The sequence below is a fragment of the Oratosquilla oratoria genome, chromosome 3 (genome assembly GCF_046742065.1).
Source record: "Oratosquilla oratoria isolate Oo_2021 chromosome 3, ASM4674206v1, whole genome shotgun sequence".
In the NCBI taxonomy this organism is placed as follows: Eukaryota; Metazoa; Arthropoda; class Malacostraca; order Stomatopoda; family Squillidae; genus Oratosquilla; species Oratosquilla oratoria.
Window position 1 is genome coordinate 52207031 of NC_134779.1, and position 128109 is coordinate 52335139.

Sequence of the window (128109 nt, forward strand, 5' to 3'; positions counted from 1 at the left end):
ATATATGTATATATATATGTATATATATATATATGTATATATATATGTATATATATATGTATATATATATGTATATATATATGTATATATATATACATATATACAGTGATACCTTGAGATACGAAATTAATTCGTTCCGTGACCGCCGTCGTTTGTCAAAAAATTGTATCTCAAAAAATGATTTCCATTTAAATTAATGGAAATAGAATTAATCCGTTCCAGCGATACGAAATTACCTCCAAACTTAAACTACACAAAACAAGCACATTTTATAGATAAATGCATGAATAATAACACACACAATGATAAAATAATAGATGACAATGATAGATTTTATCTTATACTACGGAGACAGGTGATAGCGGCGAATGGAGGTGTGAGCCAGGAGGATATTGTTTGTGGTGAAGTCCCCCTCATGTGCTTCTACGCAATATTTTGGCTTACAGTATCGCTGCTGCAGAAATGGGATGGACAAGGAACGTATATGTGTTGTAGAAACAGCTGGCTTTTGGCCTTGTATTACTTTTGTGTAGGTTAAGTCCATATTACACCTGTACTACAGGCATTTGTATCCTCATGAAAGCACAACCTAAGCCCTGCTGAGTCTTGTTTCGGTGAGGCTAGGTCGTTTGCTACTTTAGCGTATGGAGGGTGTGCATATAAGGTTGCCAGGTTCTGGTGTCCACGTTCAGTTCTCTACAGCACTTGTATCCAGCGGAGCGCAACCCAAGGCCTCATGGTCAAACTTTGTGGTCAGGCCGCCCGACTGCCTAACCCAGCCTAGGTCAGCACTCACACTAACCAGAATAAAGTCCAGCAACCCACTTGCGTCTCATTCACTCCTTAGTCACCTAAGCCCAAGTAACATTCGCGTTATGTTACATGTTGATGCATTGCGTCCATATTCTTTGGCTAAGTCACTTACCCACACACCACACTCATGTTTTGCAATCATTTCATATTTTACCTCCATCGAGATAATTTCTTTTTCACTATCCTTGTCCTTACCTTTGGGACCCATGGTTATGCACAATAATAATAATACACAAAACAGGCACAAACACGACAAACAGCAAAGACGTAAACGAGAAGATAACACAATTACTGAAGAGTCGGGAATCGTCGAGACATCCTCTATGCTCTTCTATGTGATTCACTTCATCTCACTCTTTTTACTCCCTTCCAAAACACCTTTTCATTCTTTTCAATATTCTCTGTCAAACACCTACCCCACCTCACGTCCTCTCTCTCCTCTTAACTTCCCTCATCTTGCAGATTGCTTCTCCCCTCTTTTCTCCTCTACATCTCTATTGTCCATATTTTTCTTCACACTCACTTTTTTTCTACTTCTGCTGCCCACACTATGAGCAAATTTATGGCCAAGTTTAACAAATAGAGGCAAAGAGATGGGAAGCCATGAGCACAAATATGTAAATACACACATTTTGACTTTTATTCAGGTAACTGGAAATAAAACAGCCTAAAATGAAAATAATGAACAAATTTCTTTATTAGAATAATCTCACTAGAGGTGCTATTTTGAATGAACTTTGAACTTGAAATTATAAATAATGTATAGAAACTTTGATATCAGGACAGTGAAAAACAGTGGTGACTAGGGTCTTCCTTATGGGCAATGGATTGACTGACTGATCTAACAATAACTTTATCCTTTCTTTTACTAACACCAACTTGCTGATGCTATGCATGATGGTGGAGGTAGGAGGTGCTGATCTCAGAACCCTCTCATCACAGCCCACATCGTAGACGATGCAGGGTAAGTTCTGGGACTTGATGAGAGTACAGCTTATCTACAACCTGCATGACTGAACAGCTCTCCTCAGTATCCACTCTGCTCACCCAACATGGGAAAGGAACAAGAAAAGGTGGTCCAATTATAGCTCACCCCACCCTCAGCCAGCTGGGGTGCTGTCTGCAGAAGGGAAAGAGCAGCAGCTCTGGCACAATGGTCTAAGTCCCTATGCTAAACCCCCACCCAATTCAGTAATATCTCCCCATCAACATGGCAAAGAGATCTTCCCAAGTCTACACCCAGTACAAGTCTGACTCAAAGACACAATGGCTCCGAGAGGCCCTTACCTAAGTAGGACCCATGATGGCAGCATCTGGAATTACATATGCAGAAGTACTGTGATCCATCATCACTGTACAATTCCTCTATTCCCCCTTGCACTTCCACTTTGGCAGTCTCACCAAGTGAGGCCACAAACACAACAAAAGCACCCATTGCACTTCCTTTAATTCCCTCCAGTCCTACTCATCTCACCATACCACACAGCCAACCCTGGCTTCTACCAGTCCACCATGTCCTCATTATCTGGATTCTCCCTTTCCTTCTCCTCCTTCCACACCATCCACTATCTCCCTCTTGTTGTCCAAAGAAACCCAACTTAAATATTCAAGATATGTCTACAACCACCACCTTAAGACACTATCACAACCTCATGAGGTTAACTGTTAACCTCTTTACTGACATCATACTCCCTGTCCCTCCTCACACTGAAAAACCCATAGCATTTCACCTTTAAACTCTTATCTATACTTCCATCAACTTATCTCTGCAAGAGAGAACAGGGACAATGAATTGATTGATATCTACAAGCACTAGTTGACTCTGAGAGGGTTTCTGCTGCCTCCCTTCCTGTTGGATTGTCATTACTGCAACCACAAACTGGGTGATATTGCTGGGGGCAGCTCCCCAGCAAGGTGAGTTATAGAGACACAGGGACTAATTGTACAGAGCCTGTTGTGACCAGCAATGCTCTCCAATGCAAACAACAACAGCACTGCATATGAACCAAAACTGGGCATGGCACAGTGTCAGGGGACATATTCAGTCTACAGTATACACCAAAACAAACTAAAACAAACTCCCATTTCTTGGACAGTTAGCCCAGTTCAAAAAATTACATGATCATTGCTTTCATGAAGACCCAATCATGCAAACAATTAAAAAAAATGCAGAAACTAAATTGAACAATTATATTTCATTCAGAATTGACAGGAAAAGGAGAAGTTATAGTGGCACATTGGTATATTTGCAGGATAATATTACATCACAGAGACCAATACTAGGTACCTCCATGTGGTGGTCCTTGAAAATAGACAGCCAAGTAGCCCATTTACAAAATCTGTCAACTCCTCACCTCCATAAGGAGGTGCAGTCCTGCAGTCCTGAGGGGCTGACACTCAGTCTACTGGGTCCAGGATCTCTATCTAGTTCTTCTGTATTTCTTACATTTCACACAAAGCTGATAATTGGTGACTGTGGTGGAAGTCAAGGTAATGGCAGTTCAAACTCTGCCACAAGTGAATTGGACCAGGGGCGTGATTCATCAAATTCTATGGTACAAAGTCCTCTGCAAGGGGTACCGTCCTAATCTCCTGATAGGGGGGTTTGTGAAGTTAAACTGAATCAGTCACATAGAAACAGCCCCATATTAATACAACATAGATAACAGTCCAAATTTTCTTCCCAGAGATATCTATGGGAGGACCTGAGGACTTTTGCCAGTTGCTATGGAGCTGCAGGCTTTCCAGTCACTGAAACTCAAGGCAACAATTATCATTATAGCACAATACACAAAACCACTCCTGGATTACCCTGACAGACAAGTGGAACTCCAGATCATAAACATACACACACTCAATTTAGCCATTACAAGTTGTCACTGGACACCAGAATGCTCTTTGAGAAATTTCAGCAGCAGCATACATCTATCTGTATACTAAAGGCTTCTTCCCCCATTTAAAGGAGGTTGCCAAGTCAAGGCACAAACCCATTCCCACTCATTACTCCCATCCACCACCCTTGTTTCTCTCTTATCTTAGCTCCTCCTGGAGGAAGGGTGATTCCTGTCTCCTGCCCTCTGCCTGGGTAAGTGGGCAATGCAGCAAGATACAGCATATCCACAGCAAGCCTGCTCCACTTATATGGCAAACCCCCCTTCCTGTTCCCTCATACAGAAAATGGAGAACAAGGGGAAAAAATCCCTTTGGGCTACATAAAAATATTATTCACATGCAACCATCCTCCATTCACTCCTATCCCCTTCCTCAACAGACATTCCCCTCCTGCTCAAGGCCCTTTTCATCCCATCCATCCATCTCATCCTTGTTTGTCCCCTCTAGTTCACTCCATCCACCTCTGCTTTCCACACCTTTTTTGCTGCTCTTTCTTCACTCATTCTTCCCCTGTGTCCAAACCATCCCAGTGATCTTTTATCAGTCCTATCTTCCAGCTCCCCTTCCACTCATACTCTCCTCACCAAAAGCCCCTTTCTCCTTTATAAAGGGAGTGGCCATGCCAAAACAACCCCCCCCAAACCCCTCCTGCTTATGTGTGTGTGTGTGTTTGAATGTGTTTGAGATGAGGTGTCTGAGAAGTATGATGGGGGTTACTAGCTAGATAGAGTGAGAAATGAGGAGGTGAGGAGGAGAACAGGGGTGGAAAAGGAGCTGGGAGATAGGGTTGATGAAAGAATATTAAGATGGTTTGGACACATGGAAAGAATGAGTGAAGAAAGAGTAGTAAAAGAGGTGTGGAAGGCAGATGTGGAGTGAGTGAACATGAAGGGTCGTCCTAGGATGAGGTGGATGGATGGGGTGAAGGGGTCTTTGGGGAAGAGGGGAATGTCTGTTGAGGAAGGATGGGAGAGAACAGAAGACAGGGGTGAATGGAGAATGGTTGTATATGGATGATGTTATGATTGCATGAGGTGTAATGGGTGGGGGGACGGGGGGTGAGGTAGTATGTGTGAGCAAAATTTGATGCACCCCGAAGGGATTTCTCCCCGTCCTCTCATTTTATGCAATGGGGGGACGGAGAGGGGGGGTCGCCGATTTAATGAAGCGGCCTTGCTGTGGATGTGCTGTGTCTTGCGACACTGCTTCTGACCCAGGGCAGTGGACAAGGTGCAGGGATGACCCGTCATTCAGGAGGTGCTAAGATAAGAGGGAGGGTGGAGGGGTGTGGAGTGTATTCAGGGATGGAATGGGTGGGAATGATGTTATGCTTTTTTCTTTTTGGCTACCCCCCTTGTAAGGGGGAAAAAGCCTTGGTATATGTATGTATGTGTGTGTGTGTATATATGTATGTGGCGAAAGAGCATGAATGAATGTTGCACAGTGTGCCTGGATGGTTGGTATAGACATGATGTGATTTGTAATGTGTGAGTGATGCGTGATTCGGAGAGGAAGCAAGGGGTATGTAGCGAGGGTAGGCGTGGGGGGACGCCAGGGGGGGGGGGTGTCCCGGCGTCGCCTGGCATACCCTGGATAGCAAGCAGAGTGAGCCTAGACTCGGTGTTGAACACATGTGTAAAATCCTCATATTCGTTAGTCAGAATAAAGTGAAGAAAGTGACACTCCTGCCTTTCCCTGACCCGGACAATTGTAGGCGTGAGCTTCTGTCTTTAGCTCGTGACACCATGATCATGGCTCACGTGCAATAGAAAAGGTGAGTTAGTTGTAGAGATCCGTAACATATATATATATATATATATATATATATATATATATATATATACATATATGCAGTATATATTTAGATAATTTAATTAAATAATCAAACCTTAATCTATGGTACAAAATATATCTTGATGCCCCACTTTGGCAAATCCACAACACCATGACTCAGTGACAATAAATCCTGTGACTTCAAAGGACAGTTGTTTCTTTATTGGCTCAATTCAGCAGATACATTTCCTGAAAATAAATATAATAATGACTTTTACTAATTACTTACAATGGGTTTCATATACACACATATATACATCAAAAAGACTTTTTGCCTTATAAGGGGATGGATTTAGTCAAAACATATACCCACCCTTCATTTATTCTACACCTATCTAAATACATTTGTTTTTCTTTTTACTTCATGTCTTTGCAGACCCTCCCTTCTTTCATCCTACGTCTCTCTAAAAACCCAACTGTTATTTCTCCCATCTTCCCACCTCATGAATGAAGGGTCATCCCTGTCTCCAGCCACACTGTTCAAGAGTAACCACCAAGCCCAGGTACAATTTTGCATCTTTTCTTTTGTAATTTTTTTTTTTCTTTTTTTTTAGAACCATTTTAAAACAAATATGTCAAAAGTACTATTTGAGGGACTTTATTATAAAAATATTTGTTGTTTGCTAATCTGCAATTCTAAAACACAACTTAGTGTCACCTCTTGGTATTAGTTCTGATGATGTCAAGACTTGTGTACCAAACCAAGTTTCCTGTAGTGAAACATTCAACGACATTGAGAGTTTTTCATTGTCTTTAGAGAACAGTCTTGACTCCCTAAATATATCCAACAACATCTAAGATATATTTACCTAGTTTTATTTTACGGGAAGGGGAGCTATGCTTGTAGTGTCCCGTCTTCATATCTTATTTTATCCAGGCTATTTTAAATTTGTGTATCGTTTTTGCACACACCACATTTTCATTTAACTTGTTCCAAATGTCTATTACCCTGTGGGGAAAGCTGTTCTTTTTCAGGTCTCTTCTATAACTGTCTATCTTGATTTTCTTTCCGTGTCCTCTTGTATCTCTACTATCCCATCTTATTAGATCCTCTCTATCAATAGTTTCTATGCCTTTCATGATTCTATAGTTATCAAGTCTCCTCTCTCTCTTCTTTGCTCTAATGTCTGTAGCTCAAGTTTTGCTAGTCTCTCTTCATATGATAGTTCTAAGAGTGTTGGTACCAATTTCGTAATTGGTCTTTGTATTCTTTCAAGTTTTGTTATACATTTTTTTGTACTTGGTGACCACATTGTTGCTGCATATTCCAATCTTGGTCTTATCAAAGTGATCAGTATTTTCTTCACCATTTCTTCATCCAGGTATGTAAATGCCACTTTGATTGTTCTTATTAAATTATAAGTTTCTCCAAAAATTTTGTTTATATGTTTCTCAGGGGACATACTATTCATAATAATGACTCCCAGGTCCTTCTCATTTTCCACTTTTTTTAATTTCTTCCTCTCCCAATTTATATGATCCCACTATTCTTTTTTGCTTCTTCCAAATTCTATTATACTACACTTCTTAATATTGAATTCTATCCCCCACTTTCTACTCCATTCCCATACTTTATTGAGATCACTCTGTAGCAAATCACAATCTTCTACAGTGTTCACTTTTTTCAACAATTTTGCATTGTCCGCAAAGAAGCTCATGTAACTTTCAATTCCTTTATCCATATCATTAATATATATAGCAAACATTATTGGGGTCAGAACTGTTCCTTGTGGAACTCCACTAATCATTTCATCCCAATTAGAGTGTCTCTTATCACCACTCATTTTTCTTTCATGCAAGAAATCTTCCATCCACTTCAGCAGTTTGCCCTATATTCCTCCTGCAGTTTCTAATTTCTTTAGCAACTTCTTATGTGGTACTTTATCAAAAGCTTTTTTCAGGTCTAGAAATGCACAATCAGCCCATCCTTCTCTTTCTTGTATTACATCTATTAGCCTTGAATAGAAACACATTAAGTTTGTGACACATGGCCCCCTGTGCAGCAATACACAGTACATCCAAATCAAGGTCACTTCATTTAGTAGGTGATCCCCTCTGTCCCCTCATGCAGAAAAAGAGAGGATGGGAAGAAATCTCTTTGGGCTGCATTAAAATATCATTCACACATACTCCCTCACCCCCACCATCCCCCTACCCACTTTCATGCACCACAGCATCATCCACACACAACCATTCTCCACTCACCCCTATCTTCTGTCTTTTCCCTTTCTTCCTCAACAGACATTCCCCTCTATCTCAATACCCCTTTTACTTCATCCATCCATCTCATCCTTGGTTCCCTCCTCATGTTCAGTCCTTCCACCTCTGCCTTGCACACACCTTTTACTCATCTTTCTTCACTCATTCTTTCCATGTGTCCAAACCATCCCAATACTCTCTCATCCACCTTATCTCCCAACTCCCTTTTCACCCCTATTCTCCTCCTCACCTCCTTGCTTCTCACTCTATCCAGCATAGCAACCCCTACCATACTTCACAGGTATTTCATCTCTTCCTCTCTTATATTCCATGTTTCTGCCCCATACAGTGCTGTTGGTACAATCACTACATACAATCTCCTCTTAGCATCCATTCCCAAATGTCTATTTTTTATTATACTTTTTAATCCCCCAAGACATTTATCTTCAACTTCCTTCTTTTGCACACCTTCCCAAACTCCTTCACTAACTTCATTAATCCCTCCTCTGACCTTGCTACAAGAACAGTGTCATCAGAAAATAACAACTAGCTTATCTCCCATTTTTCTCAATTTTCTTTCACCATCTCCAATCCCCAGCCCATTACCCTTGCATTTACCTCTCATACCACCCCATCCATGTATAAATTGAACAGCCATGGTGACATGACATGTCCCTTACATAATCCCACCTTGATCTCAAACCACTCATTCTCTCAATTTCTAATTCTACCACAGGCTCTACTACTCTCATTAATACTCTTGACTGCTCTTAACAGCTTTCTTCCTATCCCATATATATGTATACAAGATAATATATATATATATATAGATAAATAAAATACAATAAAATCCCTCAAACTCACCTAAGGCTTCTTGCTGTTTTAGAAGACATCCAGCATTATGTTCCACACAAAACAGTGTTGACATCTGATGTGCACTGTTCCACATGAAAGGGTGACAAAGAAGTAGTCTGCTCTAATGTCCATTACCAGGGAGCAATTCAAGCAGTAGTCCGATATGCCACTTGCAATGATTACCTTGGCAATATAACTGCAAAATAACCACACATAAATCACCAAAATAAAATACCTCTAAAACAGTTATTCTGAATCTCTCAACATAAAAATTGTTGCTTGCTTTCTTACAATCAACCCAAATTTGCATAAATTTAATATATATATATATATATATATATATATATATATATATATATATATATATATATATATATATATATATATATATATATATATATATATGTATGTATGTATATACCAAGGGTTTTTTCACCCTTACCTGGAAGGTAGCCAAAGTCAAAAGGCATATACCCACCCCCAGCCATTTCATCCCCACCCATTCCCCTCCCCTCCACTAACCTTTCCTCTTTCTTGTCTTAGCTCCTCATGGATGACAGGTCATCCCTGTATCTTGCCCATTACCCTGGGTCATAAGCAATGCAACAGAGCACAGCACATCCGCAGTAAAGTTGCTTCACTTAATCAGCAACCCTCCTCTCCACCCCCTCAATAGCAGATGGGGAGAAATACCTTTGGGCTGCATCAAAATATCATTCAGACAGAACCACTCCCTTATTAAAATGGGACAGAAGAGAAACAAGAGGACACGAGAAGAAACTAAAGAAGGACAGTTACAGAAGATATTTGAAAAAGAATAGCTTCCCACACAGAGTGATTGATGACTGGAACAAACTAAACAGGGAAACAGTGAGTGCCAAAGTTATACAAGATTTTAAGAACAAACTGGATGCGGAGAGATATGAAAATGGGTCACTATGAGCATAGCTCTCATCCCATAAAATACAACTAGGTAAATACACCACTGTTTCATACTTCAAGTTAATCTAGATAAGGATTTTTTTGTTTTCTCATGTCCATGTAAATGTAGCAAAAACCTAATTGCATGTACTTACCAGGAAGGAAGCAATGCTTGTGGGGTCCTATCTCTCACTCTCCAATTATCATCTATCTGTATACCAAGGGCTTCTTCCTTTTTATAAAGGAGGTGGCTAAGTCAAAGGCATGCATCTACTTCCACTTATTCCATCCCCATCCACCACCTTCGTTTCCCTCTTATCTTAGCTCTTCATGGATGAAATGTCATTCCTATCTCCTCCTTATTGCCCAGGTCAGACTTACCATACATCAAACTACATGGATGGTTCTAACTTGGGTTACAACATATTCTCCAATTATCATACCTAAATTTAGATTCATGTATGGTTCCTTTGGCTTGAGAGTGAATCCTAAATGAATTGCAATACAAAGGGTGATTATGGTGCTAGGATGGATGTGAGTTTAAAGGTTTGAAAGCCTGGATATAGAGTTTTAAATATATGGGGTTGCATGTGTCCCTCCTAACTTTGCTCCTCATGGATGAAAGGTCATCCCTATACCCTGTCATACTGTTCTGGTTAGAGGATATACAGCATGACAGCACCTTCATAGCAGGGCCTGACAGCCAAGGCTGAACACAATAATGATCCAAAACAGTTGACATTTCTAAATATAAATGTACCTGATCTGTGGAATACTGAAATTCCTCACTGAAATAAACCATGGTCAAGTTCTTGTCCTCCTCCTTTTTGAGACTTTGGTACCGATTTCATAAAGTGAATGAAATAAAGTGACACCTCCCTCTAGCTGCAATAAAACTCTGTATACCTGAAGGTCAAATGCTAAGATTCTGTTCAACAGCAGTATCTAGATATTTTTTCCTCTCAAATAAATGTTGCTATTGACATAAATATTGGGACATTATTTGGCACAACATACGCACACCAGTCCATAAGCTTGACAAACCTGCAAGATGTTGAAGGATTTTGTTCACTTCTGTTCCCAAAGGTGGTTGCTTCAATTGATTGTGATTTTCTTTTCCGATGTTTTCTGAGAGCTATGAGATTTCTTACATGAGTGAATCCAGCATAACACTGCTTGTGCCAAAAAAGAGACTCCATTTTCCCAGAGTTCATGACAGTCATAAGTCTATTTAGGATGTCTTTATGTTTATAGTCCAACAACTCCATTCTTATATGTGTGACTTCTTTAATACGATGCAGGCCTTGACTAGAGGATTGCCTTAAATCTTTCAAAGTAGAATTTTGGCAGATTATGCAAAGATGATATGCCACAGGTACTATTCTTTCCACCTCCATCGATGGCTTCATTGTTAATCTGAAAAAGAAAAAATAATAATAAATAAATAAATAAAAATAAATAAATAAGATAAATACATAAAATAAGTAAATAAAATAAAAATCATACATTCTCTGAGGGAATATTTACAGTTATCTTTACAAGAAAAATAAATCTGGATTTCATGTTTTCCTATTTACATTGCCAGTTGAGAATTTCTTTTTATCTGAAATGCTTCAGATTTTGGAATACTTCAATAATTTTATCTGCAAAATGGTGCAGTTAAGTGATATGTATACATTCTGATGGCTGAAAATTCCACACTGTCAACACAAGACATATGATTTCAATCTTTGCTCCATGTAACATTTTTCCATTCATCAGTCCCACAGAAAAATCCCTCTCAAAGGAAGTAAGAATCACACCTTTTATATTTACATTCAAGATAACATCGAGCATTAAAACAGTATCAACACAGGATGGGCCTCTATGCAACCATCACACAGATGATGGTGAACAACTTATAATACAATGTCCCACACTAACAATTTCTATACTACAAATTAGTATTTCTTCCCCAAGTGACCTATGTGTCCATCCAGTGGCCATGGTTAATTAGCTGGGAGCTATGGGTTTCCTGCAAGATCTATGGCAACAGACTGATTTTTCCATCCATCTAGTGGTAAAAAATATCATAACCCTTAATATATTGGTAGCATTTAATGAATGTAAAACATTTTGTAATAACATGTGGGAAATTCATATGTATTTATGTGATTCACCATGGTTTTGGATCACATGTTGGACACATGATTAACAGCTATTACCCTCCCAGGAGAGCTCAGAGCTCATATATGCCAAAGCTATGGGTAATGCTGTGATCTTACACACACACACATTGGTCAGGGTGGCAGCAATGTCTGGACTCTGGTGATATCTTCAAATTTCGAGGATCACAACGACAAGGAAGTACCTGTGTTGTATTAATAGGGAAGGGGAAAGTTTGTGTTGTAGTGGGAAGGTGAAGAAAAAAGAGAAGGGGAGGGATTACTGAGGAAAATGGAAGGAAATGAGGAAGGGGAAGATTGGGTCTAGGAAATCAGACGTCATGTCAACAAAAGACGGCCAGATGATAATGGTTAGGTCAAAGAGATTAGTAAGATTGTAAAAATTAGAAATACAGTATAGATAAGAACAGTGCAATGGAAGGTGAAGATAACTATTTCCATGGATTTAATGAGGGAGGAAATGACAACCTCCCCCAACTAGTAAATCTAGAGGAGAAAAAGAAATTAATAAAAATTGGGAAGTTAGGTTTAACCAAATAGAGTTGATTACTCAAAAAGTTGATAAACTGGAAGAAATAAAGAAGGAGAATTAAAACCTAACTAAAGAAATAGAAGAATTAAAAAGACAGTTAAGAGAAGTAAAGGATTAGAATGAGGAATTGAAGAGGAGTAATAAAGAGAATAAAGAGTCCATAGCAAAAGAGGTAAGTGGTTGGAAAAAAGTACAAGAGAACAATAAAATGGAATTTAGGGCAGCAAAAAAAAATAAATAAATAAAAAATACATGGGAGCGACAAGCAATTTCACTCAGGAAAGTTCCAATGTCGCTCTCGCAAATCCAATAGCAGGAGTGATCCCCCACGCAAAAAATCACTCCCGTGGCAAGGTTCAAACTTTTTCATGCATTATCCATCAATTGGTAATCCCTGAATCCCATCACCATTGATGAAAGGATCAGAGCAAACACAACTTACCCGTGATCATTCATTGCGTTATCAATCGATATGATAAACGCAACGCATCAATCAACTTTAATTTGTTGAAGTACGTACGTATGTGTACGCGGTATAGCTGCTAGAGTTCAATGGCTTACCTAGCCTAGCTTTGTATCAGCTGCATGCGTGCGTATACTATAGTACATGTTGACTAGACTCTACACAACTATCGTGCTACATAATGTCGCTAGTTGCGAATTGCATGGTACCTGTATGCAGGGAAGTTCATTGGTTGCATGCAGCTAGCTGCCCAATCAACGCGCTGACTACATGTACAATGCACCATACCCAATACCACATCACCACATGCATACGTACACTGTACATATGCAAACTTGCTCGAGGCCTAGGAGGGAAACTGGGAAATCCCATTTATAACCTCGTTCGCATATTTATGAGAAAACAAAATAGAATCAAATGTTTGGTTAGTAATTGAAAGTAAATAAATTTAAGTATAAATATGAACATTTGATAATTATATATTTAGTTCATAAATATGGATCTTTGGAGGGAGAATAGAAAATACAAAAATAAAAAATTATTTGTTAGCTAGCTCAGGTTTACGGTAGCTAGGTCTGCATTCGTATGTCACGTCCATGCCAAATTTTCGATGATCATATATCATGGAGCGATTTCTAGTGAAGCGAACGAAGATAAGTGAAGATGGTTCGCCCTCAGATTCAGTCTTTTCAGAATCAAGGGAGAGTGTTTTGATGGCAGGAACCACTTCTGGACCAGCAAAGCCTAATTCAAACTCTACGGGCAAGGGACAAGGAAAACGAAAACCAGTAAAGCATGAATCTAATATACGCTCATGGAACCTAGATTGGCTTGAAGTGGATCGGGGCAATGATGGTACACTAACGGTGTATTGCAAGGCTTGTCGTGCATTTCCACTCCCAACCACTGCCAGTGGAAACTGAGGCACTGTGTCTGCCGATCAGTTTCACCCATCCCCCTCCCCCCAAAATTAAAGGCTGATTTGTTAAAAAGAAAAAGAAGAAGAAAAAAGAAGTTATTTTTCATGCACATGAGTAATAAGTTAAAATTTCAACAGTTTGAAGGAAATCAAACCTGCAAAAACATGGCTCTGGAAGTATCAAAAATGGTTTTGGTAATTAGAAAAATGGCTCTGGTAAAAAAAAAGAAAAGAAAAAAAAAATGGATCTGGAAACAAAAAAAAATAATAATAAAAGTATTTTTTTCCCCTGATTTAGAGGTATAATGGAACAGCAGATGAAAGAACAAACTAAGGACACAATTATCAAAGTGATGAGGGAGAAGGAGAATATAGTAAGAGACTTAGCGGATAAAAAGAAATGTATAATTATATTAGGGATGGAAGAGAAGTATAATCTAAATAGGACTACAAGAATAAAGGAAGAAAAGGAAAAAGTAAATAAGATATTAGAAGTAGTTCAAGAAGATGAACCAGAAACAGGGAAAGAAATAGAAGAAATATATAGAATAGGGAAATACAATACAGATAAGACCAGACCAATTAAGGTTAAATTCAGGTCACAAACAACAGCAGAGAATATCTTAGCAAAAACAGGGAAACTAGCAGACAGTGATCAATATAAACAGGTATGGATAAAAAGAGAAATGAATAAAGAGGAAAGAGAGGAAGAGAAAACAAAAAGAATAGAAGCTAAGAAAAAAAAATGAGAAAAGAACGGAGTCAAAGAGAAATTCTATTGGAGAGTAGTGAATATGAAAGTGAGGAAATGGTTCATAGCAGAGAAAAACAGAAGGGAAACAGAAAACACAATGGAAGTAGCAGAAAATTAAAAGTGTCTTACACAAATATAGATGGATTAATAACAGGCTTGAACGAACTGAATGATTACCTGAAGGAAAAAGAACCGGACATAATGGAAATTGTAGAGACAAAATTGAAAGATCCACTACCACCCAACAGTGTACGACATGGTGCATATAATTATTGGATTAGAAACAGAGAGGTAAAACAAGAGGGTGGAGTTGTGTTCCTGACTAAGAAGGATATAATTGTGAGGAATGTCACATATGGAAAGAATTGAGCAGAGATGATTATGATGGAAGTGGAAGACAAGGATGGGAAGAGCAGGAAGTTTGTAGTAAATTATGTGCCTCCTAAAACGGCTTTGTGGGAAGAGAAAGAACACAAAAATATGTTAGAAGACACAAGGGTAACACTAAATAAGATAATGGAAGATGGAGGAAGAATAGTTATAATGGGTGACTTTAATTGTAAAGAAATCTGCTGGGAAGAGATGACAGGGAAGGGTGGAGACGACCTATGGGGAAATGTACTACCTGATATGATTATAGAATATAAAATGACGCAATGGATACAAGAGAATACTAGGTATAGAAATGAGGAAGAACCATTGAGACTAGACCTAATAATCACATCAGAACCTGAAATAGTGGATAAGATTGAATATAAGACACCATTAAGTAAAAGTGAACACATATTGGTTGAACTGGAACTAAATGAGGAAAATTACATGGACAATATATATATATAGAAAGGGAAGATTCATGTATGAATTTTTTTTTTTATAAAATGAGCGAATTCTTTCAAAAAGCTGACTGGGAAAGAATACACAAGGAGGAAACAACAGCAGAAGAGAAATGGAATATTTTGACAAAAAATTATAAAGGAGTGGAAAAGTATGTTCCAAGACAAAAGCAAGAAAAAAATATGTAAAGTGCTGGTACAATAAAAGATGTAGGGAGTTAAAAGACAAAAGGGATAAAGCAAGCCAAGAGACCTGAAAAATGGAAAATATATACTGGTTATAGAAACCAATAAGCACATGTGTGCAGAGAAGAAAAGAGGAAATATGAAAAAGATGTCATAGAAAAATGTAAAGATCAACCAATACTGTTTTACAAATTTGTATACAACAAACTGAAAAACAAACAAGAATTAGAGAAACTACGACAAGGAGGAGTTGAATACACAGAGGAAATAGAAATGGCAGAAATTATGAACAACCATTGGTGTTTACAAGGGAGAACATACAACCTAGAGATATCGAATGGGAGGAGAAAGTCCCCCAATGAAATAGATAGAAGTATCAAGGAATGAAATAATGAAACACTTGAGTAATCTCGATGTCAGAAAATCACATGGACCAGATTAAATGGCAAACTGGATTTTGAGAGAATGCAGGAATGAACTAACAGACAAAATACATAGTCTAATAAACAGTTCATTGAAAGAAGGAAAAGTTCCAGAAGATTGGAAAAGAGCAAATATAGTACCAATACATAAAGGGGGAAACAAGGAAGACCCTACTAACTATAGACCAGTCTCTCTTACAAGTATGATAACTAAAATTTGTGAAAGAATGATCAAAATTAGATGGGTAAAGTATTTGGAAAAAAACAATGTACCGGTACTAAATCCAAGGCAATTTGAATGTAGACAAGGACGATCATGCATCACAAACTTAATGTGTTTCTATTTAAGACTAATAGATGTAATACAGGAAAGAGATGAATGGGCTGATTCTGCATTTCTAGACCTGAAAAAAGCTTTTGATAAGGTGCCACATATGAAGTTGCTTAAGAAATTAGAAAATGCAGGAGGAATACAGGGCAAACTGCTGAAGTGGATGGAAGACTTCTTACATGAAAGAGAAATGAAAGTGGTGATAAGAGACAAACACTAATTGGGATGAAGTGATAAGTGATGTTCCACAAGGAACAGTTCTGGCCTCAATAATGTTTGCTATATATATTAATAATATGGATAAAGGAATTGAAAGTTATACGAGCTTCTTTGCAGATGATGCAAAATTGTTGAAAAAAGTGAACACTGAAGAAAATTGTGAGTCACTACAGAGTGATCTCAATAAAGTATGGGAATGGAGTAGGAAGTGGGAGATGGAATTCAATATCAAGAAGTGTAGTATAATGGAATTTGGAAGAAGCAAAAAAAGAATAGTGGGATCATATACATTGGGAGAGGAAGAAATTAAAAAAGTAGAAAATGAGAAGGACCTGGGAGTCATTATTATGAATAATATATCCCCTAAGAAACATAGAAAAAAAAAAATTGAGAAACTTATAATCTAATAAGAACAATCAAAGTGGCATTTACATACCTGGATGAAGAAATGGTGAAGAAAATACTGGTCACTTTGATAGAACCAAAATTGGAGTATGCAGAGACGACGTGGTCACCAAGTACAAAAAATGTATAACAAAACTTGAAAGAATACAAAGAGCAATTACGAAATTGGCCCCAACACTCAGAACTATCATATGAGGAGAGACTAACAAAACTTGAGCTACAGACATTAGAGCAAAGAAGAGAGAGAGGAGACTTGATAACTACTTATAGAATCATGAAAGGCATAGAAACTATTGATAGAGAGGATCTAATGAAATGGGATAGTAGAGATACAAAAGGACATGGAAAGAAAATCAAGATAGACAGTTATAGAAGAGACCTAAAAAAGAATAGCTTTCCCCACAGGGTAATAGATGTTTGGAACAAGTTAGATGAAAATGTGGTGTGTGCAAAAACGATACACAAATTTAAAAACAGCTTGGATAAAATGGAAGAAAAACAAAAGCCCTGAAAAAATGGAAAATATATACTGGTTATAGAAATGAATACGTACAAGTGTGCAGAGAAGAAAAGAGAAAATACAAAAAAGATGCTATAGAAAAATGTAAAGATCAACGAAAACTATTTTATAGATTTGTAAACGACAAACTGAAAAACAAACAAGAATTAGTGAAACTACAAGGAGTTGAATACACAGAGGAAATAGAAATGGCAGAAATTATGAACAAGGATTTTAAATCAGTGTTTACGAGGGAGAACATACAACTTAGAGATGTCGAGTGGGAGGAGAAAGTCCCCCCTATGAAAGAGATAGAAGTAATAAGGAAAGAAATAATGAATTACTTGAGTAATCTCAATATCAGAAAATCACATGGACCAGATGAAATGGCAAACTGGATTTTGAGAGAATGCAGGAAAAGTTTCAGAAGATTGGAAAAGATCAAATATAGTACCAATATATAAAGGGGGAAACAAGGAAGACCCTACTAACTATAGACCAGTCTCTTTTACAAGTATGGTAGCTAAAATTTGTGAAAGAATGATCAAAATTAGATGGGTAAGGCATTTGGAAAAAAACAATATCCTAAATCCAAGGCAATTTGTATTTAGACAAGGAAGATCATGTATTTACCTAGTTTACCTAGTTGTATTTTACGGAACAGGAGCTATGCTCATAGTGACCCATTTTCGTATCTCTCCACATCCAGTTTATTCTTGAAATTGTGTATAGTTCTGGCATTTACTGTTTCTCTGTTCAGTTTGTTCAAGACATCGATCACTCTGTGTGGGAAGCTATTTTTTTCAGGTCTCTTTTGTAACTGTTTTTATTTAGTTTCTTTTTGTGTCCTCTTGTTTCTCTTTTGTCCCATTTTAATAGGTAGTCTCTATCGAGAACTTCCATCCCTTTCATAATTCTGAAAATGGTCAACAAATCACCTCTTTCCCTTCTCTGGTCTAGTGTTGGCAGCTGTAATTTCTCCAATCTTTGTTCATATGTCAGATTTGATAGTGTGGGTGCCATTTTTTTTACTGCTCTTTGGATTCTTTCTAATTTTCTTATGTTTTTTTCTTATGTAGGTGCCCACATTGATACAGCATATTCTAATTTTGGTCTTATCAGTGTAACAATTATTTTCTTAACCATCTCCTCATCCATGTAATGAAAGGCCACTTTCATTGATCTTAATAAGTTTAAAGTCTCTCCAAATAATTTATTTACATGTTTGTCAGGTGCCAAGTCACTAGAGATGATTACTCCTAGGTCCCTCTAGGAGTTTACTTTTTTGACTTCTTTGTTTCCAATTGTATATTTTCCCAAAACTCTATTTTTACCTCTTCCAAGTTCCATTATGCTACATTTCTTGATATTGAAGTTCATCTTGTCTCTGGCTCCATTTCCACACTTTATCCAGGTCATCTTGCAGCGATCTGCAATCTTCTTGTTTTCACTCTCAAGTAATTTGGCATCATCAGCAAAAAAAGTTCATGTAACAATTTACTCCTTCATCCATATCATTTATGTATATGGCAAACATTAAAGGAGCCAAAACAGAGCCTTGGGGGATGCCACTTTTTACATCTTCCCATTTCGAATTTTTGTCTCTAAGTACCACTCTCATTTTTCTCCCAGTTAAGAAATCCTTCACCCATTCCAACAGTTTGCCTTGAATTCCTCCTATTTTTTCAATTTTATTTATTAATTTTTTATGTGGTACCTTGTCAAATGCTTTCTGCAAATCCAAGAAGGCACAGTCTGCCCATCCATCCCTTTCTTGTATAGTCACAAACTTGATGTGTTTCTATTCAAGAATAATAGACATAATACAAGAAAGAGATGGAAGGGCTGATTGTGCATTTCTAGACCTGAAAAAAGCTTTTGATAAAGTGCCACATAAGAAATTGCTAAGAAATTAGAAACTGCAGGAGGAATACGGGGCAAACTACTTAAGTGGATGGAAGACTTCTTGCATGAAAGAAAAATGAGTGGGGATAAGAGACGAACATTCTAATTGGGATGAAGTGATTAGTGGAGTTCCACAAAGAACAGTTTTGGCTCCAATAATGTTTGCTATATATATTAATGATATGGATAAAGGAATTGAAAGTTATATGAACTTCTTTGCGGACAATGCAAAACTGTTGAAAAAAGTGAACACTGAAGAAGATTGCGAGTCGCTGCAGAGTGACCTCAATAAAGTATGGGAATGGAGTAGGAAGTGGGAGATAGAATTCAACAACATTAAGAAGTGTAGTATAATGGAATTTGGAAAAAGCAAAAAAAGAATAGTGGGATCATATAAATTGGGAGAGGAAGAAATTAAAAAAGTGGAGTGGAAAATGAGAAGGACCTGGGAGTCATTATTATGAATAATATGTCCCCTGAGAAACATATCTGGATGAAGAAATGGTGAAGAAATACTAGTCACTTTGATAAGACCAAAATTGGAGTATGTAGCGATGACATGGTCACCAAATACAAATTTTTTTTTTAACAAAACTTGAAAGAATATAAAGAGCAATTACAAAATTGGCATCAATGCTCTCAGAACTATTATATAAGGAGAGGCTGGCAAAACTTGAGCTACAGACATTAGAGCAAAGAAGAGAGACTTGATAACTATTTATAGAATCATGAAAGGCATAGAAATTGTTGATAGAGACGATCTAATAAAATGGGATGGTAGAGATACAAGAGGACACAGAAAGAAAATCAAAACAGGCAATTATAGAAGAGACCTGAAAAAGAACAGCTTTCCTCACAGGATAATAGACGTTTGGAACAAGTTAGATGAAAATGTGGTGTGTGCAAAAATGATACACAAATTTAAAAACAGTCTAGATAAAACAAGATATGGAGATGGGACACCATATGCATAGCTCCCCTTCCCGTAACATACAACAAGGTAAATACACACACACTAGACTCCCACAAAATTACAAATCATTATGGGTTAGATTTTAACTCCCACATTCCTGAAATTCACTAACTTTCAAAACCATGAAAACATCACTATTAATTACAAATCCTAGGTGCTGTCGTGCTGGTCATGCCTATGGATGTGCCATGAGATTGAGGGAGTATGCAGAGAATGGAAAGAACATGTCAAGACATTAAAGAACTTGATGCCTGGTCTCTGGATTGGCCCCAAAAATTCACTGAATTTATTCCTATCACTTATTTCCATCTCTCTTCCCCTCTTATACCCCAGTTTTTTTTCTCCTCTTTTTCTCCACACAAGGTTAGTAACCCAGAGAAAAGAAATGGAAATTGTTGAAAAGCACCTACTACTAAGCTGACAAATATGTCCCAAAGGCTAATGAAATAGAAAAAATGCATTAATCAATCTGTTGCTCCAAGTCTCTCCTGCAGATCCCAAGTAACTGACAATGGTCACTAGAAGAAGAGACATTGTGTTGTTGTCTGAGTAGGATAAAAGTAAAGTACTGTAGTATATGGTCTGTCTACTGTGTGGTGCTTCAAACTGAGGCTATTTGATTCTGTGGCCATTGTGGCTCCAATAATGTTTGCTATTTATGTGAATGACATGGATGATGATGTGAAATGTTACATGAACTTAAGGAAAGTAAAAACTGAAAAGGATTGCGAATCACTGCAGGAAGACCTGAATAAAGTATGGAACTGGAGCAAGAAATGGGAAGTGGACTTCAATATTAACAAGTGCAGCATAATGGAGTTTGGAGAAAGCAAAAATAGAATATCAGAACAATATAAAATTGGAACCAAGGAGGTAAAGAAGGAGAGATCCGAAAAAGATTTGGGTGTAATTATCTCAAACAACTTGTCCGATGATAAACAAACAAACAAAATTGTCGGAGAATCCTACAACTTGCTAAGATCAATAAAAGTGGCATTTACATATTTGGATGAAGAAATTATTCAAAAAATATTGGTCACTCTGATAAGGCCTAGACTAGAATACCAAAAAGAATATAAAGAAAATAGAAAGAATCCAGAGAGCAGCAACAAAAATGGCACCAGCACTTGCAAACTTATCATATGAGGAGAGATTGGCTAAACTGGAGTTACCGACTCTGGAGCAAAGAAGAGAGGTGACCTACTGACCATCTACAGAATCATGAAGGGCCCAGAAATACTGGATAGAGAGGACTTGTTAAACTGGGACAAGAGAAGCACAGGAGGACATGAAAAGAAAAGAAAAAAATATAGCTATAGAAGAGATCTGAAGAAAAACAGTTTTCCACATAGAGTGGTAGACACTTGGAACAAACTGGACAATGAAATAGTGTATGCAAAAACCATTCATGAGTTTAAGAGCAAACTAGACACTGCGAGATACAAAGGTGGGACACCATAAGTGTAGCTCCCCTTCCTGCAAAATACAACTGGGTAAATATATATATATATATATATATATATATATATATATATATATATATATATATATATATCAGTCGTGGGTGTTGCGATAAGTAAAGCGATAATATCGCTTTAACCGAAAATTTATCGCAAGACCGGAAAAAACTTATCGCTTATATTTATCGCTTTCAAATTCCCCGCGATAAATCCAGCGATAAAGTAGAAGACGAAAAACCATTATGGCAGGAGGTTACGGGCTCATTGTTACGTGGCAAACAGATATGGTGTTTTAAGTATAAAAAAAGATGTTTTTAAATGCATAACTAGCAAAAATAGAGTATTTTTGGATTTATCGCAGGATTTATCGCTTATCGCTTTAAGGTATCTTGGAAATTTATCGCTTTATCGTTATAGGACTTAGCGGAAAAATTTATCGCTTTATCATTATCGCTTTATCGCAAAATTTATCGCTGCCCACCACTGATATATATATACACAAACATATACCAAAGGCTCTTTCCTCTTAACAAGGGAGGTAACCAAACAACAAAGGCATAAAATCCACTCCTATCCATTCCATCTTCACATACTCCACTCCCATTCACCCACCTCCTGGATGATGGGTCATCCCTACATCTTGCCCAATACCCTGGGTCAGAAGCAGTGTTGCAAGACACAGTACATCTACAGCAAGGCTGCTTCCTTAAATCGGTGACCCCCCCTCTCCATCGCCTCATGCAGAAAAAGAGAAGACGGGGAGAAATCCACTCAAGACTGTGTAAAATTATTTTTTCACATATACTCCATTGACCCCTATCCCCTACCCACTCCCTTTCATACATCACAGCATCATCCATACACAACCATTCTCCATTCACCCCTATCTCTTCTCCTATCCTTTCTCAACAGACATTCCCCTTTCCCAGTGCCCCTTTTACCACATCCATCCATGGTTGCTCCCTCATGTTCTCTCCTTCAACCTCTGCCTTCCACACCTCTTTTACTAGTTTTTCTTCACTCATTCTTTCCATGTGTCCAAACCATCCCAATACTCTTTCATCAACTCTATCTCCCGACCCCCATTCCACCCCTGTTCTCCTCGTTTCTCATTCTATCCAGCCCAGTAACCCCTGTCATACTTCTCAGGCACCTCATCTCAAACATATTCAAATTCCTCCTCTCTTATATTCCATGCTTCTGCCCCATACAGTGCTATGGGCATAATCACTCCTTACAATCTCCTCTTAGCATCCATTCCCAAATGTCTTTTTCTCATTACACTTTTTTAATCCCCCAAGGCATTTACTTGTTTCTCTCAATCTACATTCTACCTCCACCTTCACTCCTCCCTTTCCCACCACATTTACATCCAAGTATCTAAAACTACCCACTTCCTCCAGTCTCTCTCCCTTAATACTCACTTTCAGTCTGCTGCCACTTTTTCCCCTTGTACATCTCATCACCTTACTTTTACCCACATTTATTTCCAACTTCCCTCTTTGGCACACCTTCCCAAATTCTCTAACTTCCTTAATCACTCCTCTGATCCTGCCACAAGTGCAGTGTCATCAGCAAACAACAACAACTGGCTTATCTCCCATTTTTCTCCATTTCCTTTAACCATCTTCAATCCCAGACCCTATACCCTTGTAATTACCTCTCACACCACCCCATCCATGTATAAATTGAACAGCCGCCAAGGTAACATAACACATCCCTGGCAAGGTCTGACCTTTGCCTCAAACCACTCACTCTCTACATTTCTGATTCTAACACAAGCACTACCACTCTTGTAAAAACTATTGACTGCTATTAAAAACTTTCATCCTATCCTATATATCTGCAAAGCCTCCCACAGTGCCTTCCTGTCTACCCTGTCATAAGTTTTTTTCCAAATCCATAAAGGCCCAAAAAACATCCTTTCCTTCTCCTAAAGCTTTTGCACATATTTGTTTTACCACAAAAATCTGATTCATGCAACTACCTGTCCTAAACCCACTGTTCCTCACCAATTACTCCTCTCCTAATCCTTTCAATCAAAACCCTCCTATAAACCTTCCCAACTACACTTAACAAACTGATCCCTCTGAAACTACTACTAACAATTGGTCCCCTTTTCCCTTGTAAAGTGGAACTATACAGGCACTCCTCAAGTTCTCTGGCACTCTACCCTTTCTTAAAGATTAATTAACCTCACCAGCCAGTCCACCATCACTGTATCTAATTTTTTAGACATTCTGCATGACACCTATCCAGCCCAGGTGCTTTACCTGCTCTCATCATCTTAACTGCCTTCACCTCATCTTTCCTTATTTCTCCTCCATTTTCCTCACTCATTACTGTTGTTTTCTTTGCACTTCCTACTGCAACTACCTTTCCCTCCCTATCCTCCTTCACATTTAGCAACTCCCTAAAATACTCTGCCCATCTTCCTCTTATTGCCGTCTCTTCCATTATCATCTCTCCATCTGCACCTTTTACTTTTTCTTCTCTACTTGATTTGCCTCCTCTTCCTCTCTTAATTTCTTTCCAAAACATCTTTTTATTACTTTAGAAAATTTCTGTCATACTCTTACACCATTTCACATCTGCTCTCCTCTTTGCCTCTTTTATCATATGCTTTACTTCTCTTTTCTTTTATTTGTACCTCTCATATAATTCTCTTGTCCTATTTTGTAACCAATTTGTGAATGCTTGCTTCTCTTCTAGAACCTTCTTTGCTTCCTTATCCCACCACTCACTACTACTACTTCAATTTCCTCCTGTCCTACTTGTTCCACACACCATCTTTGCACACCTTGTGACTCCCTCCTTGAACCATCCCTTTTCTCCTCCACTCCTAGTTCTGTATCCTTTATTCCTTCCCTCTCCTTTCTCAGCTTCTTCTTGTACTCATTCTCCTTTCTTTCTCATTTAAGCAGTTTTCTTTAAGCACCTCCCTACCTTTGGTCCTTTTTCTTTCTCTGTCCTCCGCTCTCAACTTACCTTTCACCAAAAAATGATCTGATATTCCCCCACTCTCTCCCCTTAGAACATGTATATCCTTAATTTTTCCAACTATTATCCTAGTTACCACTATATACACATATTTAAACTTGGTCCCAAGACATTACAACTTTCTCTTGCCTCAAGTCATTGTTACTCTTCTCTTTTCTAGTGATGGTAGGTTCAGTGCTTTCAATCTCATTTCATATATTTTCATTCTGCAAAACTAGGAAACAATTTGGTCCTTGACCTTGGTCTTCTCTCAATCTTACTTCATAGCTTTCATCTTCTGCAGAAACCACACTGCTGCACATTCCATTCTACAGTAGATCAGGTATTCTGTGATCTTTTTTCATCAACTCCTCATCTATATAATGAAAAGCCATGTTTAAATTTTACAAAACTCTGTATATTTTGCCCATGATTTTGCTGATATGGTTATCAGGTTATGTTATCTGCTATCATAGTTCCCAAATCTAACTTTCCTTTTTTGTAAATTATTATTTATCCACTGAATAATTAATTGATGTTTTTGAATTTTTACCCATTTCCAATACTTTGAATTTTTGGTAATTTTTTTTCCACAATTGGCTCAATACATACATATATATTACATATATATATATATATATAATGTATATATATATATATATATATATATATATATATATATAATGTATATATATATATATATATATATATATATATAAATCTTGTAACTTTTCCCAGTCTTCATTTTATATTCTTTTGTCTTTGCATTACTTGGAAACATGTTATTGTAATTACAAAGTAGTCGTAACACATTCGTAAATTTCAACAAAAACCCACCGTGTTGGATAATTAGAAATTAAATAGACAATATCCATACATTCCACTGAAGAGGATCACAGTCCATAATCGAAATATATGGATATCGTCTATTTAATTTCTTCTTATCAAACACAGTGGGTTTTTGTTGAAATGTTATTGTAATTTGTTATACCCTCCATCTCCCCATTTATATGTATCAATACCATGACCCATTTATATTTATCAATACCATGACCCTTATGGTACTCTGCTGATCACCACTCTCCGTGACATCTCATTCTTTCCTAATGTTGCCATGTACCATTCTCTCAGGAAACCATTACTCCATAGAAGGAGCTTACTTTTCATACATACATATACCAAGGGCCTTACAAGGGAGGTAGCTCAAGTCAAAAGACAAATCCACTCCCACCCATTTCATCCCAACACACTCCACTACCATTCACCACCCATCCCTCCCTCATTCCTTGGGTTCTCCTGGATCACAGGTCATCCCTGCATCTTGCCCATTGCCCTGGGTCAGAAGCAATGCAGTAAGACACAGTGCATCCACAGCAAGGTTGCTTCATTTAGTCGGCAACCCCCTCTCCTTTGCCTCAAGCAGAAAAAGAGAAAATAAAGAAAAAACCCTTTGAGCTATATCAAAATATCATTCATACATAACCCCTCCCTAACTCCCTCATCCCCCACCCTCTCCCTTTCATGAATCACAGCATCATCCATACGCTCTCTCCACTCACCAATATTTTCTGTCTTCTCCCTTCCTTTAACAGAAATTCCCCTCTTTCTCCATGTCCCTTTTACCCCATCCATCTATCTCATCCTTGGTTGCACCCTCATGTTCACTCCATCCACCTTTGCACCACAACCTTTTACTTATCTTTCTTCATTCATTCTTTCCATGTGTCCAAACCATCCCAATACTCTTTTATCAACTCTATCTCTCAACTCTCTTTCCACCCCTGCTCTCCTCATCTCCTTGTTTCTCACTCTATCTAGCCTAGTAACCCCTGTCATACTTCTCTGACATTTCATCTCATATCTAAACTCTTCCTCTCTTATGTTCCCTGTTTCAGCCCCATATGGTGCTGTCAGCACAATCAATCCTGTTACAACATCTTAAGCAATACTGCTTACACAAGCAATCTTGACTTAGAGGCAGGAAATGGCTTAGTTTACATATTGTCACATCAGCATTAAAATCTCTCAGTTGTTCATAAACTTTAGACGGTGAGCGAGATTATGCAACTCCTTCGCAGCTTATGTTTTCCTACTCATACAATCTCCTCTTAGCATTCATTCCCAAATGTCTACTTTTCATTACACTTCTTAATCCCACAAGGCATTTACTTCCGTCTCTCAATCTACATTCTACCTCAACCTCCACTCCTCCCTTTCCCACCACATATGTCCCTAAGTATCTAAAGCTTTCCACTTCCTCCAACCTGCCTCCCTTAATCTCTTCAATATGAGACAAAGTCTCGCAGGCAGCATTACCTGCCTGATGTACGATGAAGCATCACAATATTTGCATTATAAAATAAAAAATTACATCTGTATTACTTGTTCTCTTTTACTCTGAATGTTAATAACCACAGAAAATATGTTCAGGCCAGTTCACAGAATATGGGAGTCAACTACAAAGTAAATATAATCAAGACGCCGATACCAGCATCTTCATTTACCCACTCGCTCCTCATGACACCTATGTAGGCATCATTGTATTGAAGGTGTTAATACTCACTTTCAATTTGTTGCCATCCTCTTCTCTTGTACAACTCATCACCTTACTTTTACCCACCTTCATATTCAACTTCCTTCTTTTGCACACCTTCCCAGACTCTGTCTCTAACTTCCTTAATCACTCCTCTGATCCCACTACAAGTGCAGTGTCATCAGCAAACAACAACTAGCTTATTTCCCATTTTTCTCCATTTTCTTTAACCATCTCCAATCCCCTGCCACCATTGCATTAGCTCCTGCACCACCCCATCCATGTATAAATTGAACAGCCAAGATGACATTACACATCCTTGGTAAAGTCCCACCTTACCTCAAACCACTCACTCTCTCCATTTCTAATTCTACTTCTCTCATAAAAACTCTTGATTGCTCTTAACAGCTTTCCTCCTATCTGCAATACCTGCCACAATGCCTTCCTGTCTACTCTGTCCTACGACTTTCCCAAATCCATGAAGGCCTAAAAAGCATCCTTACTTTTTCCTAGCTTCCTCACATATCTGCCTTATCACAAAAATCTGATCCACACAACTCCTACCTTTCCCAAGCCCACAATGTTCTTCACCTAATCCTCTCAAGCAAAACCCTCTTATAAGTCTTCTTAACTACTCAACACACTGATCCCTTTGAAACTACTACCCTCACACTTGCCTCCTTTTCTCTTGTAAAGCAGAACTATACAGGCACTCTCTTGTAGACAACATTAAACAACTTCACCAGCCAGTCCAACATCACTATACTTTCCTTTTTGACATTCAGCATGACACCTGTCTAACCCAAGTGCCTTACTTGCTGTCATTATTTTAATAACTGCTTTCACCTCATCTTTTCTTATTTCTCCTCCATTTTCCTCATTCATCAGTGTCAATTTCCTAGCACTTCCCACGGCAACTACCTTTCCCTCCCTATCCTCCTTCACATTTAGAAACTCCCTAAAATACTCTGCCCACCTTTCTGTTACCACCACCACTTCCATTATCATCTCTCCATCTGCACCTTTTACCTTTTCTTCTCTACTTGCTTTGCTTCCCCTTCCTCTCTTAATTTCCTTCCAAAACACTTTTTTACCTTACCTTTCAGTTTTCCAAAATATGTTCCATTTCCACAAAAGGCTATTACAAGATACCTTATCAAATGCTTTCTCCAGATCTAAGTATATACACTCCACCCAACCCTCACTCTGTTACAGCACATTCTCAAGTGGGGAAAGTTGAGTAAGTTGTCAGGACTCAAACCTACACTGGTGCAATGCATGGTTCACACCATAGCCCACTGCACCACGGAGCAACATAAACAACTTTGAGTGAAAACTTTCTAGATTTGATACATAGGATGTTCCATTTCTAAAATTGAATTTGCTATCCATCAAAAAGCCAATTCTTTTTTCCAAGATATATAACTTATCTATTTTTTACAATTCTCAAATACATGAGTTATCATACTGGTCAGTGATACTAACTTGTAGTTAAACGATTTCTCTTTGTTTCTTCCATCATGGATTGGTATATGTTAATTTATTATCATTATTTTTTTTTTTCGTATCCGACCTAGATATGGACCAAAAGGTCTCCTGTCGGCATGCTCCGCCTTTGTAATCCTTTGTATTATATTAGCAGTTTTCCAGTTTTGTGATACTGTCCCTTCCTTCGATGAGCATATAATTGTATGTAATATTCCTCCACACCTTTTCTTCAATAACACTTTCTAATTTTCTATCATTCTCCAGTCTTGTCATGACTATGTCAGCATGAACAAAGTTTTAAGATTTAAATGAAGGAAAATTAATGAGGTTTAAAGACAGGAGGTAACATACACTGACACTGGTGAATTGACTTCAGTAAGATTTGGTGATTTATGACTACTTAGCCCATACAGCGTCTGCCCAATGTATAGCTCAAGATACATGCTGGCATCTACTGATTTTCGATTTTTCATTTTTACATATATCTTAATATAACATAAAGTGAAGGTTTATAGCATGAAATAAGTATTAACAGTTGAATATATCTTGGATATTAGACCACTGTCAGCGCAAGATCTGGGAGATATATTGGCCTAATGTAAGCAAGTTGGCAGGGTAAGGTGATAACATTTGCATACTCTTTCCCTCTTATTCATGCTTTCCATGCATATCATGAAAGATATAGACCATACCCAAAATCTTTATGCGTGTATATACCATCTTACTGGAATTATATCTCTCGTAAATGTCACGGAAGAAGAAGAAGAAGAAAAAAAAAAAAAAAAAAAAAAAACTTGGAGAGAAAGTGTTAAAACCACCAAAATCTTACCCAAAATGTGAAAATAGTATTGCCAGTTCTCCTACAGCATTGTAATGTTATGAAAGGGTGTGGAGAGGAGCTCTAAGGCTACTCATGACAGCAAAAATATGTAGTGTGCAGAGGGTCATTCATAACTCATCAAAATTCTATATAACTGGGTTCTCAAAGGTTCATACCACTGTGTGAAATTGCCATGTCTTGTGGTGAGGTATGGAAACCATGCAGCTCACCCAAGCCATTTTGTTAAGAAGCAGCTGCCTTGGAAACTATCATGGTGTTAAATCAAAGCCATTGATGCTCAAGCTAGTTGGATGTTGAGGCTTTAAATTAATGCTGTTGACACTGAATGGGTCAAAGTAGGAAGAACCAGACACGGAAAATATTGATATTCAGTGGTAGAGAGAAAATTCAGTAATCTTCCTTGTACCTAGACTACCTGGGACAAGGAAAGTCTAGACATCCAAATCTTCCACATGTACATACATATAGCAAGGGCTTTTTCCCCCTTACAAGGGAGGTAGCCAAAAAACAAAGGCATAAAAACCACTCCCACCCATTCCATCCCCAACATACTCCACTCCCCTCTACCCTCCCTCTTATCTTGGCACCTCCTGAATGACGGGTCATCCCTGCATCTTGTCCACTGCCCTGGGTCAAAAGCAATGTCGCAAGACACAGCAAGGCCACTTAATTAAATCAGCGACACCCCCCTCTCTGTCCCCTCATGCAGAAGAGAAGATGGGGAGAAATTCCTTCGGGCTGCATCACTTTATTTCTCATATATACTCCTTCACCCCCCACCCACTCCCCCCTCATGCATCACAGCATCATCCATATACAACCATTCTCCATTCACCCCTACCTTCTGTCCTCTCTTGTCCCTCCTCAACAGACATTCCCATATTTCCCCCTTTTACCCCATCCACCCATCTTGTTTTAGGATGCCCCCTTATGTTCACTCCTTCTACCTCTGCCTTCCACACCTCTTTTACTAGTCTTTCTTCACTCATTCTTTCCATGTGTCCAAACCATCCCAATATTTTCATCAACCCTATCTCCCAACTCCCTTTCCACCCCCATTCTCCTCACCTCCTCATTTCTCACTCTATCTAGCCTAGTAACTCATATCATACTTCTCAGGCTTATCATCTCAACACATTCAAACTCTTCTCTTCCTCACTTGTTCATGTTTCTGCCCCATACAGTGGTTGGCACAATCACTCCTTCATACAATCTCCTCTTGGCATCCATTTCCAAATGTCTATTTTTCATTACACTTTTGAGTCCACCAAGGCATTTACTCACTTGTTCATGTTTCTGCCCTGTACAGTGCTGTTGGCACAATCACTCCTTCATACAATCTCCTCTTAGCATCCATTTCCAAATGTCTATTTTTCATTACACTTTTGAATTCACCAAGGCATTTACTCACTTCTCTCAATCTACATTCAACCTCCACGTCCACTCCTCCCTTTCCTGCCACATTCGCACCTAAGTATCTAAAGGTATCCACTTCCTCCAGTCTCTCTCCCTTAATAGTCATTTCCAGTCTGCTGCCACTTTCTCCCCTTGTACATCTCATCACCTTACTTTTACCCACATCTATATTCAACTTCCTTCTTTCACACACCTTCTTAAACTCTGTCACTCCCTCCTCTGATCCTGCTACAAGCAGTGTTGTCAGCAAACAGCAGTTGGCTTATCTCCCACTTTTCTCCATTTTCTTTAACCATCTCCAATACCTGACCCACTACCCTAGCATATACCTCTCACACCACCCCATCCATGTATAAATTGAACAGCCAGGGTGACATAACACATCCCTGATGAAGTCCCATCTTTACCTCAAACCACTCACTCTCTCCATTTCTAATCCTAACGCAAGATCTACTACTCTCATAAAAACTCTTCAATAAGCTTTCCTCCTATCCACATGTACATAGACTAAATATTCCAAAAGGCCTTTCCCCTCTATAAGGGAGATCAATCACTGCTAACTCCAATTGCTGGAGCTACAAAAAACTGTAAGTGTCTACCTTTTGAGAATCATGCAGTGCAGTAGGAAGAGATCAATCTATGTGCATAACAAGATGGAGATGTTGGATTTCTGAAGAAATTTCTACTCGTCAGTGAGGCTAAACTGCAAGTAGGAGTTTTTGATAATCTTTAGGTCACAATTCAATAAATGATTCTCAGTTTCGTGAAATTCTTGAAGGCAACAACGTCAATGCTTGCCTTATATCAAGGATTTTCTGGGTCATCATAGTCCTGAGTGTGAAGTTGTTGAGAAACTCGTAAATAGTTTCCAGGATCTTGGAGTATAGGTGTCAGTAAAAATGCATTCCCCAAGTTTGCAACTAGAATACCTTCTTAACAATTTAGGTTATTTAAGTGGGTATCAAGGACTGTGATTTCACAATGACATTAAACTTCGGGAGAAGAGGTATTAGGACTGGTGGGATGTGAATATGCTCACGGACTGCTGTTGGTGTCTCATGAGATATATTCTGGTGGTGAAACATAAACAAAAGTCTGAGAAAATAATTTATTCCAATTAAAATGTAACAATGTCCCCTCTGTGGGAATTTGTTCCACTTCTTAACATGTAGGTTCACTGAATTAATTACAACAATGTATTTTTTAAAAGCCATTACAATTAACACACCATTGGTTTACGAGTTTAACAACTTAACATCAAAAGCCCCTACTGATATATGACATGACTTTTAAAGTGATGGCATCAGATAAAAAGGAAAGACAAACCATCTACAACTCATATTTTTATTTCATCTGCAGCATCTTCCCCCATGAAGGCCACAAACCAATTCACTGCTGTTTGAAGATGGAGAGAAGCATGCTGATGACTACTATCTTTTTCTAATGCAGGCCAACAACATTGAAACAAAAAACAGGTTCTTTCATATGCCAAAAATGTGCTCCAAAATAAGCAGGTACTCGTCATTGGTCCCAGCAAGCTTGGGCTTTCTATTTATCAAAGAACCTGATGTTAATGACCCATTAAAGTACTTCTGATCCACATGAGAGGGCATGTAGCACTTGATTTCCAGTTGGTAGATGAATATAGAGCCAAGAAATGAATCGTATGAACATGGCAGATACAATTCTGGAACATGGATTTCTAAAGTTTGAGAAAACTTTTTTGAAGATGCATACTATATACAACTTATAAATACTAATTTAATGAGGTGGCCTTGCTGTGGAAGTGCTGTGTCTTTGCATCACTGCTTCTGACCCAGAGCAGTGGGTGAGATGCAGGGATGTCCCGTCATCCAGGAGGAGCCAAGATAAGAGGGAGGGAAGGGGGTGGATGGGAGTGGAGTATGTGGGGATGGAATGGGTGGGAGTGGTTTTTATGCCTTTGTTTTTTAGGTACCTCCCTTGTGAGGGGGAAAGAGCCTTTGGTATATGTATTTATAAATACTAATGAAAGAATTGAGAAATGGGATTTTCTCTAGACCTTTATGGCTCACATGAGTGAACGAGTACCACAGGTTAGAGGAAAGAATCAGCAAGACTGGTTTCACACACGTGTATGTATTTACCTAATTGTAGTATACAGTACTACCTCTCATTAACGGACTAAAAGGGGGGTAACAGTGTCCGTTGATGTGAATAATCTGTTGATTTGGAGTGGTTTTTGGGTGGCATAGTGATTGCACAGCACTAAACAACAGCACCAAAAACACAGCTAATTAATGTCCGTTAATGAGAGGTAGTACTGTACAGGAAAGGAACAACACTTGTTGGGTCCTGTCTCCTATTCTCTAATTTTCTAACATACCTAGACTCAAATTCATGTATGGTTCCAACTTAATCTATATCTTTGATTTCCAATTATCATATTTAGATTTGAACTCGTGTATTGTTTGAGCTTGGGCTGTATCACCTTCTAAGTGATTCTACATATTTATACAATATGGAAACCTTTATTTCTTTACATCCTTTTGACATGTAGCGTTTATTTACTGCCATGACCTCGTAAAGCCCTCCCATCTTAAATCAGATCTCTTCTATCAATGCAATCTATCCCCTTTGGTGACCTGAACACTAATCATGTCACCTCTTTCTCTTTGAGTTTTCAAAGCTGATAGACCCAGTCTATCCTCATATGGTTTGTCTGCCAGGCTGGGGACCAGTTTGGTTGTTATCCTTTGTACTCTCTCAATCTTGCTAATATCCTTTACTCTGCATGGGGACCATACTACTGATGGATACTGTGTGTGTGTGTATTTACCTAGTTGTATTTTACGGGAAGGGGAGCTATGCTCGTGGTGTCCTGTCTTCATATCTCATTTTATCTAAACTATTTTTAAATTCATGTATTGTTTTTGCACACACTACTTTCTCATCTAACTTGTTCCAACTGTCTATTACTCTGTGAGGAAAGCTGTTCTTTTTCAGATCTCTTCTATAGCTGTCTTTCTTGATTTTCTTTCTGTGTCCTCTTGTATTTCTATCATCCCATTTTATTAGATCCTCTCTATCAATATGTGTGTGTGTGTTTACCTAGTTGTATTATACGGGAAGGGAGCTATGCTCGTGGTGACCCGTCCTTGTATCTCTCAGCATGATGTTTTTTCTTAAAATCTTGAGTAGTGTTTGCACACACTGTTTCTTTGTCTAATTTGTTCCAAGTATCTATCACTCTGTGTGGGAAGCTATTTATTTTTTCAGATCTCTTCTGTAATTATCTTTTTTTAGTTTCTTTTCGTGTCCACTTGTTTTTCCAGTCCCATTTCAATAAATCATTCTTATCGATTTCCATTCCCTTCATAATTCTATAGATAGTAGGTCTCCTCTTTCCCTTCTTTGTTCCAGAGTTGGTCATTTTGGACAGTCTTTGTTCATATGTCATTTTGAAGAGTTGGTGCCAGTTTTGTAGTTGCTCTTTCTATTCTTTCTAATTTATTTATATTCTTTTTGGTACTGGGTGTCCATAGTGTTGTTGTGTACTTGAGTTTTGGTCTTATTAGTGTAGTTAATTTTTCTTCTTTTTTTATCATTTCCTCATCCAAATAGGCAAATACCACTTTTATTGACCTCAATAAATTGTAAGTTTCTCCAATTATTTTATCAATATGCTTATCCAGTGTCAGCCTTTGCTGATCATCACTACTAGGTCTTTTTCCAAGTTTACTTTTTTGACCTCTTCTTCACCAATTTTTTATAATCTCTCAATATTCTGTTTTTACTTTTTCCAAAGTCCCTAGTTGTATTTTATGGGAAGAGAGCTATGCTCTAAGTGACCCGCTTTTGTATCTTTCAGCATCCAGTTTGATCTTAAATTCTTGTGCAGTTTTTGCACTCACTGTTTCTTCATTCAGTTGTTCCAGATATGTGTGTGGGAAGCTATTCTTCTTCAGATCTCTTCTGTAACTATCCTTTTTAAGTTTCTTTTCATGTCCTCTGGTTTTTCTTCTATCCCACTTTAATAAGTCATCTCTATCAAGGACTTCCATCCTTTTCATTATTCTGTATATGGTTAGCAGGTCTCCTATTTCTCTTTGTTCCTTTGTAGGTAGTTTGAGTTTGTCCAATCGTTGTTCGTATGTCAATTTGGAGAGTGTTGGTGCAATCTTTGTCGTTGCTCTTTGAATTCTTTCTAATTTCTTTATGTTCTTTTTAGTATTAGGTGTCCATAGTGTTGCAGTGTACTCCAATTTTGGTCTTATCAATGTAACTATATTTTCTTTACCATTTCTTTATCCATGTAGTCAAAAGCCACTTTCATTGATCTTAATAAATTAAAAGTTTCTCCTTATTTGTTGATATGTTTGTCTGGTGCCATGTCATTGGTGATAGTTACTTCTAGGTCCCTTTCTGAGTTTAGTTTTTTTAATTTCCTTTGGACCAAGTTTGTACTGTCCCAATATTTAGTTTTTGCTTTTTCCATATTCCATTATACTACATTTCTTGATGTTGAAATTCACTTCACTCTTCTGACTTCATTTTCAGATTTTGTCCAGGTCTTCTTGTAAATATGTGCAATCTTCCTCTGTACTTACTCTCTTTAGTAGTTTCGCATCATATGCAAAGAAGTTCATATAACATTCCACACCTTCATCCATGTCATTTATATATATGGCAAACATTATCAGAGCCAATACAGAGCCTTATGGGACTCCACTTATCATTTCTTCCCAATTTGAGTTCTTGTCTCTGAGTACCACCCTCATTTTTCTCCTGTTCAAGAAATCTTTCATCCATTCCAATAACTTTCCTTGTATTCCACCTATTGTTTCAATTTTTCTTAGTAGCTTTTTGTGTGGTATTTTGTCAAATGCCTTTTGTAAATCTAAGAAGGCACAATCTACCCATCCATCCCTTTCTTGAATTATTTCTATTAATCTTGAGTAAAAGCATATTAAGTTTGTGGCACATGATCTTCCACTTCTAAATCCAAATTGTTTTGGATTTAGTATTTTGTTGTCCTCCAAGTGTTTAATCCATTTACTTTTGATAACTCTTTTGCATATTTTTGCTATAGTACTTGTAAGGGAGACTGGTCTATAGTTGGTTGGGTTTTCTTTGTCTCCTCTTCTGTATATTGGTACAATATTTGCATTTTTCCAATCTTGTGCATTTTGTCCATTAGTTCAACTATACATCCTTTCAATATCCAATTTGCAATTACCTAGTTGTATCTTACACGAAGGCGAGCTATGCTCATGGTGTCCTGTGTCTCTGTATCTTGCCATATCTAATTTCCTCTTAAATTCTTGGTTTTTTTTTTTTTTTGCACACTATTGTTTTGTCTAGTATGTTCCATACATCCACCATTCTGTGGGGAAAGATGTTTTTGTCATGTCTCCTCTATAACTGTCCTTTTTGAGTTTCTTTCCATGTCCTCTTGTGTTTCGCTTATCCCAATTTACTAAATCATCTCTATCAAGGATTTCTACACCTTTCATTATTCTGTAGCTGGTCAACAAATCACCTCTTCTCTTCTTTGTTTCTGAGTCAGTAGTTCTAGTTGTTTTGCCAATCTTTCTTCTTATGATATTTGTGATGGTGTTGGGGTCATCTTCATAGTTGCTCTCTGGATTCTCTTAATTTCCTTAATATTCTTTTCAGTACTGGGTGACCATAGTGTTGCTGCATATTCCAATTTGGGCCTTATCAGTGTGACTAATATTTTCTTTACCATTTCTTCATCCAAACGAAAGCCACTTTTACTAATCTTAGTAAGTTATAGGTTTCGCTGATAATTTTGTTTATATGCTTGTCAGGGGACATATCTTTCGTGATGATCATATCCAACTTTCGTTACTTCTTTTTCACCAATTATATATTGTCTTGATATCCTTTTTTTACTTTTTCCAAATTTCATAATATATTTCTTTATGTTAAAGTCCACTTCCTACTTTTGACTCCATTCCCAGACCCTGTCCAGCTCTCTCTGTAGTGAGTCACGGACAGTTTCAGTACTTTCTTCAACAATTTTGCATCTGCAAAGAACTTCATGTAAAATTCCACACCCTCATCCATGTCAATCACATATATAGCAAACATTATTAGAGCCTTCTGTCCCCTCAAGAAGAAAAAGAGAAGATGCGGGGAAATCCCTTTGGGCTATGTTAAAATATCATTCACACATACTCCTTAACTCCCTTCCATGCATCACAGCATCATCTATACACAACCATTCTCCACTCACCTCTATCCCGTCTTCTCCCTTCCTCAACAGATATCCCCCTCTTTCCCAATCCCCATCCATCCCATCCTTGGTCACTCCCTCATGTTCACTTCATCCACCTCAGCCTTCCACATCTCTTTTACTAACTTTCTTCAGTCATTCTTTCCATGTATCCACACCATCCTGACACCTTTTCATCAACCATATCTCCCAGCTCCCTTTCCACCCCCACTCTCCTCCGTGTTTCTCATTCTATCCAGCCTAGTAACCCCTACCATACTTCTCTGGCATTTCATCTCAAAAAGCATTTGATAAAGTACCACACAAAAAGCTATTAAGAAAAATTGAATCAATAGGTGGTATTCCAGTAAAGTTATTGGAATGGATGAAATATTTCTAGAATGGGAGAAAAGTGAGGGTAGTATTTTGAGACAAATACTCGACCAGGAAAGTAATGATAAGTGGAGTCCCACAAGGTTCGGTATTGGCTCCGATTATGTTTGCCATACATATCATGGATGAAGGTGTGGAATGTTATATGAACTTCTCTGCAGATGATGCAAAACTACTAAAGAAAGTACAGAGGAAGACTGTGAATCAGTACATAAAGATCTGGATAAAGTCTGGGAATGGAGCCAAAGGTGGGAAGTGAATTTCAACATCAAAAACTGTAGTATTATGGAGTTTGGAAAAAGTAAAAATAGAATATCGGGACAATATAAAATTGGTACTAAGGAAGTTAAAAAAGTTAACTCAGAAATGGCTCTAGGAGTAATTATTAGCAATGACATGGCACCAGACAAACATATCAACAAAACAGTCGGAGACCGAATACAAGACACCACTGGGAAGAGTGACCACATATTACTTGAGCTTGAACTAAAGGAGGAAATATATATGGAAAGAAATGATAAATACAGAAAAGAAAGACTGGTATATAGTAAAACTGACTATGTGAAACTTAAGAAAAAATTTAAAAAAGAATTTGGGGGAAAATTTCACAATGGAGAGACACAAGTGGAAGAAAAATGGAAGATTCTAATGGAAGTCTGTAATGAAGGGGTAGATTAATATGTATGAAGACAAAAAGAGGAAAAGGAATATATTGAGTGCAGGTTTAAAGGTGTAACAGGTGAAGTGAGGTTGGTTTTCACTAGAGAAAAAGTATGACACTGGGATGAAAGGCGAGAAGTGAAATCCCTTCTGTGATGGACACAATAGCAACACATGCTGAAATAATGGGCCAAATAACAAGGCTAGATTTCAGAAATCACATGGCCCAGATGGAACTGCAAATTGGATACTATGAGTGTAAAGAATTGGTAGGCAAAATATGTAACAAGTTTGCTAAAGGAAGGAAAATACCAGGAGACTAGAAAAAGGCCAACATTCTACCAATATATAAAGGAGGAAACAAGGAAGACCCAACGAATTAGACTGGTTTCCCTTTCATGTACCATAGCCAAAATATATGAAAAAGTTATCAAAAATAAATGGATAAAACATCTGGAGGAGAATTACCTACTAAACCCAAGACAGTTTGGATTCAGACAGGGAAGGGACAGATGGGATGATTGTGCTTTCCTAGATCTACAAAAAGTTTTTGATAAAGTACCATATAGAAAACTATTTGGAAAACTGAAAACCATAGGAGGGGTATAAGGTATAATGGAATGGAGGATTTCTTGCATGGAAGAAAAATGAGAGTAGTGCTCAGCAATAAAGGTTCTAATTGGGAAGAGGTGATTAGTGGAGTTCCACAGGGATCGGTACTGGCTCCAATAATGTTTACTAGCTATGTAAATGACATGGGCAAGGGTGTGGATAATTACATGAGCTTCCTTGCTGATGACACAATGTTGTTGAGAAAAGTGAGCACTGAAATAGACTGTGAGTAGCTGCAGAGATCTGAACAAACTTTGGGAATGGAGTCAGAAGTATGAAGTGGACTTCAACATTAAGAAATGTAGTATAATGGAATTTTGGAAAAAAAAAAAAAAGGATATCAGGACAATATAAAATTGGTGCAAAGGAAGTAAAGAATGTAGAATTTGAAAAAGACCTGGGAGTAATCGTCACAAAAGATATGTCCCATGACAAACGGATAAACAAAATTGTTGGAGAAACCTACAATTTGCAGAGATCAATAAAAGTGGCATTTACTTACTTGGGCGAAGAAATGAAGATAATACTAGTCACACTGGTACGACCAAGACTAAAGTACACAGGAATACTATGGTCACCCAGTACCAAAAAGAATATAAGGAAAATTTAAAGAATCCAAAGAGCAACTACGAAGATGGCTCCCACACTTTCAGAACTGTCATACAAAGACAGATTGTCAAATCTAAAATTATTGACCCTGGAACAAAGAAGACAAAGAGGAGATTTATTGACCATCTATAGAATCATGAGAAGTATGGAAGTCCTTGATAAAGAAGACTTACTAAATTAGTATACAAGAAATACAAGAGGACATGAAAGGAAACTCAAAACGGACAGTTATAGAGGAGACCTGAAAAAGAACAGCTTTTCCCACAGAGTGGTGGATGTATGGAATAAACTAGATGAAATGATAGTGTGTGCAGAAACCATACACAAATTTAAGAACAATTTAGATACTGTGAGATACAGAGACAGGGCACCACAAATGTAGCTCCCCTTCCCATAAGATACTAGGTAAATACAACTAGTCAAATACATGCACACATATTATATATATATATATATATATATATAATAAAACCAAGTGACTTGCCTTCCTCCTTTGTAAAGAAGCCCTTGGTGTGCATGTGTGTGATTCACCATCCTCTTGGTTCACATGTCGAACTCATGATCAACAATTATTACCCCCCCAGATGAGTGCTCAGAGCTCACATATGACTGATTTATGGGTAAAGCTATGACAAACACACTCCAACTCCCTGCCCACAAGAGTTGGAGTAACTGCTTGTAGCACAGTGTTACTGTTTCAGCCCTGGCCAAGATTTGAACTCAGACTGCTGAGGTAACAGATGTGAATGCTACCACTGTGCCATCGAGCTGTGTATTTACCTAATTGTATTTTTATTCCCGATATGAATCACAGCATTGTCCATACACAACCATTCTTCACTCAGCCCTATCTTATGTATTCTCCCTTCCTTCCTCAACAGACATTTCCTTCTTTCCCAATACCCCTTTTACCACATCCATCCATCTCATCCTTGGTTGGCCCTCTCATGTTCACTCCTTCCACCTTTGCCTTCCAAACCTCTTTTGCAAATCTAATCATATATATATATACATACAAATTGAATGAGGAAACAATGAGTGCTAAAACTATACAAGATCTTAAGAACAAACTGGATGCGGAAAGACACAAAAGCGAGTCACTATGAGTATAGCACTCTTCCCATAAAATACAACTAGATAAATACATATACATGGTTGGCTATCTCCCTTATATTGGGGAAGAGGTCCTTGGTACTTTGGTAGATATATATATATATATATATATATATATATATATACACATATCTATCTATTTACCAAGTGCTTTTCTCCCAGTACCAGGGAGGTAACCAATTTAAAAGGCATACATATCCACTCCCACCTATTTCATTCCCATCCACCACCCTTTCCTCCCTCTCATCTTAGCTCCTTAGTTTTATACATATATATAAACCAATATTCAATATATATATACACATATAAACTGAGATGGGCAACCATAACAATAATGGCTGACATAGATGGCAGAGTGTAGAGTCTTAGAAGAACCTTTTATCAGGGGGGGGGGGGGACAAAAGATTTTACAAATGAATCTTCAAGGAGCAATATTGTCACCCGTGTTGTTAATAGGTTCATGAGTGACCTCCTTACACCAAATCTTGAACATGACATCAAAACTCTCACTTAGGCAGATGACATGACAATCATGGTCCAGTTTGGCAATGACAAAATGGCCGCCAAAAAACACCTGAAACCTTGGCTAAGACATATTACCTAGCTGTATTTTACGGGAAGGGAGCTATGCTCGTTGTGACCTGGCTTTTTATCTTTCAGCATCAAGTTTGTTCTTAAATTCTTGTATAGTATTTGCACACACTGTTGCCTCCTCTAATTTATTTCAGATATCCACCACTTTGTGTGGGAAGCTATTCTTTTTCAGATCTCTTCTATGTGAATGGTGGTTTGCCCTCTAGAATCTGTGGGACAATCCATCCCAGACAAGAGTCAAATTGAATAGTCTCTTAACAAAAATAATTCACAAAAACCCTTGCCCTCACTTTTTTATACACATATTTCCTTCAGTACACACATCATGGGCATGACTGAAAACAAACAAGACTAAAGATTCTTAGGTCAGTACCATGTAAAGTTTTGGTTAGCAGAAAATTCACTATTCATACATATACCAAGGGCTTTTACCCCCTTAAAAGTGAGGTAGCCAAAATTCACTATTCACAACATACAACTCATAAGAACCACACTTCACTACTACTTCACAGAATGGTTCCCAATAACCAAGAAAACAATATTCTCCCTCAGAAATTGGAACCTGTCCTGTTGTAAAAGGAAAAAGGTTTGATGGATATGATGGCATCAAATTCTTAGTAGAATAAAGGAAAATGACACAAGATCAAGTCAAATGAGGAGATGAAACAGAAATCCAAGAAAGCTGGTTTTCTAACACACAAAAGAACTTTCAAAATCATGAAGAAGCAGAAAAGAGAAAATGGGATTGTGCACAAAACCAATTGTGTTATGTATGTTGGCTAGAAAGAGGATCACATCATTACCTGGAGGGAATGCTGGAAACAGGAGTTGCAAAATGCTAAAGAAATTACTTTCACAATTATATGAAATGATTAAATGACTGATTATATCAAAGACATGTTAAGGTTGGATCAGTACAAGAGGGATGGCACATATCCATTAAAATTATTATTTTATTATCAATATGATTTTTTTTTTTGCATCCGACCTAGATATGGATCAAAAGGTCTCCTGTCGGCATGCTCCGCCTTTGTAATCCTTTGTAAAATAAAGTTCAAGTAACAAGCCTCAACAGGTTAATCACCAGGTCTTGGAAGTTAGCAAGCAATTCTAAGTTTAGGGACACTCAAATCTGAAGAGATGGTACAGAAGATGAACAGATATGGAAACTTATAAAAGCCAAGGATATAAACAAGAACACAGGAGAAAAATACAGCACTTCCTCTGGCAAATTCTAAATTTGAGACTGAGGAAATGGTATAAAAAAGATGTGTAGTTTGGCAACAGGCACTGTAGGGAAATTAAGAGTAGCTTATATGAATTACAAAATATGAGAAAATAGGGAATGGCATAATTTGTGAAGGGACCAAGAAAAAGACCTAGACAGACTAACCTGAGGTGGTCTGGTCATGCTGTGTGAATGCATTAGTCATATCCTCAAAAGTTGGACATATCAGCAGTGCCAGAAATGAAAGCAAGTATTAAACAAGTAAAAGTGCATATGGGTGACAGAACTGCTGGGAAGTATGAAGGATGAACTGACAACATGACTGAAAGAGTGATGAGGCTCAATCCAGTAAATCAATAAAATTAAACTCTTACTAGCCAAACAAATTCAAGAATCTCCCAAAAAGAATCTGTGATTAAATGAATAACTCTGCTTACAGAACTATCTATCAATATACCAAGGGCTTTTTCCCCCTTACAAGGGAGGTAGCTAAGTCAAAAGGCAAGTACCCACTCCCACTCATTTCACTCCCATGCAACACCCTTTCCTCCCTCTCATCTTACCTCCTAATGGATGACAGGTCATCCCTGTATCTCACCCACTGCCCTGGGTAAGGAGCAATGCAGCAAGACACAGCACATCCATATGTAAGGCCGTTTCCCTTAATTGGCGATCCCTCCCCCTCCGTCCCCTCATGCAGACTTACAGAACTAAAAGCAAAGAAAAAAACTAAAAAATAGTCTATCTCAAGTCCAAAAAGAAAACAAGAGGGTGCCATTTTTTCTTTTTTCTAATTTGCTTCTATAGGACATCTATTCCATGTCTGTGCCAAACTGCCACAGGATTATATACATAAAACCCAATTAGGACTTTACAAAGCTTTGATGCTTTACCTATTCACAGAAAATAAAGCTTAGCAAAGAGGACCATCTAAATACCCATGACAACATAAAAGCAACACAAGTGAAGGTGAAAATTCCCGTCATAATTTTCATGTCCGTAAAATAATGACATAATAATAAATAAAACTGTAAATCTGCCATAGGATTATGTACATGAAAATCAAATGGAACTTTATATAGCTTTGTGATGCTTTACCTATTCATAGAAAATAAAGCTTAGCAAAGAAGACCATCTGCATACCCATGACATCATGAAAGCAACACAAGGTAAAAATTCCCGTCATCCTTTTTATGACTCGGTAAAATAATAACATAATAATAAAAAAAAAAAAAATTCAATGGCAAAAATAAAATAATAAAATAAATAAAAATAAAATTATAATAATAAAAACTTTCTAAATGTAGTACCATAACAAAAATTATGTTGAATACATTGAAACTGAAAAGAATATCACATGCATTACAGCTATAATGAGATTTCAACCTACTAGTAAAATAGACTGCCAATTACATATTTCAGTGATTTACAAATAGCCTACAAGTAGTTTGGATTTGTTTGCAATTGCAAAAGGTGGAATTATCATAATTTACATCCCTTCTATTAAAATTCTACCTGCTCACTGTTGTAATATCCATCTTTTCATAACTTGTGCCTCTTTTAATGCTATCAAATTAAAGCAATTCCAGCCTTTTCTTATAATCTCCATTATCTTAGCTTAACATTATGTACAAACTACTGAGTCATTACGTTAATACTTGATAGCAAAACATTCCAAATTGACATTTGAAAAAGCAATTTCTTGGTACATAAGTAAAGTAATATATCTGCTACTTTCAGTCTTATTGCCAAGATCAAAAACGTCTCCAAATGCAATCATCTTCAACAAGAGAATAATGCATCATAATTCATATCATGAGCACCATATCATAAAAATCCAGGTATGACCATCATATTTACATTGCTAATCACTCTGCCTGAATTCATGCAACTTTATCCTTGGGAATAATTTGAAAGAAAGACATGATTGATCTTTGAACAAGTTTTTTTTTATCCTGCTGCTTTGGAGTTTTCTTTTTAGAAGTATTATATTTACTATTCTTACTCATGGTATTCATCTCATTATTTTCTGATCCAACAAAACAATCTTTGCTTTCTTCCAACATTATATGATCCTTCCCATGCCCACCAACCATGTTCTGTTCTTTGGAGCGATGATCAATTTCAATCCCAGGTTCTGAATTTTCAATACCCTTCTCCCTTTCTATTTTCAGCACTCTAGAAACTACCTCTCCCTGTTTAGGAAATATAGACAGCTGCTTTAATGGATGACCATACCTCCTAGGGGAAAATCTCTCAGAAGTACATGAAACTGTCCTTTCCTCAGATAGACTCTTTGAAGAACAGGCCACATCTTCACTCTGAAATGTACAAGATAGACATGATAGTAACACATGGAGATATATGATAATTAACTGTCACCTTGAGTTTCAATGAATTGACACTTGCAGCCCAACAGCACCCAGCAATGGGCATTAAGCTCTCCTACAGACTTCTCTGGGAAGAAACATGAAACTGTATCAGTGTGATACTCAAGTAATCAGCTCATAATTGGGTATGTATGTATGTATATTAACCCCTTCAATACGGGCCAAAATCTCGCGGGCAGCATTAGCTGCCAGACATGCGATGTTGTTTCATAATACTCACATTATAAAAAATAAAGTTACCACTGTATTGCTTGTTCTTTTTCACGCATGACTTTTGATAACCATAGAAAATATGATGAAGCCAGTTTACAGAGTATGGGGGTCACGCAGGTACAACTACAATATATATAATCAAGATGCCGACATCTGCATCCTCGCGCACCCACTTGCTCCTCATGACACCTACGTAGACATCATCGTATCAAAGGGGTTAACCTGATTGTATTTATGGGATGGAGGGTTAGGGTTAGAGTATGTGTGAATGATATTTTCATGCAGCCCAAAGGGATTTCTCCCAGTTTTCACTTTTTCTACATGAGGGGACAGAGGAGGGGGGTCACCAATTAAATGAAGCAGCCTTGCTGTTGACGTGCCGTGTCTTGCTGCATTGCTTCTGACCCAGGGCAATGGGTGAGATACACAGATGACCCATCATCCAGGAGGAGCCAAGAAAAGGAGGGAGGGGTGGTGAATGGGAGTGGAGTGGGTGGGGATGTAATGGGTAGGAGAGTAATTATATCTTGAGACTTTGACTACCTCCATAGTAAGGGGGAAAAAGCCCTTGGTATATGTATGTACACAGACATGACAGAACTGAATAGACACCAAGAAAAATGCATTTCTGCTCTTATTTAATGCTAAATGTTATTGAAATTTACCTAATATGTTATATTTACAGGTACTCCTCGTTTAACTACGACAATTGGGACCAGCGCACCGTCGTTAACCGAATTGGTTGTTAAGCGAAAGTGTATACATATACGTACATGTACTGTATGTACAATGTCCAGCAATACATGTATCTTTATTTTCGTGTATTTTCCCTCTTTTATACAGTACATTAAAGCTTTATTTACTGTTTATTTACGGTGGTTAGGTTCCTGAAATTACCGTATATGACCAAATCCGCGTTATGCTGACATTCCATATTGAATACCGGGGTATTTTTTTAGTTTCGACCATGGATGCAATTTTGTAAATTAAAATGTATCAACGTAATATGCAATTTTGTGGGCGGAAATGAAAGTAAAAAATACCATGCTACAAGAAAATATGCTAATGAACGAAGTCGGTAGCATAGGATCGGGACGCCATCTTGTTGTCTGCCAACGTCTCTCACAAGGACGAGCCGGATGACATTTAATTTGCAGGTAATGATTTATCAAACACAGGTTAGGTTAGTTTAGTTTAGGTTAGACGGATTTATCATCCTTTCATTTCTTCGACATCGGCATCTATCATAACAAACATGGTGTACCATTCGTCCGACATGACTTCGTTACTTACGAAATTTGTTTTAGCACCTTTTTTTTTCCGCTCACAAAATTGCATATTACGTTGATACATTATAATTTACAAAATTAATGATTAATTTTCTATTGCTATATTGCGCCCTTGGTCGAAACTAAAAATCTACCACTACCGGTATATACTGTACCCCAGGTAGTTTTTTCAGCTTGCAGGATGGTAATGTAGACCTAAGCTTCAGAACACTTTACCTCACAGGTAATATCCACTGTACAAGTTCATTTATAACATCATACAAATTTGCCTCAGCCAACTTAATTATCGTACACGATGTTGTAGCTTCGGGAGATTTACGTTAAATGAATGTCATAAAGCCCGTCGTTACTCCGAGTTGTCGTTAACCGAGTAGGTCGTTAAACGAGGAGTACCTGTACCTAGATTTATGTTTCAGACTACATACAAGATTAATCAAGCATGCTACAAACCAATGGAGCAGTAGGCTTATCTAAATTTCAGCAAGGTCATATTGTGGGTCAACATGAAGGTGGACTTAGTCAATGCAAAATATCTGAAAATCTGTCAACATCCCTTTCTACTGTTAATAGAGTGATTGTACAATTCACCAGAGAGGGCAAGAAGGGCACACAACCTCATTCAGGTCATCCCGGGCCCTCAGAAACACCCTTGTGTCCTGTCAAAAGAAATACCGAGGAGGATCCACATTGCAAGGCCTCTGACATAGCAGCACAAGCTGATGTCAGTCACACAACAGCTGTCAGGTATCTCCACAAGCTGGGTTACTATGGCAGAGCTGCAAGAAGGAAACCACTCCTTTGTCCAGCCAATATCAAGCGCAAAAAGGATTGGATTGTTGAGATGGTGGAGAGACCTGTGGCCATTTGGAGCACTGTCATTTTCTCTGATCAGAGCTTGTGGAGTGTCAAGGAAACATCAATTCAGGCAAATATGTTTCTATGTTAAAGGAAAGACTCATTCCAATATTTTCCAGTGGTAGAAAGAGTAAAAATGTCTTCCTATTTATGGAAGATGGAGCTCTTTGTCACACTGATCAAGCAACACAAAATTGGTTGAGCCAAAATGGGATCAGGAAACTTCAATGGCCAAGTCAGTCCCCAGATATGAACCCTATTGAACACCTCTGGGGTATATTAGACCAACAACTTCACAAAAAGAACAGGAAGCCATCTTCAAAACCCAAACTCTTAGGATTACTATGGGAAACAAGGCAAGAAATCTCTCAAGATGATATTTGTGAACTAATCACTAGCATGCCTAGAAGGGTCCTTGTATTGAAAAAAGCAAAGGTGATGTCAACCAAGTACTATTCACACTGTGACCATTTATAAGCAGTTTAATTGTATCAATTCATTGTTTAATAAATTAAATAATTTCTCTTGGTGTCCATTTAATTCTGTCATGTTGTATTTACTAATCATATAAAGGAAAAGAGCAGTGCTTGTGGGGTCATACTTAGCTTCAAATTCATGTATAGTTCCAGCTTGAGCTATTTTCCCTTCCAAGCTATTCCAGGTATTTATGCATCTGTGTGGACAATCACATTTCTCCACATCACTAGAACATTTTGTCTTTCAATTTGTCCTCATAACTTTGAGACGCACTCTCATCCCAAATCAAGAGATCTCTTCTGTCAATGTAGTCTTCCCACTATAGTGACCTGAACACTGTAATCAAGTGACCTCTTTTTTCAATATAGTGAAAAGCAACCTTAATGATTTGCAACAATCCATGTTGTCCTACAATCTTCTCAGTCCATTTTATCCATATTTTCATCAGTGTTACCTTTTTTCTAATGAGGGGTGATCTAATCATTCTGACCTTTCCTAATATGGTCGGTCTATTATGTTGTGGACAATTTTAGTTGTTTTTCATATTATCTTGATCTTATCTATGTCCTGAACAAATTGGATTCTCAGAGTTTTATCATCTCAGTTCAAAAAATTAAATGTCATACTTATGTTTGTCAACAGTTTGTGTGGTTCACCAAAATTTCTATTAATGTACCCAACAGATGACAATTTACAAATGACCAACATTCCTATATCCTTCTCTTCCAATCTTGTATTTGTTTCATTTCTTACGTAGTAAACCAATAACGGCTTTTTTGTACCTTTGCTCATTTCCCAACTATATATCAAAGGTTTTTTCCACCTTATAAGGGAGGTAACTAAGTTAAAGGGTATATACCTACTCCCGTCCATCACCCTTGTTACCCTCTCCTGTTAGCTCCTCATGGCTGATGGGTCATCCTTGTATCCCACCCACTGTCCTGGGTCAGGAGCAATGCAGCAAGACACAGTACATCCATAGCAGGGCCACTTCACTTAATTGGCAATCCCCCCCCCCCCCTCTCTGTCCCCTCATGCAAGAAAAGAGAAAATGGGGAGAAATCTCTTTGGGCTGCATCAAAATAGCATTCACACATAACCACTCACAAGAGAATGAGGGTCACTGATGACATGAAGCAGCCTTGCTGTGGATGTGCTACGTCTTGCTACATTGCTTGACCCAGGGCAATGGGTGAGATGCAGGGAAGACCCATCAAGGGGGAGCCACGATAAAAGGGAGGGAGGGGGATGAATGGGAGTGGAGTATGTGGAGATAGAATGGGGAGTGGATTTTATGCCACTGTTTTTGGCTACCTCCCATGTAAGGGGGAAAAAGCTGTTGGTACATGTATGTGTGTTGTCTATACAAGGCATCATCCAATCCTGATATGGTGTCAATATGCTAGTGTTCATAAGAATTCTTACATCCAGTATTCTTTTTTCAGTTGACCCACAGGGATTTAAAGATTTCAACTCCAGCCTCCTGAGCTACTCATTTGTGTTTGAGCCAATCCATTATTGGTAAAATCGTGGCATTTTATATATACAAGTATACATATATATACATATCCCAAGGGCTCTTTCCCCCTTACCAGGAAGCCAGCCAGTCAAAAGGTATAATTCCATTCACACCCATTTCACTCCTATCCAACACCCCTCCCTCCCTCTCATCTTAATTCCTCATGGATGATGGGTCATCACTACATCTCATCTATTGCCCTGGGTCAGAAGCAATGCAGCAAGGCAGTTCATCCACAGCAATTCCACTTCATTTAATCAGTGATCCGTCCATCAAGGCAGATATATATATATATATATATATATATATATATATATATGTGTGTGTGTGTGTGTACATACATATACCAACAGGTTTTCCCTCCTTTACAAGGTAGCCAAAAAAGAAAGGGATAAGATCTACTCCCACCCATTCCATCACCACATACTCCACTTCCATTCAACCCCCTCCCCATCTTATCTTAGTTCCTACTGAATGACAGGTAATCCCTGCATCTCACCCAGTGCTGTGGGTCAGAAGAGGTGTTGCAAGACACAGCACATCCACAACAAGACCATTTCATTTAATCAGTGACCCCACCCCCCCTCTCTGTACCCTCATGAAGAAAAAGAGAATATGGGGATAAATCCTTTTGGGCGGCATCAAAATATCATTCCAATATACTCCCTTCCCCCCCCCCATACCCCATTCACTCCCTTCCATTTATCACATCATCCATACATAACCATTCCATTCACCCCTATCTTCTGTCTTCTCCCTTCCTTCCTCAATAGACATTCCCCTCTTTCCCTATGCCTCCTTTACCACATCCATCCATCTCATCCTCGGTCACCCCCTCATGTTCACACCCCACACCTCTGCCTTCCACGCTTATTTAACTAATCTTTCTTCACTCATTCTTTCCATGTGTCCAAACCACATTATCTGGTGGGAGAGAGTATATACATATATATATATATATATATATATGAGAGTGTGGGTGGAGGAAGAATAAGCGAAGATGGGCTGGAACTCCTTTATTGCTTGTACGTTTCAACCGACTCAGTCTTCTTCAGTAAGCTGTCTACAAACTGCTTGAACCTTATAATTATACACTCGAAGACAGGGACATGGACAGGTCATCCTGGTGGCTGTCTGGGGATTTCCTTTCCCGTACCAGAGTGTTGGTGCTATCTTTGTCATTGCTCTTTGGATTCTTTCTAATTTCTTTATATTCTTTTTAGTTCTGGGTGTCCATAGTGTTGCAGCATACTCCAATCTTGGTCTTATCAATGTAACTAATATTTACCATTTCTTCATCCAAGTAGTCAAAGGCCAATTTCATTGATCTTAGTAAATTGAAGGTTTCTCTGACTATTCTGTTGATATGTTTGTCTGGCACCATGTCATTGCTGATAGTTACTCCTAGGTACCTTTCTGAGTTAACTTTTTAATTTCCTTTGTACCAATTTTATATTGTCTCGATATTCTCTTTTTACTTTTTCCAAATTCCATTCCATTATAATACATTTCTTGACAGTTCTTCATTGTTTCTATACCTGGTATTTTCCTTCACCCATTGAATCAATGTGCATTCAATGGTCATATCCAGTAGAATATTTCCCCAAAGGTCTTCTCCACCTTTCACAGTCATTTCTTCCCAACATATTTCTTTTGAATTAAAGTCACCCATAATTACTGTTTCCTCTTATCAGTAATTCAATTAATGCATTCTTAGTGTCTACCAACATTTTGGAATGATCACTATCTGTCCAAGACTATGTTTTGGGGGCACATATATTACTACAAATTTTCTATTTTTCATGTCTCTGTTTTAAACTTCAATCCTAATCAAATACACATTATTTTTTCCTTCTGTTATCTTTGTCACATTTAAACCTTTCTTAGTCAAGAACATGACTCCACCCTGTTTCTCCTTTCTATTTTTTGCCCAATGGTTGTATAGACCTTGTCCCACAGTATTTAATGGTAGTGGCCCTTTTAATTGTGTCTCCACAATTCCCACTATGTCTGGTTTCTCTACTGACAGATAGTAGTTTAATTCATTTAGTCAAGCCATCTATGTTAGTAAATGTTATTTTTAACTTTTTCCTTCTCTTTTTGGTTTACTATATTTCCTTTTTTATGAACCATTTTCTAAGCCTCAGGTCCTTTACTAAAAATCAGTCTCCGTTCTTTGTATTTTCTTTTTCCATTTGCTTCATTTCTATTTTTTTTTTCCTCATTTCTTTATCCATACATTTTTGCAATTTTCAGTATTTGCCAGCTTTTCTACTTTTGATAGTACTTCTTCAGCTATCATTTGAGACCTTACTTTGTTTTTTTGTGGCCCATACTGTTTTTTTCTAGAATACTGTCCCATTCTATTTACTTCTTCAATCTCTTTGTCCACTACCTGTCCCTCCTCTTGTATATCTTTAAGAATTGCTTTTGCAATTTGCTCTTCTTTTTCTCTTTGGTATCTGTGTACATTGATTTTTTTCTTTTTCTTTTTTATCCACTGTGTCTCTTACCCAGTTTTCCTTTTTTTACTTTAATTACCATTTTTGTAGCCTTTTCCTCTACCTGCTGTTGTACTATTTCTTTAAAGGTTTTCTGATTTTCTTGTTCTAGCTTCCATTAATTCTTCATTTCTAGATCTGTCATCTTAATTGTTCCTCCTACTTTCTGGGTCACTGCTTGTATTTCTTTGACTTCTTTTTTCAATGCCTTATTTTTACTTTTATCTTCATTTTTCATTCTTTCATTATCACTTCTGACCATATTTAATTTGTTTACTAGATCATTACACTCTTTGTTCACCTCATCATTAGCTCTTCATAGTTGGTTTATCTCTCTGTACATTACCCTACATTACTCTTTCAAATCTATTAATTCCTCCATCAAATCAGCAACATCCTGATTTCTTGGTACATTTTTATACCTGGTTTCTCTTTCCACATCTAAACCTCTACCTAATAATCCTCTTTCTTTTGAAAATCCTGAAAAAACATTGGTGTCCCACTTTTGAGTTTATTTTCGGGTATCAATCATGGATGATTTTTTTGGTATCAACCCCAGCCGTGACTCGACTCTGCTCATGTCCAAACCTCTCTTCGTTGGTTCATTTTTTCTTCTTTCTTTTTTTTTCCCATTTTGTGTATTTAATACACTATTTGAAACTTATCTTACCATTAAGGTCACTCGATAAAGCCAATGGCTTCTCTTTCGTAAATTACAACTCGGTGTTTCCATTTGTTATCAAAAAAATGCTGACAAGAGCTCATTTTCTAGCCATTCATCCACATCCGTTTGATTTACCTAGTTGTATTTTACGGAGTGAGCTATAATCGTAGTGACCCATTTTTGTATTTTTCAGTATCCAGTTTGATCTTAAATTCTTGCATAGTTTTTGCACTCACTGTTTCCTCATTCAATTTGTCACTGTGTGGGAAGTTATTCTTTTTCAGATGTCTTCTATAACTATCCTTTTTTATTTATCTTTTTTTTTTTATGTCTTGTTTTTCTTTTATCCCACTTTAATAAATCATCTCTATCAAGGACTTCCATCACTTTCATTATTTTGTAGATGGTTAGATCTCCTCTTCGTTCCAGGGTTGGTAGTTCGAGTTTGGTCAATCTTTGTTCGTATATCAGTTGGGAGAGTGTTGGTGCCATTTTTGTTGTTGTTCTTTTGAATTCTTTCTAATTTCTTTATGTTCTTTTTAGTACTGGGTGACCATAGTGTCACAGCATACTCCAATTTTGGTCTAATCAATGCAACTAATATTTTCTTTACTATCTCTTCATCCAAGTAGTCAAAGGCCACTTTCATTGATTTTAGTATAGTGAAAGTTTCTCCGATTATTCTGTTGATATGTCTGGTGCCATGACATTGCTGATAGTTACTCCCTTTCCAGGTTGACTTTTGTAACTTCCTTTGTACCAATTTTATATTGTCCCGATATTCTATTTTTACTTTTTCCAAATTACATTTCTTGATGTTGAATTTCACTTCACACTTTTGACTCCATACCCAGACTTTGTCCAGGTCTTTTTTTAGTGACTAACAATCTTTCTCTGTACTTACTCTCTTTAGTAGTTTCACATTTATCTGCAAAGAAGTTCATATAACATTCCACACCTTCATCCATGTCATTTATATATATGGCAAACATTATCGAATCTGATACAGAACCTTGTGGGACTCCACTTATCACTTCTTCCCAGGTCAAGTTCTTGTCCCTAAGTACCACCCTCATTTTTCTCCCATTCAAGAAATCTTTCATCCATTCCAACAACTTTCTTTGTACTCCACCTATCGTTTCAATTTTTCTTAATAGCTTTTTGTGTGGTACTTTATCAAATGCTTTTTATAAATCTAAGCCACAATCTGCCCTTTTTTTGTTTTACTTCTATTAGCCTTGAGTAAAAGCAAATCAAGTTTGTGGCACATGATCTTCTGTATCTAAATCCAAATTATTTTGGATTTAATATGTTATTCTCTTCCAAATGTTTAATCCACTTACTTTTAACTTTTTCACATATTTTTGTTATTGTACTTGTAAGGTAGACTGGTCTATAGTTAGTTGGATTTTCTGTCCCCTCCTTTGTATATATAGATACAATATTTGCATTTTTCCTATCTTGTGGTATTTTTTCTTCTTTGAGTGAAAATCATTTATCTTGTGTATTTTGTCCATTAGTTCATCTATACATTCTTTTAATATCCAAGTTGCAATTTCGTTCTGCATGTGTGATTTTCTGACGCCAAAGTTTTTTTATTTGGTCCCTTATTTCTTTGTGTGTCATCGTTATTTCTTTCATTGAGGGGATCTTTCTCTGTCCTTCCTTCCAATTTTTGTGAACTTTCAATTGTGAATACAGATTTAAAATGTTTGTTCATAATTTCAGTCATTTCTATATCATCTACATATTCATTATTTCCTTCATCCAGTTTCACTCTCATTTTCTCTGTGAATGCGTGTGTGTGCAATTACCTAGTTGTATCATACAGGAAGGGAGCTATGCTTGTGGTGACCCGTCTTTGTTTCTTTCAGCATCAAGGGAGCTATGCCCATGGTGGTCTTTGTAGCTTTCAGCATCAAGTTTTTTCTTAAAATCTTGAATAGTATTTCCACACACTGTTTTTTATCTAAATTATTCCAGATGTCTAGCACTCTGTGTGGGAAACTATTTTTTCAGATCTCTTCTATAGTTATCCTTTTTGAGTTTCTTTTCGTGTCCTCTTGTTTTTCCATTGTCCCATTTTAGTAAATCATTCCTATCAAGGATTTCCATTCCTTTCATGATTCTATATATAGTCAGTAGATCTCTTTCTCTTCTCTGCTCCAGTGTTGGTAATTTCAATTTGGATAATCTTTGTTCGTATGTTAATTTGGAATGAGCTGGTGCCAACTTTGTCGTTGCTCTCTGTATTCTTTCTACATACATACATATACCAAAGGCTTCTTCCCCCTTACAAGGGAGGTAGCAAAAAACATTCCCACCCATTCCATAACTAATTCACTCCACTCCCCTCCACCCTCTCTCTTATCTTGGCACCTCCTGGATGACGGGTCATCCCTGCATCTTGTCCTCTGCCCTGGGTCAGAAGCAGTGTCGCAAGACACAGCACATCCACAGCAAGGCAGCTTCATAAAATTGGCGACCCCCCCTCTCAGTCCCCCATGCAGAAAAGGAGAAGACGGGGAGAAATCCCTTCGGGCTGTGTAAATGTTTTCTCACACACACTACCTCACTCCCCCATCCCACCTCATGCATCACAACTTCATACACAACCATTCTCCATTCACCCCTGTTTTTTGTCCTCTCCCGTCCTTCCTCCACAGACATTCCCCTCTTCCCCAAAGCCCCTTTTACCCCATCCATCCATCTCATCCTAGGCTGCCCCCTCATGTTCACTCCTTCCACACCTCTTTTACTAGTCTTTCTTCACTCATTCTTTCCATGTGTCCAAACCATCCCAACACTTTCATTCACCCTATCTCCCAACTCCCTTTCCACCCTCGTTCTCCTCCTCACCTCCTCATTTCTCACTCTATCCAGCCTAGTAACCCCTATCATACTTCTCTGACACCTAATCTCAAACACATTCAAACTCCTCTCTTCCTCTCTTATGTTCCATGTTTCTGCCCCATACAGTGCTGTTGGCACAATCACTCTTTCATACCTGATCTGCTTCTACTCGAGACTAATAGATATAATACAAGAGAGGGATGGATAGGCAGACTGTGCCTATCTAGACCTACAAAAGGCATTTGAAAAAGCACCACACAAGAAATTAATAAGAAAATTAGAATCAATAGGTGGCATCGCAGGTGAATTATTAGAATGGATGGAAGACTTCCTGACTGGGAGAAAAATGAGGGTAGTAATAAGAGACAAATACTCGTAATGGGAAGAAATGATAAGTGGTTTTCCACAAGGGTTGCTGTCTCCAATCATGTTTGCCATATACATAAATGACATGGATGAAAGAGTTGAATGTAATATGAATTTCTTCGCAAATAACGCAAAAATATTGAAGAAAGTAAGAACATAGGAGGAATGATTCATTACAATCAGACTTGGACAAAATCTAGATATGGATGCAAAAGTGGGAAGTGAACTTCAATATCAAGAAATGTAGCATAATTGAATTTGGAAAAAAAAAAAAAAAAAAAAATAGTGAAGAAGAAATAAAAAGTGCACTAAGAAAGGGACCTTGGAGTAATAATCACCAAAGACATGACACCGGATAAACATATAAACAAAATAGTCGGAGAAAACCATTAAGTTATTAAAGTCAATGAGAGTGGCATTTGACTACTCAGATGAAGAAATTATTAAAAAAATATCAGTTACATTGATTAGACCAAAACTGGAATACACAGCGACACTATGGACACCCAGTACTAAAAAGAATACAAGGAAATTAGAAAGAATACATAGAGCATTGTCAAAGTTGGCACCAGCTCTTTCCAAATTAACATATAAACAAAGATTATCGAAACTGGAACAACCAACATGGAGCAGAGAAGAGAAAGAGGTGATCTACTATATTTAGAATCATGAAAGGGATGGAAATCCTTGATAGGAATGATTTCCTTAAAAAGTGACAACGGAAAAACAAGAGGTCATGAAAATAAAATAAAAAAGGATAACCATGGAAGAGATCAGTGCCACCTGCGTAGAGCCGGTGGCCAGGGCTGGTTGCCGCCGTTTGGCCCCCAACTCTTGGGGTTGGGAGGTGGTCCCACGACGTAGACGCAAACAATACTACACTCTATAAAGGATTTGTGGGAAAACCCAGTTTCGGCTGTGGCATTCCTTGGGGAGATGGGACTGCTCGGACAGACAGTCTAGGGAAGGACAACCACAACAATAACTATGGAAGAGATCAGGGGAAAAAAAAAAATCCCACATAGCGTGCATAATTGGAATAACTTAGAAAAAAAGAAACAGTGTGTGCAAATACTATTCAAGATTTTAGGAAAAAACTTGATGCTGAAAGCTACAAAGAGCATCATGGGCATAGCTCCCTTCCCGTTTAACTAGGTAAAAGACAATCTCCTCTTAGCATCCATCCCCAAATGTCTATTTCTCATTACACTTTTTAATCCACCAAGGCACTTAACCACTTCAGTACGGAACTTAAATCTCGCGGGCAGCAGCCAATGCCAGCCGTATGACGTGTCGTAATAATACTCGCATCATAAAATATAGTCACCGCTTATATCGATCATTCTCTCTTTCACCCGCGAATTTTGAAAACCACAGAATGGGATTCAGGGCACATTTGAGAGAATGTAAAAAACACAGGGGCGACTACAATAAATATAATCAAGATGCCGATATGGCAGCGTCGTGAATCCACTTGCTCCTCATGACGCCTACGTGTGCGGCACCGTATGGAAGGGGTTAATCGCTTCTCTCAATCTACATTCTACCTCCACCTCCATTCCTCCCTTTCCTGCCACATCCAAACCCAAGTATCTAAAACTATCCACTTCCTCCAGTCTCTCCCTTAATGCTCACTTCCAGTCTGCTGCCACTTTCACCCCTTGTACATCTCATCACCTTACTTTTACCCACATTTATCTTCAACTTCCTTTTTTCACACACTCTCCCAAACTCTGTCACTAATTTCCTCAATACATCCTCTGATCCTGCCACAAACGCAGTGTCGTCTGCAAACAACAGCTGGCTCACCTCCCACTTTTCTCCATTTTCTTTAACCATCTCCAATCCCTGACCCACCACCCTTGCATTTACCTCTCACACCACCCCATCCATGTATAAGTTGAACAGCCAGGGTGACATAACACATCCCTGACGAAGTCCCACCTTTACCTCAAACCACTCATTCTCCATTTCTAATCCTGACACACACACTATTACTCTTGTATAAACTCTTGACTGCTCCAAAAAACTTTCCTACTATCCCCTACATCTTCAAAACCTCCCACAGTGCCTTCCTGTCTACCCTATCACAAGCCTTTTCCAGATCCATGAAGGCCCAAAAAAACATCCTTTACCTTTTCCTATAGCTTTCTCACATATCTGCCTTACCACAACATCTACCTGTCCTAATTCCACACTGTTCCTCACCAATTACTCCCTCTGTTCCTCTCCTAATCCTCTCAATCAAGATCCTCCCATAAGCCTTCCCAACTACACTTAACAAGCTAATCCCTCTGAAACTACTACATTCACACTTGTTCCCTTTTCCCTTGTAAAGTGGAACTATACAGGCATTCCTCCAGTCCTATGGCACTCTACCCTCTCTTAAACAAACATTAAATAACCTCACCAGCCAGTCCACCATCACTGTGCCTCCTTTTTTCAGACATTCTGCATGACATCCATCCAGACCAGGTGCCTTACCTGCTCTCATCATCTTAACAGCTGCCTTCACTTCATCCTTCCTTATTTCTCCTCCATTTTCCTCACTCATCACAGTCATTTTCTTAGCACTTTCCACTGCAACTACCTTTCCCTCCCTATCCTCCTTCACATTTAGCAACTCCCTAAAATACTCTGCCCATCTTCCTCTTACTGCCTTCTCTTCCATTATCATCTCTCCATCTGCACCTTTTACCTTTTCTTCTCTACTTAATTTGCCTCCACTTTCTCTCTTAATTTCTTTCCAAAACATCTTTTTATTACTTTCAAAATTTTCTGTCATACTCTTACCCCATTTCACATTTGCTCTCCTCTTTGCCGCCTTTATTTTGTGCTTTACTTCTCTTTTCTTTGTACCTCTCATATGGTTCCCTCGTCCTATTTTGTAACCAATCTGTGAAAGCTCTCTTCTGCTCTTCCATAATCTTCTTTGTTTCTTCATCCCACCACTCACTACCCTTCCTTCTATTTCCTCCTGTTCTTCTTGTTCCACACACTATCTTTGCACATTTTGTGACTCCCTCCTTGAACCATCCCCATTCCTCCTTCACTCCCTCCTACTCCTCTCTCAGTTTCTTCTTGTACTCCTCCTTTTCATTCTCATCTAAGCACCTCTCTAACTTTTGTCCTTTTCCTCTTTTTCAACTTACCTTCCACCAAAAAATTATCTGATATTCCCCCACTCTCTCCCCTGAGAATATGTACATCCTTAACTCTTCCTATCTACCACCCTTCCATCCACCACCCTCTCCCATGTGTACTTATGCTTGACTTTCTTCTGAAACACTGTCTTTGCTATCATCAACTCTCAAGACACATCACAATCAACTCTCCACTACGATTCTTTCCTGGAACTCCACATTTCCCAACCACTCCGTCTATTCTTTCTAATTTCTTTATATTCGTTTTAGTACTGGGTGTCCATAGTGTTGCTGCATACTCCAATTTCAGTCTTATTAATGTAACTAATATATTTTTAATCATTTCTTCATTCAAATAGTCAAATGCCACTTTCATTGACCTTAATAGATTGAAGGTTTCTCCAACTATTTGTTGATATGTTTGTCTGGTCTCATGTGTTTGCTGATTATTACTCTAAGGTCTCTTTCCAAGTTCACTTTATTGACTTTTTCACTAATTCTATCATTTTTTTATATTCTGGTTTTCCTTTTTCCAACCTCCATTATACCACATTTCTAGATATTGAAGTTCACTTCCCACTGTTGAGTCTATTTCCAGATTCTATCCAGGTCTGACTGTAATGATTCACAATCCTCCTTTGTTCTTACTTTCTTTAGTACATCATCTGCAAAAAAAAATTCATACAACACTCCACTCCTTCATCCAGGTCATTTATTTATATGGCAAACATGATTGGAGCCAGCACCAAATCTTGCAGGACACCACTTATCATTTCTTCCCATTTCGAGTATTTATCTCTAATTACTACTCTCATTTTTCTTCCAGTCATGAAGTCTTCCATCCACTCCAATAATTTTCCTCCAATGCCACCTATTGATTCTATTTTTCTTATTAATTTCTTGTATAGTGCCTTATCAAATGATTTTTTGTAGGTCAGATAGGCACAGTCTGCCAATCCATCCCTTTCTTGTATTATTTCTATTAGTCTCGAATAGAAGCAGATCAGTTTTGTTGTACATGATCTTCCTTGTCTAAATCCAAATTGATATGGATTCAGTATAATTTTTTCTTCCCATCTACTTTTGATAACTTTTTCACATACTTTTCCTACTGTGCTTGTTAGGGAGACCAATCTGTAGTTAGTTGGATTTTCCTTATTTCCTCTTTATATTGGTACAATATTTGCATTTTTCCAGTCTTGTGGCACCTTTCCTTGAGTGAGCATTTGATTATATTGTATATTCTATCCATTAACTCCTCTACACATTCTTTCAGTATCCAATTTGCAATTCCATCTGGACCATGCGATTTTTTGACATCAAGGTTTTTCATCTGGTCGCTGATTTCCTCCATTGGGGAGGATATCTGTCTCTCTATTCCCTCAGTTAGGTGAGTTCTCAATTGTGAATACCAATTTGAAATGATTGCTCATAATTTCTGCCATTTCTTGTTCTTCTGTATATTCATAATTTCCCTGGCACAGCTTTTCTATTTCTTGTTTGTTTTTTAGTTTACCATTCACATATCTGTAAAATAGTTTAGGTTCCTTGCATTTTTCTATTACTTCTTTTTCATATTTTCTCTTTTAATCTCTGTGTATTTTTAAATAATCTTTTCTAAGTTTGATGTATGTTTGCCATTTGCATTCCCCATCCCCTTTTTTTCCAAGCTTCGTCTCTTTTATCCTTAGCCTCACTACATTTCTTGTTGTAACAGTCCTTAATGTATACTCTTTCTTGCTTTTGTTGTGGTGCATATTTGTTCACTCCCTCATTATAAATTTCTTTTAGTATATTCCATTTCTCTTCCATCCTTGTTTCTTACTTGTGTGTATTTACCAAGTTCTATTTTACAGGAAGGGGAGCTATACTCGTGATGTCCCGTCTCCATATTTTGTTTTATCTGGACTGTTTTTAAATTTGTGTATCATTTTTGCACACACCACATTCTCATCTAACATGTTCCAAATGTCTATTATCCTGTGGGGAAAGCTGTTCTTTTTCAGGTCTCTTCTATAATTGTCTTTCTTGATTTTCTTTCCATGTCCTTTTGTATCTCTACTATCCCATTTGATTAGATTCTATTAATAATTTCCATGCCTTTCATGATTCTATAGTTATCAAGTCTCCTCTCTTCTTTGCTCTAATGTCTGTAGCTCAAGTTTTGCCAGCCTCTCCTCATATGATAGTTCTGAGAGCATTGGTGCCAATTTTGTAATTGCTCTTTGTATTCTTTCAAGTTTTGTTATACATTTTTTTGTACTTGGTGACCACATTGTCACTGCATACTCCAATTTTGGTCTTATCAAAGTGACTAGTATTTTCTTCATCATTTCTTCATCCAGGCATATAGATGCCACTTTGATTGATCTTATCAAATTATAAGTTTCTCCAAAAATTTTGTTTATGTTTCTCATTATTCATAATTATGACTCCTAGGTCCTTCTCTTTTTCCACTTTTTTAATTTCTTCCACTCCCAATGTATATGATCCCACTATTCTTTTTTTTTTGCTTCTTCCAAATTCCATTAAACTACACTTCTTAATGTTGAATTCCATCTCCCACTTCCTACTCCATTCCCATACTTATTGAAATCGCTTTGCAGCGATTCACAATCTTCTTTGGTGTTCACTTTTTTCAACCTTTTTGTATCGTCTGCAAAGAAGTTCATACAACTTTCAATTCCTTCATCCAAATAATTTATATAGCATACATTATTGGGGCCAGTACTGTTCCTTGTGGAACTCCACTAATCACCTCATCCCAATTGAAATGTTTGTCTCTTATCTCCACTCTCATTTTCCTTTCATGCAAGAAGTCTTCCATCCACTTTAGTGGTTTGCCCTGTATTCCTCCTGTAGTTTCTAATTTAGCAATATCTCATGTGGCACCTTATCAAAAGCTTTTTTCAGGTCTAGAAATACACAATTACACAATCAGCCCATCCATCTCTTTCCTGTATTACATCTATTAGTCTTGAATAGAAACACATCAGGTTTGTGACACATGATCTTCCTTGTCTAAATCCAAACTGTCTCGGATTTAGTACATTTTTTTTCCAAATAATTTGCCCATCTAATTTTGATCATTCTTTCACAAATTTTTGCTACCATACTTGTAAGAGAGACCAGTCTATAGTTTGTAGGGTCTTCTTTGTTTCCCCCCTTATATATTGGTACTATATTTGCTCTTTTCCAATCTTCTGGAACTTTTCCTTCCTTCAATGAATTGGTTATTAGACTATGTATTTTGTCTGTTACTTTGTCCCTGCATTCTCTCAAAATCCAGTTTGCCATTTCATCTGGACCATGCTATTTTCTGACATTGAGATTTCTCAAGTGATTCATTATTTCATTCTTTACTTCTATTTCTTTCATAGGGGGGACTTTCCCCTCCGGCTCGTCATCTCTCAGTTGTATGGTCTCCCTCGTAAACACCGATTTAAAAGGCTTGTTCATAATTTCTGCCATTTCTATTTCCTCTGTGTATTCGATTCCTCCTTGTCATAATTTCACTAATTCTTGTTCGTTTTTCAGTTTGTTTACAAATCTATAGTTTTGGTTGATCTTTACATTTTTCTATGACATCCTTTTCGTGTTTTTTCTTTTCTTCTTTGCGCACTTGCACATATTCATTTCTATAATCAGTATATATTTTCCATTTTTTTTGTCTTTCTTCCATTTTATCCAAGCTTTATCCCTTTTATATTTTAACTCTCTACATCTTTTGTTGTACCAACATTTTACATATCTTTTTTCTTGTTTTTGTTTTGGAACATACTTTTCCACTCCTTATAAATTGTCAAAATTTTACTTTTCTCTTCTACTGTTGTTTCTCCTTTGTATATCCTTTCCCAGTCTACTTTTTTATTTTTTTTCTTCTCATTTTATCAAAATATGTTTTTCCATACAACATTCTTCCCTTTCTATATTGTTCCTTTTTTTCTCATGTATTTTTCTTCATTTAGTTCCAGTTCTACTATGTGGTTACTTTTACTTAATGGTGTCTTATATTCAATCATGTCCACTATTTCAGGTTCTGATGTGATTATTAGGTCCAGTCTCAATGGCTCTTCCTCATTCCTATACCTAGTATTCTTTTGTATCCATTGTGTCATTGTATGTTCTATAATATCAAGTAGTACATTTCCCCATGGGTCATCTCCACCCTTCACTCTCATTTCTTCCCAGCAGATTTCTTTACAATTAAAGTCACCCATCATATCTATTCTTCCTCCATCTTCCATTATCTTATTTAGTGTTATCCTTGTGTCTTCTTATATATTCTTCTGTTCTCTCATCCCACGAAGCCATTTTAGGAGGTACATAATTTACAACAAACTTCCTGCTCTTCTTGTCCCAGTCCTCTATTTCTATCATAATTATATCCACTCTATTCTTTCCATATGTAACATTCCTCACATTTATACCCTTCTCAGTCAGGAACATAACTCCACCAACTTGTTTTACTTCTCTGTTTCTAATCCAATAATTATATGCACCATGTCCTACACTGCTGGGTGGTAACCTTACAATTTTGTCTCCACAATTCCTATTATGTCAGGTTCCATTTCCATCAGGTAATCATTCAGTTCATTCAAGCCTGTTATTAATCCATCTATATTTGTGAAGGACACTTTTAATTTTCTGTTACCTCTATCCTGTTTTCCATTCCCCTTCTGTTTTTCTCTGTTATGAACCATTTCCTCACTTTCATATCCATTACTCTCCAATAGAATTTCTCTTTGTCTGACTCTGTTCTGCTCTCGTTTTTATTCTCCTAGCTTCTATTCTTTTTTTTCTCTTCCTCTCTTTCCTCTTTATTCATCTTTTTTCCATACCTGTTTGTGCTGATCACTTTCTGCTAGTTTTCCTGTTTTTGATAAGACATTCTCTGCTGTCATTTGTGACCTGAATTTAACCTTGATTGGTCTGGTCTTGTCTATACTGTGTTTCCTAAGTCTATATATTTCTTTCCCAATTTCCTGTTCACCTTGAAATATTTTTAGTACCCTGTTCACTCTTTCTCTTATAGTCCTATTTGGATTACGTTTCTCTTCCATTCCTAACATAATTATACATTTCTTTTTATCTGCAAAGTCTCTTACTATATTCTCCTTCTTTCTCATCACTTTAATAATTGTGTCCTTCGTGTGTTCCTTCATCTGTTGTTTCACTATATCTCTAAATTCAATTTTGCTATTCTCCTGACCCTTTTTACAACCACTTACCTCATTTCCTATAGACTCTTTATTCCCTTTATTATTCCTCTTTAATTCATGATTCTCATCCTTTACTTCTTTTAACTGTCTTTGTAATTCTTCTATTTCTTTATTTAGGTTTTGGTTCTCCTTCTTTAGTTCTTCCAAATTATCAACTTTTTGTGTAATCAGTGCAAGTTGACTGAACCTAACCTCCCATTGTTCATTCCTTTTAGTTAGTTTTTCCTCTAGACTTGGTAATCAGGGGAGGTTGTCATCTCCTCCCTCATTAAATCCATAGAAATAATTATCTCCACCTTCCATTGCACTGTTCTTATCTATATTTCTAATTTTTACATTTTTACTAATTTCTTTTAATTCACCTCGGTCATCTGTGCATCTTTTGTAGTCATTCCTTCTGACGTCCAGGGCCCGTTCTTCCCCTTGCTCATTTTCTTCCATAATCCCTCCCCTTCTCCTTTTTCTTCACCTTTCACTACACCATGATCTTTCCCCTTCCCTACTAATACAAAACATGTACTCCCTCGTCATTGAGATTCACGAATTTTCCTTTTTTTCCGGAGTTCCAATCTTCGCTGTCACTTCGACTATCATGTGTGTGTATGTGTATACATATATATACACAGTCTTATCATCCTACCCCTAACTTCTTTCTATAGGGTCAAAGGAGGGAACTAGGATTTCCTTATACCATGATTTTCTACCATGAGGAAGAGTGGGGTGTGGGGTGATTCACTGAATGAAATGATAGGGGATAAACCAGCTTGGGCTGTTGGACCCTGCAGTGGGTGAGCTTGATTTTGCAGTATTGCATTTGACCAATACAGGTGATTCAGAGCAGGCATCACTTCGTACCTTGGGTACCAAGATGGGGGATAGATGTGTCTTTTGTTTCACATATGTGGTTTGATTTAGCTACATCACTTACAAGGTGGATCATGGCTTTCATACACACACAGAAAATTACCTGCAAAATAAGTCACCATATCAAATGCACAAGAAAACAGAAGATATATTTATCAATGGCTTTTTCCCCCTTACAACAGAGGTAGAAAAGAGAGAGAGAGAGAGAGAGAGAAAGAAGCAATGTAGCAAGAAACAGCACATTGACAGTAAGGCTGCTTCATTTAATTGGCGAGCCCCCTCTCCATCCCCTCATACAGAAAAAGAAAAAAATGGGGAGAAATCCCTTCAGGTTGTGTCAAAATATCATTCACACATACTCCCTCACCCATATCCCCCACCCACTCCCTTCCGACAAGAAATAATGTGAAAAATAATTTGATGCAGCCTGCAGGGATTTCTCCCTGTCTTCTCCTTTTCTGCATGAAGGGATGAAGATGGGGGATCACCAATTAAATGAAGCAGCCTTGCTGTGGATGTGCTGTGTCTTCCAACACTGCTTCTGACCCAGGGTAGTGGACAAGATGCAGGGATGACCTGTCATCCAGGAGGTGCCAAGATAAGGAGGGAGGGTGTGAATGGTAGTGGAGTATGTTGGGTTGGAATGGGTGGGAGTGGATTTTATACTTATGTATTTTTTGGCTACCTCTAAGGGGGAAAAAGCCTTTAGTATATGTATTTATGTACCAGCTAGTCCACCATCACTGTACCTCCCTTTTTGAAGTCACTCCACATGACACCCATCAAACCCAGGTGCTTTACCTTCTCTCATCATTTTCATAAGTGCTTTCACCTCATCTTTTCTTATTTCTCCTCCATTTTTTTCATTCATCACTGTTATTCTCTTAGTGGTTCCCACTGGAACTACCTTTCCCTCCTTATCCTCCTTCACATTTAGCAACTCCCTGAAATACTCTGTCAACCTTCCTCTCACTGCGGTCTCTTCCATTATCATCTCTCCATCTGCACCTTCAATCTTTTCTTCTCTACTTGATTTGCCTCCTATTCCTCTCTTAACTTCCTTCCAAAACATCTTTTCTTACTACTTTAAAAAAAATTCTGTCATACTCTAACACCATTTCACATTAGCTCTCCTCTTTGCCTTCTTTATCTTATGCTCTACTTCTCTTTTCTTTGTACTTCTATACGATTCTCTCATCCTATTTTGTAACCAATCTGTGAATGCTTGTTTCCTCTCTTCTATAACCTTCTTTGCTTCATCATCCCACCAATCACTACCCTTCCTTCCATTTCCTCCCATCCTCCTTGTTCCACACACCATATTTGCACACCTTGTGACTCCCTCCTTGAAACATCCCCAATTCCTCCTCCAATCCTAGTTCTACTATATCCTTCACTCCCTCTCACTCCTCTCTCAGCCTTTTTTTGTACTCCTCCTTGTAAGGGGAAAAAAGCCTTTGTTATATGTAATTTAAGCACCTCCTGACCTGTTATTTTCCTCTTTCTCCATCTATCCTCCACTCTCAACTTACCTTCCACCAAAAAATGGTCTGATTTTCCCCCGCTCCCTTTAGAAAACTTACATCCAAAACTATTTCTACTCTTCTCCTGGTTACCACTATGTACTCCATGAAAGCCCTATCTACCACCCTTCCATCCACCACTCTCTCCCATGTATACTTAAGCTTGACTTTCTTCCTAAAATCTGTATTTGCTGTCATGAACTCTCTACACATATCTCCACCATCAACTATCTACTATGATTTTTTCCAGGAACTCCACACTTTCCAACCATTCCGACTGTTGGTTCATTTCCTATCTTAACATTAAACTTCCCAATACCACTACAGTGACATTTCTCCTTAAACCCTCTATACACTCATTTAAATCTATCCAAAATGCCTCCCTTTCCTCTACACCCTTCTCACTACGAAGCCCATATGCTATTACAAAGACCCACATCTCCCTTCCCAGTTTCACCTTTATCCATATTAACCTTGAAGAAACCTCCTTCCATTCCACCACACATTTTCCTATCTCTTCACTTACTAGTGTAGTGACACCTTTTCTCCCTCATCCTCTCTTCACTCGACACCCTCCCAAACTCAAACTGGCACCTCCCTGCCATTTTTGTCCCCTATTATCACTTAAGTAGAAACACTCAGTGGCACTATTCTTCTTACAAACCAGAGGGTTTGGTGAAAAAAGGAATTGAACATTCAGAGAAGTGGTATAGGACAGTATTAAGAGTGGGGGGACAGTTGCAGTATATCATTTATGAATAGATTTACTCATTACAGAAAAAATTATGTGTGGCTCTGGTCCATAGGGGCACCCCATATAGACCTTAAAGTGTCAGCTTCATGCTAATGAGCAGCTTTTAACCCCAAAATAACATGCAGCCAATACCGCATACAGGGAGAAGATACAACAATCACTAAAAATACTGACCCCAATATTCTCCTTGTCCATCTCCTTTCCTAGTGGGCTCAATGCTTCTGGCTGTTTTGAGAACTCTTCCTCTGACGACTCAACTGGATTCTCTAATAAAATACATCTCCTTCCTCTGGTAACTGGAGTACACTTTCCTTCAGTTTCTCTTTTATTAATGCTGCTTTCTCCTCTGGAACGTGGGGTAGTTTCTTCTTTCTCAAGATAACTACTGGAATCCATTGCCAAATTACTCAATATTGTCCCACTATTTATGATTCTCTTTGTTGTTCGTGGTGTAAGTATATCTGCATGTTTTGCAAGGGCCTGAGATATTATTTCCTCTCGCTTCTTAAAGGCATGTCTTAGAAGAGAACGTACTAACAAGCTTTTCTTATAACTTAACTCAAAATTCAAAAACTTCGTAATATCATCAACTGTTATGGGTTCTTTGTCACTAGGTTTCCACTCATGTGCAATTTGTAATACATTTGAATTAGTCAAGCACAAAGAATGCATTTCAGTTTTTACTTGAGTGATAAAAGTCTTCATCAGTTCCATGAGCCTGGGTAATTGTTTACCTTCATCCTCCAACTCCTTAATGGAAACTTCTGAAGGCACTGGATCTTCAACTCCCTCAATGTCCACTTCTTCATCACTATCGAGAGCACGAGAAATTCTAGTGCAAATCATGTCCTCAAGGTGGGGCAATTTGATGCACGGTTTCTTCAATTCCATGCTCCATTTCCTTTTTCTGCTTCTTTCATTGTTTATCAAACTACCCATGGACATCTTATCATTATCATCAGAACCTATCTCATCCTCTTTCGTTTTGCTTCGAGAATGAGCTCTCTTGCTTCTTTCTTCTTGCTGCAATCTTCTGAAACTCTGTGTGACTATAGCTGTACATTCATGACAGTGCCACTCCTTACAGCTGAAGGCCAGATATCCACAAGCTATATGTATACCCGTTGAACCACACAGGGAACACAAGAGAACCTCCCAGCGTCTGTAAAATTAAGATAACATAGTTTCAGTACAAAGTCTGTGAATACCTTTATATATATATATATTTATATATAAAAAAAATTCACATTTTTCACAGCATTTTGCATATCATTCCACAGGTTTTGCTTTTCAGAATAACTCAAAATTTGGCTCATTAGCTTCATAGTAGAGACAGTGCAGAATAACCCAAAACAACCATTTTTCTACAACTAATACATTACATAATTGAGTCTTCCAAGCACTGCTCTAACCTATACTATTTAATCTCTTTGTATGCAACATCCCAACACTTGTAATAACTCACGTCCCACAATCATCAGTTTTACGGCCAGTGGGGCATCTACATTTCTCGGCATCACAGTGGACAGGTCGCTCATGTAATTCTTGGAAGGCATTGGGTTCAAGCTCCCAGCTAGCATCTCTATAAAATATAAAAAACTAAAATAAATACGGATTTAAAGCACAACAAATACAATTCACATGCGGTATATCTATTTACTTAATGCTTATATGGGAGGTAACCAATCAGGGAATGCACCCAATCCCATCAAATGATTGAGCTTGCTCTACCTTGCTCTATACAAATAATGCAACCACAATCCTTGTTGCCTTTGGATTCTCTTTCAGAAGACACATGGCCTACAACCACACATATGCATTTGTACGAACCAATGTTAGGAAAGTTGTCAATAATGTATCTAAATACATTCTCAGCATAAACGCAAAATGAGAATAATTCTTTTAGCCACATGTAAATATGGTTTACTTACTGTTCTGGTACATAGACGCCCCAATTCTGCATGGAGATGACAAATGTATCCTTGTCATTGCACAAGGGGCATTTAAAGAAATACCCTGCACTCAACGCCAGTCGCTATTCAAAAAAGAGAAAAAATAATAATAATAATACACAGTGGTATGATGCGAGTGAGGTTGGCATCTATGAAGGTGGCAAAGTTTAGCACCCTGTACAAGGGCAAAGGTCCCCAGGCGGAATGCCGCAAAGGGGCAGCACCCAAGGGGGGTGGGGGTGCAGTACCAAGCATGAGCAAGAGAGTGGAAGGTGCAAAGTGAGACAAGGAGGGAGATCATAGGCTAGTTAGGTTAGCATAACATACATACATATACCAAGGCTTTTTTCCCCTTACAAGGGAGGTAGCCAAAAAGGAAAAGGCATTAAATCATTCCCACCCACTCCATCCCTCTTATCTTGGCACCTCCTGGATGACGGGTCATCCCTGCACCTTGTCCACTGCCCTGGGTCAGAGGCAGTGTCACAAGACACAGCACATCCAGAGCAAGGCCGCTTCATTAAATCGGCGACCCCCCTCTCCGTCCCCCCATTGCATAAAAGAAGACGGGGAGAGATCCCTTTGGGCTGCGTCAAATTTTGCTCACACATACTACCTCACCCCCCATCCCCATTCCACCTCATGCATCACAACATCATCCATATACAACCATTCTCCATTCACCCGTCTTCTGTCCTCTCCCGTCCTTCCTCAACAGACATTCCCCTCTTCCCCAAAGCCCCCTTCACCCCATCCATCCACCTCATCCTAGGACGTCCCCTCATGTTCACTCACTCCACATCTGCCTTCCATACCTCTTTTACTAGTCTTTCTTCACTCATCATTCTTTCCATGTGTCCAAACCATCCTAATATTCTTTCATCAACCCTATCTCCTAACTCCCTTTCCACCCGTTCTCCTCCTCACCTCCTCATTTCTCACTCTATCTAGCCTAGTAACCCCCATCATACTTCTCAGACACTTCATCTCAAACACATTCAAACTCCTCCTCTCTTATGTTCCATGTTTCTGCCCGTTACAGTGCTGTTGGCACAATCACTACTTCATACAGTGTCCTCTTAGCATCCATTCCCAAATGTCTATTCCTCATTACACTCTTTAATCCACCAAGGCATTTACTCGCTTCTCTCAATCTACATTCTACCTCCACCTTTTCCTGCCACATTTGCACCCAAGTATCTAAAACTATCCACTTTCTCCAGTCGCTCTCCCTTAATGCTCACTTCCAGTCTACTGCCACTTTCACCCCTTGTACATCTCATTACCTTACTTTTACCCACATTTATCTTTAGCTTTCTTCTATCACATACTCTCCCAAACTCTGTCATCAACTTCCTCAATCCCTCCTCCGATCCTGCCACAAGCGCAGTGTCGTCCGCAAACAACAGCTGGCTCACCTCCCACTTTTCTCCATTTTCTTTAACCATCTCCAATACCTGACCCACTACCCTTGCATTTACCTCTCGCACTACCCCATCCATGTATAAGTTGAAAATCCAGGGCGACATAACGCAACCTTGATGAAGTCCCACCTTTACCTCGAACCACTCACTCTCTCCATCTCTAATCCTGACACAAGCTCTACTACTCTCATAAAAACTCTTGACAGCTCCCAGAAGTTTTCCTCCTATCCCTAAGGAAAGATGAAGTGAAGACAGTTGTTAAGATGATGAAAGCAGGTAAGGCACTTGGTCTGGATGAATGCCATGCAGAATATCTAAAAAAAAAAAAAGGAGGTACAGTGATGGTTGACTGGCTGGTGAGGTTATTTAATGTTTGCTGGAGAGAGGGTAGAGTGCCGGAGGACTGGAGAAGTGCCTGTATAGTTCCTCATTACAAGGGAAAAGGGGACAAGTGTGAATGTAGTAGTTTCAGAGCTTGTTAAGTGTAGTTGGGAAGGCTTATGGAAGGATCTTGATTGAGAGGATTAGGAGAGGAACAGAGGGAGTAATTGGTGAGGAACAGTGTGGATTTAGGACAGGTAGAGGTTGTGTAGATCAGATCTTTGTGGTAAGACAGACATGTGAGAAAGCTATAGGAAAGGGGAAGGATGTTTTTTGGGCCTTTATGGATCTGGAAAAGGCTTACGATAGGGTAGACAGAAAGGCACTGTGAGAGGTTATGCAGATATATGGGATAGCATAACATATGTGATGGAAAAGAACAGCATTCTTGGATTTATGGTGGAACAATGATGAAGCCTGTGAATAGAATAAATTATTTCTTACAAGCTATCTAGTCACTCCCCAGCATAATGGCTGAGGCCTCTAGCATTGAGAAACACTAAGATTTAGCACCATAGGCATCAAGCCTTTTGATGGAAATGGAAACGTAATGGTGTGGTTAAAGAAGCAGAGTTGATGGCTAGATTATCTAATATCAGGAACGCAGCTAATTTTACAGCTCGTAACTTGGAAGGGGCCACCTTAGTAATATATAACGTTGGTCGCAACGTTTGGGCAATAAACTCTATTCCCAACACATCTTCGTTTGCCCTTCCCCACCCACATTCTCTCTCATTAGTAATAGATCTTGATTTGCAGAACAATCAAAAGAACAAGAGGAAAATAAAAGCCAGACTGACAGAAACTTTTGCACATAGCAAGTTAAGTGCTATGTGCTATGTTTTTCTCTTTTCATAAAGAAATTATGCTACTTCATTATACTGCAACTGTCCCTCCACTTTTGATACTGTCCTGTACCACCTCTCTGAATATTCATTTCCTTATTCCCTGAATAGATGTGAAATGGGGTAAGAGTATGACAGAAAAATTTGAAAGTAATAAAAAGATGTTTTGGAAAGAAATTAAGAGAGGAAGAGGAGGCGAATCAAGTAGAGAAGAAAAGGTAAAAGGTGCAGATGGAGATATGATAATGGAAGAGAAGGCAGAATGGGCAGAATATTTTAGGGAGTTGCTAAATGTGAAGGAGGATAGGGAGGGAAAGATAGTTGCAGTGGGAAACGCTAAGAAAATGACTGTGATGAGTGAGGAAAATGGGGAAGAAATATGGAAGGATGAAGTGAAGGCAGTTGTTAAGATGATGAAAGCAGGTAAGGCACCTGGTCTGGATGGATGCCATGCAGAATGTCTAAAAAAAGGAGGTACAGTGATGGTGGACTGGCTGGTGAGGTTATTTAGTGTTTGCTGGAGAGAGGGTAGAGTGCCGGAGGACTGGAGGAGTGCCTGTATGGTTCCACTTTACAAGGAAAAAGGAGACAAGTATGAGTGTAGTAGTTTCAGAGGGATTAGCTTGTTAAGTGTAGTTGGGAAGGCTTATGGGAGGACCTTGACTGAGAGGATTAGGAGAGGAACAGAGGGAGTAATTGGTGAGGAACAGTGTGGATTTTGGGAGGGTAGAGGTGTAGATCAGATTTTTGTGGTAAGACAGATATGTGAGAAAGCTGGGAAAGGGGGAAGGATGTTTTTTTTGGCTTTTATGGATCTGGAAAAGGCTTACGACAGGGTAGACAGGAAGGCACTGAGGGAGGTTTTGTGGATATACAGGATAGGAGGAAAGCTTCTAGGAGCTGTCAAGATAAAAGGGAGGGAGGGGGCTGAATGGGAGTGGAGTACGTGGGGATGGAATGGGTGGGAGTGGATTTTATGCCTTTGTTTTTGGCTACCTCCCTAAGGGGCAAGGGGCCAAGTATATTTGTATTATAAAAGAAAGAGAGAGAAGGGATGGGAAAGGAGGGGAGAGAGTGAAAGAGAAAGAGAGCAAGGGAAGGAAAAGAAAGAAAAAGAGAGGTTATCAATTGCAATCTTTGTACTCACCTGAACACATTCTCTATGAAACCATGACTTGGGTCTGCAACATGAGGCCCACACTGCTCTTCTCGGATCAATGACATGTGGCTCAAAACAAATTGGACACTCCATCTCTTCACCAACATTTGGGCCATTTTGGAGATGTCTGTGTTTACTGCAGTACGATCTGTTACAGAAAGTTTCCCTTGTTACAGAGAACAAGACATGCATGTACCTATATGACGGTATCATATTAGAACAGAGGACAAAAAGGATGGGGTATAGTCCTACCGAAAATCCGTATGAAATCTGAAGAGTGCCGAATGTTTCAATCCACAATTAAAATGGTATGATTTTTTACACTTTCTGCTGAAGCAGCCAACATTGGCACCTTTTTTGGTACAATAATTACATATCTGCAATTAAAAGAATCATGATTTTAAATACACACATACACATACCAATGTCTATTTCCCCTTTACAATGGCAGTTGCCTAAAAACAAAGTCATGAAATCCACTCTCATCCATTTCATCCCCATATACTCCACACCCATTCATCCTCCTTCTTCCCTTTTATCTTGGCTCCTCCTGGAAGAAAGGTCATCCCTGCATCTCACACACTGCCCTGGGTCAGAAGCAGTGTAGCAAGACAGCACATGTACAGCAAGGCCATTTCATTTATTCAGTGACACCCCTCTCCATCCCCTCACATAGAAAATGAGAAGACAGAGAAGTGCCTTTGGGCTGCACCAAAATATCATTCACATATACTCCCTCACCCCATCCCTCCTACTCCCCTCCATGCATCACAGCATTATCCATACACAACCATTCTCCTTTCACCTCTATATTTTGTCTTCTCTCTTCCTTCCTCAACAGACATTCCCCTCTTTCCCAATGTCCTTTATCCTATCCATCCATCTCATACTTGGTTCGCCCCTCATGTTCACTCCCTCCACCTCTGCCTTCCACACCTCTTTTACTAGTCTTTCTTCACTCATTCTTTTCATGTGTCCAAATCATCCCAATACTCTTTCATCCACCCTATCTCCCAACTCCCTTACCACCCCTGTTCTCCTCCTCACCTCCTCATTTCTCACTTTATCCAGCCTAGTAACACCCATCATACTTCTCAGGTACCTAATCTTAAACACATTCAAATTCCTCCTTTCTTATGTTCCATGTTTCTGACCCATACAGTGCTGTCAGTACAATCATTTCTTCATACAATGTCCTCTTAGCATCCATTCCCAAATGTCTATTTCTCATTACACTTTCAAACCCCCAAGACATTTACTTATTTCTCTCAATCTACATTCTACCTTCACTCCTGCCTTTCCCACCATATTCATACCCAAGTATCTAAAACTATCCACTTCCTCCAGCCTCTCTCCCTTAATGCTCACTTCCAATTTGTTGCCACCTTCTTCCCTTGCACATCTCATCACCTTACTTTTACTCACATTTATCTCCAACTTCCTTCTTTTGCACACCTTCCCAAACTGTCACTACCTTAATACCTCCTCTGATCCTGCCAAGAGTGCAGTGACATCAGCAAAAAAACACTTTTCTCCATTTCCAATCACCAGCCCATTGCCCTTGCATTTACCTCTCGCACAACCCCATCAAAGTATAAATTTAACAGCTCCCTGACGAAGTCCCATCTTTACCGCAAACCACTCACTCTCTCCATTTCTGATTCTAACAGGCTCTACAACTCTCATAAAAACTCTTGAATGCTCTTAACAGCTTTCCTCCTATTCCATATATCTGCAATACCTCCCACAGTGCCTTCCTGTCTAACTTATCATTACCCTTTTCCAAATCCATAAAGGCCCAAAAAACATCCTAAAGCTTTCTCACATATCTGTCTTACCATAAAAATCTGATCCACACAATCCCTACCTGTCCTAAACCCACACTGTTCCTCACCAATTACTCCCTGTGTTCATCTCCTGATCCTCTCAATCAAAACTCTTCCATAAACCTTCCCAACATCACCAACCTAACTGACCCCTCTGAAACTACCACACTTATACTTGTCCCCTTTTCTCTTGTAAAGTGGAACTATACATGCACTCCTTAAGTCCTCTAGCACTCTACCCTCTTTTAAACAAACATTAAACAACCTCACCAGCCAGTCCACCATCACTGTACCTCCCTTTTTTAGACACTCCACTTGACACCCATCCAACCCAGATGCCTTATCCGCTCTCATCATTTTAACAACTACTTTCACCTCATCTTTATTTCTCCTCCATTTTCCTCACTCATCACTGTCCTTTTCTTAGCACTTCCCACTGCAACTACCTTCCCTCCCTATCCTCCTTCACATTGAGCAACTTCCTAAAATAATCTGCCCATCTTCCTCTTACTCCCATTTCTTCCATTTGGAATACTTACAATTTTTTTTGGCAACAAATATAAATCACATGCTTAACAATCCTAAAACATACATTTCAGTGATTTTTTTTTCTAAACTATGCAAAGAACATCCACCAACTGCCTTTGGTCAAACACAATGCAGCAAGACACAATACATCCACAGGAAGGCCACTTCACTACATTGGCAACCCCCTCTCCTTCCCCTCATGCATAAAAAGAGAAGAGAGGGACAAATCCCTTCAGATTGTATCAAAATACCATTCACACATAAGCTTCCCTACCCCCCATCCCTCCCTTCCTTGCATAAGAGTATACACAGCCATTCTCCACTCATCCTTATCTCTTGCCTCCTCCCTTCATTGCTCAACAGACATTCCCCTCTTGCTCAGTGCCTACTTCACCCCATCCATCCATCTCATCCTCGGTCGTCCCCTCAAAGTTCCCTCCCTCCACCTCTTTTACTAGTCTTTCATCACTCATTCTTTCCATGTGTCCAAACCATCCTGATAATCTTTCATCAGCCTTATCTATCTTTTTTTTCACTCACATTCTCCTCCTCACCTCTTCGTTTCTCACTCTATCCAACCTAGTAACCCCTATCATACTTCTTAAGACATTTTATCTCAAATATAATTAAATTTTTCCTCTCTGCTTCTCTTAAACTCCAAGTCTCTACACCATACAATGCAGTCGGTGGAGGCAGGGATGACCCATCATCCATGAGGAGCTGAGATGGGAGGAGTGGGAGGAGTGGGAGGGTGGAAGGAAGTGGAACTGGTGGGATTAGGCATATCCCTCTGACTTGGCTACCTTCCTTATAAGGGGGAAAAAGTTCTTGGTACAGATTGACCTCTCATTAACAGATGTTAATTAGCTGTGTTTGCGGTGTTTTTGGTGTGTTTTCGGTGCTGTTGTTTAGTGCTGTGCAATCACTATGCCACCCAAAAAAACACTCTAAATCAACAGATTATTCACATCAATGGACACCATTACCACCCTTTTAGTCCGTTAATGAGAGGTCAATCTGTATATACAATAGATAACAAAGAACATTACCTTTCTTTATATGAGGATGGGAACAAAGAGAGTAATTAGGGAAGAATAGTGTGTGTTAAGGATAAGGGTGTTCATGTGTTCAGACAAGCAGCAGAGAGATGATTATCTCTGATGTCCTTCTCACAAGACCACCACACACTGGTACCAGACTAGGTCTCTCTAAAAGGAGACCCACTGCTCCTAGGTAACCAGCACCATCCATTAGAATGACCCAAAAATCACTCAAGGAGTTTCTGCATTGCTGTCTGGGTAAGATGAGGGTGGAGCAGTGTAGGATTAAGTGATTGACATTATCCGTATGTGTAAGAAATAATAATTGTTTCTGAAAAATTTCATTTATCAACTTACTAATTTCTTGCTTCTTATCAACTCTTTCTTAATATCATCTGTAAGGAAACCCAATATGCCTTCTTCATCTTTTCCATTCTGCTCCAAGCCTGATGAGAACAGCTATTAAATAAAGTTCACAATTAGAAGTCAGTTTGAAGATGTGTCTATAATTCTAAAGGAATATATGTAATACACAATATGCTCACCTACAATATTTAACCCAAATACAAAAAAGGGTTTATAGGTTATAGTACTTCCCCCCTATATATACATATATACAGTATTCATATTCATGTACTTACAAGGCAATAATAATGTGTTCGAACATCATCACACTCATAAAGCTTTCCTAGGCTCTCCTCATTCTCTTGCCCTATATTGCAAAACATACATGTTCCATATTTGCATACTTTTGATTTACTCTGAAAAGTATCATTAATAAATTAGTACTCCCTTGGATTTCATTATCACATCCACTTGAATGTACAAGTGGGCATTCAAGTACACACATGCAAAGATATCTATAGTATATTTCAGTTCATGTCTTATATTAGTAATCTACCATAATAAATATTCAATATGGCAAATAGTAAATTAAGTCAAGATATAAATTTATACAGAGGGACACTTATAAATCTAGTGGAAGTAGGTATACAACACAGTTTTCTTCCTAACCATTTCATACACCTCCTTTTTGCTGGATTCATTACTACACGAGTCTTCAAATTCCCGAAGAATTTCTTTTTTTCTCTGTAAGGTGACACACACAGTAGTTCTGCTAACTCCAAATTTTTCTGCCAGTTCTCTCTGAGTTCCTGCTGAGTCTTCTGCAGCTTTAATTATCTCCACCTTTAAGTCCAAGCTCACAACTCTTTTGTCCGCCATATCTCTAGCAACAACAAAATATTAAATATTAATTCATAAAATATAAATAAATAAATGAAATAAATAAACTTGAGACTATGAATAAGATAACACAGGAAGCATCCATAAACCACCCAATAAAGGGGATCATCCTATAATAGGCCAGATCACTGACCTTTAACATCTATTCAAAATACCACTTGACTGGTTCCATAACCCACACAGACAATTATGCAAAGATTGTTGGGGTCTTCAATCTTGAAAAAGGTAGTTGTAGCATACCATCCATTGCAATTACATTTCTGGGGAGGGAATGAAAAGGCACAATAAGGAATAGATATCTGGGTATGAACTCGGAGAGAAGTTTGCATGAGGGAGTGATTGTGCCCACAGCCAGGGCCCTCACATGGGGTGGGGAGCATAAGCCCTGGGGCGGCACATTTAGGGGGTGGCAATTCTAGTCTGGACATGCCGACCACAATGCTGACAAAATAATTATAATAAAAAAGGTCAAAGGAGCCCTGAATATTTTACCGCAATATACAAATTTCTGCACTGGAATCGACAGAATATGAAATATTTTTCTCTTCTCCTTTCTGCAATAAGGATATTAAATAAAGCTTTATAAATAAATAATAAATAAATAAATAAATAAATTTATTTGGCAAAGAATCAATATACATGAAGTGCAGATAATGACAAGAACACAGTTTGAAATAATTGCAAATTGCCGAGGATAACACAAAAAAGCATGTACGCTTATTTCCATTGTTTCTTTAAAATCTGCTCAATTATTTCTCAAGCCAATAGTTATAATTGGCAGTAAGAAATGGTGGAGATGGGAAGTGGTGATGGTGGGGGCATCACTGAGAACTTTGTCTTGGGGTACCACTTAGGCATGTAAGGGCTCTATCCAGAGCACTGTATGAAACAGTGACTTAGAATTTGAAGGAAGCAGAAAGGAAGAGTCTAAACATGTTAAGATGAAGCAGTATAGTGGGTGTTGGATAGAGTAAGAAATGTGGAGGTGACGTGCAGAGTGGTGTGTGGAAACAAAAGCTAGCAGGTAGGATTAATTAGAGAGTGCTGAGATGGTTTGGACATGTGGGAAAAATGAGTGAAGAAAAGAGTGTAGAAAGAAGAAGTGGGTGGAGTACACTTCAAGGAAAGACCAAGAATGAAGTAGATGATCAAAGTGAAGGATGAATTAGATGCAAGAATGTCTGCTATGCATGAAAGAGTGCAAAACAGTCATAAATGGTGGACAGTTGTAAATGGATAAGGAAATAATACAACCCCCCAATCTCCCATCCACTCCCTTTCATGCATCATCAATACACAACCATTCTCCATTCACCCCGATCTTCTATCTTTTCTCTTCCTTCTTCAACAGACATTCCCCTCTTTCCCAATGCCCCTTTTACCCCACCCACCCATCTTATCCTTGGTCACCCCTTCATGTTCACTCCCTCTACCTCTGCCTTCCACACCTCTTTTACTAATCTTTCTTCGCTCATTCTTTCCATGTATCCAAACCATCCCAATATCCAGCCTAGTAACTCCTATCATACTTCTCATGCACATCATCTCAATCATATTCAAACTCCTCTCTACTCCATGTTTCTGCCCCATACAGTGCTGTTAGCATAATCACTCCTTCATACAATCTCCTCTTAGAATCCACTCCCAAATGTCTATTTCTCATTACACTTTTTAATCCCCAAGGCATTTATTTGCTTCTCTCAATCTACATTCTACTTCCACCTCTAATCCTCCCTTTACCACCACATTCATACCCAAATATCTAAAACTATCCACTTCCTCCAGTGTCTGCTGCCACTTTCTCCCTTTGTACATCTCATCACCTTACTTTTACTCACATTTATCTTCAACTTCCTTCTTTCACACACCTTCCCAAACTCTGTCACTAACTTCCTCAATCCCACTGATCCTGCCACAAGTGCAGTGTCATCAGCGAATAACAACTGGCTTATCTCCCATTTTTCTTTATCTTCTTTAACCATCTCCAATCCCCAACCCACTACCTTTGCATTCACCTCTTGCACCACCCCATCCATGTATAAACTGATCAGCCAAGGTAACATAACACATTCGTCGACCTCAAGAACACTTGAGCAACACAATAACATCTTCTTTGTAACCACATCTGATTTGAAAAACGTAGAACACAGTTGGAACATCAATTTCATGACAGTGTGGCTATCAAAGGAACTCAGAAATATCATAGATTTGTTCCCATAACTAGGAAGAACTGATGGTGTATCCCATTTCAGGTGACACTGAAGAGAAGAAATGAGTAAAAAAAGGTCATATTACTAATGAACCTGAAATGATTGATAATATAAAATGTACCAAACCAGGAGAATATGTTAGCTGCATTTATGATGATCAGGTCTGGATTAGAATTGTGGAGGAATATTGTGAGGAATTTGATGATTATACAGTGAACTTTTTACATCCATTTGGTCTTCAAGATTAAGTGCATATCAATATCCATCAAATAAAGATTCAAGTTCAGTGCCAAGGCATCATATATTATCTGTCATGAGTTGTACAGTGAACTTTTTACATCCATTTGGTCTTCAAGATTAAGTGCATATCAATATCCATCAAATAAAGATTCAAGTTCAGTGCCAAGGCATCATATATTATTTGTCATGAGTTGTCCTATACTAAGAGGAGGCACCCGAATTAACTATGTTTTTCTTAAGAAAGAAATTTATGAAAATACTGAATTCGCCAAAATTGTAACCAATACAATTCTATGCTAACCTAATAGTTTGTTGCAATTAAGCTTATGCAATATATAATGCTTATGATTGTATGCAATTTGTAAATACATGGTATTCAATTTTAATTTTTTTATTGAAATAACGATAATTAATTAGATTAGGAGCTTAAGTCTGAAAAATATATAGAATTGACAGACAAGGTATAAATACAGCACTCACTTATATATTAATTACATAAAAAATACTAGCATAAACACACATTTTTTTTATCGGCTCTAATAGCCAAAGCTTATGAATTTATTTTTCTCATTTTTTTTTTTTTAATCAAATTTTGACCTCAAATTTTTGCTAGTAAAATGTTTTTTATTATTTTTCAACCTAGAATTCTAAAAATCTGATTTTTGGTCTTCCTGTCTTTTTTTTATTCTAAATATATAATTATATATACATTTATATAACTTTGACTTTTATTACCCCAGTTATTGGTTGCCAAATATTAGTGGCCTCTCATTTGACCTCATAATATCTGGTCATATCTCCTGAAAAGTTGTTCAGATTGTGTATAGAGGCCTAAAACTACCTATAAACAAAATTTCAGCAAAACTGGAGAGATGAGGGTGTTAGGCACTTGTTGATCCGACGGAGAATGCCCCTATAATAAATTGGTGCAACCTAACCTACCTTCCTATGGGGTATGCATTTAGTAATCCTAGAGGTTAAGGTTGTCATTACTGGGGATGTTGACACTAAAAGGACTTGACGGATGACACAAACATGGCATCTCAAACTCAAAGCTTGTGTCACAGCTCCATTTGGTAATGTATCTCTTTTAGCAAGGTTTTCTATGTTATTCACTTCCGCCAAGAAAACAGATATATTGATGTACTTTAATTTACCAAATGAAATTAATATTTAATCTTGTACTGATATATTGTGAACGTGTGCACTTTAATAATACCCTTAAATGCCACCAATGATCCATGCCACAAACAAAATGCAAATTCTAAACTGGGATAAATGTTTAGATATATTTAAGTTAAACAAATAATCTCAGTCTAACAGTAACAGCCTGTCAATTCCAATAATTCATAAATAACCTGTAGCCTTTAGTTAAATCTGCAAATTTAAACAAATGTATATTTCCTATCATATTTCTCATGTATTTATACACTCGATCTTCGGCAAGAATATCATAAAATTCATGTCATACAAAATTTAAAAAAATATATTTAAGCTAAATATATTTTTATAAAATTTAAATGACAAAGTTGAAAGTAACTAACACCACCTAAAAAGAATTCATTCCAACTTACACTTTTAAGACATTCTCGAATTGACTGTTTCAGTATGTCAGGAAGTTTCTTTTCTTGTCATCGTTGCAATTCTATACATTGTACTTTTATCTTTTATATCTGTGTATCCAAATGCAAAATGAAATTTAATCGAAGGATTCAAGTTAGGTTTTTCCCTGACCGCGTATACACAGCTGACATATGTAATTCTCAACTTCTCTAATATCAGAATGATTACCAAGACTGAGCAACTGTAATCTACGCTACTCGCAGAATTAAAACCCAAACATATCTATGTTTAAGAAATGTTTACAAACACATTTTCATCATTCCCATTATCCTAATCTTACCTGAACACTTGGTTTGCAGCGCTTTCCCGCCCAGAGTCTTTGAAGGAGGGGGGGAGGGGAGAAACAACAAATCTTACTCACAATATCATATATTTGGCGGACTCGCTACGTAATTTCAACATAGACCACAGCATCTAAATGACCATGGTTTAATTATATTAGACGAATATACAGATTTACACATTCTTACCCCTCTTATGTTTGGTAAGTCCTAACGTCAAACTAGGAAGATTCTAACAGATCACGAACGTAAATTCATTATATATTTTACTGGTAAACAATCTTAACTTAAAATAAAACCTTATTTTTTTCTAAGTGTGAATTTGAAACCAGCTATTGACACAATATTTAGATTTACCTATCTAAAATTTCTGCGGCTGTACTTCCTGCTCTTTGAATTCGTTACAATTTTACCACCGATATGAAAAAAAGTTTTTCTTTTAGATCAATGTAATTGTCCTAATAAATAACCTTGTTTATTTATTCAAGAGAATATCGAAATGAATTTTAATTCCAGCTATTTAATATAATCAAGATTTAAGAGTAACAAATAAAAGTATGAATATATATTATATTTTCTACGCCGATTAAGTGAAGGAGTTATTAGTCAAACTGTAATGTGCCTTGCACGTTTGTTTATGGTGTTTCTATTGATATGTTATCCACACATACATTTGCATAGAGACTGCAGCAGATCCGAGGTGAATACATGTCGCAGTCCAGTCGTTGACGACTTTTTATGCTGCGCTCACTCGGCGGTGCTCCATGCGTTGACTAGACTGTGGTCGCAGTTTCGTCGGGTCGAATTTAAATTGAATGTTATTCCAGAGTTTATCTAGATAGTTTTTGAAGGAATTTAACGTTACAGCTTCAGCAACCACCGAGGAGAAACTATTCTACACTGATACCGTCCGGAAGTAGAAGCTATTTCGCTGCATCCTGTTCACACCGTCAACGGGATAATGTTGGTACAGTTGCCTATTGTGCTGAAGACTGGACTTGTGTAAGGGCCTGAACGATTCTGGAAGGAGTGGAAGCATCTCATGATGATGAGTGAAATGCTTCCAAATCTCGACTATCTCCTTTGCTGCTGCCGGTCTGGCTCAAGGCTGACCTTTTCGTTGGAGACGGAAGGCGGGTTTACACCAAAGGCAAATACACACATTTCCCAAGTCACGCAATCCTCTGTTTTCAGAGTTGTGCTTGGATGAATAGAGATACATGCACACCTGCTCGCTCGCTTAGCAGAGGCCCACAACTCAACTCTGATTCAGAGCCCTTAACTCTTCGCCGGCTGGTCGCGGGAGAGGAATTGGGGAACCTCTCTTGTCGTCCGGCCCGCACCCATGCCCTGGCCTCTTCGCTGACGCTGGCGAGCGGGTTTACACTTCTGGCATTTACACACAACACCCGCTTATGCCTTAACCTGGGGCTAAACAGGGACGCTTATGCCCTAACCTGGGGCTAAACAGGGACGCTTATGCCTTAACCTGGGGCTAAACAGGGACGTTTATGCCTTAACTTGGGGCTAAAAAGGGACGCTTATGCCTTAACCTGGGGCTAAAAAGGGACGCTTATGCCTTAACCTGGGGCTAAACAGGGACATTTATGCCTTAACCTGGGGGTAATCAGGAACGCGCTCTCTACACGCGGGCAAGGTCTAAATATACAGGTCAGATCGTTTGAATTCTTGTGCGCAGCTTCTGACGTCATTTGGCTGAGTCCATTTTCTCTTTGTGAAACACTGAAGAAAACTGTGAAACGCCAAGGAAGACAGGAACTATAATATTTTATATTATATATATATATATTATATATATTCATATATATAGACAGGAACTATAATATTTTATATATATATATTTTATATAATATTTGTCAGAATATAACTAATTGCGTGGAGCGGTGCGAGCGAAGGCAACGTCTTTCCTATACGCTGCACCAGCTTCAACTGACAGCTATAGGACCCGCCAACCCCACTTTGAACAGCCAGGTGACGTTCAAAGGCCCGCTGCGCCAATTCCCTCGAAATTCGGTCGGAAGTGGTTAGACCTTATATTCTTAGATCTTGCACGCGGGTAGTGAACTCTACTCACTTCCCGTATGATACATACACACACCTCTCACGAACATAACCACACCCAACGCACAAACATCTACACGTACTATTTCTTCGACTAAAATTCGCTTCCTTTCTAACTTTCTCTTATACTACATCTCATTTCAGTTTACCTCCCACTAAAGATTTTTCCGTTTTTCCACCTTTCTCTACTACTACGCTTTCTACCATTTTCTCAACTTTTGGTGATTCTAATCCTGGCCGACGGCGCCGCCGTCCGAGTTCCCTGTCCATTTCCTTATAAATTTTTGTCAAAATTTTCCATTTCTCTTCAACTGTTGTATCCTCTTTGCATATCCTTTCCTAACCTGCTTTTTGAAAAAAAAATCTCATTTGATCAACATTTGTTTTTCCATATCATTCGTTTTTCTCATGTATTTTTCTTCGTTTAGTTCCAGTTCTACTAATATGTGGTCACTTATACTTAGTGGTGTCTTATATTCAATCTTGTCCACTATTTCAGGTTCTGATATGATTATTAGGTCTAGTATCGATGTCTCTTCCTCATTTCTATATCTAGTATTCTCTTGTATCCATTGTGTCATTGTATGTTCTATAATCATATCAAGTAGTACATTTCCCCATAGGTCATCTCCACCCTTCACTGTCATTTCTTCCCAGCATATTTCTTTACAATTAAAGTCATCCATTATAATTATTCTTCCTCCATCTTCCATTCTCTAATTTAGCGTTATCCTTGTGTCTTCTAACATATTTTTGTGTTCTCTCTCTTCCCACGAAGCCGTTTTAGGAGGGAAATAATTTCCTACAAACTTCCTGCTCTTCTTGTCCCTGTCCTCTATTTCCATCATAATCATCTCCACTCTATTTTTTCCATATGTAACGTTCCTCACATTTATATCCTTCTTAGTCAGGAACATAACTCCACCACCTTGTTTTACTTCTCTTTTTCTAATCCAATAACTACATACACCATGTCCTACACTGTTGAGTGGTAATGGACCTTTCAATTTTGTCTCCACAATTCCCATTATGCCAGGTTCCATTTCCATCAGGTAATCATTCAGTTAATTCAAGCCAGTTATTAATCCATCTATATTTGTGAAGGACATTTTTAATTTTCTGCTACCTCCGTCCTGTTTTCTGTTTCCCTTGTTTTTCTCTCATGAACCATTTCCTCACTTTCATATGTACTACTCTCCAACAGAATTTCTCTTTGTCTGACTCCGTTCTGTTCTTGTTTCCCCCCTACCTTCGATTCTTTTTGTTTTCTCTTCCTCTCTTTATCCATCACTCTTTTTATCCATACCTGTTGCTACAGATCACTTTCTGCTAGTTTTCCTGTTTATGATAAGACATTCTCTGCTGTCGTTCGTGACCTGAATTGTGGTCTGGTCTTGTCTATACTGTATTTCCCCAGCCTATAAATTTCTTCAATTTCTTTCCCCATTTCCTGTTCACCTTCTTGAAATATATTTAGTACTCTGTTCACTCTTTCTTTCTCCTCTTTTACTCTTGTAGTCCTATTTGGATTATGTTTATCTTCCAATAACACAATTATACATTTATTCTTATCTGCTAAGTCTTACTATATTCTCCTTTTCTCTCATCACTTTGATAATTGTTTTCTGAGTGTGTTCTTTCATCTATTGTTCCACTATATCTCTAAACTCAATTTTGCTATTCTCCTGAACCTTTTTCCAACCACTTACCTCTTTTTCTATGGAGCCTTTATTCTCTTTATTATCATTCTTCTTTAATTCCTCAATCTCATCCTTTACTTCTTTTAACCGTCTTTTAAATTTTTTATTCATTTACTTAGGTTTTGGTTCTCCTTCTTTAGTTCCCCCAATTTGTCCACTCTTTGTGTAATCAGTGCAAGTTGACTGAACCTAACCTCCCATGATTCGTTAATTTTTGTTAGTTTTTCCTCTAGAATTGCTTATCGGGGGAGGTTATCATTTCCTCCCTCATTAAATCTATAGAAATAATTATCTCCACTTTCTATTGCGCTGCTCTTATCTATATTTCTAATTTCTATTTCTTTACCAATTTCTTCGACTTCACATCTCTTGTTTATATTCCTTCTGTCGTCTGGGGCCTATTCGTCCCCTTCCTCATTTTCTTCAATTTTCCTCAATAATCCCTCCCCTTCTCCTTTTTCTTCACCTTCCCACTACACCACGAGCTTTCCCTTTCCCTACTAATACGACACAGGTACTCCATCGTCGTTGAGATCCACGAGAATTGGACTTTTCCGGAGTTCCAATCTTCGCCGTCACTTCGACGATCATGTGTGTGTGTTTACCCCTAGTTATATTTTACGAGAAGAGGAACTACGCTCGTAGAGTCCCATCTTTGTATCTCGCAGTGTCTAGTTTGCTTTTAACTTCGTATATGGTTTTCCACACACTATTGTTTCATCCAGTTTGTTCCAAATGTCCACCACTGTGTGGATTTTTTTTTAAATCTCTTCTATAACTATCATTTTTGAGTTTCTTTCCATGTCCTCTTGTCCCAATTTAGTAAGTCCTCCCTATCAAGTATTCCCATGCTTTCATGATTCTATAGATGGTCAGTAGGTCAACTCTCTTCTTTGTTCCAAAGTTGGTAACTTCAATATAGCTAGTCTCTCTTCATATGACAAGTTTGAAAGGGCTGGTGCCATTTTCGTGGTTGCTCTCTGGATTAGGACAGGTAGGGGTTGAATAGATCAGATTTTTGTGGTAAGACACATATGTGAAAAAGCTATAGGAAAAGGTAAGGATGTATGAGGATGATTTTGGGCTTTTATGGATCTGGAAGAAGCTTATGACAGGGTAGACAGGAAGGCATTGTGGAAAGTATTGCAGATATATGGGATAGGAGGAAAGCTTTCAAGAGCAGTCAAGAGTTTTTATGAGAGTAGTAGAGCTTGTGTTAGGATTAGAAATGGAGAGAGTAGTTTAAGGTAAAGGTGGGACTTCATCCTGGCTGTTCAATTTATACATGGATGGGGTGGTGCAAGAGGTAAATGTAAATGTAGTGGGTCAGGGATTGAAGATGGTTAAAGAAAATGGAGAAAAGTGGGAGACAAGCCAGTTATTGTTTGCATGGTCAGAGGAGGGATTGAGGAAATTAGTGACATAGTTTGGGAAGGTGTGAGAAAGAAGGAAATTGAAAATAAATGTGGGTAAAAGTAAGGTGATGAGATGTACAAAGTAAGAAAGTGGCAGCAGACTGGAAGTGAGTATTAAGGGAGAGAGACGGAAGGAAGTGGATAGTATTAAATACTTGGATGCAAATGTGGTGGGAAAGGGAGGAGTGGAGGTGGAGGTAGAATGTAGATTGAGAGAAGCGAGTAAATGCCTTGGTGGATTAAAAAATGCAATGAGAAATAGACATTTGGGAATGGATGATAAGAGGAGATTATATGAAGGAGTGTTTGTGTCAACAGCATTGTATGGGGCAAAACATGGAAGATAATAGAGGAAGAGAGGAGTTTGAAATGCCTGACAAGTATGATAGGGGTTACTAGGCTGGATAGTGACAAATGAAGAGGTGAGGAGGAGAACGGGGATGGAAAGGGAGTTGGGAAATAGGGTTGATGAAAGAGTATTGGGATGGTTTGGACACATGAATGAGTGAAGAATGACTAGTAAAAGGTGTGGAAGGAGTGAACATGAGGGGGCAACCTAAGATGAGATGGATGGATGGGGTAAAAGGGGCATTGGGAATGTCTGTTGAGGAGGGATGGGAGAGGACAGAAGATAGGGGTGAATGGAGAATGGTTGTTTATGGATGATGCTGTGATGCATAAGGGGGAGTGGGGGATGAGGGAGTATGTGTGAGAAATAAATTGACGCAGCCCAGAGGGATTTTTCCCTGTCTTCTCCTTTCTGCATGAGGGGACTGAGAGGGGTGGTTTCTGATTTAATGAAGTGGTCTTGCTGTGGATGTGCTGTGTCTTGCAACACTGCTTCTGACCCAGGGCAGTGGGCAAGATGCAGGGATGATCCATCATCCAGGAGGAGCCAAGATAAGAGGGTGGAGAGGAGTGGAGTATGTTGGGGATGGAATGGGTGGGAGTGGTTTTTATGCTTTATTTTTTGGCTACCTTCCTTGTAAGGAGGAAAAAGTCTTTGGTATATGTATGTACAAGAAATGTTAGGTCTTTTGTGATTATATCTTTTTTATATACTTTTTTAAGTGAGGAATATTTTTTCAGGAGAAACTAATGAGAAAAAATAAATTTTAATATTTAATCAACAATAAATATGTACAGCAAGTAACATGAAAAAGGAGCAGATCCTCTTTATATTTTTTCTGATCACTTGAGAATCTATGAATGATAGTTACTTTCAATATAGATTATTTTCCTATACAAAATGATGAAAATATGTGATCAAGAATATGTTCTGTTGTAAGTTTTCCTGTAATGTGACCAAGATGATGACTGGCCATTTGTAGGTAGTGAGCAATTTTGAGTAAAGATGCTTCATCATGTGTTGTTCCATAATCTGTAAAAGATCTATCTTTACTTTCATAGTGGGTTTCAGAATTTTCACTCAAATAAGTATTTGTGTATTGTCTTTCAATGTTGATATTCTTCTCAGCATCACATCTAGTTACATATTTAGAACTACAAGTCTGTTCAGGTACTAGTGGCAACAGACCTAAGTCTTCATGTGTATCTAGTTTCAAAATTTTGTGCAGATATTTCAAACATGATGATAAATGTGTTCTGTGGCGCACAGTTGTCAGAATAGGATTGTTGCCTGTGCCAGTATCACACAGTGATTTAACAGTACCTTGCAGTTTTTTAACCACTTCATGGAAACCCTCTTGAGTTTCCAGTGACATACATGATATAACATTTGACTGGTTGGCTAAAAGTAGTTTTTTATCTAATGCACTTTCAATGAGGTCAAGTTTATTAATCAGGATAATGAAATTTCGATCCTGCAGCCACTTGAATTCGTCACCGTAGACTAAGCCTAATTCTCCCTTGTGACTGGTAGTTTCAAATTCTTTATCTTTAGTTATATTTTCATTACATATGTTAAGTACTCCTAGGTCTGCAAGATATCTAATTATAAAATCATCCCAATTGAACGATTCTTCCTTTCTAATGTTTCCAAGATTTTCCTTCTCTGCATCCTCTGTCTCTGTTTTCATTTCAAAGTATCTACCTTCACTCTTCATTTTGTTCATTTTAATCATGGATAATACTTCAGCTGCATCCACCATAATCAATACCATATCTGCAGATGCAGCCTTTGCCATAGCTCTCTTCACACCCTCAACTTCCACAATGTCATCTGTCTGGCGAAGGCCTGCTGTGTCACTGATGATGACAGGATAACCACCTATGTCCAGAGAGCTCTCTATAACATCACGAGTAGTTCCTGAAATAAAACTAGTGTTATTTATGTATGGAATGGTATTTATTTAAATAAATATGTCAAAAGATGGAGTACCAGCCCCTCAGGGCTGCACCTCTAGGAGGAGGTGAGTGGGTTGGCTGGTTTTGAAAATGGGCAGTAGAGATGATTCTCTCTACCATCCATCTTGCAGGACCACCACTAGCAAGTACCTGTCATAAGCCCTTCCTTTTCATGTCTGTCTGATTTTCATTTATTATTAGTTATATGTCAATTTAATATTACTATTTACCTGTTTGTTTACTATTTAACTATATCTATGCATTTATTTATTTATCTTATTTATTATTTACATTGTTATAGTTTTTATTTATTATCTTATTATTAATATGATTTGTTTTTTTTGCATCCGACCTAGATATGGATCAAAAGGTCTCCTGTCGGCATGCTCCACCTTTGTAATCCTTTGTAGTGTACCCAATTATGACTTGTTTTTTCATTGTAATTCCAATCCCTGAACTAGGCAAGTAATTTCCCTTCTTTCTTACCTGGTAATGGTGAAACGATGGCTGCTTTTCGTAATAAGAGAGCATTAAGTAAACTACTCTTGCCCACATTAGGAGGACCTAAGATGACAGCACGAACACCACTCCTCACTCTCTCTCCACGGACACCTGAGTTAAGGTGCTCTTCCACTTCACACGTGAGCTTTTGGATCTTTTCATGTGCCTCCTGAATTACCACATCCTAAAGATAATAACATTATTTTAGAACAACTATTCAAACAAATTAATAAAACATGAAATAGTTTTAAGACTCCAAATATCCACAGTCAACTTTGGTTATTTGTATGGGTTATATACCATACCCCTCCTCCTCTGGCCATGAATGGATGACATTTATAATTACCTACTGCATAAAACAATGTTTTCTTTCATTCACACCTACAGTAAATGTCACCTGAGAGCCATGAACAACTGCAGAGTTCAATTCTACAGAACAATATTCGTACTTCAGAGCATGGATTTTGAATAGGGTCAAGCAAGCTGCAGGATGGTATACATAAGCCTAACTGGGTACAGTGTACTATAGTCATTGATGGAGTTATAACAGTCTGCTATGGAGTACATCATGGACTACAATTGATGGATATTCTGTACTGCACAATATGAACACTAATTGAATTTCAGAGAATAAGAGATGGTGAGTCATCGGAGATGGCTGAGGAAGAGAGTGGAGGTAGCTCAAGTTCTGTGACACCCTCTGCAAGGGCTGGCTGACACTATCACTACTACTGCAGGAGACCAATGGAGCTTCATCCTCAAGAATGCTGTTAGGAGGATTTGATATGGGAACTCCTTCACCTGCTGTTAACTAATGAGAGAAACAGATCCACACTTACATAACATGGAGAGTAGTCCAAAGTTTCATAGTAAAGAGAGCTACGGGAGGACAGAAGGACTGTTAGTGTCTACTGTGGGACTGTTTGTGGCCAGTGGAACTCAAGGCAACAAGGATTTGTGGGAAAACCCCATTCCGGCCATGGCATTCCTTGGGGGAGACGGGACTGCTCGGACAGACAGTCTAGGGAATGACAACAACAACTAAAGCTGAACATGATTCACTATCCTTACAGAACATGCATTTTTTTTTTTTTTTTTATCAGGGGTTCTTTACTTCTTCTAAGGGAGGTTGCCGAGTCAAAGGCACACGCCCACTCCCACCCACCACCCCTATTTCCCTTTCAATTTAGTTCCACAAGGAGCCAAGATGAAAGGGTTATGAGGCTCATGGACAGGAGTGTAATGCGTGCAATGGGTGCAACTTCTTGCAAAAAACTTGTAATTACATCATCATTATTAGTCTTTTTTTCTCATGCTTTCTCTGCTCCTTTGCTATCAAACTCACCATAATATGGTCCTCTTCACCGAAATCCACATAAGCTTCCACATTAGCTCGGCATTCTACAAGTGTCTGCCTCCAATTATTGTACAGTTTGCCAAGGGATCCCTGCATTTGCAACAGAGCCTGTCGACGTTGAGCCTCTGTCTCTGAGTGAATTAGATCACCCAACCCTTCTACAGATGTGAGATCAAGTTTTCCGTTATAGAAGGCACGTTTGGTGAAGTCACCTGTGGTATGATAAAAAATGCAATCAAAATCCAATTGAGTTTGACCTTTCTAACTTTAAATTGGTAGCTAATCAACTTAAGTTTTGATTTCCCTTTCTTGTATCTATTCCCTGTCACTATAAATTACAAAAAGGGTTGCCAACTCATTTGCTTGCGAAGATGAGTTTAGTATTGGAAGCACGCTCGGCCCTTAATTTAACAGATTCATGATTAGGTTTATGATTCAATTTAACATCGTGAAACTCCCCCCTATCAGGAGGCTAGGATGTTGTCCCTTACAGAGGACTTTGTAGCATGGAATTTAACACACCATATTGTTGGTTCGACTCACTGGTAGCAGGGTTTGAACTGCCGTCACCTTGACCTTTGTCACAGGTAGCAACGCCCTAACCTGCTCAGTCAGCGAGCACTCATGGAAGACTCTAAATAAATTCAAGGCCAAGACTGATCAAGTATGACAGAGATATATACACAAATGTATCTCCTTTCCTATATGCTTCAGTCAAGTAAATACAATCACTGTCGGTAAATGTGACCATTTTAAAATTGAGAAGTCTATTTCTGTGTCTTGATGCATAGCTTCTAACCCAGGTAGTGGGTGGGAAGTAGGGCTGACTTTTCATGCATGAAGAACTTACAATTTTATCACTTATTTACTTACTAATTTATTTATTTTTTCTATAAATAGAAACAAATGGGTGTGGGATGGATGGGGGTGGGTGCATACCCTGACTGCCTTCTTCCCTTGTGAGGGGGAAGAAGCCTATTGGTATATGAATAGATAGGTAAATATATCAAAATATAATGAACATAGACTTCTAACCTGGCTTAGCATGCTGGTATGTTGGTAAAGTTGATAAAGCTGTCAGCACTGCTGCCACAACTGCAGGACCACCATGAATCTGCAATTCACAGCAGTCTTCTCCAGTAAAGCTGTGTGGTCCAGGGAACCACAGCACCAAACCTTCATCCAGAACTTCGCCTTCAAAAGTATGAAGAATCAAAGTTATTTCATACATATATACTATGTGTATATCAGAGGCCCTTTCTCCCTTATAAGGGAGTAACCAAATCAAGCCGCACACCCACTTCATATATATTACAACCCATTTACCTCCCCTCCTATCTACAGTCGTAGCAAAAAATTGTAACACATCATCGGCAACAAAAATCGTAACACATCATCAGCAATATAAATCAATCAACTGATTAATCAATCAATTGCCTTACTTTTAAGCATTTCAGAATGCTACCTACGTGTTGTTGGATGCACAATCTTCCTGAGTGTAGCATGTCTTGCTTGAGGGACATTTGGGGAACAAGTCATCTGGGCAATGGCATCAATAGCTTTTGGTCCCGTGACACGAATCACAGCCACTCCACACTTCCCCTGGCCTGCCAAGACCAATTTTTATGATGGTCATATAACTGTTTTCAAATAAGCTGGAAAATAACTATATTTTTGACACACAAAATTTGTATAAATTCATATGTACATACATACATACACACACCAAAAGCTTTTTCCCCCTTTCAAGGGAAGTAGCCAAAAAACAAAGGCATAAAATCCACTCCCACCCATTCCATCCCCACATACTCCACTCCTTCCACCCCCTTCCCTCCCTCTTATCTTGGCTCCTCTTGGATGATGGGTCATCCCTGCATCTCGCCCACTGCCCTGGGTCAGAAGCAGTGTCACAAGACACAGCACATCCACAGCAAGGCTGCTTCATTAAATCGGCAAACCCCCTCACTGTACCCTCATGCAGAAATGGAGAAGACAGGGAGAAATCCCTTTGGGCTGCCTCAATTTATTTTCCACACATGCCCCCTCACCTCCCATTCCCCAACCACTCCCTTTCATGCATCACAACATCCATATACAACCATTCTCCATTCACCCCTATCTTCTGTCTTCTCCTGTCCTTCCTCAACAGACATTTCCCTCTTTCCCAATGCCCCTTTTACCCCATCCATCCATCTCATCCTTGGTCGCCCTCTCATGTTCACTCCTACCTCTGCCTTCCACACCTCTTTTACTAATCTTTCTTCAATAATTTTTTTCCATGTGTCCAAACCATCACAATACTCTTTCATTAACCCTATCTCCCAACTCCCTTTCCACCCCCGTTCTCCTCCTCTTCTCTCATTCTATCTAGCCTAGTAACCCCAATCATACTTCTCAGGCACCTCATCTCAAACACATTCAAATTCCTTTCTTCCTCTCTTATGTTCCATGTTTCTGCCTCATACAGTTCTGTCAGCACAGTCACTCCATCATACAATCTCCTCTTATCATCCATTCCCAAATGCCTATTTCTCATTACATTACACTTTTTAATCCACCAAGGCATTTACTTGCTTCTCTCAATCTACATTCTACCTCCACCCCCACTCCTCTCTTTCCTACCACATTCACACCCAAGTATATAAAACTATCCACTTCCTCCAATCTCTCTCCCTTAATATTCACTTCTACTTGGCTGCCACTTTTTCCCCTTATACATCTCATCACCTTATTTTTACCCATATTTATCTTCAACTTCCTTCTTTTGCACACCTTCCCAAACTCTGTCACTAACTTCCTCAATCCCTCCTCTGATCCTGCCATAAGTGCAGTGTCGTCAGCAAATAACAACTGGTTTATCTCCCACTTTTCTCTATTTTCTTTAACCATCTCTAATCCCTGACCCAGTACCCTTGCATTTACCTCTTACACCACCCCATCCATATATAAATTGAACAGCTAAGGCAACATAACACATCCCTGGCGAAGTCCCACCTTTACCTCAAGCCACTCTCTCTCTCTCCATTTTTTATTCTAACACAAACTCTACTACTCTCACAAAAACTCTTGACTGCTCTTAAAAGATTTCCTCCTATCCCATATATTAGCTACTGGATATTTATCTAGTATGCATTTTTTCAATAAAAAAAATTCCTACTGGGTTCATATATCAAAATAATAACTGTTGCCTCGAGTTTGGTTGACTTGGCACTCACAGCCCTATGGTAAGTGGCAACAATCCTCAGGTCTTTTCTGGGAAGAAATATCAGACTCTTGTCTGTTTTGTGTCAGTGTATTATCTAATTGTAGTATACAGGGAAGGACGAAAACTTGTTGGTTCCCTTCTCCTATTTTCCAATATTTATCATACCTAGCCTCAAATTCATATGAGACTGATGCTATGTTACTGGCTGATAACAGTAGGAGGAAAGGAGCAGTTGTCAGTTCCCATTAGAAAGGGTGGAGGAAACACAAATGAAGTTGATAAATAGAGATCTTAGGCCAAGTCAGAGACCAAATGTTACACCTTCATATGGAGGTGCGTGTTGATAGGCTCTGAAAATAGGTGGGAGATGATTCTTTCTGATTCTCTCTGATGTATGTCTTGCAAGAATTCCACTTGCAGACACTCATCATTAGTCCCATGTTTTAAACTTAGAAAAAAAAAAAAATAATAAAAAAATAAATAAATAAAATACTCTATTGCTATCTGCTACACAAACAATTACAAACATTTCAGAATTCACATTACTTTACAATAATGTGTTCATATATCATTGGACAACAAACAATGTAGCACTCATCTCCTAATGGGTACCTAATGCAGGTACTTATGTTACACCACAAAAAAAGTATATTGTAAACTATTCTGATAGTTTAATGTCTCACCAATTTTAATGATCATTTATGAATAAATAACCTTACATCATTTAAGGTACTCCTGTTCACCTTTCTTCTCCAACATGTATTTTAGTGTTGCTCAACTGTGGCAATTACCTGAAGACACAGCAAAAACAGTTGAGAGATTCTGATGTTGAAAACAGCTCCTCACTGACCTTCTTAGGAAGCTCTGCCTTAGTCTGTTCAATGCCTGCATTCTTATTCACACCTGTAAAGAATAATATTAAACAACTCATAAATTTATTTGGGAATGTAATGTATATATATTTTTTACTATTCATTCATTTATCATTATCTTTATATGACATGTCCCACCTGTGTTCATCTTCATCAATATATCAATCCATTGCCCCTGGTCTCTCTTGCAGAGGGCCTGCAACCTTCAGCTAACTGGCAACAACCTCTGGACAAGACTAAAAGTCAAATTAGTCATAACAAAGACTTTGATACCTTTTCTTCTTTGCTTTGTTTAATTTTCCATTGTATAACTTTATAATGACCTCTTATATAAGTTTCCAAATTTTAACATTTATGATTTGCTTTGAATTTTCATTTACACCTTCTTGCTCCAATCATACACCTTGACCTTGTCTTGGGAGTGCTATAGCAATTCATAATCTTTAATTTTCATGATCTTACTGACATCAACAGACTTAAGTAACTATCAAACAACTCCATTTATTATGTCATTAATGTGTATAAAGAACAATACATTACATGGCTTGACAGTGCAATGGTACCCTTTGAGTCCTGCCCAGGATTGAAATTAAATCTGCACTGCGGCACTGGAAGCAAGCAAGGAATTGTTTGTGTGTGTGTATTTACCTCACTGTAGTATACAGGAAATGAGCAACATTCATTTGGTCCTATCCCCTATTCTTTAATTTTCAAACATACCAAGACTCAAATTCATGTATGGTTCCAACTTAATCTATATCTTTGATTTCCAATTATCACATTTAGATTTTAACTCATGTATTATTTGAGCTTGGGCTATATCACCTTCTAAGCTATTCCACATATTTATACATTATATGGAAAACTGTATTTCTTCATATCCTCTCAACATATGGTCTTTCTTAATTTACTTCTATGACCTCTTTAAGCCCTCCCATCTTTAATCAGGAGATGTCTTCTGTCAATACAATCTATCCCCTTTAGTGACCTGAAAACTAATCATATCACCTCTTTCTCTTTGATCTTTCAAAGTTGGTAGACCCACTGCTTTTGGTCTCTCCTCATATGGTTTATCTGCCAGGCTGGGGACCAATTTGGTTGCTGCCCTTTGTACTCTCTCAATCTTGCTTATATCCTTCAATCTGTGTGGGGACCATACAACTGACACACATTCCAGTCTTGGATGTATCAGGGTTTTGAGGAACTTTTTCATCATCACTTCATCTATGTAGTGGAATGCCACCTTGATCTTCTGCAGTAGTCCATTTGTCTCCCACAATTGCACTATGTCATCAGGTGATAAGTTGTCTTTTATTAACACTCCCAAGTCTTCTTTGCATTTTTTTGGTACTGAACTTTATTTCCCATTCTTGGTTCCATGCAAAAATAGTATCTAGATAATATTTGCAATATTCAACCATCATCCTCGTTTTCCATTCTTCTCGTGATTTTTGCATAATCTGCAAAGTCATAACTTCTTCCTTCCATCATGTCATTGACATAGACAAGAAACATTATTGGTCCAAGCACTAACCCTTGTGGAACACATCTCTTTACTGCTCTCCAGCTTGACATCTTATTCTTTACTACTGTCCTTCTGTATACTTCCTTCAAAAATCCTATAATCCTTTTTGGTAGTTTGCCTCTCAATCCTCCATGCTCCAACACGTGTGTGTATAAAACTTTGTATATGTCTATAATGCTTGCACTGGTAAGAATATTTCCATTTATATAATATTCTTCCTGATTTGAATTAATCTGACGTTCATTTCAACTGATACATATTTATATATATATATATATATATATATAAAATATATACATATATGTATGTATATATGTCATATATATATATATATATATATATATATATTACCCTTCTCTCCCTCTCCTCCCTTTGAACAATAATAAATAGGAATCATATTGAAAAAGTGAGGAGTTAGGCATGAAGAAGACGAAGAAGAAGAAAAAACAATGTGAAGAATGTTACATTTATTCAAACCAACAAGAAATATGATGCAAATCAACAGAATACTACACCTACACATTAATAATTTGTCTTATAATATCGCTGTGAATTACAGTCAACACGAACTAGCTGATAAAATGCACACTGTACATTACAAAGGAATTTTGAAATAAAATTTATATTTGATGTTTTATGAGAGAAATGCGCTAGTAACAGCAACATCAATCTGATCATTTTTATGGCAGTCGCATGCAGGATTTGAACCCACTGCTTTTGGCCACCTGTAAGATCACCTTCAGAGACTTACCCCACTACACCAACAGAGACTTAAAAGCCTTGAAACCTGGAATTGAACTGATTCCCAAGGATAGGAAAGATCACTAATCTGCGACCCCAATTCCTGTTTAACACAAGGTCCAAGTCCACCAGTTAGCAAGGGGTAAGGATCGGAACAAATCCCTTTCACACTTTTTGAACTGATTCCTGAGGGAATCAGTTCGATTCCAGGTTTCAAGGCTTTTAAGTCTCTGTTGGTGTAGTGGGTTAAGGCTCTGTGAAGGTGATCTTATGGGTGGCCAAAAGCAGTGGGTTCGAATTCTGCATGCAACTGTCATAAAAATTATCGGATTGATGTCGCTGTTACTAGCGAATTTCTCTCATAGTTACAATGGCGAAAAGCATGAAAGGAATTTGTTCCGATCCTTACCCCTTCCCAACTGGTGAACTTGGGCCTTGTGTAAAACAGGAATTAGGGTCGCAGATTAGTGATCTTTCCTATCCTCGGGAATCAGTTCGATTCCAGGTTTCAAGGCTTTTAAATCTCTGTTGGTGTAGTGGGTTAAGGCTTTATGAAGGTGATCTTACGGGTGGCCGAAAGCTTTTGGTTCGAATCCTGCATGCGACTGTCTTAAAAATGATCGGAATGATATTTCGTTTTTACAGCGGAAGGGCCGCTATTCTCACAGAAACACTTACCTTAATATTATATTCTTTCTCGTGTTTCACTGCTCGAGCTTATGAAACACGTCCGTTGATGTCTGCTTTTTATTAACTTATGTTCACGGACAACTTAATCCTAAACTAATTGTCGATAATTTCGAAGGAGAGGTTGGAGATGGGCGTTCGTGAAAATATACATAACCTACATTTTCGCAAAACCAAACCGAGAAGTGGAGAGGGATGTAAAAACCATTGCTAAAATAAAGGAATCGAAATTATCCATCGTACATTTAATCATTCACTAATTTTTACAGCCAATAACATCGCATTATGTTAAGGAAAATATTCCCAAAATAAAATAGTCAGCCATAAACAAAATTCTATCTTTCAGATATATAAAATATAGCAAATGTGCGAAACAACGGTCATCTGCTGTTGAAATAGGATCAGTCACACTACTTACAAACTTTAGGAATATTGAGTTTCTACGAAAGAAAATTGGCTGTCATTAACCAAAATTGATATGTGAGATAACACTCATGAATGTGTTAATTAAGATAAAATAAATATTAGTCTTCGGGAATTTTGTGATTTTCCTAAACTAACGGTAGCTGCATAGATTACGACCACACTCGATCATGGGATAAAAAAGTAATTTGTTTAGTGTTATTGAAATATATTTTTCTTTCCCAATATGACATAAAATTATTCGGGTTTTTCTTTTTTGCATGTGAGTATAAAACACAAGCAGAATTGACCTTTCGCTTACGGGTCTTCATCTGTTACACATTCCAAACAAACAGACGACAGGGCTTATCATCTGGGATTGGATATAACCGGACTACGATTTTTTATACAGAATTGTCTTTCAGAAGCATTTTTAACAATGAATACTAATGTGGAAGACGATTTAGAATATTATATTACATTCCCCACACCTACGCCAAGAGAGACATCACAGGGAGGAGATAAGGATAGGTATATTACAAGATCTAATATCTATCACCTGTTTTATTATTATTTATTATAATTATTATTATTATTATTGTTATTTTATTTTTTGAGCCATGCATTGTACATGTCCATGACGCAGATGTCATCCTCAGACTGTTTTAAACGACAGTGGGAGCCTTACATCTGTTTTTAGTGTTCTTTCACCCATTTCAGTGAAAATGAACAGTATGTTATATGTATGTATATTTTTATTTTAATTTTTGAAAGGCAGTACCATACATAGTGACAGTCACATACTCCATAGATTATTATTAATGTCTTCAAATATTTCCATAAATAGACTTGGGATTTTTTTTACCTGACAAAAGTTGATTTGATGTTTACATTACCAAAGCTGAAATTAGACTTTCACTTTGCAGTATGTGGCAGCATGTTTTTGTTTTTTGAATAATATTCAATGTGCATGTATTCTTGTAACAAAATGACATATGATTTATGAAAAAGTGTCACTGGTAACTATATCACAACATGGTATTTGTTACTATACATCTATGTCTACAAGGAAAAGGTATTTTGTTAATAATGCGGGTTTGGTTAGGGGTGAGGTGAGATCTATTGTTGTCAAATAATAGTGAGTATTTCTGAAAGTGTATGTAACATTATCATCACAGACACAGGCCTGTGCTGGGCTTCTAGAACGTCCAGCATATTGCCTCATTTGAAGAGGGAAAGTGTCATCATGAAGATGCCCAATTCTGCTTCTCAAAATTTATAAGATTGTATGTAGTTATTATTTAAGATGCATTTGGCGTACTATTGATAAAAATCAGTTGAGGGTGTGTACATATTGTGCATAGCTATAACTGCTATATAAGGGAAGATAATTGATTTAATTTAGCAACCCATCAACCTAAATATGGACTCTGATGTTATCTTTCTATCACTCATCTTTCCCCCTTATGAGAGCATAACGCATGGACTCTGGTCCTGTCATAACCCCTACACCCTCATGGTGTAGTTCTCTGTCAACCCACTTTCCTGCCAGGTAGCATTATCACTGAATTGGCTCTCCCGTTGGTAGATATATATATATAGTTGAGAATTTTTCTTCGTTTTTGCCTGTCTGCTGAAAGTTTCATCATCACCCTTCATGTTGTCACCCTTGCCTATCATCCTTCAGCCTCTCCTGTCCGTCCATCCTCTTCTGTGATTCCATTATTCATATAATGTTTTATACATACATGTGTTTATACATACATAATGTTTTATAGTTGCCTTAATTCTTTCTGTGTTCATTTGGATGATGATATTAGCAGACATTTATTCAGCTGAGGATAAGACAAATGAGAAAATGGGATGTTTATTGATGGAGATTCAACTTTGATCCAGATCAACTTCTTGTAGAGAACAGGATTGTTTAATGTTGGTTTGAAGGGTTAACATGATGGTAGAATGAAGTGTGAAAGCTCTAGTGGACTATTTTATTTTTAGATATAGTTTGAATGGAAAGAGGAAGTAAGTTTTTGTAATTTTGATTTATACAAATAATTTTAAAACAATGAAATAAGAATTTGAGAGTTTTTTTTTATAAAATGTTTATTATTTTATAGAGGCTGTTGAAGTGCTGTCATTGGAATTGTATATTTTTTTAGGGTGGAAGATGATTTCGTGTTTATTAACGGCGATGGAGGAGATAGGGAACCTGTGGTATTCCTGCTTGGATGGGCTGGAGCCAAAGACACTCACTTGGCAAAATATGCGGCCCTGTACAACAGCAAAGGGTGAGAATTTTATAACTTTGAACAAGAATAACTTTTTATTTTGAAGTGATTTTTTTTACCAATTTTTTTTTTTTTATGTATTTATTTGATTTTGTTTTGTTTTTTTGTGGTTGAGATGGAGATTTCCCAGGAAAATTATCTGTTTTTATTTTGGTAAATTTGCATTTATATCTATTGATCAGATATGTTTTATACATTTTTGTAAATAATAATAATAATGATTATCTACAGTAATCGTCAAAAGTATGTGGCCCCTGCTCTTTAATGAATACATTGTGGAATTTGTATGAAAGATGTGTTTAGGAATTTGTATGAAAGATGTGCTTAGTTTAGTCCTTAACACTTGGTAGGTTTGCATTTATTTACCTTTATATTCTCAAGACATTTAGGAAGTGACAAAGCAAGGTTCTTGAGTGTGCCATGTAAGATGTTGTCCCAGGACTTATGAATGGCTGCCTGAAGCTCTGGTACTGAACTCCTTTCCCTATAAATCCCTCTTAACCTCTTCAATATGAGTCAAATTCTCGTGGGCAGCATCAGCTGCCTGATGTACAATGATTCGATGATGCATCACAATACTCACATTATAAAATATAAGGTTACAGCTGTATTACTCGTTCTCTCTCACTCTGAATATTAATAACCACAGAAAATACAATCAAGCCAGTTCACAGAACATGGGTGTCATTCAGCTACAGCTACAAAATAAATATCAAAACACCAACACCAGCATTCTCATATATCCATTTGCACTTCATAATGCCTATATAGGCATCATTGTATGGAATGGGTTAATAATGTGCCACGTTTTCAATAAGATTCAAATCCAGGCTATTGCCTGGTCAGTCCTTTATCAAGGGTACCATGCAGTCCTTAAGCCTGTGGGTCACAGATTTTGTTGTGTGGGCTGGGGCACCATCTTGCTGGAAAACACTGGCCTTGGTGAGCTCAAAAGAATTGGGCATATGGTCAGACAGAAGCTCCAGGTAGACATGTTGGTTAACTTTGACTTTCATTGGAAGATCAAGAAGTTTCTCCAAATTCCTGCCAGTAAAGCAACCCCACACCTTGAGTGAGCTTGGGTGTTTTAATGTGTGCTGCATATAGTAGGGATTGAGGAGGGGTCAGCCTTTTTGCCAATACATTCACCCTCCACTGTGGATGTAATGTCAAATGTAGCTTCATTTGACCATAGCACTGAGAGCTAATCCTCCTCTTTCCAGGCAAGATATTTCATGCAAAAGGCAACCCTGCAAACTCTTAGTGCCTTTGATATAAGAGGTTTCTTCTTTGGTGCAAAGCTGGTATAACTTAACCACTTCCATACGGTGACACCTATGTAGGCGGCATGAGGAGCAAGTGGGTACTCGATGTTGCCGACGTCGCCATCTTGACTATATTTATTGTAGTCGTACCTACGTAATTTTCATTCTCCCTAAACTGGCTTCATCAGTTTTCTATGGTTATCAAAATACACGGGTGAAAGAGAACGAACGATTGAGCACTGACTTTATTTTATATAATGCGATTATTATGACGCAACATCGCACATCGGGCAGCTAATGCTGCCAGATGTGCGATGTGCCCTGGAGTGAAGAGGTTAATGCCTGCATGTGATGTGACATGGTGAACTTGAAAGTCTCCCCAAACACTTCAGGGTTGCTTTCCTTAAAAGAGCTCGTTGTTGTTCATGGATTTGACACTAAAGTATGCTATATGATTTTCAAAGCCCTTGGAGAAGTCTTCTTAGGATGCCCTGTTCTAAGTTTCTGAGATGAAATCTCCGGCCTTCCTCCCTCCCAAAATTACGCTGTGTATTTCTTCACTGTGGCCTTCGCCATTTTCAACATTTCACAGATTTTCTTAGTTCCATGGCCTGCCTTCTTTAGTCCAATGATTTGGGCAATTACTTCTTTAGTGAATTCCTTTGTAGGTGCCATGGTAACAATACAACCCCTTGGGAAATGAAGAAAACCAGTGTGAAAAAAGGGTGGGTCCTGAAGAGAGGGGTTACATGTGCATTCTATTCCCACAGCAACATGGGAGTGACTGGCTGGATTCTCCCTCTCACTCTGCTCTGTCAGCCCAACATGACAGCAGGGGGTTACCAGATACTTTTTATGTACATAATTTCACTTCAGAAAATACCATCCTATTTTTGCCATGAGTGTGTAGCCGCAAGGAGGGACCACATACTTTTGATGAGAACTGTATATACAGTGAGTCCTCCTTATACGGTAATTCTTTATCCGGTAAATTATCAGTTAAGGTATTTGGTAATTACTACCCTCGATTCTATTTACGGTAAGAAAAATTCACAGATATGGTATCTGCTAGATATTTTGAAGAGGAAAGAGCTGGGAGAAGGTACGTCTGCCATATCCTATTATTACATGTTATAATGGGTTTGGTATACGGTAATTTCAATTTGTGGTAAGGTTTTCAGGAACGCATATGTACCGTATAACGAGGACTTACTGTTCCAAGAACTTTTTTCTTTCTTATAAGGGAGGTAACCAAGTCAAAAAGCACATACCTACTCCCACCCATTTTACTCCAATCCACCACCCTTTCTTCCATCTCATCTTAGCTCCTTGTGGATGATGGGTCATCGCTGTATATTGCCAACTGCCTTGGGTCAGGAGCAAGGCAGTAAGACTTAACCGAGTCAAAAAGCACATACCTACTCCCACCCATTTTACTCCAATCCACCATCCTTTCCTCCATCTCATCTTAGCTCCTTGTGGATGATGGGTCATCACTGTATACTGCCAACTGCCTTGGGTCAGGAGCAAGGCAGTAAGACATAGTACATCCACAGCAAGGTTGCTTCATTTAATCGACAACCTTCCCTCTTATGCAGGAAAAGAGAAGACGGGGGGAAATCCCTTCGGGTTGCGTCAAAATATCATTCACGCATAACCACTTCTACTTCCCCTATCCTGTGCCCCTCCCTCCCTTGCATCACAGCATCGTCCATATACAACAGTTCTCCACTCGCCCCTAACGCCTGCTTTCTCCCTTTGCTCAACAGACATTCCTCTCTTGCTCAACACTCCTTTCTCCCCATCTATCCATCTCCTCAGTCATCCCGTCAAGTTCACTCCATCCACCTCTGCCTTCCACGCCTCTTTTACTAATCTTGCTTCTCTCTTTCCATGTATCCAAACCATTCCAATACTTTTTCATTAACCACTTCAGTACAAGTCAAATTCTTGTGCGCACAACATTGGGCTGCCATATGTATGATGCACACCACTTGCAATATAGAATATAAAGTCACTGCTATATTACTCATTCTCTTTTACTCTGAGTAATAATAAACAAAGAAAATGTGATCAAACCAGTTCACAGAATCTGGGGGTAACCCTTGTAAAAAAAAAAAAAAAAAGAGACCAACGCCAGCATTCTTGTGTATCCTCTTACGCCACATGATCCCTTCGTAGGCGTCATCCTACTGAAGAGGTTAACCCTATCTGCCATCGCGTTTTCCACCCCCACGCTCCTCCTCACTTCCTCATTTCTCACTCTATCCAACCTTGTAACCCTTACCATACTTCCAGACATTTCATCTTAAATACATTTAAACTCCTCCTCTCTTAGATTCCAAGTGTTTGCCCCATACAGTGCCATCAGCACAATCACCCCTTCATACAATCTCCTCTTTGCATCCATTCCCAGATGCCTATTTCTCATGACACCTTTTGATAGCCCAAGGTTTCTCTCAGTCTACAGATTACCTCCATCATTTTATTTTATTTTATTGTATATAATTTATTTTATTATTTATTTTTATAATAACAATGGTAATAGTAATAATAGTAATGCTAATGCTAATAATAATGATTGTAATAATTCTGATTTGATAACGCTTTCAGGTGCATCACAATCCGCTACACATACCCTATCTCATATGTGTTCTACAGAGTTGAACACAAGTTTAAACCTGTTGCTAAAAAGCTTCTTTCCCTATTGACGGAAATGGCTTTCACACAACACCCAGTCTTCTTCCACATATTTAGTAATGGGGGTGCAGTTTTATATCATTATATTAACCAAGAAATGATTAGTAAAGGTGCTCCAAAAATTAACCTCAAAGGGTGCATCTTTGACAGCTGCCCTGCCCCTCGGAAAATTTCTTCAGGTAAGTTGTCTTGCCATCGCTCATGTCTCCATTAGAAACGATTGTATTTGAGTATCATTAGTTTGAATGCCATTTTTTCATGTTAGCTAGTAACAGTACTGGTTAGCGGAAATAGTGCATGTAATAAAGCTTCATATATTTTGTCCTGTAGGTATCCAGGCAATGTATGAAGTAGTTCCTGGACCTTTTTACATAAAGGTTGTCGCTTCATTTGGCGTCTTCCTTTATCTTTTTGGGTGGATGCTTGTGCGAGTCATTCTGGGCATTCTTACGGGTAGAATGCCCATCATGCCACCTTGGAGTCTGGTGCAGGTGAGGACAGCAGACATATTTTTTACCCATAACATTGCTCCAGTGGTGTGGCACCTTCTTCTACTTAATCTTCCTCTTCCTCTTTATCTTTTTCAAACAAGAAATTAGAGAGTTTTCTCTTTCTATCCCTTTCAATCTCTCTCTCTCTCTCTCTCTCTCTCTCTCTCTCTCTCTCTCTCTCTCTCTCTCTCTCTCTCTCTCTCTCTCTCTCTCTCTCTCTCTCTCTATATATATATATATATATATACACACACACATATATGTGTAATAAAACCACTTGGAAAATAAAATGAAAGGTGACCGAACGTTTTCGTCTATTTAAGACATTTTCAAAGGTACAGAGTAAGGTAGCAGTGACATTATATATACATTTGAGAGCAACATGAATATGAGTATGGGAATGTATAAATTAGATAACTTTGTAACATATAGAATTGTTGACAGTGGCCGGGTCAAATGTCCGGCAGTGCTGAGAGAGTGAGGTTGCAATTGGACCTGTCCTAATTCCCCCCTAGTGTGCTTCTTTTGTATATATAAAGTCACTGCTACCTTACTCTGTACCTTTGAAAATGTCTTAAATAGATGAAAACGTTCAGTCACCTTTCATTTTATTTTCCAAGTGGTTTTATTACACATTTTGTGAATCACGTGTTTTTGTGATTTATTCACATATATACATATAAATATATATATATATATATATATATATATATATATATATATATATATATACACACACACACGCATACATACATATACACACATGAGAGTAGTTTTACTTCAAAAGGTTTTTATCTAACCATACCATTATGTTTCAGTCACAGATGACAGTATCTCTTCCTGGTGCTTCACTCTGCTTAAGCTCTACCACTGGTCTACTTTGGAGTGGTTTTATTAATGTGTGGATAATGTATAGAAATGTGTGCACATTAGTTTAAGTGTGAAAATAGAAATTGCACAGAGTTGAGTGAGGAACCCAATTTAGGCTGAGCAGTCACAGGTCCCAAAGTTGACCAGAGAAATATATGTAACTAAATTGATGAATTAATTGATTTGGATTTACACTATAGACCTCTTTGTTCAGGGCTAGAACTGTACCTTATGGAATGACTTTAGTTTTGGGGGCTATTGTTCAGAGTGAATGGGTTTTCCTCAACCCTCCACCCCATAACCAGGATTTGAACTCCTTCTCCGGTGGCTGAAAACATGTGCGCTACTACTGAGCCATAGTGACCCCCCCCCATAACATAGTTTAACAGCTTCCAAAATATGTATGCCTTCATTAAATAGATTGATCCCTCAGCAAGGTGTGGCACATTTTTTTAATTTTATTTTTATGACCACTTTTCTAGTTCTGTATAGAAAAGCACCAAGAAATTTTTAGTCTACTTTTGAATATTTGTCATTAAGAGATAACTAATTTTGTTTTTTGGTGCCTTGCTTCCTCCAGGATTCTAGTCGTGTGCCACAGTTGTTCCTGTATTCGAAAGCGGATCACCTTGTTTCTTCAGATGATATCGACTTCTTTGCACAGGAAAGGCAGAACATGGGAGTTCCTGTCTTGTGCAAGTGTTGGTTGGATACCTATCATGTACAGCATTACAGGTAAGTTCCTTTCATTTTAGATATGTATGCAAACATACATGTGGCATATGTGTGGTATACCTTTATGATATAAGTGGAATACCCATTTAAAAGAGGAAAGAGAATGTTAGATAGAATTGTGGATGGATGACAGCCTGAATGGGTGATCTCATTTGCTTCATAGATGTTTTTGAGTGGTTAGGAGCGTGAGGTTTCCATATAATAAAGCCATGGGAGTAGATCAGTTCTGGCTGTTGGGACCTAAAGTAAAATAGCTATCTTGCTGCATTGCCTTTGATCAAGACAAGATATTGGGGGATAGGGATGACAAAAAAAAAAAAAAAAAAAAAAATATATATATATATATATATATATATATATATATATATATATACACATATATACACATATATATACATATATTTATATATATATATATATATATGTACATATATACATATATATATTGCAGAAGAAATCACTTGAACGCGTGATACTAGTATGCAGACAAACCACTGGGAAAATGAAAGAGATGAGACCGAGCGCTTTCGTCTATTCAGACATTTTAGACAAGTATATATACTCAGAGGGTTAAGGTGGATCTCTCCCAGTGCCATATTGGCTCAAGTGTCCGGACATTTGGTTTACAATTTTTGTTATGATTAATTCATCCAATTTGTATAATCCTTGACTTAAATTTAAATTTAAGTCAAGGATTATACAAATTGGATGAATTTATCATAACAAAAATTGTAAACCAAATGTCCGGACACTTGAGCCAATATGGCACTGGGAGAGATCCACCTTAACCCTCTGAGTATATATACTTGTCTCTTTTATGTATCTATACCTTGAAAATGTCTGAATAGACGAAAGCGCTCGGTCTCATCTCTTTAATTTTCCCAGTGGTTTGTCTGCATATATATATATATATATATATATATATATATATATATATATATATATATATGTATATATATGTATATATATATGTATTTATATATATATTTATATATATATATATATGTATGTATATATATATGTATATAGAGACATATATATATATATATATATATATACATATATATATGTATGTATACATATATATATATATATATATATATATGATTATTTTAGATACTTAGGTGCAAATGTGGTTGGAAAGGGAGGAGTGGAGGTGGAGGTAGAATGTAGATTGAGAGAAGCAAGTAAATTCTTTGGGGGATTAAAAACTGTAATGAGAAACAGACATTTGGGAATGGATGCTAAGAGGAGATTGTATGAAGGAGTGGTTGTGCCTGCAGCACTGTATGGGGCAGAAACATGGAACATAAGAGAGGAAGAGTCTGAATGTGTTTGAGATGCCTGAGAAGTATGATAGGGGTTACTGGGCTGGATAGAGTGAGAACTGAGGAGGTGAGGAGGAGAACGGGGGTGGAATGGGAGTTGGGAGATAGGATTGATGAAAGAATATTGGGATGGTTTGGACACAAGGAAAAAATGAGTGAGGAAAGATTAGTAAAAGAGGTGTGGAAGGCAGAGGTGGAAGGAGTGAACTTGAGGGGCCGACCAAGGATGAGATGGATGGATGGGGTGAAGGGGGCTTTGGGAAAGAGGGAAATGTCTGTTGAGGGAGGATGGGAGAAGACAGAAGATAGGGGTGAATGGAGAATGGTTGTGTATAGATGATGCTCTGGTGCATGAGGGGGAGTGAGTGGAGGATGTAGGGTGAGAAAATATGCGTGAAAAATAAATTGGCAGAGCCCGAAGGGATTTCTCCCCGTCTTCTCCTTTTCTGCATGAGGGGACAGAGAGGGTGGGGGTCGCCAATTAAATGAAGCAGCCTTGCTGTAGATGTGCTGTGTCTTGTGAGACTGCTTCTGACCCAGGCCAGTGAGTGAGATGCAGGGATGACCCATCATCCAGGAGGAGCCAAGATGAGAAGGAGGGAAGGGGGTGGATGGGAGTGGCGTATGTGGGAATGGAATGGGTGGGATTGGTTTTTATGTCTTTGTTTTTTTGGCTACCTCCCTTGTAAGGGGGAAAAAGCCTTTGGTATATGTATGTATGTATGATAAAATCTATTTCTTTCATTTACAGGAAATACCCAGAGGAATATTCAAACACAGTATTTTCATTTCTGACAATGTGTCTCACACAAAACTTCGACGTCAGCCAAGACGAAGAAAAGGGTGAAGTTGAGGAATATGAAGAGGAAGAAACTAGTGGGAAAAGAAAAACTGATTAGGTGTTCCCATGGCAAATTGAAGAGCGAGCTGATTACAGTAGTCACACTGCTGAGTGACTTGTCGTTTTTGAAAAATGTTCCTGTAAATTTTAAGGTAAGAAGGAAAGCTACAGGTGAATAGCTTGGGTGTAGTGGTAGACAGGTTGTGGTAGTCTTACAGGAACTTGAAAACATTCCAGTTTCTTCTGTTAACTCCTGTATAAATGGAATTTTCATTGTTAAAGGAATTATGTATTCATGTACTGTAAGTGTGCATGCATATATATATCTATATCTATATATATATATATATATATATATATATATATTTATATATATATATATATATATATATCTATATCTATATATATATATATGCACACACACATACATAAGGATATCAATGTTTTTTCCCCATTACAAGGAAGGTAGCTAAAGTCAAAGGCTTAAATCTATTCCCACTCATTTTATCCCCACATACTCCACTCCCATTCACCACCTGAATGATGGGTCATCCCTGCATCTTGCCCGCTGCCCTGGGTCAGAAGCAATGTAGGAAGACACAGCACATCCAAAACAAGGCCACATCATTTAATCTGCGACCCTCCCTTGCTGTCCTCTCATGCAGAAAAAGAGAAGATGGGGAGAGGTCCTTTTGGGGTGTGTCAAAATATTCACACATACTTGTACTCCCAACCCCCCATCCCCCACCCAATTCCTTCCATGCATCACAGAATTATCCATACACAACTCACCCCTGTCTGCTCCCTTCCTTCTTCAACAGTCATTCTCCTCTTTCCCAATGCCCGTTTTACCTCATCCATCCATCTCATCCTTGGTTGCCCCCTCATGTTCACTCCTTCCATCTCTGCCTTCCACACTTCTTTTACTAATCTTTTTTCACTCATTTTTTCATGTGTCCAAACCATCCCAATACTTCTTCATCAACCCTATTTCCCAACTCCCTTTCCACCCTGCTCTCCTCCTCACCACCTGGTTTCTCATTCTTTCTAGCATAGTAACCCTTACCATACTTCTCAGTCATTTCATCTCAAAAACATTTAAACTCTTCCTCTCTTATGTTCCATGTTTCTGCCCCATACAGTGCTGTCAGCACAATCACTCCTTCCTACAATCTCCTCTTAGCATCCTAGCATCCTTTTCCAAATGTCTATTTCTCATTACATTTTTTAATCCCACATGGTATTTACTTGCTTCTCTCAACCTACATTCTACCTCCACCTCCACTACTCCCTTTCCCATCACATTCACACCCAAGTATCTAAAGTTATCCACTTCCTCCAGCCTCTACCTCTTAATACTCACTTCCAATTTGCTGCCATCATCTCCCCTTGTACATCTCATCACCTTTTACTCACATATATGTTCAACTTCCATCTCTCACACACCTTCCCAAAATCTGTCACTAACTTCTTTAATCCCCCCTCTGCAAACAACAATTAGCTTATTTCCCAATGAGGAGGTGAGGAGGAGAGTGGGGATGGAAAGGGAGCTGGGATGGTTTGGGCACTTGGAAAGAATGAGTGAAGAAAGACTAATAAAAGAGGTGTGGAAGCAGAGGTGGAGGGAATGAACATGAGGGCACAACCAAGGATGAAATGGATGGATGGGGTAAAAGGGGCATTGGGAAAGAGGGGAATAACTGTCGAAGAAGGAAGGGAGAAGACAGAAGATAGGGGAGAATGGTTGTGTATGGATGATGCTGTGATGCATGGCAATGAGTGGGGGGCGAGGGAGTATGTGTGAATGATATTTTTGACGCAGCTTGAAAGTATTAAATGAAGCAGCCTTGCTGTGGAGGTGCTGTGTCTTATTACATTGCTTCTGACCGTGGGAAATGGGAAAGTTCCAGGGATGACCCTCTATTTGGGAAGAGCCAAGAAAAGAGGAGGTATGGGTGGTAAATGGGAGTGGATTATGTGGGGATGAAGTGAGTGGGAATGGATTTATGCCTTTAACTTTGGCTACCCCCCTTGTAGGGGAAAAAAACCACTGGTATATGTATGTGTGTGTATTCATGTATATATATATATATATATATATATATATATATATATATATACATATATATATATATATATATATATATATATATATATATATATATATATATATATATATATACTGACACACACACCATGTATACACAGTGTATAATGTAGATGTGCTTGTATATATTTCAAATATAGAATGTGTATAATTATAAATGTGCATATATGTATTTTTATGTTAACACTTTCATGATTTGTAGCTGTGTATTATTTCAAATGACTATGCATGCATATTTAGTTGTATGAAATTTAGTAATGAGGATAGATTGTAAAGATTAGCTTATATTATTTTTTTTTGTGATATATTAGTCTTTTATCCATTTCATTATTACTTAATGTACAAGACTGTGTTCTCATAGAAAATGATGCTGTGTTTTCTGTGCAATGAATTATATTTTCTAGTAACTTAGAAATTATGCCACATATATGATAATGAGCTTGATGGGTTTGTTTAGACTCAAACGTATTTAATACTTGGAAAGTGCTATGAAAAGAGATACAGCATTCAGTGAGTCTTAAGTATTGAAAATGAAGCACAAAATAGACCTTGTTGTGACAGATGCCAGGCAATTTTATTCAGTTGCAGAATATAGTGTACATTCACCCTGAACATGGGTTTGGTTAATTCTAGAACTGGTTCTAACAAAGGAATGACCTTCATTTAAAAAAAAAATTGTGTGGCATTTGTCTGAGCGACATTTATTAGTGCTGCGATATTGAAAAGGATTAAGTGCTTGGACTGCATAAGGACTTGATAATGGAAGAGTCCTGGTAGTAAAACACTTAGAATTTATGTTAATATGATAGATTTTTATGTGTAAATAGCTTTTCATACAAAAAAAAAGAAAGATTTTGTAAAAGCTGTATATCAAAAACATTACCCAAGATGATTTTGATTATATTCTTGATAAGTGAGCTCTTGATAAGCTTAGTAGAATTTTTGTGAAGGAAAAATCATGTGTATATTTGTAGAGAAAATGTTTTTTGAAATTTAGGTAATAACAGCATTTAAAACTGGATCTTCCTTACCTTTCTGTATTTTGTTGTTTTTGTAGGTACATTCTTTTTCACTTGCTCCTTATCCGAGAAGATTTATGTACAGGAACTGGTAAAAAAACATTAGGGAAATATGTAAGATCAAGTGATAATGGGAAAGAAAGAGGAAAAACTATTGCAGATCAAATGAAAACTTAGTAACTTGGGAGAAGTAGAGGTGTATAGTTGATGATAATAATACATACATACATGTACCAAAGGTTTTTTCACCCTTACAGGGGGGGTAGCCAAAAAGAAAAAGTCATAGAAATCACTCCCACCCATTTCATTTTCCATATATTCCACTCCCCTCCACCCTCCTCCCTCACTCCTATCTTAGCACTTCCTGGATAATAATATTATCCTCCTGGATAATAATAATTATTTTCCTGGATAGTAATAATAGTGATAATGATATGATAATACATTCAAATACATATGCATGTACATGTATACCAAAAGGCCCTTTTCCATTCTTTAAAGGAGGGGGAGGCAGAGTCAAAGGACATGCATACACCCTACACTCATCCCACGTCCTTCCTATGCTCATCAAAAAACGAAGGGTCATCTCTGTCCCTCATGAAACTTGCTTAGGTCAAAGGCAATGCAGAAAGACACAACACATCTGCAGCAGACCCCAACAATCAGATCTGGTTTACCCCCACTGCTTCATTACATGGCAAAACCCCCCCCCATCCAATCAAGAAATATCCAAACCATTAATTAAAATTGTTGCCAAAAGTTGCACTTAGTGGAAAACCCATAGCCCCTGTGGACTGTCATATTGGTGTCATACTGTTTCTATGTCACTGGCTGAAAGTAGTTGGAGGGAAGCAGTTGCTGGCTGTCAGTTCTCCATGTGTAAAGGTGTAAGAAATATAGTTGAAATTGATTGAAAGAGATCTTGGGCCCTGTCCAGAGACAAGTGTCAGCCCCTCAGAGTTGCATCTCCTAATGGAAGTGACAAGATAGATGGGTTTTGAAAATAGGCAGCTGTGCTCTCCATCTTGCAGGCCAACCTCAAAGAGGTAAATGCGCATACACACAAACAAGTTTGGGTGTGCATGTGTACAAGGTCACAGCATTAACATAGATTGGGTAATATATGAGCTTTGAACTCTTGTCTGGGAGGGTAGTAGCTGTTGGTCATGAGACCAACACATGATTCAAGACCTTGGTGAATGACCCATTATTAGTCCTTATCCAGAGCAGAGAAGAAGAGATCCCTTTAGACCACATCATTTCCTCATCCATGTACAAATGCTTCCATTCACACTTATCCCTTGCCTGCTCTCTTCCTTGCTGAACAGATATTCTTTTTGCATCCAATTCCCAACAAAGTTAATGATAATACATACATATACCAAGGGCTTTCCCCCATACCAGGGAGGTAGCCAAAGTCAAAAGGCATAATTCCACTCCCACCCATTCCATCCCCACCTACTCCACTCCCATCCACCACCCCTCCCTCCTTCCCTCACAACTTGGGTCCTTATGAATGACAGGTCATCCCTGCATCTTGCCCAATGCTCTGGGTTAGAAGCAAGGCCACTTCATTAATGATATATACATATATCAATGGCTTTTTCCCCCTTACAAGGGAGGTAGCCAAAAACAAAGACATAAAATCCACTCCCACCCATTCCATCCCCGCATACTCCCATTCACCCTCCTCCCTCACTCTTATCTTGGTTCCTCCTGGATGACGGGTCATCCCTGCATCTTTAGTTTTATTCAATCCCAACACATCCATCTTCTCACAAACATACTGCCTATCTCTTCCCTTTTAGTCTCATCTGTACCCCATCCACGCACATTAAAAGACCCAAACCATCAGGTTCTGGTTGGAAAACTCCTCCCACACCCTGATATGCCTTTGCTCTCTTTAGGAATGTCCCCTTTGGGACTACAGAGGGTAGGATACATAGTCTTATCCCTGTCCCATTTTTGTCGTCTTTTTTTGAGTCAAGTAGGAACACTCTGTGGCAGTATTCTTCTCCCCTACCACAGGGTTTGGCAAAAAAAGGAAATGAATATTCAGAGATGTGGTACAGGACAGTATTAAGAGTGGGGGTACAGCATAACAGAGGGAGAATTGTAGTATGATAAAATATCATTATGAATAGAGATTTCCTCTATCACAGGCAGAATGATGTTTTATTATACTATATAGACCCTAAAGTACTACATGCTGCTGAGCAGCTTTTAACCCCACAACATGCAACCAATACCCCAGACGGGGATAATTAATTAATAAATTAATGATAATAATAATAGTAATTATTAACTCAAATTTCACTGACTTGAAATGTGTGGATCCCCACACTGGCTGGTACTGGTACTGGAAAGAATACAAAGAGCAATTATGAAATTGGCACCAACACTCCCAGAACTATCATATGAAGAGAGACTAGCAAAACTTGAGCTACAGACATTAGAGCAAAGAAGAGAGAGAGGAGACTTGATAACTATTTATTGAATCATGAAAGGCATAGAAACTATTGAAAGAGGGGATCTAATAAATTGGGATAGTAGGTATACAAGAGGACACGGAAAGAAAATCAAGAAAGACACTTATAGAAGAGACCTGAAAAACAACAGCTTTCCCTACAGGGTAATAGATGTTTGGAACAAGTTAGATGAGAATTTGGTGTGTGCAAAAGCAATACACGAATTTAAAAAGTCTAGATAAAACGAGATATGGAGATGGGACACCACAAGCATAGCTCCCCTTCCCATAAAATACAACTAGGTAAATACACACACACACACACAATAGCAAAGCTATGCAAAAAAGTTATCTGAAGTAAATGGATTAAACATTTGGAGGAGAACAAAATACTAAATCCAAAACATTTTGGATTTAGACCAGGAAGATGATGTACCACAAACTTGATATCCTTTTACTCGAGGCTAATAGAAATAATTCAAGAAAGGAATAGATGTGCAGATTGTGCCTTCCTAGATTTACAAAAAGCATTTGACAAAGTACCATACAAAAAGCTACTAAGAAAAATTGAAATAATAGGTGGAATACAAGGAAAGTTATTGTTGTTCCCTAGACTGTCTGTCTGAGCAGTCCCGTCTCCTCTATAAGGAAAGTTATTGGAATGGATGAAAGATTTCTTGAATGGGAGAAAAATGAGGGTGGTACTCAGAGACAAGAACTCAAATTGGGAAGAAATGATAAGTGGAGTCCCACAAGGCTCTGTATTGGCTCTGATAATGTTTGCCATATATATAAATGACATGGATGAAGGTGTGGAATGTTATATGAACTTCTTTGCAGATGATGCAAAACTACTAAAGAGAGTAAGTACAGAGGAAGATTGCAAATCACTACAAGAAGACCTGGACAAAGTCTGGAAATGGAGTCAGAAGTGTGAAGTGAATTTCAACATCAAGAAATGTAGTATAATGGAATTTGGAAAAAGCAAAAGCAGAATATCAGGACAATTTAAAATTAGTCTAAAGGAAGTCAAAAAAGTCAACTTGGAAAGGGACCTAGGAGTAACTATCACCAATGACATGGCACCAGACAAACATATCAACAAATTATTTGGAGAAACTTTCAGTTTATTAAGATCAATGAAAGTGGCCTTTGACTACATGGATGAAGAAATGGTAAAGAAAATATTAGTTATGTTGATAGAACCAAATTTGGAGTATGCTGCAACACTGGACACCTAGTACTAAAAAGAACATAAATTAGAAAGAATTCAAAGGGCAATGACAAAGATGGCACCAACACTCCAAATTGACATACAAAGATTGGACAAACTCAAACTACCAACCTTGGAACAAAGAAGAGAAAGAGGAGACCTGCTAATCATCTACAAATTTATGAAAGGGATGGAAGTCTTTGATAGAGATGATTTACTAAAGTGGGATAGGAGAAAAACAAAGAGGACACGAAAAGAAACTTAAAAAGGATAGTTACAGAAGAGATCTGAAAAAGAATAGCTTCCTACACAGAGTGATAGATATCTGGAACAAACTGAATGAGGAAACAGTGAGTGCAAAAACTATACAAGAATTTAAGATCAAACTGGATGCTGAAAGATACAAAAGCGGGTCACTACGAGCATAGCTCTCTTCCCGTAAAATACAAGTAGGTAAATACACATACATACACACACATTTCATACACGTAAGCATGTATATTATATGTTTATTCTTCTGTGTACTAGTCAGGTACATGTTTATAAACTGAATCTTGGCATGACAATTATATAAAAATTTCTTGTAATCCTACATATTGTGTATTGTGTCCCTCTAGTCTTCTTTCCTTATAGATGTGGTATGTCAGAGGCTATTTTGTGTTACAAATATATTTCAGTTGCATAAGTTATTTTTAATTTGTTTCCTTATCCCTGTAGCTTAATATGAAGAGTAAAGGTGATCATTTTAGATTCAGCTGATAGCCTCATGGCATATGCATATCAGGTCCTTCACCCAACTTTTTTTATTAATCAGTTTTACTTTCTTATTTATCTATTTTTTATTTTGTATTTAAGAATTTGTCAGATTTTATTCAGGCAACCCTTAACAATGATGACATATTTACTCCCTCTGTGGATGTTCCAGCTAATGTTCAAGATCTTTCACTCTTTTACTTCCAAATAATCTTCACAACTTTTTTTTTTCACATGAATATGTCAGTACTCTGGCAACTGCCTTTCCCCATGTTTCTCTTACTGGCAGTATTGAAACCCACCCAGTCTTTTACACATACCCAGCATACACAAAACTGGACCATGAAATAGTGTGTGCAAAAACCATTCATGAATTTAAGAGCAAACTAGACACTGCAAGATACAAAGGCAGGACACCACAAGCATAGCTTCCCTTCCTGCTAAATACAACTAGGTAAATACATACACATTGGTTCAGTGCTTTACAAGACAAAACATATCATAAAGGTGGACTCTGTAAATTAATTAGTCCATGAATCATTGTCTTCAGTTCCTCATATTGAAGACCTGTGTTTCCACAATAGCTCCTGTAGATCCCTCATCGAAGAAACATGGCAGTGTTGTCATGTTGTGCAGGTGTGTCTGTTCCCATGTCATCAGCAAGTAAGGAGGGTGGAGAAAAGGAAAAATCATGAGTTGTGAGGTCTCCATATGTAAAAGAGTTTTGCAAAAATAGTTGGTTTGTCGAGAAATCATAGGTTTCAGCTCTCCATATGCAAAATTGTTTAAAAAATAGATAAAGTTTGTGGAGTAATCATGGGTTGTCAGCTCTTCATATGCAAATGAGTTTTGTGAAAGAATAGTTCAAGTTTGTTAAGAAATCATGGGTTCTCAGCTTTCCATATGCAAAAGTGTTACAAAAAGAATAATTAAAATGTGTAGGGAAATCATGGCTTATCAGTTCTTCATATGCAAAGGAGTGTTGCAAAAATAATTAAAGTTTGTAGAGTTTCACCACCCCTTGTCACCACTGTCACCACCACTGTCGGTCTTCGACCATTACACGTATATTTGATTTTTAATACCACTCGTCTCGAGGCCCCTGGCCTTAGTTACGTGAGTTTCACTAAATGTTCAAGTTCCTCTTAAGCAGTAGGCCCAATGCCTTGTATTTCCTGTAGTCTCACTATTTTCTAGGCCCCGTGCCTAGTTCTCTCGTCCTTTGGGTTAATAAAAGGGTGGTGAATTTTCTTTCTTCTTTCACTGTAATTTCACCGTCTTGTTACACTCAGGATCTCTTTTCTCTCGTCTCTCTACATCGTCTCTCTAGATCGTCTGACGAGATCCCGTATCCTACGCTAAGCTACCTTCGTCTGACGTCACTAATTTTTCTAATCCAATCTCCTGTGACTTCTGAAATAAATGTCACTCCTTATGGGCGTGACTTTGAATTCATGCACCAATAGTTTTTTTCCTCCTTCTCCACCTTGCACCAATCCGGAAAGCCATTGCAATGCCACTAGCAATATCGTTTACCTCAGCATTAGTCAAACGAAGCTAACCTGCGCTTACAGAGTTTTGATTACATCATCGATTATAAAACAGTCACCTCCGTTGGTGTTTACATAGACATAACGTCGCCTCAATGTTATCAAAACAGCAGGCGAGCAGGCAGGCTCATTTCCATTCGTACAACTACCGGCCTCTTACATGGAGAAATCATGGGTAGTCAGCTCTCCATATACCAAAGAGTGTTGCAAAATATATTTAAAGTTTGTCAAAAGATCTTGGGCCAAGTGGGAAAACTGAGTGACATCCCCATGGTGTGGATATTTAAGTTTGAAGACAGACAAGGGGGATGATCCTGTTATATATCCATCCTGTGGGGCCACTTAGTGTATAGAAACCTATCATTGGCCATTTGCAGTCCTGTAATATAGAATCATGTTATAGTCCAGATTTTGTTGCCTACAAAAATTAATGTAAACATTCCAGTTTACACTGTATTGTTAATAACATTTTTTTTAAGATAATACTTTTATATAAATTGTTATGGCTATTGTCAGACAATTTTATTGAACTTTGAGCAGGACTTTGTGTTGAAAGGGTTATGGCAAGCCCCTTTCCTACAGTGATGCCTTAGTAAATTTTGCTGTGGTCATTACAAAGTTATTTCACTCTTGGCCATTTGTAGGACACATACACACACATGACTCGATGGCACAGTGGTTAGAGTTCCTGGCCACCAATATGGCGGTGTGGGTTCAAATCCAGCCCAGGGCTGAAATAATTTCAGTATCGCTGCATAGTGAGTCATTACTCCAACTCTCATGGGCAGGGAGTTGGGTGTGTGTGTGCATGTAAAGGTCACAGCATTACCCATAGATCAGTCATATATGAGCTTTCTTCTGGGAGGGAAATAGCTGTTGATCATGAGTCCAACACATGATCCAAGACAATGGTGAATCATACACACACACACACACTTTCAAACTTGTCATATGAAGAGAGACTGGCTAAATTGGAGTTGCCAACTTTGGAGCAAAGAAGAGAGAGAGGCAACCTACTGACCATCTATAGAATCATGAAGGGCACAGAAATACTCGATAGAGAGGACTTGTTAAATTGAGACAAGAGAAACACAAGAGGACATGGAAAGAAACTCAAAAAAGATAGTTATAGAAGAGATCTGAAGAAGAACAGTTTTTCACACAGAGTGGTGGACGTTTGGAACAAACTAGACGAAACAATAGTGTGTGTGCAAAAACCATTCATGAATTTAAGAGCAAACTAGACACTGCGATATACAATGGCGGGACACCACAAGCTTAACTCCCCTCCCCATAAAATACAACTAGGTAAATACACACACACACAGGTATGTGAATGGTAAACTTAAAGACAAACAAGACATAGTAAAACTGTGGAAGGGAATAATGAATATATAGAAGATGTAGAAATGGCTGAAATTATGAACAAACATTTTAAATCTGTATTCACAATTGAAAGTACACAAAATTGGGAGGAAATACAGAAAGATACCCCCCAATGAAAGAAATAACTGTGACACAGAAGGAAATTAGAGACCAAATAAAAAACCTTGATGTCAGAAAATCACATGGTCCAGATGGAATTGCAAACTGGATATTAAAAGAATGCATAGATGAGCTGACGGACAAAATATATAAGATAATTGATTACTCACTCAAAGAAGGAAAGGTACCACAGGATTGGAAAAATGCAAATATTGTACCAATATATAAAGGAGGGGACAAGGAAAATCCAACTAACTATAGACTGGTCTCCCTTACAAGCACAATAGCAAAAATATGTGAAAAAGTTATCAAAAGTAGATGGATTAAATATCTGGAAGAAAAAATATACTGAATCCAACACAATTTGGATTTAGACAAGGAAGATCATGTGCCACTAACTTGATTTGCTTCTACTCGAGACTAATAGAAATAATACAAGAAAGGGACAGATGGACGGATTATGCTTTTCTAGATCTACAAAAAGCACTTGATAAAGTACCACATAAAAAGCTATTTAAAAAAATTGAGTCACTAGGTGGTATTCAAGGAAAATTATTGGAATGGATGGAGGATTTCTTGACCATAAGAGACAAATACTTGACCTGGGAAGTAATGATAAGTGGAGTCCCACAAGGTTCAGTATCGGCTCCAATGATGTTTGCCATATATATGACATGAATGAAGGTGTGGAATGTTATATGAACTTCTTTGCAGATAATGCAGAACTATTAAAGTAAAGAGGAAGATTGTGAATCAGTACAGAAAGACCTGGATAAAGTCTGGGAATGGAGTCAAAAGTGGGAAGTGAACTATAACATCAAGAAATGTAGTAAAATGGAGTTTGGAAAAAGTAAAAATAGAATATCGGGGCAATACAAAATTGGTACAGAGGAAGTAAAAAAAGTAAGCTTGGAAAGGGACCTAGGAGTAATTATCAGCAAAGATATGTCACCAGATAAGTATATCAACAAAATAGGGAAACCATCAATTTACTTAGGTCAATGAAAATGGTTTTTGATTACTTGGATGAGGAAATGGTAAAGAAAATATTAGTTACACTGATAAGACCAAGATTGTTGTGACACTATGGACACTCAGTACTAAAAAGAATATAAAGAAATTAGAAAGAATACAAAGAGCAACAACAAAAATGACACCAATACTCTCCAAATTGACATACGAACAAAGATTGTCCAAATTGGAACTATCAACCATGGAACAAAGAAGAGAAAGAGGAGGTCTACTGACTACAGAGTTATGAAAGGGATGGAAGTCCTCAATAGAGATGATTTATTAAATTGGGGTGAGAAAAACAGGAGGACATGAAAAACTCAAAAAGGATAGTTATAGAAGAGATCTGAAAAAGAATAGCTTCCCACACAGAGTGTTGGATATCTGGAATAAATTGGATGAAGCAACAGTATGTGCAAATAATATACAAGAATTTAAGAACAAACTTGGTGCTGAAAGATACAAAAACGGGTCACTACGAGCATAGCTCCCTTCCTTTATAATACAACTAGGTAAATACACACACACGAAACAATAGCACGTGCAAAAACAATACATGAATTTAAGACCAAATTAGATATGGCGGTACAGAGACAGGACACCAAGAGCGTAGCTCCGCTTCCTGTAAGATACTAGGTAAATACACACACGAAATAGAGGAAAGAAAAGAAGACCAAATAATTAACGAACCAACAAAGAGAGGACTGGATATGAATGTAGTGGACTCACCACTTGGTGTGATACCAAAGAGAATGTGTCTAAGTGATACTCCAAAGACTACACAGGTGGGAGAACAATGTTTTTTTTGGTTTTCAAAGGGAAAGGGGAGCAATAGGAAAACCAAAAAAGAGAAGAAAAGAAAAAATTAAAAGTGGCATACACAATGTATGATTTCTGGCATAAATGAACTAAACAACTATTTGTCAGTAGAGAAACCAATCATAATGGGAATTGTGGAGACAAAATTGAAAGGTCCTGTATCACCAAGTATGGTGGGAGAAGGTCTATACAACCATTGGGCAAAAAATAGAATAAATGGACAAACAGGGGGGGAGGAGTCATGTTATTGACTAGAAAGGGCTTAAATGTGATAAAGATAACAGAAGGAAAAGAAAATGTGGAAATGATTAGGATTAAAGTTGTAAATATGAAAAGTAAAAAATTTATAGTAGTATATGTGCCCCCAAAAACTCAGGCTTGGTCTGATAGTGATCATTACAAATTACTGGAAGACACAATGCTCTATCTGAGTTACTGATAGATGGAGGAAATATAGTAATTATGGGTGACTTTAATGCAAAGGAAATAAATTGGGAAGAAATGACAGTAAAAGGTGGAGAGGAGCTCTGGGACAACACTCTACTGGATATGATGATTGATTATACATTGACTCAGTGGATCAAAGAAAATACCAGATATAGAGACAATGAAGAACCGTTGGGACTAGACTTGATATTCACATCTGAGCCTGAAATCGTGGACAAAATGAATTACAAGACACCAATTGCAAAGAGTGATCACATACTAATAGAGTTTGAACTTAAAGAACAAAATGACATGAGAATAAATGAGAAACAGGAAAGGAATATTAATGTACAACAAAACAGACTTTGTAAAACTTAGATTTTTTTTTTTTTTTTTCAAAACACTAACTGGGAAATTTTTTCAAATGAAGAAACAAAGATGGAAGAGAAATGGAACATATTTAAAGAAAAATACAAGGAGGGAACAGATAAATATGTACCAAAGAAGAAACAAAAAATGGTTTACATAAAGTGTTGGTATAACAAAAAGTGTAGTGATGCTAAAGATAGAAGAGAGCCTGGAAAAGATGGAATGACCAAATGGCAAACATACATCAAACTGAGAAACGAATATGTAGATATACGCAGGGAGGAAAAAAGAAACTATGAAAAAGATATAATAGATAAATGCAAAGACCAACCTAAACTATTTTACAGATATGTAAATGATAAACTAAAAGACAAACGTGAAATAGTGAAACTGCGTGAAGGTCAGAAAGTCACAAGGGCCAGGTGGAATTGTGAACTGGATATTGAGGGAATGTATGGATGAACTAATGCACAAAATACACAAGATAATTGACTTCTCACTCAAGGAAAAGTACCACAAGAGTGGAAAAATGCAAATGTTGTACCAATATACAAAGGAGACAAAGAAAATCAAACTATAGACCAGTATCCCTTACAAGCACAGTAGCAAAAATATGTGAAAAAGTTATCAGGAATAAATGGATTAAACACTTGGAAGAGAACCAAATACTAAATCCTAAACAATTTGGTTTTAGAAGTGGAAGATCATCATGTACCACAAACTTAATATGCTTTTACTCAAGATTAACAGAAATAATACAAGAAAGAGACGGATGAGCAGCTTGTGCTTTCTTGGACTTACAAAAGGCTTTTGACAATGCACCACACAAAATGCTTTGTATTATTGAAATAATTTGTGTAATACATGGAAAGTTATTGGTATGGATGATAGTTTTCTTGACTAGGAGATAAATGAGGCGTGGGTACTTAGAGACAGAGAACTCCAAATTGGGAAAATATGATAAGTGGAGTCCCCACAAGGCTCTATATTGGTTCCGATAATGTTTTCTATTTATATATAATTATATGGATGAAGGAGAGATGGTAAAAAAGCCCTCATCAAACCTGCTTGAATGCAGAAACTCTTTTCAAGCTATTGTAGGGGTACTACAATAAGAAAATCCTGAAGATGGCAAAGAGAAGAAGGGTATGAAAAGTTGCCCAGACCCCTGATCATCAGCATTTTTAATGTGGATTTTGGTATGTAGTGGATAGTCCACGGTGCATATTTAGATGATGGGCCTTCTTGTGGCAAAGAATAGGAAGCATAGGACCCAGGTGTGTTTCCCGCAGGGCGGGAATAGGTGATGTTATGAGACAGGATAGAAGAGATTATAGTCAGGGAAAGTGTAAAACCCATAGTTTGCTTGAGTGTTTTGGGGGGAATAACATAGGTAAGATTAGGGAGTGAGGAAATTGTTTGCCACAGTTCTGGGATGTGCTAGATAAGATTAGGAATAAGGGAGTGGGGTTTCCCTGTTGTATGTGGTAATCCTTTCGAGGCAGAGAGTTGGAGGCATGTTGCCATTCCAAGGGGCTAATTGCCAATGAATTGCAGTGCTGGGCAAAAAACATTGTAAGGGCTAATGGATGGGGCATTTGTTGACAACGGGGATTATTTTTACAGTAAAGAATCGGTCTATATACAAGGGATGGGCGGGGGGCACTTGTCACCCAAAGATTTCAGCTCCTTGCTAAAATCCCTTAAGCAAGAAGTAGGCATCCTGCAGGGATTTTTTGGTTTAGATTAATTGTGGGAGTCGGGGGGGGGGGGGGGTGAAGTAGGGGAAGTATCGAAATATAGTTTTTATTGCAATAGAAAAACAGCTCAGAGGGGGGACTTGAAAAATACTCACCTAATCAGGTGGAAGGAAGATAAACTAAAAGTTGACCAAAAACAGCAGAAGCATAATAAGTAAAATTAATTTGCTGCAAGGTAAAGCATTCATAGAGAAATTTGAAATTACTGAATCCTGGATCAATGTGGCTGATAGACATTTCCCTCTGAAAATTGAGATAGAAGGATATAAGTGTTTTCACAAGGACACAGTTAGGCAGGAGGTGAGGGAGATGTAGGCACTTTGCCATTTAGAAATACAATAAACTCTATGACCAACAATTCGATTAAGGAAGAGGATAGTATGGAATTTATTTAGGTGAAGATTATAGGTAACTTGTTATTGGCATCCTATAAAGACCACCTAACCTCAACATTGAGCAGACTGATCACCTAATTCATGAAATTCGCAGGCGTCGTCCAGTTACGAAAACATTGGTGATCACAAGAGATTTTAATTATAGGAAAAAAGACTGGGAAATTTTAGTGGGAGAACAGGAAGTGCAAAATTTCTTATGATTATGGGTGCAAGATAATATCCTAAAAACAAATGTTTACTGAACCTACAAATGGAGAGGGATACTCTGAACTTACGTTTTAACTGATAATGAGCACCTAGTGAGTTAAACCGTAAAAGTGGAAGATAGTCCCCTAGTTCCTAGTGATCATCAAAAAATAAAGGTTTGGATATTTAATTGTGAGAAGAATTAATATAGTATGAATAAAATTTCTAAAAAGTTACTGGACTTCAGTGAGAAGCCAGTTTTGAATGAGATGAGAGTAGTATATAAGACATTTGATTCACTTACAAGATGCGAGATCAATCAGGACTGGTCAGTGATTTCGATGAAATGTAACAGTAACCTAACAGCTGTTTTAATTCTAAATGCACAAAACTAGATTTATTCCTCACAAGTCAATATGGTAATGAATAGTAATACTCCCAAATGGATGATTGACAGGCTGAAATATGAGATTGGAATGAAAAAGAGGACTTTATACCGTAAGAATAAAAAATGGTGGAAAACACACATTAGATCCAAATATTGATGGATATGGTAAGACTGGTAAAAAAGAAATTGTGTGCACATGTTGAAATGTAACTATGAGAATTAAATGTTGCCAGATCAAGCGAGATCGAACCCCAAGAGCTTCTTTTCATTTCTCACTCGGGTGCTGTATCCATGGAAATCCATTCCTGTTCCTGTACATGGTTCTTCTTAACAAGAACTATATAAATATTCAATGAAAGACACCATTATCCCTTTGGTTTTCAACGGCTGGTACTGACGGAAATCATCCAAATCAAAACAGGGCCTTTATGGCATTTTAGATTTGTTTTGAAAAATGTCACAGGAATGCCCGTTTCTTCAACTGAACCCTTACCCTTGTGAAATTCAGTGTACTATGATGTAGATTATGTATTTGTTTGATGCGGATTGACTATAGATTTTGTTCTGGGGGTAGCCAAAGTGATTCTCTTTTAGGTGATGGTGGTTTCCAGATCGTGAGGGGGATCTCCGATCTTTAGATCCAACATTTCAGTTTCATAAGATCTGTGTGGCAGTTGTGCAGAATAAGAATAAAAGGGGACTTCTAATTTTACCTTCGAGGGTCCCAAGGGAGCAACAGCTGTGCGCAAAATTGACTTAAGTGGCTGACAGGAGGATACCTTCACAGAGAAAGAATGAATGGGTCCATTCAGTCAATATGTTGCCCTTGTGCTTTCATGGAAAAAACTCAGATCTTCAGGCAAAAGGACCCCAGCTTGTAGTGAAAGAATTTAACAAAAGAATCATTTTTGTATTTTGTGTGTGGGAGATGGGGGTCTTTTAGCTAGAATTAAGAATTGCTTGGCAAGCTGCTAAGATTGTAATTGTATAAAGGTTTTTTGACCATTAAAAAAGGGTTAAACTAGACTCTACAATACAGGTAACATATTTTTTATTTAGGATTGTGTGATGATGGCATCTATAGTCAGGTAAGGAGGCAGGTCTCATGTTTGGTGTTGGGTCCCCCCTCAAATTTGACAAGGACCGCTTAGTCCCAAGTCACTTCTTTAGCCAAAGAATAAAATTGTTGGGTACTGTGCCACAGAGATGGATTTGTGTGGGTGTGAAAGGGTAACAGAGGGGAGTGAAAAGTGGGTGGGAGTGGGCGCCCACCCCATGCCTCTGACTTGGCTACCTCTTCTTATAAAGGGTAGGAAGCTCTTGGTATATAGTTGAATAGGGTACTTGCTGCAATAAAATATGAAATATGTCACAGAGTTGAAGGAGTTTTGAGTAACAATTAAGGGATACTTTTTTTTGTGTGGTGGTTACCAGTTATGGTTTTACCAGATTACTTTTTATACTGATATCTTAATGTTTGTTGCCAATGTATGTTTGTTATTTTCTTCTATGATTTTGATGATAAATTAACAAGAAAAAACTTATATGCTTGTAAATTTTTGTTATTGAAAGGATATATCTATGGCCAAATATTTAGGCTAGTTTTGACATAAGAAAAAAATATTAACCAAAATTAAATATATTTTCCATTAGCAAATAGTTGAATTGAAAATGCCAAAAATCTGTTAGCACAGGTATAATAATGATAATAATTGTTTAGCCTTGAAATTTTCAACCTTACTGGTAAGATGCAATCCCACAGTGGCTGGCAATTAGTCCTTTGGTACCCTCCCATATAATCTCTCTGAAGAAGAATTTTTTTTTAATAGTGGTGAGATAATTTGTCATCAGGTGTATAGAAGAGTGAGGGGAGATGTTGCTGGTATGTAAAAAAAGGTAGAAAAAAAGAACAAAAAAAAAATAGTATTAAAGTTGATGGAGAGATCTTGGGTCGAGACTAGAAGACAAAGTGTCAGGGTGTTCCCTCCTGGGTTCTAAGTGAGTGTGTGTTGAACGGGTTTTGAAAATGTGTGGCAGGGAAATAATTCTTACATCCATCTTGTAGGATCAACTTTATTAGGTGGTCCTGACCTTGGTTTCAAAAGGGGTGAAAAATTAAACAGCAATATTGTAATTTATCCTTAACATTAATAGATAGTTATTATATTGTTTCAACTGGGTAATTTTAAAGGACTGATACATCTTTTTCTGAATGCATTCAGGATAACTTTATTATTGTGACATGTTTGGATTTGAATCAAAAATAAATTTAATCAAATTAAATTGTATAAAGTTTTGTGAATTTAAGGAATAATATAGATGAAATCCTAAAGGAATTTATGTACTTGTTTAAAGGAAGGCATATGGTGACATGAAAATCAAATACAATCTAAAGAATCCAAAGATTCTTCAAGAAAAAATGCTATGATATAAACTTGTAATTTTTTTTGTGGTTGTACCACAATGTGTTTATCCAATAAATGTTCAGCCCTTGATTTAGTGGACCCCTAATTCAACCCTATTCCAACAGATTTCAGAGACAACAGACAAAATCTAATGACTCAGAATAATTTTCTAAGTTTCCCCACTATATACAATCATGATATTTAAAAAAATTCATCTCTTACAACCCTTGGTTTGTCTGAGCTATATTTGTGAGGTTCTTATCTCCTGAACTCCACTTATCGTACTAATGACGTTAAATGCATAATACTCGCTTTGCACTATATTGACTTTTAGGTCATTCGATGTAGTGCAAAGAAAATACAGTGGAAACTTCAGTTTCTCCAACATCTTGCACCAATTGAACAAATTGGGTTATTGATAAAAAAAAAATTGAGAATTTTTTGCTCTGATAGTCAACCAAAATATCGGTTTCTAGACTGGCCTGAAATATGAGAAAAATGGAAAAATGGGCAGAATTCAAAAGTTTTGCGGGAAAATATTCCACCCAGATAAAGCCTGTATCAGCAGACAGAACAGTTACACTTGTTAATTGGTCCTTGACCAGATTGGTTATAAACAGATTTCTAGAATGGATTGTGGTCTGTGAGAAACCTAGGTTCTAACTGTACCATAAATTTATCAAGGCAAAGGATGATGAATCGGAGTTGTGGGTTAGTCAAGGTGATTAAAACAACTCGCTTATATCACTGTTTTGTATTCTTTCCTGTATAGTTGTACAACACTCACCTACG

The 128109-nt window shown here is 37.9% G+C and overlaps 3 protein-coding genes across 14 annotated transcripts; 1 reads left to right on the forward strand and 2 right to left on the reverse strand.

The window, feature by feature from the left end:
* Positions 1-1494: 1494 nt before the first annotated feature.
* On the reverse strand, positions 1495-82011 carry LOC143022559 (uncharacterized). 5 transcript variants are annotated; one of them, XM_076180842.1, is made up of 14 exons: positions 81842-82011; positions 77432-77558; positions 77068-77281; positions 76695-76814; positions 76411-76512; positions 72912-73036; positions 72648-72807; positions 68830-68933; positions 68364-68480; positions 67073-68060; positions 44504-44586; positions 10558-10929; positions 8602-8788; positions 1495-5727 (listed from the first exon to the last, which is right to left on the reverse strand). In XM_076180842.1, exons 3-13 carry the CDS (start codon positions 77275-77277, stop codon positions 8620-8622), a joined length of 2550 nt encoding a protein of 849 aa, XP_076036957.1. In that variant the 5' UTR covers positions 77278-77281; positions 77432-77558; positions 81842-82011; the 3' UTR covers positions 1495-5727; positions 8602-8619. The 5 variants fall into 5 exon arrangements, with proteins under 5 accessions (XP_076036957.1, XP_076036950.1, XP_076036944.1 ...); XM_076180835.1 differs by lacking the exon at positions 81842-82011 and adding an exon at positions 81652-81693; XM_076180829.1 differs by lacking the exon at positions 81842-82011 and adding an exon at positions 81325-81551.
* A 5946-nt stretch (positions 82012-87957) lies between these two features.
* Positions 87958-98776, reverse strand: LOC143022516 (5-taurinomethyluridine-[tRNA] synthase subunit GTPB3, mitochondrial). Of its 8 annotated transcripts, XM_076180773.1 has the most exons (9): positions 98036-98165; positions 95632-95699; positions 95230-95327; positions 95011-95122; positions 92484-92621; positions 92050-92208; positions 91003-91226; positions 89643-89841; positions 87958-89118 (listed from the first exon to the last, which is right to left on the reverse strand). In XM_076180773.1, the coding sequence occupies exons 4-9, from the start codon at positions 95108-95110 to the stop codon at positions 88082-88084; spliced, it is 1857 nt and encodes a 618-aa protein (XP_076036888.1). In that variant the 5' UTR covers positions 95111-95122; positions 95230-95327; positions 95632-95699; positions 98036-98165; the 3' UTR covers positions 87958-88081. The 8 variants fall into 8 exon arrangements, with proteins under 8 accessions (XP_076036888.1, XP_076036897.1, XP_076036908.1 ...); XM_076180782.1 differs by lacking the exons at positions 95632-95699; positions 98036-98165 and adding an exon at positions 98758-98776; XM_076180793.1 differs by lacking the exon at positions 95632-95699 and having other exon boundaries at positions 95070-95122; positions 98036-98180.
* LOC143022542 (transmembrane protein 53) lies at positions 98746-109339 on the forward strand. The gene is made up of 6 exons (XM_076180813.1): positions 98746-98977; positions 100606-100734; positions 104613-104878; positions 105030-105190; positions 106641-106795; positions 108875-109339. Exons 1-6 carry the CDS (start codon positions 98886-98888, stop codon positions 109020-109022), a joined length of 951 nt encoding a protein of 316 aa, XP_076036928.1. The 5' UTR covers positions 98746-98885; the 3' UTR covers positions 109023-109339.
* Positions 109340-128109: the final 18770 nt, after the last annotated feature.

Coding starts and splice junctions, on each gene's coding strand:
- LOC143022559 (XM_076180851.1), bottom strand. CDS start 77,277: ATGGCGGACAAAAGAGTTGTGAGCTTGGACTTAAAGGTGGAGATAATT. Junction 73,037..76,410: donor TGATAAGAAGCAAGAAATTA/GTAAGTTGATAA, acceptor TTTTAATTGCAG/ATATGTAATTATTGTACCAA. Junction 68,934..72,647: donor TTCATAGAGAATGTGTTCAG/GTGAGTACAAAG, acceptor TTTTTTGAATAG/CGACTGGCGTTGAGTGCAGG.
- LOC143022542 (XM_076180813.1), top strand. CDS start 98,886: ATGAATACTAATGTGGAAGACGATTTAGAATATTATATTACATTCCCC. Junction 100,735..104,612: donor GCCCTGTACAACAGCAAAGG/GTGAGAATTTTA, acceptor TAACGCTTTCAG/GTGCATCACAATCCGCTACA. Junction 105,191..106,640: donor CACCTTGGAGTCTGGTGCAG/GTGAGGACAGCA, acceptor TGCTTCCTCCAG/GATTCTAGTCGTGTGCCACA.
- LOC143022516 (XM_076180782.1), bottom strand. CDS start 95,110: ATGCAGGCATTGAACAGACTAAGGCAGAGCTTCCTAAGAAGGTCAGTG. Junction 92,622..95,010: donor TGTTTTTGCTGTGTCTTCAG/GTAATTGCCACA, acceptor TGGTCTTGGCAG/GCCAGGGGAAGTGTGGAGTG. Junction 89,842..91,002: donor GTGAAGAGGACCATATTATG/GTGAGTTTGATA, acceptor TATTATCTTTAG/GATGTGGTAATTCAGGAGGC.